At 36.3% G+C, this 144,179-nt stretch overlaps 12 protein-coding genes across 18 annotated transcripts; 7 read left to right on the forward strand and 5 right to left on the reverse strand.

Annotated features, from left to right (window-relative positions):
* The first annotated feature begins 6,018 nt into the window (after nucleotides 1-6,018).
* LOC141724003 (uncharacterized) lies at nucleotides 6,019-9,597 on the forward strand. The gene is made up of 2 exons (XM_074525990.1): nucleotides 6,019-8,461; nucleotides 8,785-9,597. Exons 1-2 carry the CDS (start codon nucleotides 7,351-7,353, stop codon nucleotides 8,817-8,819), a joined length of 1,146 nt encoding a protein of 381 aa, XP_074382091.1. The 5' UTR covers nucleotides 6,019-7,350; the 3' UTR covers nucleotides 8,820-9,597.
* Nucleotides 9,598-13,249: 3,652 nt separating this feature from the next.
* Nucleotides 13,250-16,722, forward strand: LOC141677408 (protein PIN-LIKES 2). Of its 4 annotated transcripts, none has more exons than XM_074483345.1 (3): nucleotides 13,250-13,405; nucleotides 13,612-15,067; nucleotides 16,364-16,722. In XM_074483345.1, the coding sequence occupies exon 2, from the start codon at nucleotides 13,675-13,677 to the stop codon at nucleotides 15,028-15,030; it is 1,356 nt and encodes a 451-aa protein (XP_074339446.1). In that variant the 5' UTR covers nucleotides 13,250-13,405; nucleotides 13,612-13,674; the 3' UTR covers nucleotides 15,031-15,067; nucleotides 16,364-16,722. The 4 variants fall into 4 exon arrangements, with proteins under 4 accessions (XP_074339446.1, XP_074339454.1, XP_074339462.1 ...); XM_074483353.1 differs by having other exon boundaries at nucleotides 13,265-13,405; nucleotides 13,517-15,067; XM_074483361.1 differs by having other exon boundaries at nucleotides 13,292-15,067; nucleotides 16,383-16,722.
* Nucleotides 16,723-17,425: 703 nt separating this feature from the next.
* Nucleotides 17,426-19,159, reverse strand: LOC141677434 (uncharacterized). The gene has a single exon (XM_074483371.1). The coding sequence runs from the start codon at nucleotides 19,035-19,037 to the stop codon at nucleotides 17,739-17,741; it is 1,299 nt and encodes a 432-aa protein (XP_074339472.1). The 5' UTR covers nucleotides 19,038-19,159; the 3' UTR covers nucleotides 17,426-17,738.
* Nucleotides 19,160-28,761: 9,602 nt separating this feature from the next.
* Nucleotides 28,762-47,373, forward strand: LOC141677445 (uncharacterized). The gene is made up of 8 exons (XM_074483383.1): nucleotides 28,762-29,205; nucleotides 31,439-31,675; nucleotides 31,781-32,187; nucleotides 41,679-41,864; nucleotides 42,644-42,836; nucleotides 45,263-45,339; nucleotides 46,280-46,430; nucleotides 46,654-47,373. The coding sequence occupies exons 1-8, from the start codon at nucleotides 28,939-28,941 to the stop codon at nucleotides 46,948-46,950; spliced, it is 1,815 nt and encodes a 604-aa protein (XP_074339484.1). The 5' UTR covers nucleotides 28,762-28,938; the 3' UTR covers nucleotides 46,951-47,373.
* Nucleotides 47,374-56,544: 9,171 nt separating this feature from the next.
* Nucleotides 56,545-58,354, forward strand: LOC141677449 (S-adenosylmethionine decarboxylase proenzyme 4-like). Its single transcript, XM_074483395.1, has one exon. The coding sequence runs from the start codon at nucleotides 56,768-56,770 to the stop codon at nucleotides 57,785-57,787; it is 1,020 nt and encodes a 339-aa protein (XP_074339496.1). The 5' UTR covers nucleotides 56,545-56,767; the 3' UTR covers nucleotides 57,788-58,354.
* Nucleotides 58,355-59,415: 1,061 nt separating this feature from the next.
* On the reverse strand, nucleotides 59,416-66,223 carry LOC141677459 (AP-5 complex subunit mu). The gene is made up of 8 exons (XM_074483406.1): nucleotides 66,048-66,223; nucleotides 65,674-65,811; nucleotides 63,723-64,034; nucleotides 62,397-62,680; nucleotides 61,383-62,278; nucleotides 60,839-60,895; nucleotides 60,331-60,378; nucleotides 59,416-59,826 (listed from the first exon to the last, which is right to left on the reverse strand). Exons 1-8 carry the CDS (start codon nucleotides 66,119-66,121, stop codon nucleotides 59,749-59,751), a joined length of 1,887 nt encoding a protein of 628 aa, XP_074339507.1. The 5' UTR covers nucleotides 66,122-66,223; the 3' UTR covers nucleotides 59,416-59,748.
* Nucleotides 66,224-74,337: 8,114 nt separating this feature from the next.
* LOC141715167 (uncharacterized) lies at nucleotides 74,338-75,126 on the forward strand. The gene has a single exon (XM_074518647.1). It carries the CDS (start codon nucleotides 74,338-74,340, stop codon nucleotides 75,124-75,126), a length of 789 nt encoding a protein of 262 aa, XP_074374748.1.
* A 2,984-nt stretch (nucleotides 75,127-78,110) lies between these two features.
* On the forward strand, nucleotides 78,111-79,745 carry LOC141715179 (uncharacterized). Its single transcript, XM_074518659.1, has 3 exons — nucleotides 78,111-78,992; nucleotides 79,283-79,477; nucleotides 79,527-79,745. Exons 1-3 carry the CDS (start codon nucleotides 78,111-78,113, stop codon nucleotides 79,743-79,745), a joined length of 1,296 nt encoding a protein of 431 aa, XP_074374760.1.
* A 14,240-nt stretch (nucleotides 79,746-93,985) lies between these two features.
* Nucleotides 93,986-94,849, reverse strand: LOC141715191 (uncharacterized). Its single transcript, XM_074518672.1, has one exon. It carries the CDS (start codon nucleotides 94,847-94,849, stop codon nucleotides 93,986-93,988), a length of 864 nt encoding a protein of 287 aa, XP_074374773.1.
* A 25,054-nt stretch (nucleotides 94,850-119,903) lies between these two features.
* LOC141715213 (uncharacterized) lies at nucleotides 119,904-124,414 on the forward strand. Its single transcript, XM_074518693.1, has 2 exons — nucleotides 119,904-120,238; nucleotides 120,625-124,414. The coding sequence occupies exons 1-2, from the start codon at nucleotides 119,904-119,906 to the stop codon at nucleotides 124,412-124,414; spliced, it is 4,125 nt and encodes a 1,374-aa protein (XP_074374794.1).
* A 1,302-nt stretch (nucleotides 124,415-125,716) lies between these two features.
* LOC141715223 (protein ACCELERATED CELL DEATH 6-like) lies at nucleotides 125,717-128,824 on the reverse strand. Its single transcript, XM_074518699.1, has 4 exons — nucleotides 128,251-128,824; nucleotides 127,577-127,945; nucleotides 126,610-127,175; nucleotides 125,717-126,382 (listed from the first exon to the last, which is right to left on the reverse strand). Exons 1-4 carry the CDS (start codon nucleotides 128,822-128,824, stop codon nucleotides 125,732-125,734), a joined length of 2,160 nt encoding a protein of 719 aa, XP_074374800.1. The 3' UTR covers nucleotides 125,717-125,731.
* A 5,269-nt stretch (nucleotides 128,825-134,093) lies between these two features.
* LOC141677469 (protein ACCELERATED CELL DEATH 6-like) lies at nucleotides 134,094-137,589 on the reverse strand. Of its 4 annotated transcripts, none has more exons than XM_074483436.1 (5): nucleotides 137,387-137,589; nucleotides 136,704-137,294; nucleotides 136,284-136,637; nucleotides 135,405-135,937; nucleotides 134,095-134,947 (listed from the first exon to the last, which is right to left on the reverse strand). In XM_074483436.1, the coding sequence occupies exons 2-5, from the start codon at nucleotides 137,161-137,163 to the stop codon at nucleotides 134,288-134,290; spliced, it is 2,007 nt and encodes a 668-aa protein (XP_074339537.1). In that variant the 5' UTR covers nucleotides 137,164-137,294; nucleotides 137,387-137,589; the 3' UTR covers nucleotides 134,095-134,287. The 4 variants fall into 4 exon arrangements, with proteins under 4 accessions (XP_074339526.1, XP_074339537.1, XP_074339532.1 ...); XM_074483431.1 differs by having other exon boundaries at nucleotides 136,704-137,309; XM_074483425.1 differs by lacking the exon at nucleotides 137,387-137,589 and having other exon boundaries at nucleotides 134,094-134,947; nucleotides 136,284-136,595; nucleotides 136,704-137,372.
* Nucleotides 137,590-144,179: the final 6,590 nt, after the last annotated feature.

Genomic DNA, 144,179 nt, shown 5'->3' on the forward strand with positions numbered 1-144,179 from the left:
AAAATTTATACACTGTTTATATATTGTGCACATACACACGCAAGGCGAGGGTCTTTCGGGAAACAACCTCTTCGTTATTATGAATGGGGGAAGACTGTGTACATCTTACCCTCCCCAGACCCTGCGAAGGCGGGATATACTGGGTATTTTTTTTTTGCCAAATTTAAAGCATATTTCATTAATATAACTTAGACTCAATCGGGACAAACCCCCCACTGATCATGCAATCAGGTTGAAAAATAAATAGAGTCAAATAATTAGTCATTTTGTTTCCGAATTGCTTAACAAACTGAATACAAATATTCTGAAAATTAAAAATGAAGATAATGGTTTCACGGGCAATCTAGCATGCATCTTCCCCAAAAACAGTAACTTCACAATTAACCCTCACATTAATTTCATTGATAATGCAATGTTCAGAGGATTCAGATGCAACAACTGAGTTTAGAGGCCTCATGTTATGAACAAATATTTTTTGCGAGAGGTGAGCACATGTGATTTTCACCACTTTTTCAAGCGCACCCCAGCTATCTACCTGACGAATACTAGCTATAGACATGCCGAAAGTGTTGTTGATGCGAGATATTCAGATCTCCCAATATACCGTCAAATTCATTTTCAACGTAACTATCACATCGCAGAAAGCGAGACACATCGTATAAAGCGAGACAATCAAACAAATAAACAATAAATTAAACAAAACAATACAAAAAAACCCAAAATTCAAAAATCTCGGAAGAACACCAAATTTTAATGTGTTCTTAGAACAGAGATCTTGAATCCAAAACTGAATTTTATTATAAACTCCAAGTTTTTTTTTTTTTTGAAAGCATATAAACTCCAAGTCTAAAAACTAAATTGAAGAATCATAATGGATTTTTCGAGTTTTGTGGAACAAATCACGATTTTATTGAAGAAAAATAAACTAAAGGAGAAGATGGAGATGAATATGCAGATAGAGATGGCTAAAAATGGTGAAAAAGAGGATAGGGCGGCCAGAATTGGAAGAAGGTAGGGCGGCCGATTATAGAAAAGGATTTCAAGAAACTATTTAAATGCATTTTTAATAAAAGTTATTTTTTTTAAATCAAGATTAATACTAATCAATATTAACCCATCCAATTCCACCATTGCCTGAATCTCATACTTACGCACACTATACTTACAATATACATACACATATAAATTGATCTTGATATCTCAACAATCTTACACTAATGGCAAGAAACCCATCTTATTTCACAGTCTTTTTTCTCCGCCAACCCCATAAAAATCACACCTTTAATTTCAAGAACTTGACAATTAGTACTAAAGATCACTTCAATTCAAGCATTGACAAGAAAGAGAGCTTGACCCAAGTTGTTAAAGATGTTTCTAAGTACATTCGAAGCCGACCCAGATGGGAAAACACCCTTGTTTCTGAGTTCTCAGGTATCGATTTTTCGGATAGTTGTTTGATTTATGAATTTGTGAAAAAAGAATGTAATTTGATGTTAAAGATTCGATTTTTTTACTGGGTTTGTGGTGAATTTGGGTTAATTAGGGATGATAGATTGATGGGGTTGTTATTTGATTGTCTTGTGGAGAGTAAGGCGGGGAATGCTGCGTTGCGGTTTCTTGAATTTACTAAATTTGATCCGGGGGTGGGTTCGTTAGAGGTGTTTGGTTGTTGTTTGTTTGAGAATGGGTTGGTTGGTGATGGGGTTGGGGTTTTTGAGGAGTTGGTTGAGAGAGGGAGTGTTCCGAAGGTGGAGACGTGGAATTTGGGGTTGAATTGTGCGGTGAGAGTTGGGAGGAGTGATGTTGTTTGGAAATTGTATGGGGATATGTTGAGGTGTGGTGTTGAGCCGGATGTGGAGACGGTTACGTGTTTGATTTTGGCTCTTTGTAAGGAGGATAAGCTTTCGGAAGGGTATGATCTTTTTCGGCAATGTTTGAAAGATGGGAATGTGCCGAGAAATGTGGCTTTGATTAAGTTGATATCGGGGTTTTATCAGCGAAGGAAATATTATGGCGTGTCAGCATTACTGCATGCTATGATTGCTAATGATCGTCTTCCGGGTATAGACATATATCATGAAATTATTCATTGGTTGTGCCGGAATAATAAAGCGAAAGTAGGGTATAGGATTTTTAACGATCTTAAGGATAGAGGGTATGCTCTAAATAGTTTTATGTATGCAACAATGATTGACGGTCTTTGTAAAATGAAAAAACTTGAAGATGCTAGGAAGTTATTTCGTGAGATGATTGAGAAGGGGATGAAGCCGAGGGATAACACATATGTTGACCTCATTTGTGGGCTTTTTCAAGTTGGTGATGTTGATGGGGCTCAGGAGACTTATAAGGAAATGCTTGAAGAAGGATATAAGGAGACTGTTATGAGTTATAATGCTATGATTACCGGGTTATGCTTGAATGGAAAGATTGAGTTAGCTTGGGATCTTTTTGAACAAATGCATCAGAAAGGTGTCGAATGTGACTTGGTAGGCAAGACTTGCAATTTTATGATTAGGGATGATATATACATCTATCAGGAAATAATTCATTGGTTATGCAAGACAAACAACGGGAAGGAAGGCTTTAGGATTTTTAATGATCTCAAGGATAGAGGGTATACTCCTAATAATGTCATGTATACAACAATGATTCAAGGTCTTTGTAAAATAAAATGGTTCAGAGATGCTAGGATGTTATTGCTAGAGATGATTGAGAAGGGGATGAAGCCGTGTGAGCAGACATATACTGTCCTCATCAGTGGGCTTTTTCAAGCTGGCGATGTTGATGGGGCTCAAGAACTTCATAAGGAATTGCTTGATACAGGCTACAAATACACCACTATGAGTTACAATAATATGATTACTGGATTATGTATGAATGGAAAGATAGAAGAAGCTTGTGATCTATTTAAGCAAATGCTAATTGATTGTGGCTTTGTAGAAAACACATGCAATTTTATAATTAAGAGATTTTGTAAGGAAGGAAAACTAGTTGAAGGTATGAAGTTCTTATATAATCTTTTAGACGGGGGGTTCCAACCTCCTCCTGCATCTTATACTTGCCTAGTAGAGAAGCTTTGTGAAGCGGGAGAACTGCAGGAAGCAAAAGGTTTATGGGAAGATATGCAAGATAAGGGTGTGTTGCTATCAACAGTACCCAAAATTCCATCATAAAAGGATTGAGCGGGGTAGAAAACTTTGAAGATGCTAATTCAATGCCTTCTCCAGAGTGAGAATCTTATGAAGTTCTGTTTCTTCTAAAATTACATGATTAAGATAAGTTGTGAACTGTGCGAAATCAATTCCAATCTTCCGGTTAGAAACTTTTTTTGTAATGTAATTTACCTTCGACGAAATTTCTATAAACAATATGGTTGAAAGAAGCTGTAGTTGCAGCATTAGATACTGGCTTTCTTGCATTATTTCATAACGACCTAGTACATCAGTAGGAGTAATTATCTCGTTATTTATATATCTGACTAACTGCACATAATTTTATTAAAAACAAATATTTACATAACACACATCTAGCAAGTCCTAGTTCATTATTCATGGCAAGTGTTAAGGAAGTGAACCCATAAAATGGTTTAGTAATCTCTGATGATAATCTTAGAGAAGATGCTGGTGCAGCTTTTGTTCGTGAATCTAGAGGTACCTATATCTTAGAGAAGAGTACTCATTAGGCTACGATACTAAAGATTACAGAGTATATTGTTATTAATTTGATATAATTTGGTTTTGGTATAACTGTTGATATACAGGGGAATGGTATCATGCTGGATACCATTTGACAACAGCAATAATTGGGCCAACAGTACTAGCATTGCCGTTTTCCTTGATTGTAATAACCAATGGGTGTTGTTGCCTTCTATGCTTACTATCTCATGTCACTTGTGCTCTATTACTTTGAAAATTCCAGTCGTTACCACATCCGGTTTCGTGAACTTTCTGCTGATGTCTCAGGTAATTCATTTTAAGTTAATGTCCGAGGTTGTTTAATCTGGTTTTCAATTTGACATGGTTGGAATATATGGCTAGGCAAGTTCGAATTACCTGTCTTGCAATCAGATAATGAAGGGGGGGGGGGGTCGAGTGTTTCTCTTTTTAAAGTATCATGCTTACTATGTTTTATCTTTTTATTCCGTTTGCTAAGAGGAAATAGTGAGCTTCGGAAATCACCATTCATGCTCTAATTACAAAATTGATATGTAAAAACTTCATAAGAAGTACGAAAAGAAAAGCAAGTAATTTTGCTCTCTTACGAAGAAATCTCTTAGTTGCAACTTGCAAGTGGTGTGGTAATAACCTATCATAAGACCTGTGCATTATATAGCTAACTTTCCTTAGGCTGTTACCTGTTATTTTCTACAGGAATTTGACTGTCACCACTATAAGTTATTCTTCTGCTTGTTTTTGTAGTATTATTGCACTGTCAAATGCCGGGGTCTTTACAGAAACAACAATAGAGGTAAGGTCTGTGGATATCATCTTACCCTCCTACGCTGTTCAACTATTGGGAACGTAAAAATAAAGAGATTGACATTGTCAATCATACTTTTGTATAGAAATCAAGTATAAAACACAAAAAGAAGCTGTTGATCCTTTTCTGAAGCTTTTTAAGAATATGATTGGCTAATACCATAGTGTTAATGTGTTCACTTTATTACTGATTACTTTTAGGGCCTGGATGTATGTTTTATTTTGTTGTATGAATACAAACGGCAATCATTTTGCATTTTGCTTGCTGGAAATTGCCTTCAGATATAGGAACCTTAAGGTTTATTGTTCCATGTACTTCCGGATACACAGCAGACTCGCCTGTCATGTACCATTATGCTTCTTCTGAGTTTTTTTGCCGACTAATTGGTCACTGATTGCACATTTATATCTAGTTATAGCTGCTAGTCCTGACTACAAAATAGATCAAAAGATAATCTATATGACAATCCAATCTTTATTTGCTTTCGTCCCAAACAATTTTTTCTCTTCAAGAATAATTAGCAAAATATTTATTATAAAGTTGATGTTTATCAAGATTGAAAGATCCAAGGAAATGATGAGGTGGCTGAAGGTTTCAATATTCGAACCATTATAATCTATTATCCGTCAAACTTGGGTTGAGGCTCTATCATTATACCTGTATATGCACACTAGAACAACCAAACAAAGAACCTTGCCACAATAATTACCTTTCATACTTGTAAACTTAGTTACCCAGACTCTTCATTTTGCTTCAAGTACCACGGACACTGGACACTCGGACAAGGGTATGGACACTTGGACACTTATTTTAGGCCAAAAACATGTAAATTTTTCAGAATTAATTCATTCATAATAATCATTATTTGTTGCCAATTATCTATGTAACGAAGGTTAAATTTTTTTCATCTATTGTTTATCTTATATTGATTCAGAATCCCTTCTGACTTTTTGTTTCAATATCATTTTTACAGGTTAATCAGTAATCACTCCGACTGGATCCATGAAATTGTATGAATTCATAGGAATGGTAACAGTCTATGATGCTTCTTTCTCAGATGTCAACCTTCCACTCTCTCCTGCATATCTAGGTTCACTTCTTCTCTGCTTGGGCTTCTCTTTTCTTATTACAGCGGCTTGTATTTATGCAGGTAAATACTCCTATCTCAATTGCTGGCACCAGTTTATGTCTTCATCACGGAATTTATGTCATCCCACAAAAAATTGAAAGTATTACATATTAAAGTCTACATTAAAGTTCAAAATACAGAATTATGTATTGAAAGTATAGGATAAAACGAATGCATGTGGAGTTGAATTGAATTGTTAAAGAATAATTGATTAAATAGTATTGGTCTAACTGAGCTGATACTTACTCCCTCAGTCTCAGTCAATTGTTATCGTTTCTGATAGAGTGTCCGACACGCATTTTAAGATGAATATAAAAAATAGTTCTGTAACTTTTTTTTAAATTTATATTTTTCTGAATAAAAATAGAATGTTTTAACTTTTATTCAGTAAAAGATTTTTTTTAAAAAAATTATAGAACTATACTTTTTATTCGTCTTAAATTGCGTGTCGGACACTCTTTTAGAAACGATAATAATTGGGAGGGATGGAGGGACTATTTCTTTTTCTTCCTTTCCTCGCGTGCACAGTGATATTTTATAAACAATATCTTTTACAAACAATCACAATGCTCATTCCATGAACGTTGTCATTACTAAGTTTGATAATGCTCCTCCTACTTTCATATTTAAGCTTATAGCCCAATTCGAATTTTGGTACAAGTTCATGTATTTAGGCTGTTTCACCTAATTCAAGAAGTAGTGCGTTATGTTCCCGGTAGCAACCTGCAAACTTAAGTGTTTTCAGTGTTCAAGCACGGCGAGGTTAATAGCTTTTATGTCTACTATACCTGTATTTTGTTTGGAGACTATTACTCAATAATGAACATTCTTACACATAGAATGGGGACTGCTATATGCACAATTGCTGCATTAACTGATGTGTTATGTGTGTCATGGATGATTATTGAAATCTGAGTTTCCTGTTACAAAAAAGTTAGCCTTTGTACTTGGCAGTTGCCGAATGCCACAGGCAAGTGAAAAATTGCTTGGATGATCCGTAATGCTAGCTTATAAATATGTGCGTTTTAATCTCTATCTTGTAGGCACCTCTTGCAGCCCACAGATCGAAGAACAATGTAATTGTTAGTCATATTACGTAATAAATAGAATTTGATAAGTAAATTATTTTATATATTCCAGCTGTTAGTTTTCCCGCCATAGTTTGTTAGTTAGTTACAAATGTGTATTGTATATATAGTCGGCTCCTTCTTTCTTTGTAGCAAGTTGTATGATCCAGTTGTACAAAAACACGCATTCTAATAAGGAAATGTAATATTCATCTCTCTCTCACTCTCTCTTGCATCTCTCTGCAACTTTACATTTCTCTACAAGTTCCACAGTTTATTGAATCTGCAATTACAACATGGTATCAGAGCCTGGCGGGAGAATTAAGGTTCGATTCTCAGCCACCTCCAACATTCTCAATCTCGGTTTAATCTGTTATGTTTTCTCATCGAATCAAAGCAAGAAATCTCCGATCTCGGTTGAATTTGTTACGTTTTCTCATCGATCGATACGTGCTTCGTCGATCGTCGAATCGATCAATCTCTTCGATTAGGTTTTATTTCTCTTCTTGATTCGTTTATCAGATTCATATAATCTGTATTGTTTGTGTGTTATTTTACACTGAGTAATTGCATCTATCTCCGCTGCTTATCTTCTTCGCTTATCTGCTTCATTAAATCTTTAGAATTGATTAGTTCTTTCAATACATATTTGATCTAAGCAAGTACTTGTTACATATGAATCTTGAGTTCTGCTTCGAGTACATATTTGCCATGGCTGCTTCGAGTTCTGCGAACACATCAGATACTAGTTCTAGAACACTTCTTGATCAAGATAATCCTCTGTTTCTCAATTCTTCGGATAATCCTGGTATGAAGCTCATTAGTGATCCGTTTGACGGTAGTGGTTTTAGTAACTGGAAACGCTCTATGATCATTGCTTTGTCAGCTCGAAACAAGTTAGGATTTATCGATGGAACGTTACTCAAACCAAATGCAACTGATCCTACCTTTAAGAGCTGGTCGAGGTGTAATGATATGGTTATATCATGGCTACTTGGATCTTTGTCGAAATCTATTGGTCGTAGTGTGATTTTCTCTAATTCTGCTCATCAAATGTGGCAAGAATTAGAAGAACGTCATGGTTCTCCTAATGGTACTCAGTTGTTTGCTTTGCACAAGGAGTTATCTGAAATTTCTCAAGGAAACAGTAATATTCCTGATTACTTCACCAAGCTGAAAGTGCTTTGGGATGATGTTGATTCTTTAGCTATTATTCCTGCCTGTTCTTGTGGCTGTAAATGTGGTGCATCCATCAAACTTTCTAAATTTCAACAAGATCAGCGAGTAATTCAATTTCTTATGGGCTTGAATGATTCATACACTGCTATACGTGGTTTTATTCTGATGAAAACACCATTGCCTAATATCAGTCAAGTCTATAACATACTTCTTCAGGAAGAATCCCAGAGAGAGATTCACTCTGGAGTACAATTTATGGCTGATTCTGCTTCACTTTATGTGAATTCTTCCAAACCACCAGTTCATCAGTTTGCTAAGAAACCTGGTTTTGACTCAAAAAGAAGCAATCTCACTTGCAACTATTGCAAGAAAACTGGCAACACTGTGGACAAATGTTATAAGCTACATGGATTTCCAGCAGACTTCAAATTCACAAAACCAAAGAGAACTGGAACTGCTCAGGCTGCTCAGGCAGAAATTTCTACCGGCTCCACAGCACCTGTCTCAAATACTTCCGGGATTACACCAGAGATGTACTCTCAACTCATGACTCTGTTAAAGAATTCACAAGCTACAGATTCAACACCATCAACTGCAAATTTTGCTGGTAATATCAATCTCTCAACGGTTTGTTTTTCAGATTCAAATTCTATCACATGGATTTTGGATAGTGGAGCTAGTGACCATATGTGTTTTCATAAAAACTTATTTTCTATATTTGCACCATTTTTAACATCATTAAATGTTTCTCTTCTTGCTGGGCATGTAGTTGAAATAACTCATGCTGGTACAGTCCCAATCTCTTCAGACATTACATTACATAATGTCTTATATGCCCCTCACTTCAAACTTAATCTACTTTCTGTCAGCAAATTGGCAAGTCAGATGAATTGTGTTATCAATTTCACTCATGATTTGTGTTTAATGCAGGGCTCTTCTCTGAGGAAGCCACCGGTTCTTGGTAAAACTCAGAGAGGCCTATATCTCTTGCATCATCCATCCATTGCTTTTGCTTTACCTCCAGCTGTTTCACATGTTAATGATTGTAATTCTACTATTTCCTGTAATGCCACTGTCAAAACATGGCATCTTAGACTAGGTCATTTACCTATGTCCAAGCTTCAAACTCTTTCTTTGTGTAATATTGATTCCAATACCTCTTGCGAATCAAGTCATTGTGATTTTTGTGCTAAATCTAGACAACATCGATTGCCTTTCCTCATAGCCAGATTCATTCTAATGCTTGTTTTGAGTTAATTCATGTTGACATACGGGGACCATATCCCATCAAAACATATAACAAATACAGCTACTTTCTAACCATTGTAGATGACTTTTCCAGGGCAACCTGGACTCACTTGCTCAGTTCTAAGAGCAATGCATTTCCTTTTATCAAATACTTTGTTTCCATGGTTGATACTCAGTTCAATGTTAAGGTAAAATCTGTTAGAACAGACAATGCTCTAGAACTTAGTTTAAGTCATGATGCTAGTCAGTATTTTCTTGACAAAGGCATTTTACATCAAATTTCTTGTGCTCACACTCCACAACAAAATGGTGTTGTGGAGAGGAAACACAAGCACATGTTGGAAACATCTCGAGCCCTTCTGTTTCAGTCCAATCTTCCCAAACAATATTGGGGTGACTGTGTTTTAACCTCCACCTATCTTATAAATCGTTTTCCATCCAGAGTCCTGAAAGGTTTGACTCCTTATGAAATTCTCTTTGGCACTAAACCATCTTATACACATCTCAAACCATTTGATTGTCTTGCACATGTCACAGTTCCAAAGGTTAACAGAGACAAGCTGTCACCTCGTGCTTTAACTTGTCTTTTCTTAGGTTATCCTTTCGGTAAAAAGGCTTACAAGTTTCTCAATTTAGCAAATAATTCTACTATCATATCCAGAGATGTCAAATTCTATGAAGATGTTTTTCCCTTGGTGCAAACAGACATTTCTTCTAGCTTTATTCCTCTACCAGTCATTGATAATGTCTCAGAGTCATCCTCTGATACTTCTGATCCATCTATACATTTGTTTAATCAAGGTGATCAAGGTCTCAGCTCTCCAGTTATTAGGAAGTCTACTCGTACTACTAAATTGCCATCTTATCTTAATGATTATGAACACCCTTTACATGCTCACTGCACCTCTTCTTGTTGTTCATATACCATTACTTCCTTCTGTTCTTCTGTTTTTGTCCCCCTGGCTACTTTTACTGTCTGATGTGCCACTGCTACAATGGGTTTACCTCCTGTTGAACCCTCTTCTTATGAGATTGCTGCTCAGTTTCCAGAATGGAAACAAGCTATAGCTACTGAATTCTCAGCATTGAAAACTAATAATACCTGGTCCCTTATTTCTTTACCAAAGGGAAAGAAACCGATTTCATGTAAATGGGTATTCAAAGTAAAGAATCATGCTGATGGATCAATAGAACGGTATAAAGCCCGTCTGGTTATTAAAGGGTTTACCTAGAAAGTGGGTATTGACTACACAGAGACTTTTTCTCCTGTGGTAAAAATGACCACAATACGAGCTCTTGTTGCCACTGCTGTTAAGAAAGGTTGGGAAATGACTCAATTGGACGTCAATAACGCCTTTCTTCATGGCGATCTCCATGAAGACATCTATATGAAAATTCCTCCAGGATTAGTTGTTTCTGACAATACTCTTGTTTGCAAACTCAGGAAATCTCTATATGGTCTTAAACAGACTTCTCGAGAATGGCATTTCAAGCTAAGCACAACATTGTTGTCCAAAGGTTATAAATTTTCTCAAAATGATACATCTTTTTTCTACAAGAAAATTGGTTCTGGCATCACTTTTCTAGCTGTCTACGTTGATGACATCCTTGTTACAGGAAATGATACTACAGAAATCTCAGCTATCAAAAGTTTCTTGGATAATACCTTCAAGATTAAAGATCTGGGTCGTTTGCATTACTTTTTAGGCATTGAGTTCAACTATATTGTCACTGGTGTTGTTCTGTCACAAAGAAAATTTGTGATGGATATGTTAACCGAGTTTGATTGTTCTCACATGTCTTCTGTTGTTAGTCCTTTAGATTCATCTACAAAGTTAATGCCTAATGAAGGTCAGAGTATTGATGATCCTTCTCTGTATCAAAAATTGGTTGGTAAACTGAATTTTTTGACAAATACTCGTCCATATTTGTCATTTGCAGTCCAACATTTAAGTCAGTTTATGGCTGATCCACGTCTTCCACACTGGAATGCTGCCATTCATGTGCTTCGATACCTTAAGAGTGATCCAAACCAAGGGTTGTTCTTTAGTAATTCGTCTGATTATACTGTTGCGGCATATTGTGATGCAGACTAGGCTGTCTGCCCTCACACCAGACGTTCTGTAAGTGGATTTGTGGTATTTCTGGGAGACAGTTTGATTTCATGGAAATCAAAAAAACAGCATACCATTTCTCGGCTGAATACCGATCTCTTCGTCGTGCTACTGCAGAATTAGCATGGTTGTCTAGATTACTTTCTGATTTTGATATGCCTAATATCAATCCCATTCCAGTTAAGTGTGATAACATGACAGCTATATACATTGCCAAGAATCCGGTCTTCCACGAACGCACTAAACATATAGAGCTAGATTGTCATTTTGTTCGGGAGAAACTTGGCTCTGGACTAATCTCTTTGAGTTATACTCCAACTTCTACCAGCTAGCTGATATTTTTACCAAACCTCTACCTGGTATTCATCATCAGCAGTTCTGTCCAAGTTGGGTGTTCGTTCCTTCCCCTCCAACTTGAGGGGGGGTGTTGGTCATATTACGTAATAAATAGAATTTGATAAGTAAATTATTTTATATATTCCAGCAGTTAGTTTTCCGTCATAGTTTGTTAGTTAGTTACAAATGTGTATTGTATATATAGTCGGCTCCTTCTTTATTTGTAGCAAGTTGTATGATCCAGTTGTACAAAAACACACATTCTAATCAGGAAATGTAATATTCATCTCTCTCACTCTCTTGCATCTCTCTGCAACTTTACATCTCTCTGCAAGTTCCACAGTTTATTGAATCTGCAATTACAACAGTAATAGTTTAAACTTTCAAATGTCTTAGCATTACATTACAGCAGAAGATTATAGCCACTACATGAAAGGATCGAAAGTTAGTTCTTGTTAGTTCTTGTCGGTGAATAGTTCAAGATACATTATCTCTATAGGAACGAGAATAAGATACCAAAGAAAGCCACAGCACTCCTGTTCAACAAGTTTACACTGATTCAACGTTCGACGACATTTGTATAAACAATGTCGTTGGAAGAAGCTCTAGTTGCAGCATTATATATTGTTTTTTTTGCATTATTGCTAGATGACCAAGTGATGACGAATTTTTTTTAAACATCCAATAACTAAGCAATTTGCACAGCTATGTTGATTACATTTTATTATTGTTTACTCAATTTGTAACCGTTAGATATTTTAAAATAAATTGATGGCAATAGCTAAATTCAATAAATATAATCTTAAAAGTTACTATTATAATCAGGTGTTCGAATTTCATAAATAACATACTAAATTAGAGAAATTACCAGAAATACTAAGTTTGTTTGGCATGTTACTATATTTTAAACTTTTTTGCAAAAATATGATTTGCAACCAAGATCAACAATATCCGCAACTTCTTTACGTTTTATGATAAATGACTGATTTCTTTTAATTGTATTTGAGCTTGTATCGCGTTGATTTTTTTTTGAAAACTTGTATATTTGAAAATAAAAATTTCAAAAAAACATAATTTTTAAAAGTCCTCTAAAAATTATGATACCATATAACCGTAATATGTTATAATTTGATTCACTTTCATTTTAGTTTGAATTTGATTATCCCTTTTTTTATCCCTTTTAATCAGGATCATCCATTCTAGTTTAGATTTGATTATTTTTTTTAATTACGATCGTCAAATTTTCTTAAATACAAATATCGAAAGAATTATACTACCCTGTCAGTAAAAAAAACACTAACCGAGTTTAAAAAAAACACATTACCCAAGTTTACAGCTTGAATATTCGAATATAGTATGATTAGTAAGAGTGAATAATCGGATATTTTAAAATATATGTAAAAACAGAAAAAAAATATTAAAATCCGATTTGTAAATAACAAAAATAATTTTTTCTATTTTTCCATTTTAAGAATAGTTTATACTTAAATTTTAAATCAATGACAATACGAGTGTTTGAGACAACTAATGTGCAGAAAATCGCTAACTTTTTTAAATTAACTTATTGTTGATTATTGGATCCGGTACGCATCAGGTTATGGACTTAAATGTTATAATAAGCCGGACTCGAGTCGAGTTTTCGAATTGGAACCGATGTCGACAAGATATAATTACAACATACATGTGCAAGTTACATCACCCTCATCTATTCATGTTGCATACGTTAAGGCCCATGGCCATGGGGCTTCCAATTTAATCATATTCATTTCAATTATTAACATCTCTCTCTAGCAAACACATTTCTGGAAAAATAACCAATTATTGTACTGTAGTATTCTGGAACATCAAATTCTGTAAGTCTCTTTCTTTTTCTCCTCACATGTATGCACAATATTTTATATTTTAACATTCTTTTTTTTTTATCTAAATTTCAATTTTTTATAAACCCCTCTTAAAATCTCCAGATTTTACATCGGGGTTTTATCAGGCTAGCTGTGTGGTTATCAAAGATTGAATCTTTATAATTTGGGTTTGAAAGTGTTTGATTTTTTCGGTGCAGTGGTTAAGCTCTTGTCCTCGTTCTAGTCAACGAGTCTGAGTGTAAAAAGTGTTTAATTCTTGAATGATGGAGGCTTTCAGTTCGCAAACTCAAGATAACAACTTTTATAGTGGAAGCTATTTAAGTGCTGTTATGTCTTTATTGAAGCTTATATCTCTTACATTGATTGGTTTACTTTTAGCACACCCAAAAACCCAGATTGTTCCAAGATCAACTTTTAAGCTTCTTAGCAAACTTGTTTTTTCTTTGTTCTTGCCTTGTACTATTTTTGTGCATTTTGGTGAATCGATTACGGCTAAGAATTTTATACAATGGTGGTTTATACCTGTGAATGTGATAATTAGTACTATAGTGGGTTGTTTGTTGGGGTTTTTAGTGGCGAAAATCTGTAGACCTCCTCCTGAGTTTGTGAGGTTTACGGTTATTGTGACTGCGTTTGGGAACACGGGTAATCTTCCGCTTGCTATTGTTGGGTCGGTGTGTCATAGTAATGATAACCCTTTTGGGGAGGATTGTCAGAGGACGGGTGTGGCTTATGTATCGTACTCACAATGGGTTGCTGTGTTGCTTGTTTATACGCTTGTTTATCATATGATGGAACCGCCAGTTGAGTATTATGATGTTGTTGAGGAGGATGTTGAGATTGTGGAACAGGTAGCGACGAATGATTTGAGTAGGCCACTTCTTGTGGAAGCTGAATGGCCTGGTATGGAAGATAAAGAAACTGAGCATTGCAAAACTCCGTTTATAGCCAGAGTGTTTAATAGTGTTTCGAGTATTTCAGAAGGTTCGATTCCGGATTCTGAAATGCTGGAGGAGGGAGGCCCTCCGAGTCCCAAATCAATTAGGTGTTTAGCGCAGCCACCAGTGGTTAAGAAAATCAAAAGAGTTGCTCAGCAGACACCACTTAGCCATATTCTTCAGCCACCAACAATTGCTACGTTGTTGGCTTTTGTTATTGGCATGATTTCTCCAATCAAAGCTCTTATTTATGGCAATGATGCTCCACTTGCATTTATTACAGACAGTCTAGAAATTGTTGCTGGAGCAATGGTTCCATCAGTTATGCTGGTCCTTGGAGGTATGCTTGCTGAAGGCCCCAATGAGTCTAGCCTTGGGCGACGAACTACAGTTGGAATCATTGTTGCAAGACTTCTTGTACTTCCGCTGTTTGGAATAGGGGTTGTTTTTCTGGCAGATAAGATGAATTTCTTGATTGATGGGGATCAAATGTACCGGTTTGTGCTTTTATTGCAATACACTACCCCCAGTGCGATCTTGTTTGGAGCAATTGCTAGCTTAAGGGGATATGCAGTCAGTGAAGCTTCAGCTCTTCTCTTCTGGCAGCATGTGTTTGCTATTTTCTCACTTTCACTCTATATGATTGTTTACTTCAAGTTGCTGATATCTTATATATGACGCAATTGCAGACACTTCAAATCCATTTTTCTCCAAGGTATAATGATGATGTACCAGCCATGTGATGCTGCTTTTAATTCCCTGAATGACTAAGATATAGTTCTATTTGCTTCAGTTTATTTTTAAACATGTTACCGTGACAGCTAATGACATGCTTATAAAACGGCGATGATAATATCAAAAGGTAAGGAGCTTCATTAATTGGGAGATTATTAATGTGCTAATAGGTCCCCTTTATTTGGAATGATGGGAGTATAACTAAGACTTGCAAAATCTTGGTCTGTCTGACTAACAAGACAATTGATTGGCAATCTTACAACCTGAAATATTTAAAGCGATACAGCTAAAACGAGGGACTTCTTGTTCAAACAATGAATTTAAGTTGTAAAAACTCAGAGTTAGAAAAAGTAAATCACTTGAAGATCGGATGCATGGAAATTCTACATTCTTAAATCTGAAGTATAGCTCTATAGCATTTGTAGTGTTAGCTTCTTGATCAGATGCCCATGATACTAGTAGTGTCATGTACTTCTATATCAGAGGCCTGCTAATGTTATAGATAGAAGCATTAGCTTGACAAAATTGTCTATTAATTTTTTTCAGTAGTTGGTGACTCGAGTTTCATGGCTCTTTTATTGACGTAGTAGATGTTCCAAATTTCAAAAGAACTTCAAATTGACATAACAATTACGTTGTATATTATTGGAGTGGTAGATGTTCCAAATTTCCAAAGAACTTCAAATTGACATCATAATTACGTTCTACATCTGATCATATTGCATTATCAGCTTAATGCTAAAGGTTTTTCCTTTATGATTACCCTCTTCGGATGTTAAATTTAGGGCTGAATATTCTGCATTTATCACTTGATTGCAATGCAACTCCACAACTTCTTTGTTTTATGGTTGTATATTAGAGTGCAAAGACATATCTGCACATTGAAAAAGCAACAAAGAGAGACCATGTAATCAGAGGCAACGTGTTTTTTCATTTGTGTGAATACTTTATTCTTATGTGGATGAAGGGGCAATGAAACAATTAACCATGAAATCTCATCTCGGGGTACATAAATAATAAGCCCTATGTACGCATCTTTGGTATGGGTTTCATCATTCTTTGTAAAGTTAACTAAGGCTCTCTTACATCTAAACGGAAATACTTGCATAATAACTAGTGTTTCTGTCCCAGCTTATTGTTCTGGGAATTGTTTTGCTATGGTGTTTATGTTCGTTTTATCTTTAATTAATGGCAACGTTAATCTGTGTGTTTAGTTGTGGAAAAAGGAGATACTTCATCTTTAGTACATATTGAAATTGCCGCTATTGTAAACTAGGTTAAATGTTGATTTGAAGGCTTGGAAGGAGTGACTGAGTAGCATGTTGCATACTTACATGTAGCTGAGTTGCAGGCAGCACACATACACATTGCAGCAAGTTTAAATTGAAATGCATGGACTTCAACTGTTGACTTGATTTTATTTGTCCAGGATATGTGATTTATTCAAGTTTATATTATGTTGTATTTCATGAACCAACTAATCAGATTATTAGTCTAGTGGTATTGTATTTGAGTTGGATTTGGTCAAGTATAGAACAGCTTTTATTCAGTTGGATACAATGTTATTAATCAGTTGTAAACAGGTTAACAGAACTAACCTTTTTTTACAATGATCATCCCAGTGATGCTTACATATTTCTGTTTGCCTTCGATTAATTTTCTTTGTCTGACTTTGGTAGTAATAATTACTCCCTCTATCCCACCGGATTCTTTAGTCTAAGCCACACATTTTAAGGTTATTATAAAATATAGTTCTACAATTTTTTTTAAAAAAAAATTATTTTTTTATATTAAAGTTTCAACATTGAATTTTTATTTAAAAGAAAAAAAATATTTAAAATTATTCAGGAACCATGTTTTACGGGAGCCTTAAAATGCGTCCTAATTTCCCGTCCCTCAATGTAAACATCCGAGCAGTTTGGTAGGTGGGCTGGCTGAAGCTACAGAGTATTGTAAAACAACTTGAAGCAAAGTGCAAAGTCTTGTAACATAACCAACTAATAATCCATCTATGAAAACTATCATCGTCCTCGTCCGCTGCTCTCCCCTCAGCAAAACCCGGCAGTGTAATTTCTTTCCCCTTTTCAGTTGAATTGAATGGTATTCTGATCAGAGTTAACGATATTCAAGCAGAAGCATTTTCAAGGAGTCGAGATTACAAATTGATTAGGATTTAGCAGCCTAGAATGCAAGAGTATTTCCCAGAACGAATATGCTCCCGCGATTTACAGATATGAAAGGGACTGATATCAACTTGTCCACTGAATCAAGAAAATAACATTTCAACAAGAAACTAATTTAACAAATTAATCCAATGTAACAAAGGAACACAGATTAATACAATGTAACAAAGGAACAGTATATTATAGTTTGAGAAATCAGTAGCAGTTCTAAGGGTGAACAGGCATCACAGGTAAATTAACCAGTGTGTCTAACATATAAAGAGCACAGCTTAATAGCTCTGCCGAAAAAGCACAGCTTAATAGCTCTGCCAAAAAAGATTGCAATATTTACATTGAAAGATCAAACACTGTATGTGTAAGTAGGACACCGGAAGCAAGAAATAGACATTATAATGGTAAATTCAATTCACGACTTATTATCAACCTGCAATGTGCCATCAAACATAATGAAGATCGTAATGTTGTTGATCATGCCTTCACAGGCTCATCATCGTCTTCAATATCCCAAGTCAAGTCTTCTTCTTCATCCGCTGCAGCACTCAACCGCTTGCGCAAATCAGCCTTATTCGGACTCCCATCCGTAGACACCTTATGCTCATCACTACTCCCAATATCCTCAATCTCATCCCACCCAAGATCTTCCTCAGGCGATAACTGACTAGAAATCACCGATATATCACTATCCGTTTTCCCTTCCGACGTCACTTTCTCTGTCTCTTTCTCAACACCAACCTCAATCTTCTCACTTCCCACCTGATCACCTCCACGTTCCTCGTCATTCCCCTTTTCCAAATTACCCTCAACCTCCGATTTCCCACCACTATCTTCCCCGAACCCCTCCAACATCCCACCTTTCCCTTCCACAATATCCCCCCGTCTCAACGTCCTCTCCTCACACTCCTCAAACTCCTCCTCATCAACATCCCAACTCAACTCCTCCTCGTCCTCCTCCCCCGCCATCACTCTCCTAACCAACCTACTCCTCGCCTCCTCCGCTTTCCTCACCTTCCAAACCCTAAAAAACAACCTCTCCCAAAAAACCCCCTCCTCCACCTTCCCCGAACCAACAACCTCCTCATAAATCTCCCTAATCACCCCATTCCTCTCCACCGCCTCCTCCACCTCCCGGGCTCGTTCCTCCACCTTAACCCCCTTCCTCCACTCCTCAAACTCCTCCTCACACTCCTCCTCGATCTCCCTACAATACGTATTCATATCACATTCCACTCCTCGTACCAACGCCTCCACCCTACTATACGCCTTCACCCCCACATTCCCACTACTCTCCCCAATTCCCCCAATTCCACTCGCGTAATTATTATCATCATCATCGTGATCACTACTAACTAAAATATCTCTGTTACGTGCAATAATCTCCGTAAAATCATCAATCACTTGTCCAACAGACTCCAATTTCTCCTGCGCAAACCCCGCCCCAGCCTCCAACGATCCCGGAATATCTTTCACCGCTTTCGAAGCAGCTTTCACAATAACATCACTCTCCTTCTTCAATCCTGAGCTAAATTCTTCGATATCGCGACGATACGTCTCCACAATTGCCTCTGATCTCGTCGCTATGCTTCTCAATAACGTACTCCCAAAGCTCCAAGCATTAGAAACAGTTGACATCTCCCGGGTCGGGTCAGAATCCGGGTCCGGGTTAAAATTAGGGTTTCCATTGGGATGCGAAATTTGGGGTTGAGGAGGGGTAGTTTGGGGATTTGAGTCGTCCGGGTCGTCGGAGAAGACGGATTTGAAGAAGTCCATTAGAGGTGATCTGACAGATTTGTATGTATAGATTATAGATACAGATCTGTTGTGTGTATATATGGGGGAGGAAGAAATTGCAGTGTAATCTAGTAAGGTTAGGGATTTATGTAGTGGTTTATTTTTGCACGACGTGAAGAAAAATGTTTATTTATTTAATAACAATTTTAATGTTTTGAACACTAAAAATCTAAAATTGTTAATAACAATTTGATTTTTTAATGAATGAAAATAGAATTAAGCATAATATTACTTTTTTTTAAAAAGGCATAATATTACTATATGTACATTTTGTTATTACAAAAAAAATTATATGAGATTTGTGGTAAACTTTATGATAAATTTGATTTTTAAAGTTTTGTTAATATTTTACGTTAAGTTTAATAATATCAATTTTTTTATCATTAAATTGTGTGTATAACAATCTTAACAATACATTATTTCTATAATAAACATAGTGGTATGATTGTACTTTTTCAAACACATGATTTCATGATCCAATGGTACAGGTTCGGGATCTTTGGATCATTTTCACAATACATAATTTTTCTATCCAACAATACAAATTTTATTTTTCTTTTTAACCGGTACTATGATTTTTTATTCTTTAAAGTGACGACGATGGAGACAAACATGATAAAAGGAAGTGGTGCATTCGTATGAGGTTTTCTCTGGGCAAACAGTGAATAATCATAAGTCAGCTATTTTTTTCAGTTCGAACGTAAAGCGAGATAAACAAACAGAAATAAGGAACTTGCTTGGGGTGTTTAACAGTATTAAAAGTAGTAAATACCTTGGTATTAACAGTATTAAAATATCATTGGTAAATCAAAAAAGTTGATTTTTCGGTATTTGAAGGATAAAGTATGGAAGAAGATTCAAGGTTGGAATACAAGGCTGTTATCGAGAGCCGGGAAGGTGGTGTTAATTAGGAGTGTTGCTCAAACAATCCCTACGTACACGATATCATATTTTTTGATCCCAAAAACGTTATGTCAGGAGATAAAGAGGTTGATGAATACCTTCTGGTGGAAATCTAACTCTTCGAATAATAAAGGTGTTAAATGGCTATCGTGGTCCAGGATGAGCATGTCAAAAGAAAAAGGTGGTTTGGGCTTTCGAGATTTACATGGATTTAACATTTCATTATTGGGAAAGCAGTGTTGGAATCTTGTCAAAAATCCAGGTACTCTGTTAGCTAGGCTGCTGAAGGCTCGTTATTATCCTAATTGTATTTTGTTGCAAACTAGTAGATCATGGGGTTCAAATTACACCTGGTCTAGTATTTGGGAGGCTAAAGAAAATATGAAAGGAGGTTCAAGATGGGTTATTAGAGATGGTAAGTTCATTAACATTTCGGGGATAGGTGGTTGAGGGGGAAGGATAGCTTTTGTGTTGATCATGGGGGAATCTGCAGCTCAGAGTCGAAGGTGTGTGATTTTTTCTTGGCTGGACAGAAGGAATGGGATGAGATTAAGGTCAGATCTACGTTTAACAGTAATGATGCGGAAGCCATTTCAGCAACTCGTATACCTCAAAGTAGTACACAAGACAAGATAGCCTGGGTCCATTTTAAGGATGGTCAGTACACAGTGAAGTCGGGTTATTATCAATGGCAACTGAATCATTTGGGAGATGTAGACTTGCAGCAATCTGATGGTTGGAGGAAGCTCCGGCGTTTGAGTGTGCCACGTAAAATTAAAATGTTTATATGGAGAGTGTGTCGTAATACTATTCATGTTCATAATCTTCTAAGAGGTAAAGGCATTCGAGTTCCTATTGGGTGTGTAATGTGTATTGGGGACATTGAACATTTAATGCACTTGCTTATTGACTGTGAATTTGCAAAAGGCTGTTGGCAACGTACAAGGCTCAACTACAACACCTGGGAGGTTGAGAGCGTCTCGGACTGGCTTCTTGACAAGCTTTGTAACGAGCGTGGGGTGTTTGGTGGGCTCGTAATAAGAGGGTATGGGAAAATAAGGTCATATCAACTGAAATTGCAATGAACTGGAGCTCAAAGAAAGTGGTAGAATGGAAGCAGGCGCAGAAAAAAGATGAACATTGTTTGTAATCTGAGAATGAATTATGTTCACCATACTAAGAAGTAGAAAGCTCCTCCGATAGGAAAGCTTAAATTGAGTGTAAATGCGTCGGTTTTTGATGGAGTAGGTTACTTCTCAGTTGGAATGTTGGTGAGAGATTATCAAGGCAGTTTGTTTGTGGCAGAATGCAATATCCCGTAATTTTTAGAATTTGATTAATAATAGAATAATAAAAAAAGGTTTAAAATTAGATAAATATTAGGATTTAAAATTGGATAAGACTAATGGACCTAAAATTTGAATCAGATTCTAATATGGATAACTTGTAGGTTAATACATAGGGTTTTTGTATCGTTATAAATACACCATATTCGTCTTCCTTGTTTTTATTCATAAAATTCGTTGGGCTCTTCTCGACATAAATCAGCAGTCTTGTAAAATTCGTAGAAAATTCATCGTAAGTCGGAATTCATTGATACTGGATTTTTCGGAAAGGTCTTTTCATTCTCTACAACTTTCGTGTTTCATATTTTTTAAGAAAACATCGTTTAGAGGGCCAAAAAGAGTAAATTCAGATCTGACCAGTATTTGAGGTAAGTTTTCGATCGATCTTTCTAGTGTTTTCAAAATTGTATGTTACGCGTGTATATTTGAATATCAAAATATGAGCTAAGTGATAATATATTTGAAATTATTATGTGTTAGAGTATAGGTATTGTTGTGTATGCATTGTGTGTCTCAGCGATAATTTAAGATCTTTGATTTGTGCCGTAGTTTGTGAAAATATCGAATAAGAACTTAGGACCGCAGTCACCGGATTGTAGTGACAGTTTTCAGAAAATTTAGGACCGTTATCACCTGTTGTAGTTGTCGTGGCATGGATTATGGATTTTGAATTATTGTTATTTATGTGGTATGTGTATTGTGTATATTGAATAAGAATAAGAATAAGAATGCGTATCGAAAGTATTTGTTTCGTATATCGTATCGTACAAATTATCGTATTTTGTTATATGTGTACATGTTACCTGGCCTACTAGTTGGATCGATTGGTCTCTTGTTGGGCTTCGCCGCTCATTCTTTTAATATTTCAGGTCTCATTTAAGAGTCCGAGTTGGATAACATTAAAGTTCGAGGACTTAGAATTGGAGTAGATTGACCTTTGTGCTTCCGCTTTTAGCTGCGCGTTTGTAATAGTTACCTCTGTAATAGACTTTTTTATCAATAAATTGTATTTTATTTTAGTTTCGGTTTAGAATTTATAGTCCGGAAGTGCGAGATGTCTCAGTTATGTAATATCCCGTAATTTTTAGAATTCGATTAATAATAAAATAATAGAAAAAAGTATTAAAATTAGATAAAGATTAGGATTTAAAATTGGATCAGAATAATTGGCCTAAAATTTGGATCAGATTATATTATGAATAACTTGTAGGTTAATACATAGGGTTTTGTATCGTTATAAATATACCATATTTGTCTTCCTTGTTTTTATTCGTAAAATTCGTAGGGCTCTTCTCGGCATAAATCAGCAGTCTTGTAAAATTCGTAGGAAATTCATTGTAAGTCGGAATTCATTGATTCTGGACTTTTCGGAAAGGTCTTTTCGTTCTCTACAGCTTTCGTGTTTCGTATTTTTTTAAGAAAACATCGTTTAGAGGGTCAAAATGAGTAAATTCAGATCTGACCAGTATTTGAGGTAAGTTTTCGATCGATCTTTCTTGTGTTTTCAAAATTGTATGTTACGCGTGTATATTTAAATATCAAAACATGGGCTAATTGATGATATATTTGAAATTATTATGTGTTAGAGTGTATGTATTGTTGTGTATGCATTGTGTGTCTCGGCGATAATTTAAGATCTTTGATTTGTGTTGTGGTTTGTGAAAATATCGAATAAGAACTTAGGACCGCAGTCACCGGATTGTAGTGATAGTTTTCAAAAAATTTAGGACCGTTATCACCGGGTTTTAGTGGTCGTGGCATGGATTATGGATTTTGAATTATTGTTATTTATGTGGTATGTGTATTGTGTATATTGAATAAGAATAAGAATAAGAATAAGAATAAGAATAAGAATGTGTATCTAAAGTGTTTGTTTCGTATATCGTATCGTACAAATTGTCGTATTTTGTTATATGTGTACATTTTACTTGGCCTACTAGTTGGATCGATTGGTGTCTTGCTAGGCTTCTCCGCTCATTCTTTTAATATTTCAGGTTTCACTTAAGAGTTCGAGTTGGATAACATTGAAGTTTGAGGACTTAGAATTTGAGTAGATTGACCTTTGAGCTTCCGCTTTTAGCTGCGCGTTTGTAATAGTCACCTCTGTAATAGACTTTTTTTTTTATCAATAAATTGTATTTTATTTTAGTTTCGGTTTAGAATTAATAGTCCAGAAGTGCGGGCTGTCTCACAGAACGATGAAGATTGTAGGTAGGGTCTCGGTGTTGGAGGCAGAAACAGTTGGCATCTTGGAGGCATTAAAATGGCTTGATGAACTACCGGAACAAGTAACCACGGTGGAGAGTGACTCGATGCCAAGTGTTCAGGAAGTAAACAAGGTGAATCACAACAGGCTGTAACTCAGTGATATTATTGAGCATTGTAGATCTATTATGGAAAGCAAAAGTGGAGTGTCAGTTGTTTTTAATAGGAAGCATGCAAACAGGGTGGCTCACTTGTTAACCAGGTTACCTTGTACGCTTAATAGCTTCGTTGATTATTCGTCCCCTCCATTATGTGTGTTGGAGACACTTTTGTCGGATGTTTAAGCTTAATGTAATTGCCTTTATTCAAAAAAAACCGTACTATGATATCATACCGTATTATGCATCATGTGATATGATATTGTAGTATGTTCATGCTGACTTATATTGACTTGCTAAATTTAATTAGAACTTGAATGAATTCTAATCACCCATAAACTAATAATCCCAATAAAAAATTCGAGTGTAAACTGTATCTTGAATATAAGCCCTGATTAGAAACATATGAATTCAAGTACAAACCATATTGAGAGAACTCTCTCTCTCTCTCCCCCCCTCTCTCTCCCACACTGGGTTTCGCAACACAATTTCACCATTTCCATCGATCCTGACGTTAACAGATCCAGATGCTCCGTCCTTTGCCGCTGCCAAAATTAGAAACCCAATCAGCATCGAAGTCGTTTGAATCCAAATAAATCGGATCTTTCGGTCTTTTTCTCCAATCAGTTTCGCCGTCGATTTGATAATTTTTAGGGTTCAATTTCTTTTATTTCTTGTCATGTTATATATAGTTTTTTTGCCTTTTCAATAGTGTTTCAAGCAAACACATTGATACACTTTCAAGAAGGATTGGTAGAGGTTTAAAATCCCCTCGCTAGTACGTGCTTCGTGTTTAAAAGATCTTGTTTGAGTCGCTCCTTAATTCCTTGTTACTAGATTTGTTTTGTATTATCCTTTCCTATATGTGAATGTCTGGCATATGTAATTATGTATGTTTATTGATAAGTGGATTTTATATCCACTTGGAACGCTTCATTACAAACTTAAATTGGTGTTTTGGACTCAAGTTGTTGGTATTTTGATGTGTTTTTGTGTTATTGCATTTCAGGTATCAGTTAAATGAAGAAAGGAGCTTTTAAAGAAAATATGATAAAAAATGATCAGATTTGGAAGCCAAGGCCATTGTCAAGTTGTAGAGAATCTCGTTAGTTTCACGTGGGCAGTTGAATCGCCTAATTCTGACGAGTAGAACTCAAGTTATGGCCAAAACAAGATTCATCAGAATTTTTTCCAAACAGGTTGCAGGCGCCCGCCTGGGATGTGGGGCGGCCGCTTGGGAGATGAGGCGCCTGCTTGGAAAGCTGAGGCGGCCGCCTGAGGCGCGGCTGGTCGCTGATTTCGCTGAAAAAGGCTTTTTTGAGTGGAATTTGACGATTTTAAGGGTCCAGGTCCACTAGGGGCGTATATATACTTTAAAAAAAGGGTTTTCATCATCCGGGAAGATTGGGATACCAAGGAGAAGACCTAGAAGCACAAATCAACTCCGAAAAATAAGATCTTATTTTCAACTTGTGATTCTTTGAATTAGTTGTAACTTTGGATTCTCATTTTCGTTCTTGTTGAACTTAGATCTCGTTTATTCGTACTTTGATTATTATTCAGTTTATTAAGACCTTGTTTATACCATGCTTTCATTGGAACCCATGGCGACGATGAGTTCAATTATGGGTTAATCGTTATCATGGGATTCCAGCGGATTTACTTATGGATTTCAATAGTTAATTTGTTTCGATATCTTGGTGTGTGGTGATTGATTGATATCCTAGTATTGGTTGTGCTTATTCGTCTTATGTGCGTAGCTAACATAAATGATAGTGTGTTAATCTCTATTGAAACGACAGTGAATATAGAGGTTTAGAACTTGTCATGCTAGCATAGGTTCATGTATTTGTTATGCATGATTCGTAGGTAATTTTAACCGTTTTACTTGCCCTATGTAATCAAGATAGATAACTTGTGCTTAAACCGTTATGTTGTCAAATTCTATAGACATATAGGGTATCAATATAATTGGTACCTATTCAGCTTCTATCTCTTTTGTCCATGTTTGGTAGAATGGTACTCGTGCAACGAAAGTTGGCGTTTATCAGTTTCGTGTTATCTGATTAGTGTCATCACCATCACATGCTAAGGTTAAGAACGAAAAGGCTATTGAATGAAGTAGTAAAGAAGTCAGAATCCCATGTTTGTCATATATAGTAATTCAACCTCAATTCTCTTAGTTAATGTTATTTAGTATAAACTCTTAGTTTAATAAAAATCCAATTTGTTATTTGCCTTAGCATTGAGCGATAACCATACATTGTTGCATAGTTGCATAGTTGCATAAATTGAACTTAACCTAAACCAGTCTCTATGGGAACGAATCTGATTTATATCTTATACTACCTGCGAACGTGTATACTTGCGTGAATATTAGCGCGTGTTTTTGCCCTAACATTTATATTTGTGGATAATGTTTTATCTTAACTATTGATTTAGTCTCTTATTATTTTGGTGATCAAAGTGATGTTTCTCGGTCGGAGGTTTGGGTGGGCGGTTTTCTACGGTTTCAAGAATTTAGTTGCGGTTGGTTTAAAAAGGTATTTTGTAGTGTTATGTGATACTATGTGAATTAGACGTATTAATATGGTGTGTCTGGTTTAAAAAATTGAGTTTGGTGTCTATAAATTATTACTCCTTGCAAGTTCTAATTTTATATATTATAATTGCTTTTAATGAAAGGTTTTGTTTCAAATTTTGAATATGAGTATTAATATTTATTTCTTTTATTATGTATTGATTGTGTTATCTCCTAATTAAAATTTTAAGTGATCGACTTGTTGCTATAATTTTGTTCTAATTAATAGTAATTGCTCAATTTAATTGTTGATGTCACAATTGTTAGAGTAATTTGGTAGTTACTTAAAGAGGGAGTTACAAATTTAGAATATATTTAATTATTTGTTAGATATTTTAATGAGTGCTTTGATTGAATGCTTTTATGGGTGGCCTATTTGTGGGCATAATTTTGGCCTTTTAGAGGAAATCTTGTGACATTTATCGGGCTTGTTTTGTGTCAATTTATCGGGCTTGCTTTGTGCCAATTTATCGGGCTTGCTTGTGTCTAACTAATATTTTTGGTTAGATTTTATGTTATTATTATGTATTATATATTTGTTGTTGTTTTATAATTTTAATAATCATTTTTTAATATTTTTTTGGTCTCTTTGGTTTTATTTCCAGGATGGTAAGAGATTTAATGGGGGTTCTCATATCAGATTATAAAATCAATTATCAATCAAATTCTCGGATTACAAGACAGTGTTGAAGATATGCGAGATTGGCCGCGCAATATCAGATTATAGTTTATACTTAGTATTGTATATTATATTTTTTAGTGGGTACCCTTTTTCCCCTAATTAGTTTTTTTCCCACTGAGTTTTACTTTTGAGGGATTTTAATGCGGCCTAACTGTGGGTTATCTGATTGGACAATGAAGCGATATTGTCTAAGTTTCCGGGAGCACGTGCTTGCTTTTCGCTTAGATGATATATTTTGATAAATGAAGGAAACTTTGTCCCTCCAGATTGTATTATTGATTTTTATCAATGAAAATATTTATATTTCTGCAAAAAAAAAAGAATTCAAGTATAAACCCAACCAATTTTAACTAGAAATTCAATTATTAAAACATTTATCTAACACCCATACACTAATCACGGATTATATACACATATACATAAAGAATTACTGACAAATTAAGAACATCATAAGTTGTACTCCCCCGTCCCTTCCAATTATTACCATTTCTAAGAGAGTGTCCGACACACATTTTAAGATGAATATAAAGTATACTTTTATAATTTTTTTTTTAAAAAATTCTTTTTCTGAATAAAAATTTAAACATTCTATTTTTATTCAGAAAAAGAAATTTTTTTTAAAAAATTATAGAACTATACTTTATATTCATATTAAAATGTGTGCCGGACACTATTCCAGAAACGATAACAATTGGCGGAAGGAAGTGATATTGAAGAAGATTTTCAGGATTAATTGAAATCGCCCTTCTCCCAGTTGTCCCGTTATTCGTTATACAATCTAGTTTTTGTTGAAATAAGACCCATACTGCAATACAACACCACAGTACGTGAAAGGGTAATATTATGTAGTAATTTTTTGATAACACGATATTATACCGTATCATGTTTTTTTTAAACCAACATTGTCGGATAAAAATCGGATAAAAATATTGGATTATGAAAATAGTCTCGCATAAGATTGTCAAGAAGAATCAAAAGTTATTTTCTTTAATGTGCTCTTAAATGTACATTTCGTTAGAAAAAGATAATATATCTTAATTCTTTTTTTTGTCAGGATAACAAATCTTACTTTAAAATTTCACCTTTTCACTAATTTTTTATTTTTAAATTACGATAAATATCATCATAACATCATATAAATCATATTATTGAGTGTATACAGGATTAACGAGTACTCACACGAGTCACGCCCGATTAACAAAAACGAAAATTTCATACAAATATCAAAATTTATTATAATCTCATTCTCATTATAACTAACCGTTTTTAATAATTATAATTCAAACAACTCTTTATCTAAATCCATAACAAATTAAAATATAAAAACTATACTCCTTGCCCTCCATCTAATTGTAACAACTAGGGGTCGTTTGGTTCAAAACGTGATATCGGCTTGAAATTAAAAATCAGGTTAATATGATATAGAGTTGAGGTTAAATATCTGATATAATGTGTTTGATTGAGTGTTGAAATGAACATTTTTAATTTAATTAAAAATATTATTTTATTGTTCTTTGCTATATCTTTGGTTCATATATTTATTTTGGTATTAAACAATTACATTTAAATGCTTAAATAGAAATTAAATTAGTAGTTATAAAATTGATTTCCATATCCCTATCTCATAACCACCTCCTTTTTGGATTAGTTTGAGAAATGTGTATCAATTTTTTTTACGAATCATTAGAATAACCGAAACACATATCTGATTTCAGAATTTGACGAACGAAACAACCCGGTTCACAAAATGTTAATAGTGTATCTGCAAAATTTGTCACTATTCTTTTTCATTTTTCATTTTTAAAATGAACAAAAATATAAACACAAAATAAACCAAACCAAACTGCAAACCATGGGCGAAATACTGAACCAAAACTAACAAAACTCCGGTAAGCAATCCAGGGGCAAAACCGTCACAAAAAAATAGCCTCAACTAACCGCTATCATCATCTCCATTTTCACAACCTATACACACAAAAACATAATTTATAATTTATATACACAAATGAGAGGTCGTGATTGGATCAATCTGATCTTACCAGACGAGCTAATTCTCGAGATCTTCGATCATTTTGATTCGAAATCAAGCCGCGACGCTTGTTCGCTTGTGTGCAAGCGGTGGTGTTGTTTGGAACGGATTAGTCGCGACACGATTCGAATCGGCGCTTCTGGAAGTCCCGATGAATTGGTTCGAGTTTTGTCGAAAAAGTTCGTTAATGTTAAGAATTTGTTCGTCGATGAGCGCCTCGCCATGCCGTTGCCTGTGGATGTCGTAAGCTTCGAAAAACTGAAAACAATTTTACGGTTATTCGGAGAATTAATTTTTTGATTATTAGGAGATTTTTGAGTTTAGGCTTTTGTTGCGGTTTTGTTGTTTTCGTGTTTGTGAAGTGGAATTAAATGATTGAGAAGTGTTATGTAAGTGAGCTGGATTTTAGTGATGTTTGATATGAAATGATTGTGTGTAGCGGTGTGATTTAAGTGGAATTGATTTTGATGTTGTGGATTGTAGATGATTAAGTAGGCGTTGTAGTGTTAGGTAAGTGAGCTGGATTTAGTGATGTTTGATATGGAATGATTGTGTGTGTAGCGGTGCGATTTAAGTGGAATTGATTTTGATGTTGTGGAATTTGAATGTTGTGAATTGTAGATGATTAAGTAGGCGTCGTAGTGTTACGGAAGTGAGCTGAATATAGTGATGTTTGATTTGAAATGATTGTGTGTGTAGCGGTGTGATTTAAGTGGAATTGATTTTGATGTTGTGGAATTTGAATGTTGTGAATTGAAGATAATTTAGTAGGCGTGGTAGTGTTACGTAAGTGAGCTAGATTTTAGTGATGTTTGATTTGAAATGATTGTGTGTGTAGCGGTGTGATTTAAGTGGAATTGATTTTGATGTTGTGAATTGAAGATGATTAAGTAGGCGTTGTAGTGTTACGTAAGTGAGCTGAATATAGTGATGTTTGATTTGAAATGATTGTGTGTGTAGCAGTGTGATTTATGTGGAATTGTTTTTGAAGATGTGAATGATTGATTAAGCTGTTGTTTGTATTTTAGTGATGTTTGATTTGAAATTATTGTGAATGTAGTGTTGTGTGAATGTAATGTGAGATTTGTATACGTGTTTTATTTGTTTGTGATGGTTTGGAGTTTTTTGGTTTTGGGTTGAAGTTTCGATTTTGTTGTTTTCTTTCTCGTGTTTGTGAAGTGGATTTTGATGTGAATGTAGTGGAATTGATTCTGCTGGTGTGGATGATTGATTAAGTAGACGTTGTAGTGTTACGTGAGTGAGTTGGATTATAGTGATGTTTGATTTGAAATGATTGTGAATGTAGTGTGAGATTCGTAAGTGTGTTTCATTTGTTTGTGATGGTTTGGAGTTTTGTGATTTTACGTTAAAGTTTTTGTGTTTGTGAAATGATCTATGATACTTTTTGTGTTCTGTGTTTAATTGAGTAGGAGAAATTGTGAATTAATGATGTGTAAGTAGAGGTTTTAGTATTACGTAAGTGAGCTAAATTTTATTTATCTTTGTTTTGAAATGATTGTGAAATGTAAAAAGGAAGTTACTGCATATAAATAAAGAATCAAAATTTATTTGAACCGGCAATAGTTATTTGCACTATAATCGGTACTTATCTTCGATGTATATATCTGGACAGGGAGCGTGTTTTATTAAGAAGGTGCTGCAGCATGAGTATAGAAACAAAATTATTTAACCAGTAGGTTAATACCAGTGCTATTTGTTTAATAAATTTCACGTAGTTATGTGTCAGTGAGTGGTTAGATATAATGCAATTAAGGACCATGCCTAGTCACAGGTGTATCTGCCGAGACATAAACGTGAGGCTGGAGTCATTGATGTAACTTTGTGTCACATTTTAACTTAATTTTTCCGTGTTTTACTGTATCTACTATTTAATATGACGAATAGCATAACTCAAAAATAATTAATTGGGTTTAACCTACTTTTTACCCAGATTAAATTGGATGAATGGAATTTATCTTGTGATGCTTCTCTAAATCAGTTAATAGATATTTACTTTATGTGTTTAAGAGTATTTAGTGGTAACATTTTATCACAATTTATCCTATTTCTTTCTGGCATAGTTTAGGAGTTCATGTTGTTGTTAACTTCAACTAAATTGAATTGGACTCTACTCGTGACCTTTAACTTTGTTGAGTTAATTTGAGTCAAGTCAGAAGGAAATGTAAAGCCTACCATCAGGCGAATGTGTTACCTCTGCATATTACTGTTTTTTTTGTTCTCAGGAACCAAGACATAGTGCATGCTTCACTAGGTTTACTTTAAAAAACAAATATTATATGCAAAACAATAATTTATGTACTTTCTAAAAATATTAAGTAACTTTTTTTCTAGTTCCTTAATTAGCAATGTGTATTTTTTACAAACAGTATTTTGTTAGTTGAGAATTGTCGGTAGAACTGATGTGAACGTTTAAATAACTTGAATTCTAAATTACCCCAATTGACCAAATATGCAGGGAAGAAGACGTGCTACTACTCAATCATTAGTCAGGCTTCACTTAGTATCTGAGATGAGTGGTTCTCAAGACAACGAAATAGAAGCATACTGTTTATCAGATGCTGGTTTGGCTTCTATAGGCGACGGTTTTCCAAAAATTGAAAAGTTGAGCTTAATATGGTGTTCTAATGCCACAAGTGCTGGGTTAAAATCTATGGCTGAGAAGTGTAAATTCCTTAAATCGTTGGATCTACAGGTGAATTATTGATTTCAATATTGTTTAATTGAACTTGCAATAGGAATATATAGGTAGTATTACAAGTGTAAACTAACATTTTATAATTTTTACTTACTTTTGAAGGGTTGCTATGTTGGTGATCAAGGTTTAGGTGCTGTTGGGGAGTGTTGTAAGAAACTTGAAGATCTTAATTTGCGATTTTGTGAAGGTTTAACTGATACGGGCTTGGTTGAGTTAGCCATTGGATGCAAAAGCACATTGAAATCAATTGGTGTTGCTGCCTGTGCAAAAATAACTGATATATCATTGGAGGCCGTTGGATCCCATTGTAAATGTCTTGAGAGTATGTCATTAGACTCGGAGTTTATTAACAATAAAGGGGTACTGGCTGTGGCTAAAGGATGCCTTCAATTGAAAGTTCTGAAACTGCAATGCATTAATGTTACAGACGAGGCTTTGCAAGCTGTTGGCCTGTTTTGTTTGTCTCTGGAACTATTATCTTTATACAGTTTTCAGAGATTTACTGACAAGTAAGTTACTTTCCTCTCAAATTTCCCATCAATATGTTATAAATCTCTTTTAAATCTATCTACTTGGAGATGCCTACTTACTTGATCGGACCAGTCTTCTCCATTTTAAGTCTATCCTCAGAAATCTTAAGCATAATCTCTGAAGCAGAACAGTATGCTATTAACATTGTTAATTTTTTGTACATATTTTTATCATGTTTATTGGATGAGTAGACTGCAATTCGTCACCTATGAATTTTATGTCTAATTTAATTGATGTGTAATGTCCGGGCTCGCCGCCTCGATACCTGCAAAGTTTAATACCCCAGGAAACTAACTTTTAGGTTGAGGTCTAAGAATTTATATTCTCGTATATAATTTTATGACTGACTTTTAATAGTATACTTGTTTTTCCTGCTTACTTTTCAAAGGCCGAATGCAAGCATAATATATCTACAATCTGCATATATATAGGGTGACGATCCTCATTTACTATTATCTGTGGTACTATATCATTAAGAAAGAATGGCATGCGTATCGAAAGGCAAAAGGTCCCTGCTTTTATCAATACAGTGACCATGCCTCTCCACTTTAGATACCATGATTGGATTCTGGAGATCTATTAGATGTGGATGGTCACCCACACACATTCATTTGGAGAGGACAAGACAATACTTGGCATGCAATAGCTAGGGCCGGTCTAATTCACTTTACAAAGATTATTTCTAAACGTTCAATTTTGGAATCCAACAAAGCTAAATTCCAAAATTGAAACATTTCGAGTGCCTAATGGGGTCAGGCCTGAGTTGACAAGAAGTGTGAGGCGCAAGTAAGGTTACCAATTACAATAAAAAAATTTAGGCCCAATATAATTGGGACAACAATATGGGAGCTATGAAGAAAAAATATGCCCGATTGAAACTTGGTAATACCTGTAAAGATTCCTACACATTATTAATTTAACATTTCGAGCCCAATAATATCAAAATCCGTGTCCATACCTATGGTTCTGTAAGAGGGTTTAATGTTCGTTTGACTTGCCTTTAAAAATTTAATAGCAGAGGGGAGTGAGGTGAGGGTTGCTTAATCACAGAAAATAACCTTGTTAGGTACTTCTCATCTCTCTTTTAATCAGGCATATTCCCTCTAATTCATAAATATAAAAAAACCCAATAATTTGAATAAAAAGTAAAATTTGCTGCTTGAAATGAATTCAAAACATTATAAACGGAGAGATAAAGAGCCAGACTATACCTTAAAACTGAACTTTCGTGATTTCTCAGCAAAGAAGATGGTTGATTTTTTTTCCTGGTATTTCCTTTGGTGAAATGGGTAAATGTTCAATCTAGAGGAAGTGGATGTGGATTATTGAAAAAATGTTATGACTGTTGGGAGGACAGGGAGAGAAAAATACACAGTGCATAAAGGAAAAAATTGTGAAACGATGAAGGTGAGTGGAGTGGACATATGGTCTGATGAGCAATGAACATGTGGGTTGTTCCCTATATACAATATTTCTGTATAATTTTTTTTACCTATGTTTTTTTTGAATGCATCACCTCAACTCTGAACATTAGAATTAGCAAGAATCTGAAATTTAATAAACCTTCCACGTCAAGTTGACCATGCTAAAAGAGCAATATTTGTATTATGTAGTAGTACTACTACTATGATAATTTTATCAAATAAGGAAACAATATATTCTGGTTACTTTCTTATTACAAAAGCAATTACGATAAGTGATGACTTTAATAATTTAAACAAAAAGATATTGTCTATATTATAAAGTAGTTACAAATAGAATAGTTGCTCATATGAGGAAAATAAAAAATTCAGCTGATAGACTTGTATCATTTGTAATTATTTTTGTGGTTTAAACTCGCTGGTCTGGAAAGTTCTCGAGTAAGTTGCTCTACCAGAGAAATGAAGTTCTCTGATAGACTTCCTACACCTCTTTTCATTTTCCCTTTGATATGAATATATATGTGTTTGTGTGTGTGTGTGTCTGTCTCTGTTGTATGCTTATATATGGTTTTTTCTCTTAATTAAATTATAAAATAGAGTGTTGGTGAGATTTCCAGATCGTGACAACCACCTACTTACCTTAATATAAAAATATATTTCAACTGTAAAGTAGAACTATTACTGCTTCTAGATGAGCAAACTCAGTTGTAGAACTCCATCTGAAGGCAATAGAATAATTTCAAAAGAAATTTACAGCACTTCTTTTTCGCTTATTGATTTTTTTTTACTTCTATTCCTTTCAGCCTGGTGATCTCAGTTATGTAACTCGGTTTAGATAAGTAATATTGTTATAAGTATTGAGATAGACTTACATCACCGGAATTCCTTAATGTGATTATTCATTGTATGTAAGCAAATCAATGTTACCATAGATTTTCCGAGATGGCATCTTGCTCTGCAAAAAGCAAGGCTTCCGGGTTGCCTAATTTACAAAGCCCAAATGTACCCAGGTCCCAGGTTTGTTTTACCCCGACTCATTTATATATGTTTTGGCGCTACCTATTTGAAATAAAATGAAATAAGAAACCCCAATTTGGTTCGTAACTTAGACGTCTCATGAGCCACTTTACCAAGTATCGCAACTTCTCCATGTGGCTTTTGTCTTGTATCTTCTTTCTTTTCATTTCTTGTTTTCCTCCCTACCTCTGTTTGTTCTATTTTTATTTACTAATAACTTTTCTGCTCCCTCTCTCTCCCTCTCTCTCTATATCCCTTTCTTTCCATTTCAGTCAATAGCCTTGCATCTTTTGAAGTTGTATTATTTTCAGTTTATATGATCAAGACATAATGTTTTATTTGTGAAAAAATATATATATTATAATTTTATGATAACATTTTAGGACAGTAATATATATAATGCATATACACATATACAAGTCTTCCATAAAATTATATAACAATTGAAGTTGCATAAGTAGTATTAGTATGGTAAGGGTATTTGAGTTATTTAGGAGGCCAAGTGGGGCTATAGTATAAATACTCAATCAGTTGTAATTTGAATTCAGTTTTATGATATGATAACAGAAAATGGAAATCCTTTTCCACCAATTCTCTCTTTCTCTCTCTCTCTCTCTAAAACTTTCTTTCTCTAAACTGTTTCTTCCTCTGCAATCTATCTCAATCTCTGATTTCTATCTCTAATTCTCTGCTTCTTCTACTCTTGTAGCCTCTATCTAGAATATTAATCACACAAAAACACAAAAACACATTCAATTTAGTTGTCAATTTCTGAATTCTGTTCTAGCAACTTACAGTTCTAACAGATTTGGTATTATAACTTTCTAATTCGATCAGCCGCTGCTTCTATCTTGTTGTGCAATCAAAACAGAGTCGAGCGAGCTAAGGATCATGGAAATTGCAAGTATAATGAAGGAGCTAGGGTTTCTGCACACCACATGTTTGATCTCTGGTCTCTAACTAAGTAAATCTGTTAATTACTGTTGTTTACACTTAGTTTGCCTAGATCTAGTGTAATTGATTGCTATTAGTTGAGAAAATCACAAAAAATTAGTCAGCTATTGGTGTGTATACTCGATCTGTGCTCTCATATTGCAAACCTAGTGTGTAGCCTGTGTGATAGTTAAGCTACAAGTATTGTGTTGTGGAGGAGAGAATATTTGATGGATGAGTTATAAAAGGAACCTGGATACTGAGACCTCACAGGAAGGTTCATTGAGAATGTTTCAACAAGAGATACAAGGCCAACTAATGAGAAATGATGACAAAATGAGCAATTTACAAGAGCAGATTGAATTTCTGGTGCTAGGCATGAGAGGCATGAGTAATACTGCTAATGTCCCTGAAGATTATGAAGAGGAGTACATAGAAGAAGACGAGGAATTACTCAAAAACTCACAGAGGAAAAGGTATGTTCAGAAATCCCATACATGCTGGAACGGGAGAAGGGGCATTCTAATGACATCAAACCAGAGATTGGGACTTATGAGGATAAACTGATGCATAGAACTTATGTCAATGATTAACAGCGCTTGAAGCACATGAAACTCAGTTTTTCGGTCTTCAAAGAAGGGAGTGACACTAGGGAGTGGCTGAGAGATTGTGAAGAATATTTCACAATCTACGAGGTGAGTGACAGAAGGAGAGCTGCCATAGCTGCAATGCACTTGACTGGAGTTCCAAGGTCATGGTATAAGTCATATATGTTGGGACAGGATCAAGTAAGTTGGAGGCAGTTCTGTGAAGCTTTTCTAGCCAGATTTAGAGAAATTGACACGGAACTAGTATTTGAGAAGTTCAAGAGATTGCAGCAAGTAACTACAATGGCAGCCTATTATGATGATTGAGAGGTGCAGGGGCCAAATTTTGAAGAAAATCCCTGGGCTCACGACTGAGTATTTCTTAGAGAATTTTGTGGGAGGATTACAGGATGAGATTAAGGGAATGATAAGACTTTTGGAGCCTAAGTCACTGGAACACACCCTTAAGTTGGCAAGGTACTATGAACAAAACTTGAGTAATACTCCTAGAAAGAATTTCAGTTATGGATGCAGCAAGAATAGTTTAGCTTCTCAGGTGACTGTTAAGGAATCAGGAGATACTCCAACATTTGCTACGAGAGCTAAGTCTGTATTAACTCAGCCTAAAGTCACCGAAGCTATACAATCTAAACCAAAGGCCCTTGACTTTTTCACAGAGAGAAGAGAGGAGGCAAAAGGGATAATGCTTTTATTGTGTTGAAAACTTCACCAAGGGGCACGAATGTAAAAAACCTCAAGCATTTCTAATGGTGGCTGAGGATGCATTTCTAATGGTGGCTGAGGATGCAGAAGTGGGTGGCTATGATGGAGATCCAATCTATGATGAAGCTCTAGGGGAAGATAAGGAGGAATGGAAAGAAAATGAGCTGATTCTGGCATCCTTAGGGCTTACACCAGCATCTTAGTACCAACCCCGTAGTTCAAGGGATGTTACAACAATAAAGCACTAAGAATTTTGGTAGATGGAGGTAGCTCATGTAACCTTATTAGCACTGCATGTTTTCAGGATGGAGATTTATTACTGGAAAAGCAAGTTGTTGTGCAAATTAAGCTTCCTAATGGAACTAACCTAATTAGTGACACTAAGTGCAGGGAGTTCAAGTGGAGTTGGGGATATCATTATAGGAATTCAATGGTTGTCAGACTTGGGAAATATCAGTTGTAATTACAGCAATAGGAGCATGCAATTTAATTGGAAAGGTAAGGAAGTGAAACTGACGGAAGACACCACTTTGAAGGTGGAGAGCCAATGCAACTCAATAACTACCATAGTACCTCTATGGATGGAGCAATTAATTGAGAGTTATGAGGGAGATCAGGAGGTTGTTAGGACCTTTCCAGGCATGCTCTTTATTTATATTATATATATAGGCTGCCAGGAGATTTTGAACATAAACGGATTCTTTTATTGATAAAAAAGACACACACACAACTAGGTGATATTCGAGAGATCACCCACTCTCCACACTAACACCCTTTAACCTTATTCCTTGATACCTCCAACATACAGTTGGCTTCCTTATTTATAATCCTAACATCAACTCATAATCCCTAAATTAAAGCTAAAATATATTATTCCCACCAAATCCTCCCTTTCAAATCTGTAACTGATGCACAAACTAATTATTCAGATTTGTAACTGATTAAATATTTATTATGTTTCCTAACATTACTCGCCGCCCAAACTCAAACCTTGTCCTCAAGGTTCAAATGAGGAAAGTTCTCCATAGTGACCTCATGTGATGTTCTCCTCATAATTCTCATTGGACTCGTTCACTTCAAGCTCATCTCCATGCATCCATAGGACTTGTAATTCCTTCTTGCAGCGGTGTCCTGGCCCATACTTTTCATCACAACGAAAGCACATACCCTTTTCTCTTTTTTCCTGCATTTCGGCTTCTGACAAACGCCGAAATTTGGGAGTAGCTGTTGTCTTCGCATAGGGCTGAATGGAGAGGTAGAGGACACTGCAGAGAGTTGTCGAGCCACATTCCTTGAAAAATTAGTTCCAGATGGGATGGCCTGTTCCTTTGAAAAACTGTTGCCACTTTGATAAAGTTGCATGGCCATGTTTTTATCCTCAATTTGTTGTGCCATGCGCATCATCTTGGGCAGCCCCATGGGGTCCATTAGTCTCAACTCAGCACGTATATCAGGTTGAAGTCCTTTAAATACGATTTCCAAAGTTGATTCAGATAAATCACTTAGAGAGGCAGATAATATCTCAAATTGACGACGATATTCTCGTACTGTGGTAATTTGTTGCAGAGAGAATAGTCGGTCTTGAAGAGAGCCCTCTTGCGTGGATTGAAAACGTTCGATCAATTGTTTTCTAAAATCTTCCCAACTGCAGAAAGGTCGTTGACTGTCCTCATAGTAGTACCAAGATAAAGCTTCACCTTCCAAACATATTACAACTGACCTAATCTTTTCTGTTGGTGAGAGATTATTGAGTTCGAAATAACGTTCCGCGCGAAACAACCAGCCTTCAGGGTTCACACCTTCAAACACGGGCAATTCAAGTTGTCGGGGAATTAAATTCATGGATGTTATTGATGGTGGCAATCCATCAGGCGTTTGAGTCAGTGGTTCTTTGTCTTTGCCACTGCCAGAGGCTGCTGGAGTGTCTTCATCTGGTCGTTTGGTGATGATGTCCAATTTTTTAACCAAAGCAAGAATACATTCTTCGAGATCTGGTATTTTTTCTATACCAGATTGAAGTTTTTCCATGTCTATCCGCTGAAAATCTGATCTCAATACCCTAATATCAGCTTGCATTGCTTCCAGCTTCTCCTCAATTTCGTCGACCCGATTCTCGACTCGTTTTGCGCCTGCCATTGCCCCAAGAACGGAAGTTTCCGTTCTTTGATACCACTGTTAGGACCTTTCCAGGCCTGCTCTTTATTTATATTATATATATATAGGCTGCCAGGAGATTTTGAATATAAAAGGATTCTTTTATTGATAAAAAAGACACACACACAACTAGGTGATATTCGAGAGATCACCCACTCTCCACACTAACACCCTTTAACCTTATTGCTTGATACCTCCAACATACAGTTGGCTTCCTTATTTATAATCCTAACATCAACTCATAATCCCTAAATTAAAGCTAAAATATATTATTCCTACCAAATCCTCCCTTTCAAATCTGTTACTGATGCACAAACTAATTATTCAGATTTGTAACTGATTAAATATTTATTATGTTTCCTAACAGAGGTTAAGGACTTGATCACCATGGCAGTAATGATTACCATGGGACCCAAACAGTACTATATGAGCAATGGGTTGCTGCAATACAAAAGAAAATGGGTGGTTGGAAATCATGGGGAGTTAAGGAAACAGATATTCACGGAACTCTATTGTAATGGAATTGGAGACCATTCAGGAAATAGGGCAACATACAAAAGGATTAGTGAATATGTTTATTGGTGTACCATGAGACAAGACATTGGAACTTGGGTAAGGGTTTGTCCTACTTGTTAGCAGGTCAAATCTGAACGTATTCACAAGGATGGCTCAAACCACTCCCTGTTCCTAATCAACCTTGGAGAGATGTGGCTATGGACTTCACCACTGGGTTACCAAAGTCTAAAGGTTTTGAAGTCATTTGGGTAGTGGTGGACAGATTCAGTAGTTATGCACACTTCCTAGCCCTAACCCACCCTATTTTAGCTAAAGGTTTAGCTCACATCTTTTTTGAAAATGTGTACGAGTTGCATGACCTTCCAGAATCTATAGTTAGTGACAGGGATAGCTTGTTTTTGAGTGAATTCTGGCAAACACTCTTCAAAATTTCTGGTACAAGGCTGAAATTGAGCACAACCTACCATCCTCATTCTGATGGTAGCACTGAAAGAGTGAATCAGTGTGGAACAATATTTGAGGTGCATGACTTGTCACTATCCAAAGTATTGGGCTTCTTGGTTAGTTGCTGCCGAATGGTGGTATAATACCACATTTTATACATCCCTGAATTGCACTCCCAACCAGGTGGTTTATGGATTCAAACCAAGGCACATTGCTTGGCAAAACATATCCAAAACCAATCTCACACATTGGAAAATATGCTAGAAGAAAGACATAGGCAATGGGAGAAGAAAGACTTAGGCAATGGGAGTCCTTAAAGAGCTTGCTGGAAGAGGCTCAAGTTAGAATGAAGAGCTATCAAGACTCCAAGAGGACGGAAAGGCACTTTCTAGTGGGTGATGAGGTGTATCAAAAACTGCAACCCTATAGGCAAGTGACTGTGGCCATCAGGAAGAATCTCAAGTTATCAGCTAAGTACTTTGGGCCCTATGAGGTGGTGGAAAAAATAGGCCCAGTAGCTTATAAGTTGGCAGTCCCTGCTAATTTTAGAGTTCAGCCTGTGTTTCATGTGTCACAACTTTAGAAGGCTATAGGAGATCAGTTAAAGGTGCATCATCAGCTTCCCGTGGTGAATGAAGATGGAGTTATTGAGCTTAAACCTCTGAGAAAATTAGACAGCAGAAGCATACTAAGGATTTAGTATAAGAAGGTAGTATACCAACAACTTATACAGTGGAAGGGATGCAGCATTGATGAAGGCATTGATGAAGCTACATGGGAGGATGAAGAGTTGTTGCAACACAACTTTCCAGATTTTATTCAGCAACCATGAGACTGGTTGAATTTCAAGGAGGGAGGGATGTTAGGAAATAAGAGAATAGGCTTACTAAAAGAGTTTGTATAAGTAGTATTAGTATGGTAAGGGTATTTGAGTCATTTAGCAGGCCAAGTGGGGCTATAGTATAAATACTCAATCAGTTATAATTTGAATTCAGTTTTATGATATGATAACAAAAAATGGAAATCCTTTTCCACTAATTTTATGATATGATGATAAATTTGGGTGGATTAACTGCAGAAAATCAACTACCCCAAGGCTTCCCTACCGCAGAAGGCAGATTTATGATGGATTGCATCCTAAGAAAGAGACCCAATTTTAATATTCGATAATATATTGGTAATCAAGTCTAATATAATATTTAGGGGATTACATCACTTATATGGAGAATAGAACCCAAAAAATAGCCTAATTGACCAAGGCCCATAAACAATTGGTCTTGTGATAAGTATACTACTTATAATATAATAATCTACTAGACCTACATAAGAAACATATCTATAAATATACAATTTATCTCTACACGAAACAAATATAAATTGATCAATAATGTGTGTGTGTGTGTGTGTTAATTCTTTATTTCTGTTCTCTCACATGGGGTCCTGGACTGCCATGGCGCCGTAACAAAAATGATGCATATGTGCTATATTATTATTAAGTTCTAACATGGTAGTAAGAAAAGGGTCAAAAAATGTGTAATACGAAGCAACGCTACATTTTCCAGGATAATACATATTTCGACGCTAAGAAGATTAAGAATATGATAATTGTATGCCCGTTTTAAGACTGATATCATGCTGTCCTTCATCTTTAAATGTTTTTGCTTATTTTTACAGGAGTCTATATGCTATTGGAAAAGGCTGCAAGAAGCTAAAAAATCTCACATTAAGTGACTGCTATTTCTTGAGCGACAAGGGTCTGGAAGCAGTTGCAGCTGGTTGTACAGAACTTAGTCATCTTGAAGTTAATGGCTGTCACAATATTGGGACATTTGGACTGGAAACTATTGGCAGAGCTTGCAAGTAAGTTTCTGTTGTGCTATTAGTCACCAATACTATGATGTTGTAGCAGAAGTTTAGGGATGTATTTTGTGGCATATTTGGCAGTCCCACACAGACGAGTCTTCTTACCTGCAGAATCCCTTTGATCCACATTTGTTCACAAATTATATGTTAAATTATATATTTATGCTGGTTATGTGTGGACATATAGAAAGGGTCAGCTATGGAGATGAGTGCATTTTTTTCAACCATGAATTTTACCCTAAGCAATCCTATTTCTTAGAAAGCCTGCCTAACAAGAGCAAATAAAAATTTGGTAAAAAATAAGTAGTCTAGACAAGTGTAAAAAGAGACCTAGGATCTACCCTTCTCTGCAGATGTCTGTTCCTAGTCCACGTACCCTAGTGGAAGAAATGGTATCATTTCAATCTCCAGATGTCTTTGTTTCTGTTTGTTATGAATCTGAAATCGAACAAAATTATATTTTTTAAAACAAAATGTTTCTGCAATTATATGTTATGAAGTGCCTTATTGTTGCTCTTATCATTAATATTAATTTTGATGGAACTTGTTTATCACTATCACCTCATTTACTGTATTTTCTATCTAGAATGAAGTTTGTTACTGACATCATAGGTAACTTTTGGATATCTGCTAGGACGAATTTGTCACTGAAATCATTCTTAGCTTTTGGGAATCCATGCCACTATGCCATATTATGTATCTTTAAGCTTTATTGTAATGATTTCATAAGTTTGGATTCTATCACTAATTCAATTTGTGTGTGTTATATATTGCAGGCAGCTTTCAGAGTTAGCTCTATTGTACTGTCAGAAGATAGGTAACTTTGCCCTTTCTGAGGTGGGAAAAGGCTGCAAGTATTTGCAAGCCCTACATTTGGTAGACTGCTCAAGTATTGGAGATGATGCCATATGCAGTATAGCAAGAGGCTGCAGACTTCTCAAAAAGCTCCACATCCGTAGATGTTACCTGGTATTACATTTTATTTACATCTTAGACTGTTTGCTTTACTAAACTGTTCATACCTGTTTGATTTTGCATCATTGCGAACATAACAATTTCACCCTAGTCATCTAGCTTGATTTCTAACTTACTAAAATAAGCTATGTTTCATGCGAGTGAAAGATTGTTGCTTTTTTTTTTGATCCATGCGTCTCCCCATGTCATATAGTAAACATTTCTATTGAACGTCAATTGAATAAGTACACAACACAATGCTTCGCTTAATTCAGAACTTCTTTGGCATTTTCATTTTCCGTAGCAGAGTCAAAGCTATGTCGAGAATTCTCCTACTCTTTGTTTTAGCACATCGTTATATTAGGATAAACAGTACCTACCTTGGGCCAAAGTTTGGGTCACTGCTAACATCAAAATATGCTTACATCGTGTGTTTTTTATGAAGTATATAAGGCCATGTATTCTTTGTGCAATCATCAAGAAACAAGTATTATATATACTCGAAATACAATCCGGTCCCCATGCGACTAAGAGAATATTGAATAATTATTAAGAAGAAATTCAACTGTCAAACCTTGGAGAAAATGAGGAAATGAGGGAATATTATTATTAAGAGTCCAAATGGAGGGTGACCAAGGAAAAATGCTCTCTTTATTGAAAGAATTGAATTATGACACAAGCAAATTCTTTGTAATTTCGTTTAGTTAAAATCTAACTTAACATATCCTATCTGAGAAAAGGGCCTCCTTAGCACATTTTAAAGTAAAAATGCCCAAAAGAGCACAATAATGTCACTATATTTGCAATAGTTGCTACGGTGCCGTATGCAACTACAAATTTTCTATTCCTAGGACCAAGTGGAATAAGTATGAAGAAAATGTGAAAAAGCTGTCATATGATATGAAGCTGCCAAACCAATTGCCTGGAGTTGGTATATGATTGATTGAGAGATTTATGCAGATAGATGGTGTAGATATACAAAAGAGCGCAAGTAAACATGCCCCAGAAAATTTTTCTGATGATCCTAGAAAGTTAGTTTCTTTCAAATTACAGTTGAGTCTACCTGTGTCTCCACTATCTTTTTTGTTGGCCTTTTCAGCAACATTAGCATGAGAAAGTATCTCTTTGACGGAAACACTGTCGGCCCTCTAAAAGATATTGTTGACTGCATTGTTGGCCTAAACAGTTTCTCATTAATAGCTTGATATCTCGGAGGTTTCCCATATAGTTTTCACTGTTGGTTGTGTGATTCAGCTTCTTACAGTAGGTACACCACATATTATCTTTGTTCTTTCTTATTAAGTATTTCTGTCATTTCCCCCCTATCCTTCTTTGCTACTAATGCAGTTAGGAGAGTCGGTGTTATCTCCCTCCGGTTTCCTCTGCTCTAGATATTTTTTTTTAATTTAAGCTCTATTTATAAGCTTGATGTCTTGGGGGTTTCCCATATAGTTTTCATTATCGGTAGTGTGTTTCGGCCTATGTTACTCAAACTTGTCTAGAAGTATCCAACATGGATACCGGTCCAAGTATCGGACTCGCCAACATTTTGAAAAATATACATGTTTCTGGCCTAAAATAAGTGTCCAAGTCTGAGTGTCAAGCTCCCGACACGGGTACTCGAAGGTAAAACGAAGAGTCCGAGTAACATAGGTTTCAGCTTCTTACAGTAGGTACACCACATATTATCTTTGTTCTTTCTTATTAAGTAATCTGTCATTTCCCAACTACCTTTCTTTGTTACTTATGCAGTTACGAGAGTTGATGTTACATATCTCTCTCCGGTTTCCTTTGCTCTAGATAATTTTTTTTTGTGCTCTATTTATAAGATTGCTTCTTATGAGAAATGAATTCTTCCTTAAAACTAAGTTCTACTCGAACCTGATCCAGTTGAGGATTTAAACTTTCCAAGAATAATTCTAAACACGATTCGATGGACCTTTTTACAGTTGCATCAACATCTCCACGCTTTATCCCAATCGTACACACTAGTCAAGTTCCTGCCAAAAATTTTGCTAAAGATTGTCATGCTCTGTAAAAGTATGAAACCTCTTGTTTTGTTATAAAAGTTTGACCTATTAAATTGTTAAAACTCGCCGCAGCTCGAGCTTTGAGAAGGTAGACGAGTAAAATGCGTTATTCAGTATTCCCTGGCGGTTTGGTCCATAGAATCACACTACATTAACATAATAATGGAGTCTTCTTCATCCCAGGCCTTGGGCGATGGATCAACTTTTCTTGGCGGTGGCCCTAATCAGATAATTTAGTTGTCCCCTACCTTTTGGGTTTGTGTGGCTGAATTGAGACTACTTGAAATAGTTCTTTCCCTTGGACCTTTAGGAGGCATGGATATATTGCAATTCGACTGTGTAGTATCACTTCCAAGTTTAAGTGTCATATTCTTTTAGCAATTCTCTAACTTTTCCTCTGTATTTGAAAAGGTTGGGAACCGGGGAATCATAGCTGTTGGTGAGAACTGTAATTTCCTCACAGATCTCAGCCTTCGGTTTTGTGATAGGTAAGAAAATTTTATTTTATTTTATGAGGTTATTGTTATTGCTTATGACTGTATTAATGTGCTATGTTAAAATTGTTGACTGGGTGCGAGATTGTAACTAATAGCAATTTGTGATGAGGTGTATGTTGGTCTCATGTTGATTCTGCATCATGTTTGAGAAAATTATGAAACTTTCCTATTTTACTTGTGTAATATGTGTTTTCTTATAAAGTTGTTTAGTGTTCTTGCTGCTGAGGGCATGTTCTTTAATTAAAGGTTGTTATCTATATTAGTTGAGCTTGCACCACACCACTTTTTTGGGACCTATTGGCTATTGGAAATAGTTGGGTTTCACCCATTGCCATTCTACCTTCATAGAATAACGTAAATAAGTAGCTCCACGAAGTGCTTATACCTCATACCTCATTGCTTAAAGAGCATACATTTGTCACTCAATATAGGAGATCAAAGCAATATTTGTATGAAAGAGTAATGTTTAGTGGCTTACTAAGCATGTTCTTGAAAAATGATAGAAGCATAATCTGTATGCAGATCAGAACAACGTCAAGATAGAAACAAGAATGATTTTTGTACTTGTAGTATATTTGCCATCAATACTGGAGGGGCTAATTAGATAATAACACATTACTATAGTCTTTTTTCACACTATCAACGTGTTGTTCTGTGGTTCTGAGGCATAAGTGCATAGCCCACTGATTGCAATTTGTTGGCTAGGTGTCCATGCAGTAAGCTATTTAAAAGCTATCCGGTCTTGGTGAATTTTAGCTGTCCATGCCACTTTGATTTTGTACTTCCCAACTGTTCTTTTGAGAATGCACACACACCCACTGACCCACCCACTGACCCACACACACATGTATTGGTAGTCGATCAGTTTCTTGTATAATGGATAAAATACATTACTGTTTCTATCTGACCTGCTATTTTATATAATTGTCAGGGTAGGAGACAGCGCACTAGTTGCAATTGGTCAAGGTTGCTCCTTGCATCATCTTAATGTTAGTGGCTGCCATCAAATTGGAGATGCTGGAATTATAGCTATTGCAAGAGGGTGCCCCAAACTCAGTTACCTTGATATAAGCGTTCTTCAGGTTTGGCTTCTGTAATTTTCACAACTCATATCCTAAGAGTGGTTTATCATCTTCCAAATTGCTTTTAGTTACACCTCTGTTCAAATTTATAGCTGGGCTCCAACAGTCCCTACGATGAGCCTGACACATAGGATACTAGTGTTTTTATAGTGCATTAGCTGTGTATGCCAGATACAATAAAACCAACATTTTGTTACTTCTTAAATTTCTTTGATTTATGCAGAATCTAGGAAACATGGCAATGGCTGAATTAGGTGAAGGTTGCCCTTTGTTGAAGGACATTGTTCTATCACATTGCCGTCAAATAACAGATGTCGGTCTAGAATATCTTGTTAAAAGGTGTGCTCTACTTGAAACTTGCCACATGGTCTACTGCCCGGGTATAACTGAAGCTGGGGTTGCCACTGTGGTTTCAACTTGTGACAAAATGAAGAAAATCCTGGTTGAGAAATGGAAGGTCAGTCATAGAACTAGACGCAGAGCCGGCTCCATCATCTCCTACCTATGTGTTGACCTCTGAAGTTCACTCACAGCATGGTGAAACAATCGCAGGACACTTGATACTTTATCAATGTCCTTGTCCTTGTTATATGACTGCATGTTGTCAGTGTATACCTTTTTCCTGCCTTCCAGCATCTTTTCCTTTCGGGTTTTTACACAAAATTTTGTAGTAGATGTCCCGCCAGGTGCATTTCGCCTTCGTTAGCATGTATAGATAGGCCTATCAGTACACTTAGGGGGTGTTGGGTTCTATGGTACCCCATTCTGCATGTATTTTTCAGTTGTGTTATTATTTATAGATTTAATAAAGTAGGACTATTATAGGATAATTCATGCTGTTCTGCTATTTCTTATAGTAGGATAATTCATGTCAGAGTAAGATTGAACGTGGCATATTTCATATGGCATTAGACAATAACACCAGAGATCGAGTGATTGAATAGCCCTCTGTTGTCCGGGTCCGATTCGTTTCTCGCGCATCTGATATTTAATAAAAAAATGGGTACTATGTTAAATAATACAGAAGACAGTTTTTATATTGATTTTCCCCTCCAACTTTGGATGGGGTACAAATTGAGCAGATGAGTGCTACCGCAATAAAACATGTATCTTATAAATTCCTATTGGAGGAACAACCCCGATGTTAAAAGTCCTCATGACCCGATATGATCATGTTTTTCTCCATTTATGGTTCTTTTGCATTATGAATTTTTTTAAAAATGAATATACTTATTATTTTTAACAAATTAATTTCATGATTGATTCTTAAACTTAGAAGGGGGAGAGAGTGCATGGGTAAAAAGCTTGGTGAGTTAAAAAGGGAAACCGAAAAAACTTTAGAGAGTTTGAAGCAGGGGGAACATGGTGGCCTCCATGTTTAGATATCCATGCTCAAGTATCTGCATAAATTTACTACAATATTATAGTACTATGTCACTACTTCAAGTACTTTTTGCCTCTCCTCACCTAATAATAATGTCCACTATATATTTCTTGAAATTACTTCCAAAGTTTTCTCATTGGCGGTTCCGTAATTCGAGTTGGGCGGCTCGCAAACTTACCCGCCTCGAATTCGTGTAAGTGAACTCGATTTGACTCGTTTAACTCGGCTCGAATTAGTTTAAGTGGGCTCGATTCGGCTCGTTGATCAAGTTTAAATGGGCTCGATTCAGTTCGTTTAGATAAAAGAGTCGAGTTCGGACAGAGGTCGGTTCGTTTAATAACTCGAGCCGGCCCGGCTCGGCTCTACTCGTGAAATTAAACGAGCCGAGCTCGGGTAAAGGTTTAGACTCGATTAAGTATAAAATTAAACGAAACAGCTCGCCCGACTCATTAAAATCGGCTCGTTTAGCTAAACGAGCCTAAACGACCGGCTCGCTCGGTCCGAATTACAGCCCTACTTAGTCCTGAGGAGATATGTAGCCCTACTTATTATCCTGATAAATAATTGTTACAAAATACGTTTCATTCTGATAAGGTTTGTCTAGTGTGTGCTCATGGGAAAATGTTAAACACTAAAATTTATAAATTGTAGTGTTTTAATTGGTGTAGTTGTTGTGAATACAAGAGGTCCACCACTAGTAAGAAGTGTTGGTCAATCAAAATTTATATATACTTTTTATTAATAAGCAAAATCATGTATAATTTGGTGCTAAAAGTACCAAAGTACCAAATTTTGGTACTTACATGACATAAGTTGAATTTTATTCTCTATAAACTTTATTTTAACACAAATCAACTTCCATTCTTTGTAAATTTTATTTGCTTTGCAAACTACTAAGTAAATTACTAACACGAATTGATTTATATTCTTTGTAAACTTTATTTATTTATAAATTATATTAAAAATTTATTAAGTTACGTTAAATTAAGTAAAATAACATATATTTACTTTTTTTAAAAAAAACTACTAACTGCAAAGTAAATATTAACATGAATTGACTTATATTCTCTGTAATTTTTATTTTCTATTAGTTAGTGTCAATACTAGTGTCAGTTTACTTTTAAATTGGATAATATTATTTTAAAAATAATTAAGTAATAGCAAATGACTTTAGTAACATTTATTAACTTTTAAACTGAAAATTATTGATTTAACAATCGTATTTATTATTGTTCATCACAACGTTTTAAAAAACATATTTTAGCAATAACAAATTTATGGGATGTATTTAGATTATATTAAGTAATATTAAATTAAGTTTAATAACGTCTATTTACTTTTATTTGTAAATTAATTTTTATCGATAATTAGGTAATATTAAATAAACTATATTGAAAAAGTTAATTATAAGATAATTATTAAATAATATTAATTAATATTAAATTATCTAAAGAACAAATATTTGGTTCGTAAGATAGAGATACAATTCATTTCACAAAAATAAAACTAATATGTTAGATTTCTAAATCAAGTAAAACAATGCAAAACTAGAATTATAGTGGAAAATTTCATAACTAATTCGATTCTTTTTAACCACCTAACTATTTTTGCAAGTACCAATTTAATATTTAATATTAATATATTAATTTTAATTCGTATTTCGCACAGATTATGAATAATTCTCTACAAATATTAATTCGATATTTTTAGTCTCAGACCCGTGTTTCGCACCGGTTATCAACTACTCTCTATGTCCCTAAATATTTTTCCCTTTTGTGTTGGACACGTTTGTCGATTCACACTTTTGATTATTAATATCTTTAGTTTCCTATTAGTATTAAATATTAGTATTAAACAAGATCACTCATGATTATATTTGATTTTATACATTAGACGTAATTAGTATTCAGTCGCTTATGATGTCAAAACATGAGATATTTTTTGTGACGGAGGGAGTATCGACCATCTATACTAATAAGCGAAATCATGTTTAGAGCAAGTCCAACAATGTCCTATTAGATGCCTTATAAATATAATAAAATATAATGTCCTAGTGATTTAATACATGAATTTTGCATATTAACTCTAACAATATGCCTTATAATGGTGCCCTATTGTTAGTATAATATTATATTTCAATTATAATTGGAGTGAAAAAAGATGGGAGAGAAGAGATGTGTAAATAAAAAAAGGGAATTTTTTTTATTGATATAAATCAAAAAAGGCATGCCCAGTGATCCCTTAAAAATGAGGCATTTGATTTACGTCCTAGTGTTTTAAGACACCACTAGGACATTGTTGGAGCACTAATTTAAACAAAATGTCTTAAAATTCTAGTTTAGGATATTAATTTAGGGCACTCTTGGACTTGCTCTTAGGTCCCAAATCTTGGTACTCACTAAAAAATTATAAAACTATTTTTAAAATTTTATATAATAAAATCTCAACCGACAAAAATTAACTTCCATTATCTGTAAATTTTATTTTCCATCAATTGTTATTTATTGCTGAACATCCAAGCGCCGGTTTACTTTAAAATAATCGTATTAGTAAGTTAAAATGTCATATTTGTATAAGTAAATAATTAGAGCATTTCCATCACAATCCCCATCCCTATAATTTAGGGAATTATGTTAATTTTTGTCAAAATATCATCCACATCCGGATCCCTAAAATAGGGTATAATTTTAGGGACTAAAACCAAATCCCCATATTTGGGGTTTCACTATTCATTCCCCATTTCATTTCTCACCTTATTAAATTATTTTTATCTCAAATCTACATCATTTTAACATTTCACATATATTAATATTTTAAATAAATAATATTTATTGAATATTTTGAAATTTTCTTAAAATTTTATACCATTTTTTTTAAATGTAAGTATATTTTTTATAATCATGAAAAATTCAAATGTGTTAACAAATAATGGCACTAAAGAATATATAAGATTAAATTAAATTGAAAGTTAAAATTGTAAATGAAAGAAAATAAAAATTAATAAAAAAAGGAAGTAGGGATGAAGATGGGGAATGGGATGTAGAAAGTTTTTAAAAGATGAATAAAATTTGAGAAAAAATTTAGGGAATTACCATTTTTAGGAAGTTTTTGGGGATGGGTCTTTCAATGGTGATGTTATTAGGTGCATGCATAACTAGAACTATACGGTGAAATTTTACAGTTACATTTAACTTCAATTTTTTTATAAACATATTTTAACATGATTTTATCTATTATATTTAAATCTATATTTTGCACGCATTATGAGTTTCAGTTTATATGCAAATAATAACGTGATATTATTATTTTTAATTTCGGGCCCGTGTTTCGCACAAATTACCAACTAGTAAGTTTAAATTATAAAATTTTGTGCTTATTGTAGGTTTATGGGTAAAAATCCGTCATAGTATCATATAAGAAGGATGTTATTCTTTATTGTTGATAATAAATACATTGAACAATATCAAAAAACAATCAAACGAGGGTTAATTTTTTTTGGAAAATGTAATCTAGAAAGTAGAAAGCATGACACCATGTACGTGTCATACTCAAAGACAAAAAACGACCCAGTTGAACAAAAAAATCAAACAATTTTTTAAGGATAAAGAAAGGAAACAAGAGCACGAGAGAAATGATACGATGAGGTGGCGTGTTCGGGGGTCATCGAGAGATTTGCTCTTGCGATTTTGAAGGGCTCGAGGACTGTCTAAAGCTCTGGACAAGTGAGTGCCCTGAGCATCTTTTATTTATGTGCTTTGTCTGTGGTAGCAATGATTGAAATATCTAACATCCTCACAACTATAAAACTTTTCCGTACTAGAAACCACAAGTTTGTGGCATTTCTTACGACATTATTACATTAAGTGTTACCCTCCTTCTATCGCCCATTCATCGAGGACATTGTTGTAAAAATCGACCGACTTTTTAAAAATCGTCGATAAATTAAAAAATCGGTCAAAAATGTTTATCCAATTTGACCGATTCTCGATAAATCTTCGATGAATTATCCAATTTAAAAAAAAACGCCCAATAAATCACGATTCAGTACTTTAATCGAATAGTTTTGATTTCCGAAACTTGGTAACCATGATTGACGGAGAAATCCAACAATTAATTTCAAATTTTATTGTTACTAGATTTCATTATCATCAGTTGGTTGAAATATAATTTTTCAAAATTTTATTTTAATTTTTTTGGTGAAATGACGACGTTTTGATAATTTTAATCAAGTTTATAAAGAATGTTACGCAGAAGCAGTGTTACGGATTTCGGAAATCGGAACTATTCGGTTGAGGTACCGATTTACGATTTATCGGACGATTTTTAAAAAATCGGATGATTAATCGGCGATTTATCGAAAATCGGTCAAATCGGACAAATATTTTTGACCGATTTTTGAGCGATTTATCGGCAATTTTTGAAAAATCGGCCGATTTGTACAACAGAGCGCACAAGTTCTATACAGGTGGGTGAAAAGGTAATTTGATAATTAAGGTCCCGGACACCATTTAAAACATCAATGATTCAATAGCCTAAATGGTTAGTTAGAAGTTCCTTTCAATGCTATTCCAAATATCCAATATCCTCCATTGGCATGCCAATAAAAAAAATGCAGGTCCAAGAAGAGAACATTTGAATAAAAGCCTTAAATTTAGACACTTAAAAAAACAATGAGAATTACAGTTTCTTGGAGTGACATTAATTATTACATCCTAAAACAAGTAGCCATTTATTCATGAGTAATGGAGATAGTTAAAATTGATGGTCATCCATTAGGTGTGTGTAAACACACACACAATTTTGTACTCCTGCTGTCTCATTCAATTCTCTATATCACTTTTTGACACGTTTTTCAATGTTCGTTTAAAGTATAATTTTATTAATTTTTTTTTTTAAAAAATTCTGTATAAAAGTTTTATGTTTAAACTTTTATTCAAAAAAAAAATTTGAAAAAAACATTACGAAACTATACTTTATAGAAGTCTCGAAATACGTGCAAAAAGTAAACGTAGATAACCCCATGGGACGAGGGAGTAAATATTTATGCGCATGGTACAGTAGCACTCACATATGTTTCTTAGTGCTCAAATTGGCTTTGCTGCAATTTGTGTGTAGATGTGCGCGTGCAAGCATGGTTGGCGGCTTAACTATTTTATGTTTTTTTTATGTTTTCTGTTCCGTTGAATTGTATATATTTAATTTGGATATATATTTTAGATGCAAGTGTATATACATATATTTTTCTTATTTGAAAAAATAATATATAAATTTCTTTTCTAATAAAACAAATATACGAATAGAAGACAAGCTGGAAAATAGTAAATATTAAATAATTATAAAAAATTATCATGAGCAATTTGTAAAAAAATATTTTAATCCAAAATATTAAATAAGTTCCAAAAACTTAGGGAAAAATTACTACGTGAATAAGAATATTATTTTTTATAAGTACTATACACTACAGTCTTGATAATAAAATACAAGGGAAATAATAGTTTTTTAAAAAAAATTGTACATTATATTTTTTTAATACAATTTTTAGATAATTAGTTTATTTTTAATTATAGAATATTTACATATTAATAAAAGTTTTAATTTTAAATATTAATTAATTCTTATATATAGATGTAAATAAGTTTACTTATAAATTAGATTTTATATGATTATCTCCTTATTTATGATTATTTTATCTTACTTTATGTACTTGTAATATATTTTTTAATTTTAGTTAATTATAATTATGTTAAAAATATAACTTTGATAAATTTTTATTATTATATGAATTTGCTATTGTCTTTTATTGTAAGACTTGTGACACATTTTTTAATTTTGCACAGGGCACGTGAAATCTGAAGCACTATTTTAGACGCTACTCTTTGATACCACACTTGATACTTGGCAATACTGGTGGAGACTACATGTCACTTTTAGCACAAATTCTTAGCAACCTAGCTAGTGGGGACTGCATGTCTCTCTTAACATGTAAATCTTAACTAGGTTTAGATTAAAAATGACCCTCCTTGTGTCCCAAAACTAAGGCACACACCTTAGATGGTGTGTGGCCGGAGTGGGGCCGGTGATGGTGGTTGTCGGCAAGGCAACACATTGAACTTACCAGTGTGACAAATTATGGGTTTAGGATACATGATTTTGATGGGGCCTAAGAATGTGATTAAAAGGTGAATTGTGGGGCACAAGATTAAGCTTAGAGGGTTCTTGATCCTTCTCTTTAATTGTGCTTTCTCCATTTTATTACCCCAACTTGAAAACCCCATTAATTATCTCCAAGAAAGATTTTGAAACAACTTTTGGTGTAAAAAGTTGAGATGTCACTAGAGTTTTGGTTTGTTTTGTGACTTTTAAGTTAGATTTTGGCTGAAAATTGGCCCCCTTTAGTTTAAACTTCATAGTGCCTGACATTTGTTTGTCAGTACTCCCTCCGTTCACGTTCGTTGTTTACACGTATTTTGAGCTTTCTATAAAATATAGTTTTATATTATTTTTTTTTTCAATTTTTTTTTAAATTTTAAACATAAAATTTTTATTCAGAAAAAAAATTAGAAAAAATTATGAAATTATACTTTAAACAAGCATTAAAAAAAGTGACGAAAAGTAACGTAAACAGCCCACCGGAGTAAATTGAGGGAGTACATGATAAGGTTTGTTTTGGTTTGGTGGTGCGCGTGCCAACACAAGATATGAAATGTGGTCATATTATTTGTGGGTGTGGCAGCTAGCTATAAGAAGATTATACATTTTCATCATTTGTTACCATAAAAATGCAATTTTTTGGTTTGCTAAACTCACAATTTCACATCATTGCTTAACCCTCAATATCTTTTCACAAGTTTCCCCCAACTCATTTGTTGAACATCTTTCAATACTTTGTCTACTCACCCCATACTCCTACCATCATAGTCTCTACAATATATACATACTTATGTGCTACATATATTTTATATCCATAGGCCTTATAATCTAGATGATGGAAAACATACTAACAACTTCATTACATATCTTTCTCATCTTAAAAGCTAGGTAGTGGCCTAAGTTTTATTACTACTTAAAGCTAGCTAATAAGTAGTCCCTTGCAATCTTATTTTCTACAACTAGAACTCTAATACTTATAAATATATTTATTCTTCTAGTACTATATATGCAATTTTTACTCTGTTTCTTGTAGTGACTGTAGAATAATTAAAACAAGAACATGGTGATTTACGAATTTAAACGAATATAAGATTAATTGATAACGAGGGTCATCGAGAATTTAGATATAACAAATTACTGACAAGGAAAAATACAAACAAGAAATGATGATGACAATGCAGTGCATGAAGCATAAAAATGATTTCACGTACAGAAAGATCAGAAATCCACTAATTAATTCATGTGATATTCTTCATAATTTATCAGCCACGCCTGATTGTCATGTAACAAAATTATGAGTTTTATTACTTGTTTTATCTTGATTCTCTTATAGTAGTCCAAGAACTAGATAATCAATTCTACATTCATCAATGGCCTACCCTCAGCCCACTCCCAAGAACCAGAAGACGACGATAATGCTGTCCATTTCAGCAGTACACTCGCAACCTTCACGAGTACAGAACACTGGACACACATACCAGTAGTCGAACTCTTGACCTCCCGCAAAGAGGACAAGAACTCAAGCACTGCATGGTGAAATTTTCCATTTTAGTACGAGTTTATATTGAGTGTGTGCACTCGAGAACGCCTATAAATGGAAAATTAAGTTTTGCCTCCGGGTAGGAATTCTAATAATGGTTGTCATGCAGTGAAGCATCTTTAACTATAATTATGTCTGTGTTTGTGAATGCTACGTACCATGTGAAGGACTTAAGTGTGCATTACATTCTATAGCAATCAATTTCGATTCCTTCATCAAGGTCTCTTACTTGCATTTGGTCACCAATTAAACACCATTGCTTCCTAATATAACCTACATTGTTAACAGTAAACTCTATACAAGCATGCATGAAAAAAGCAATAACTTGACTTTATACATATTATAAGTTTAACTTTTTTTAAATCTTTTTCTTAGAGTTGTTACAAACTATAGTTCTCTTGCTATCCCCACAATCTTGGATTTGAATTTATAATATATTACTGACCAAGATTTTTCCGACCAATTTCCTGCAAACGTCTATAACAACGACCTATAGTTTCTCTTGCTATCCCAACAATCTTGGAAACGTACTCACAGAGTGAACACACTATCCGACATAAAAATAACTGAGATTACATATTCCCCTGTATTGTTAATCACTAAGTATTGCTTTTTTAATACCTAATTTTGTGATAAAAAAAAACTTATACCATCTACAGTAATTGTATTTAACACAATCTATGTTCTTGGAAAATCCAAGACTCATACTATCTTATTAGGATGAACCCAACAAAACATACTTTTGACTTTACGAAGAACCCCTCTCATAACTAAATAGTTAATTTTAATTTAATTTGCGGTATTTACACATAACACAAACATTATGGAAAGGAAGTTGTCACCTAATGCTAATGTGTTTAAACTGGCCTGGTTTGTTTCTTAACTGATGAGTATTTAGATTTACTTGAACAAAAAAAAAATTCATAGATATATATACTAGTACCACCAATCCACCACAAATAAATAAGGGTATATAAATTGGCAAATGAAAATCTTGTATTTGTTGTGCCTGCAATCATCATTCTTGGTTGCCTCAACCGCATGCCCCTTTCTCCCCACTCCTCTCCTCACACTTTCATTTTCTTTCCAAATCTCTCTCTCTCACTCTCTCTATCTACATATTAGAACTATAGAAGCCCCTATATAAACAAACAGAAATCTCCTATTCCATAACCAAACTCTCTCTACCACCTTCCCTCTCTCAAACACATAAACAAACATTTACTATATAGATAAACATATATTGTAATTTATCAAAATCAGATGGCTGAATCAGGGTTTGAAGGGTTCGAAAAGCGCCTGGAGCTGCACTTCTCCGGTGACGATCCCATCACCGGACTACGACAAATAGACTTCGAGACACTGGAGGAAATACTCAAAGCAGTGCAGTGCACTGTAGTGTCATCAGTTGGTAATCATTACTTTGATTCCTATGTATTATCGGAATCAAGCCTATTTGTGTATCCTACCAAGATCATAATCAAAACTTGCGGAACCACTCAGTTATTAAAATCCGTCCGTCCATTTCTTGACTATGCATGCACCATAGGGTTATCTCTCTCGCGGTGTATGTACACTCGAGGTAACTTTATTTTTCCAAAGGCCCAACCCTACCCTCATACTAGCTTTAAAGAAGAAGTTGTTTACTTGGAAGAAATTCTACCGGAAAATCTTTTCTATAAGAAAGCTTCGGTTATGCCTTCAAAACTTTCTTCTCATGCATGGCATGTTTTTTCGGCAGTTGGTCAATCTTATTTGATTGACAATGCTCATGATCATGATCAGTCGTTTACTATTGAGGTTTGCATGACTGAACTTGATTGCCTTCTTGCCAAGAAATTTTTCCGTCGACAAAATGACGGAAAAACTAGTGATTCAGCTGGAAAAGAGATTACGTTGATTACCGGAATTTGTGACATAAACCCTAATGCTCACATTTGTGATTTTGCATTTGATCCTTGTGGCTACTCTATGAATGGACTTGATGGTGACAGGTACTCTACCATTCATGTAACTCCAGAGGACGGGTTCAGTTACGCAAGTTTCGAGTGTGTAGGATCAGTCTATGACTGCCGCAAGATATCAGAGGTTTTGAAGAAGGTGGTGCAGGTTTTCCGGCCAGGGACTATGTCTGTGTCCAGCACGTCAACTAGCCATGAGCTGTGGACACGTGTCGCCAAGGCAGTAGAGCAGCAAGGGATGAAATGCAGGAGTCGTTCGGTGGATGAGTTTCCGGCAGCAGTGAATGTAGTGTTTCAAACATTCACAACTCGCCGTAAATAGGTCATATAGTGGTGGTGCATGCATGGCTGTGGTGGTAGATATATGCACGAATAGGGTTTAAGGGGAGGGTTTCTTTAGGGTTTTAGATTTTGAGGGGAAAAAAATTCAAAGTCATGGCTGTGATGCATGGATGATGGTAAAAATGCATGGGAATTGGGTGGAATAGTAATCAAAGTGGGCCGGGTTGACTTGTCTAAAAAGATATGATATTTATATTTATGAGATAGAAGAAACATGGATATGATGATCATAATATTGCACCCCACTTAGATTTGTCACGCCTATATATGATTTTGAGGATGTGTAACAGAAAACTCAACTAGCTAGTGGGGGTTTGAAAGTAAAAAAAGAGTTCTCAGCTGTGTAAATTTACCTCTCAAGAACACTCTACTATATATATACACCTTTCTTTCGGAAAAAAGGACTATTGAATCTCTTATATATGATGACAATTAAATTTGTTGCCAATATTGATAAGGTGCTTAGTTTTTCAAAAAAAAATTAGATATTCAAGCACATATGTATTCTTGTTACTTAAAATCTAGACTTGAGATATATTTAAACTAATTCCGCTCATTTCTTTTTAGTTTTTATCAAGCAAGCGACCAGCTTGAGATCACTTTTATTGATCTATTATGTAACTATCTCCTTATAAGTTGAAAACCACATATTTTTTTTTTAAATTTATAAGTTATATATAAAGTCAAAAAAATATATATCCAGGCCTACAAGGGAAAATATTTGGATGGGCCATAAATATTATTTTGCAAGTTTCAAGTGTGTTATAAAACCATTCATATCTAATTTATATAACTCAATATAGAGCTCAAAACGTAAAGTCGGCATTAATACCTAACAAATATAAAATATTTATTTACTTCAGCTCCAATGAGATATTTTGTTCAATATAAAATAATAATACATATTTTAATAGGTAAAAATTACTTCTTCGAAAGTCCAAAATTCTATCAACATATTAGAAATACATGTATATATTTTAGAATAAAAATATTAATAACAATTAAATATTAAAAATTATATAATCCCTCTGTCCGAAATTATTTGCCCACTTTGACTTAGGTACCGGCTTAAACTAATTAGCACACCCCTAACAACCTCTAATGATGCTTAATTGGGAGTAAGATGTATGGCTAATTGGCTATTGGAACACTTATACTTGGCACGCTGATAGTGAAAGCTTGTGGGTATAAATGCAATTCCTTCGAGCTACGCCCCAGAGTTCCATTTTCCCAACAGCCTCACACGCAAGCTGATTTCCACAATTTGATGTATTGTCCACTTTAGAACATATATACAGTGACATAGTCTCCTAAAAACACCTAAAAATGACAGGAGATATCTTGGCACTTATTAACCAGCAAATCTCTCACTCTTAATCTACATAAAAATGACTGTCCATTATTAATAATTATCTATGTGTGTGTGATTGGTGATCCCTTTTTATTGGACGTATATGATAATGCAATAGCAGGCCTTAATGAGCTAGACTACCCATCTTACCCCTGCGATTTTAAAATTTTATCCTAGTTAATGTGTGTGAATAGCAGGCTTAATTGGGTAACATAAAAATAAAAGGAAAGGCAAAATGACATCACTATATCTAGAGAAACAAAGCCTCTGTCTAAAAAAAGTACACATACATATAAGAACCATAGGAATACATTGGAACATCAAAAGATCACAGTACTACTGGTTTTCTAAATATGACCGACTAGAAAAGAGTCTTATACCCAGCAACTTCAACAGATACACATTATGCCAAGTATGATACGAAAACATCAAGGAAAAGAAAAATCTATACAAGTCACTTTAAAAGTGAAGGGAGCCAACAAAATACATGTACTGCACGGAGGCTTAATGTTATAGTAACAAATAGGCTCAATTAACATATTTAGATCTATTGTTCTGCTAAAAAGGTTAAAAGGGGCACGTATCCATCTTTAGCACATGAACTCACCCCTTGCAGCAACTGGGCATTTACCTAACGTATTCCACAAGATATAATCCCCAGAAATGACCTGTTCATATTTTTAAAATAATATATTATTAACTATTGTTATCAACAGTGTATGGGGATGCAAATATGTAATTTCCGGAGTTTTCAAAAAGGGAAAAAGAACTCCTTAAAGTTATTTTACTGGTAAACTATCTAATGAACTTTTCACACAGCCCCTATATTTTCAGTTGCACCAAAAGCCCTGGACATTATTGACTCCATATGGATTCATATACAGTCACTTGATCAAGGCTTAAAGGAGCAAAACAAATTTCTTCTTAAAATCTAACCAACTTTTAATGCATAACACTGTCCATTCTTTGTAATGCATAACAATCACACTAAATAACCCAGGAAATTAGCGGATCTATTGCATGTAGGTCACTTATCAGAGAACAGAATTTCAAAGGGATATAAATCATAACAAGAATTTCACGAGAAATTTTCACAAAAGGTTTGGCAATAGGCTTGAAACATAAATTACGGAAATCATCATGCATACATATATAACTTACAGACAAGTTACCTGAGTTGAAAACTCCACTGGTGCTTTAATTGGTGGAAATATATTTATCTGCAAAGACCAACACTTTTATGAAAACCAGTAGTATTTCAAGAAATTGCTACATAAACAGCAACATAGAGTTGCCTCTGAAAAATCTAACATCCAACGACTCATTCCAGCGTATACACACAAAATATGGTCATCATAAGACTCAAACATGGTACCAGAGATTGCCATTCAGGTGAAAAGTAGATTAAGGTAAGGCTTCTATATATTATTTTAATAAACTTAGGTCTAGTTAAGGGAATCATGTTAAACCTAAGTTACGAGAAATGACCCTAATATAATTAAGAGTTCACCCTTCCAAATTTTAGGGCTGGAAACCTTTTTTCCTGGACAAATAACCTGTGACAATAATATTTGCAATTCAGCAGTAATTATGTTTTATAACAGATAAAAGCAGATTCACAAAGATCGTGCGCAAAACCTTTGGACTTATACTTGTAATGTTGAATAACATAGTTCTTACAGATTTTGGATCAATAGACATTCCTGATAGGGATGCTCCCACCATCTTGAATGAAACCTGTAAAAAGGATTACAATATTTTGAGGAAGAAATTACTTAATGTATCAAAGACTTAAAAGTAAAATAAAGTACATGTGAAGATGCTCGTTCAAATCAAACACATTTTTAAGCTTGATGAATCAACGTAACTCAAAAGACCTAATAGTTTAAGCAATTAGGACGCGGAAAGTTCAAGTTGACAATTTCTTATTAATGCGGTATTGGTTTTGACATTTACCGAGATGTGAAACTTTGACACTGAGTAATTTCCATGAATGAAGCAGCCTAACAATCATAAGAGACTTATCTGATATATCAGACCACCTTGTCAGCAGAAAGCGTATATCACAGTCTCAGAAGTTAAAATTTCAGTCTAGGTTACTAAAGTTAGTAGATTTTAAATCATGAAACTAATATTTAGACACAGGAGTAGATATTATTTTCCTGGGGTTACTACATATATCTCATAAAACAGCAGAGATACCAGTGACAAAGATCATATGTACCTTTGCATAATTGTACGCCTGCCAGCAAAATGGCTCCTCTAAATCAACGGATTTCAGATCCTTGTTCATTTTTTCCATTAAAAAGTCCTCAACATTTGCCAGGTTATTTGATGACTCAATCTCAGCATCACTATCTTCATCAGCTAAAATTCCATATCCTGAACCGGAGGATCCTGATTTGGTTTGCCAAGGAGCAAACTTTACAGATCCAGGAAAAGTTGCTTCAATACTCTTCCCTGAAACACCTCGACCACTAGATAGAATCTTCCATTCAACAGAGTGATCAGTGTAGGTAACGGTTCCAACAGAAGGAGTTCCATCAAAATGTATAACCCTCCTCTTTGGAAAAGGCATAGTCACTGAACAGACCTCCATTGTTAGAGGAGCTTTGTAGCCTTCCATCAGACGCAATTTAAATAAGAAAGCACCTTCATTTTCGGATACCATAGAGAGCTGGTAAAATCCCTTTATTGGAGGTCCAATGCCACAGAATGCCTGATAACGCATCAATGTGAAATTACCTAATGGTGGCGTAAACATCACAGACTGCTTATCTCCGCCACCTTGTTCTGGAACTTGAGCACAAGGATGGAATGACAATACCTCAACTCGAGCAGTGTCCAAACCTGTCAAAGGAAATAAAACATCTGGCAGACCTTCTAATTCTGCTCGACAGTTCACTTGGCCTGATATTGATATATTATCAGGAATTTCATCCCGATCATACATTGCAGCATTAACTGTTTCTTGTATTGTAAAAAGTAGCCTCTGCTTTCCTTTGTACAAATATGGTTTCCAAGCAGGTTGCTTACGGTCTGCAGGAGGCAAATCTGATGACAAGAATCCATTGTTTTTAACCGCAGAAACGTTGGAGTAGTTAAGATCTAGCGGAGTACCTATATTTTGAAAATTATAGAGCAGGCATGGAACATATTAGACAATATGTATCGCAAAAGGATTGCATAAACAAACAAAATATTGAAGATGCGAAATATCATTCTAGAAATTACCAACCAAAGGGCATTGCGATGGAGATATAAGTTCGAATTGCATCTTTATCCAAGATCCTGTTACCGATCTTAGGAACATCTGCTGAAAGTGCTCCAGTAACGGAAGTACCCAATGGGGACGACGCTGCAACTGGTGCTGCTACAGGTTTCGCTCTTGCAGAAATACCTATACTTCCAGTAAGGGTATCCAACAATCCTCCTACTGAAGGACCCACATTTACAACTACTTCAGGTTCTACAATGTCTCCTGTAATAATATCCCCTATAGCATGTGCCACCATGAATGCTCTGTACATCAAAGCTAGACATTTAAGTATATGCAGGTGCAGGACGAACAAGCAATTACTTCTGTACATAAATACTAAAAATCAATACAGAAATTACAACCAACATTACATTGACTACAGCGGTATCATAGCACATAGAATCTTCAAACTCATGTGCAAGTGCTGGTGGATAATAAAATTATCATATATCCAAATATTAACCACACAGAAACCATAATTTACAAGAAAAACACCTACAAAAATGTGGTTTGCAATACAAAATTTTAGGACCATATAATCCAAAAAAGAATGCAGTGCTAAATTTCTAGTTTTATGAGGCATCGAAAGACTCTAGGTAAAAGAAACGACATATTGATAGTGTATAAATGTAAAATTATTTTATCATATTAACTTAGTATAAACTGTTCGCTTATAATCATCATATTACTCTATTGGAATAACATTGACTAACAAAGACCAGCACAGGACTAAATACTCACATATCTGCCAGAGCTTTTGATGTTCTTACTGGGTTACTTGAGACAATCAGCTAGAGAACCAAAAACAGATTGTAAAGTAAATATGAGGAAAACACACCACACACCACAATTATAAAGTGTGAGTAAAAGCATCTTGTATTACTAAAAAAAGCATTATCCTTTCCTTACTGCGGGGATGTTTGTTTTAAATTAAAAATGTCTTGTAAGCTTACCTCACACCCACAGAATGTATGACTTGAAACGATTTTTAAAATAAATACAAAAAAACAGATAAAAGATGGCACACCAAACATAATAATTTATAGGGAGCAACATGCACTCTAATCACTCAACACTGTATCATTCATCATTGTAATGTTCTGTTAAGTCCCAACTTTAAGTTTCACTAGAACAATGTAGAACAGACACAGTTCAATCAGTAAATGAGTAGATCATAAATCTCGTCCCATCAGTCCAAGATCGCAGTGACATTCATATAAGCTGAAGCAAAGGAACAATAATGGGGCATACTATTGGTTATACTGTAAATTTTATGGTGCCCCAATTGCTCTAAACTTACCATACCCTGTCATTGATGGAAGCTCAAGTAAGAGGGAAGATAGACATTCATCCTCACCAACAGCACTTCCGCAGTCAGGCCTTTTACATATTTTTGCATATGCTTTCAAATGACGTGGTTCGACTAAAGGCAATACGAGGATGCAAAAATGGCTTTTTACGTGCAAAATCAATGGCCATAACAACTGATCTTCTCCTTCTGGTTCTTTTTTAATTCTAAGACTTATAATATGTCTTGTAATTGGATCATCCACCCACGAATCTGATCCTTCAACTGACTGTACCGCACGTATACCAAACCCACGAATAGATCCCTCCCTGCATCGTACAACTAAATTCAGCAAGTATATCCATATTTGTAAAATTTTGAAGCCAAGATTTGCATCCATCACATACAGGAAATTAGGATTAACCATGACAGTATAAAGTTCACAACACATAATAATGTATAAATTTCAATATTGAGTTGCTCGACTCAATTTTAGTTGTCCTAGCAACACTCATCTGAAGTCATCCCCTATAGGCTATAACTAGAAGAATTATAAATTCTTTTTGAACGTTCAAGTAACTATAGTAAAAAAAAATAGTGCTTAGCTGTGGTATTACTTTCTTGACATTTCCAGATCCGCTTCCATGATTTGTGGACTAGTCTTATTGTACCTCAGTCTATGTTTAATATGGCTATGGGAAACTATTTTTAGTCTTCTAAAGAACAGAAACATACTTTATCTCCTTAATGTTGCCTGAGAAGTGAGAAGCCAACTAGGCAAATAACTGATATTGTTACCAAATAAGAACATAAAAAGTTATAAGGATTGCATTTGGTCAATTATCTACTAACTAAAAAATGCAGTTTCTAATCATAGTTGGGTGAGTTGATAATTATTATAGTATAAAGCAACAACAATGGTGACACTACATCTTGAGGTTGGACTAACAGGCCTTCTTTTCTATCATTTTTCTCCTTTTCTAACACATAGAAAGAGTTATCTTCTAATATTGGTAGAACTCGTGTGCACTGAAGCATACTTTTGGCAGTTCAAAAAACAGACAATCATGTATTAAAACATTAAAGATAGCAGATGGGTCCATATAAGCCAACATAATTCTACTCAGACATGCACCAAATCTTGTAAGAAAATCAGTAGTACCAATAAACCCTTCCATTGATTACGAAGGCAAGACCATGTTAGTTTAAACATTAACAACATACGCATTCAGCTTTTTGAGCTGAAAAATAAATATAAAAAACACTTAATATATCATCACTTAACATTAAGTGTATTTGTCAATGTCTTGACAGTTAAATTACTCTTACGATTCTACCTATTGTGTTCTCCATTATTCCTCAAAACCAATCAAATCCCAAATCCCAAATCCCTAACAATATATGAAAACCGCCAAGCAGAGTATAATGCCTAATTGCACACAGTCACACACTATTTACCACAAACTTGGATACTCCATTAGAATTCATAAATACACATATGCTCACAGACTCGTAATGCAATTCCATTAAAACCTCACATATTAACATTTTAGCAGTGTGTTGTTAATATTGATAAATTAACATAAATTCTCCAAAACTAGGCTATTAATCAAAAATATATAATCTATATGTATTAGAGAGAGAGAGAGAGAGAGAGTTTGACCAAAGCTTACGGTTGGCAAAATACAGTTCCTAAACGAAAACCGTGAACTGAAGCATACAACCAAAGTACAGTTTCTAATTGCACACACTAATTACCATAAACTTGGACACTCTATTAGAATTCATAAACACACATACGCTCACGTAGACTCAAAACGCAATAAACTAATAACCTTAACATATTAAGATTCTCGCAGCATTTTGTTAATATCGATAAATTAACAAAAATTCTCCTAAACCGAGGCTATGGCTATTGATCAATACATAATCTACCTGTATGAGAGAGAGAGAGAGAGAGAGTTTGACCTCGTCTTACGATCCGCGAAAGCATTAGCTAATTCATTATGAGAAGGAAGCACCGGAACAACACAATCATCCTCCGTAAGAGCTTGTTCCTGCATTTTACAAGCGGCACGCCACCGTCTTTCGACAACAGGAAACCTCCTGCACAAGTTACATCATCATATCAGTTAAATGTCGAAAAATGCACACCTAACTATAACTGAGATCCAAGTAAACATTATAAAAACATAAATGCACATAGTATCTATAATTTATACATCGAATAAAAGTTTTGGCCCAAAATAAAACAAATAATAAACCCTATAAACTAAGCTAATTAAATTGAAGCATATATGTATATATATGTATAGAAATGTGTACGTATATGTGAAATTAACCTGGAATAGACGACGGAATGTTGAGGATTGAGGATCCATATTGCTCTAATGCTGCAACCATTGCTACTACTCATCTCTCTCCTCTCTCTCTCTCTCTCTGTTCTCTCCCTCTCTCTCTCTCTGCGTTTTCACTCTACACACACTGTGTGTTACTATAATCAATCTCCTCACTCTACTCAATACGACGACGTATTTCACCGTTTGTACTTTGTATTGTTCTCTCCTTTTGGTCCTGTATATGTTTTCATAATTTAAAATCTTAAAATATCACTTCAAAATATTTTAGAAAAGAAATATACAATTTTACTAATAATAACAAAGAAAATTTACTAAACAATGGTAAATTAAACGTTATATTAATATCGGTTAAAATTTATTATATATATAATAGAGTAAATAAGGGGTTAGGTGAGAAAATTTATTCCAAATTACTAATTTACCCCTCAATAATAAATACAAATAATTGTCAAATTTAATACCATATATTAATTACACTTAGGTCATTATTACTCCTTATTAATAAATATAAATAATTGTCATATTTAATAACATATATTAATTACACCTAACTCATTAGTATTAATAATTTTATATATGGTACCATTTATAATTGAATATTAACAACTTATAATTAGATATCTAAAATTTAATAATATTTGTATGTATATATACTAAATTCTTATTTTTTTTGAAGACTTTATATAAAATAAAATTTATTTTCTATAAACAAATTTAATATGTTAGCTAATCTGAAAATGACAATGTTATTGTATTAAGTATTAAACCCAAGAAATATAATAGATATTCTCTTCGTATATGAATAAAATAGTGGGTTATGAAGGGATTTATAATAAAGTGAGATTTTTATTACATGGCCAAATCGAATATAAACTAAGATGGTTTGAAGATTTTGAATATATATAATAAAATATTAAAATATCAAGTTCATTACGATTACATTAATATTTTATAATAGCAAGGTGAATTATTTTTCTTAAATTAACCAATTTAAAGTTTTTTCAAAGATATAAGTAAAAGAGTTATAAGATTACTGCAATGTTAAAAGAATCGACAATTTCGCCGATAAATTGCTAGAAGGCAACCAAACAATATTATAGAGCAAAATCGGAGCATACAATATTTTTGCCATTTTCGATCAAAATCGGCAATTTTCCGGTCAAAATTTGACGAATCAAACGCACGATTTGAGGCTATGAAGAGAAGAAAAGGAAGAAGAAATATACTCAACATCGAGTTGGTGAATAATGACGATTTTAAATGAAGAAATCAAACGGTTGCCGAATAGAAACTGAAAAGATAAGGGAAGAAGAAGAGAAATGTGTAAAGATGATTAAGACTCTTATTATTTTAATAAATAATGCACACAAAATAATGTTATAACTTAGTATGAATGTACAAATACAATTTTACACATCTCAAATATAATTATTTTACTTATATATTTTAAAAAGAATATAAAAATATGTTCGACATTATTTCGATTTAGCATTTCGATGAATTCTCGATTTTTTACGGTAGTTCAACTGATGTAGTCCATTTTTCAATTTCCATAACCATTGATTACTGACCTATCTATTAATATATATTTATCATAAAAAATGATGTATATTGAAAAATGTATTTATATTATCAATTGTACACTAGTATATTTAATATGTCGGCTTTCATATCCAATCATTACATTTTCTAATATGGAAAGTAAGAATTAACTCATATACATTGCATTTTGTATCACTAATTGTACCATATAAACAAATATAATAACTCTTTAATTAACTTCACAATATTTCATTCATTGTAATTATTTACATGAGATATGTGTGCTGTCATTTGTATAATATTTTGATTGTATATTTCGATTTAATTGCCGCATATTCAATTCATTTTAAGAAAAAACACGTTAAGTACGATATCGATCTCAATTCCATAAAGAGAGATATTTAGTTAATCGTACCATCATGAAACAACATGAATATATCGTCGATAAATACAATCAAAATAACATCAATTCACGCATTAGAGAACATGCCCGTGCATTGCACGGGCTATAGAGCTAGTTGATATTGAAATCAAACCACTTAGGAAAAAGTCCAATGCATAAGTCTGATGACCTGATTTGGCGTGCTGGTTTACGCTGTGCTCCAAAGTTTGAAAATGAAGAGAAAATAAGAGAAAAGAAAAGATAATTTTAAAATTTTCCTTCTTAGGTGTGCTCCCGAGTTTTTTGGCGAGAGAAGAGAAGTGATTAGGAGAGAAATTTCCTATAATTTTCCCTCAAAATTTTCTTCCCAAAAATGGGAAGATTTGGAAAGATCCTCTCACATTATTTTTTTTTTCATAATCACTTTCTCTCCTTTTTACAAAAACTCGGGAGCACACGATTGATTTATTTTCTTCTACTATTTCTCTTCTCTTCTCCTCTCATCCCTTCTCTTCTCTTCTCTCCTAAAAAATCTCTGGAGCACACTGGTAGTGACTCTACTGCAATGAATACAGTATACAGACTATCCATTATTCTCGTACATTTTCTTCAACGGTTTTTTACCCTCTAACTACACTCGTTGTCACAAAAAGAAAGAAAGGATAAAAAGACGTCAACTAGCATATCAACAAACAAACATATTGTACAGAAATATTTGAAGAGGAATTCATCTGAATCATAGGCTTAATTAGTAGAATTTAACCAACATTGATCAGTAATTAGAAAATTTTTAATGATTCATATGCAAGATTTGCCAAAATCTCATTGTAAAGCTATTTTCAGTATCAAAAGAGCAAATTAAGCCGGTAAAACGGTGACAAGTGCAAAAAAAAAAAGAAATGTGTTTCAAGACATAATTATTTAATTCTTCCAATGCCACAAAAATAAATTGAAATACATCATGAAAACCGGAAATACATTTAACAGTTCAGTACAATGACTAACATTTTCAAACTTTGATTTTTCTACTTGTACTTCTTTTCCAATCATACAACATCCTAATCAATAGAATTACAAGGGATAAAAAGAAAGTAGAACATATAATGCAAACGATCAAAGCGAGGCCTGGTGAATGAGAAAGCACAACATATATACCTGCTATAAAGGTCAAAATCATCGCAACAACAGAAACGATGTTGAGTATTATTGATGCAAAATCGAATTTTGAAATTTGGCATGGATCATCATACAACGATGAAATGAAATAGATAAACAAGAAAGTTATGGATAACGCAAGAGCTAATGCATCAGTTACCATAAATACTTCGAAACCTTTTTTCTTTGAAAGAAGTACTAGCCCTTCCTCCGGTTATCCACTTTGATGATCTCCAGCCGACATGGTAAATACTACGGTAAAAATTACTGTTGTGATGAGTCCAGTAACTATTATCTGTATAGTGGTTCTTTCCCTATATGGTTTAACCTTTTCTTTCATTTGGTCATGCTCTTCTTCCATCATTCTATTCATGTCTATCCCGAATTCTATGTCTTTTAACAACCTTATACTTTGGGGCACTGAGCTCTCGACAGTAATCAGTCTCGCTTCGCTCCAATATCTAGGCACCAAAACTGCTTCTGCTGAGTAGCTTGGATGTCCTCAAGTAATATTTTAATTTTTAACTACAAACCAAGGACGATGAAACAATTAGATCAAAATTTTGAAATATCTTATACATAGATTATAATATTAAAAAAAGACCTTATTACTTTTATAAAAGATATTAAACTAAAGTTTTTAGAATTTTTTTTAGTACAGTAATACAATGTACCCTTTTTTGGATTTAGTGTCTGTACTCTGTAGTAAGTATTCTCTGAACCCATTTAAATTAGAATCCGCCTGAAGGTTTCAATTTTGATAACTTGACCTGAAACGTTATTCACAACTTAAGTTGACTCAGTTCAAGTACGTACCTAATCGTTTGTTACTTCATCCTGGAAATATAACATATCTGATGGCGTCCAGTTTTGTTTGTTTTTTTCCATTATATCAACTAAATTGTGTTTGATGAGCTCCGGGAAGAAGCAACCATGAGAAATAAGTAGATGGAGAGGTGTATTACCCTTGTAATCCTTGGCATTTAGAATCCGGTCAGTCCAACCTTCTGGACAATTGGCTAGAATGCTCCGTATCATAAATTTGTCGCTTTGAACCGCCGCTATGTGTAGTATGTTTTGACCCTTATTATCCGTATCTCCGCATATAGCTGGCAATAATTTCAGGAAAATGCTAGATATCCCAAAATTTTCCCCCAATTTTTTTTCCAAATTTGATGTGTCATTTGAATAGTTGATAATATTCCTAATAATAATATGGGACCCGTGTGCATTTATATGCGTCCACGAACCAAAATCAATCACGTGTCAACCACGTCATTTGGTAAAATTTTTGGAGAAAATATTCGGGGCACCTAGCACTCCTCGTAATTTTATCAATAGTATAACTGTAGAAGTAAATTTCTTTTGGGCTGCCAGAATAAGGGGCGATTCTACATCCCCTTTATACCAGTGATTGTGATAAATATCTTTTTGGGCACTTATGTTGACGCCAATTATTTGATTACATTTGTGAAACGCCGCATAGTGAATTGCTGTCCACTTTCTATCAGTTTCTAACCAGCCAGACGTTTGTCATATGCTAAGAGATCATAAACAAGTTCCGGAACACGGTGAAAAAAAGCTATGTCAAGTCGTGTAAATTAGTCATTTTTAAATTGCATAGATTATTTATATTTTTAGCAAACTGACAGGTTTAACCAAACTTATCAACCAGAGTAAAGAACATTTAATCGCAGAATTACTCAACATATAAATACCATATCGCACCAAAACATTTTGATTCCATCAATTCTCTTAAAGTGTCAAAAGTGTAATTGGTGGTGTGAGCAAATACAGAACAGAGTAGTCAAGTCTTTTTTCTTCTTTTTTTGTAAACCAGATAGTATGAATTAAAATGAAAGTGGAGACTAGGATTTAGACTGGTACATTATAAAAATGGAAGCTACAAATATGTTATGATAAAATTGTGTACCGTTTTCGCCCCTTCAATAGCTTCAATTAAAAGGGCATGACAGGCGTGGCTAGTTATTCCAGCTGCATGATGTAGTGGTTTGGGGCCAAAACACTAAACTATCTCAAGTTTGGGAAAAGAAAAAGGCAGAAAAAAAAACAAAAGCATTAACGATACTTGATCTAGTGTTAATGAAAAAAAATAAAAAAACAACAAAACACTAGACAAGTCACGTTTTGCTGAAACACTAAACGACATAAAAATAACATTTTGGGTCATTATTTTTAAAAGTGATAATTTAGACCATTTTTCACCCCTAGAGATGAAGAAGGGAAAATACGTCTGGCTGTGTTGATGAGGATATCGACCACTTCAGTGTATCCACCATCAGCTGCAAGGTGAAGTGGAGTTCATTGTTGATCATCCAGCTTGACTATAAGGTTTTTGTTAGAAAACTCTGTCAGGATGAATTTCACTCGTTCTGTATTTCCTTCACTGCATGCAATGTCAAGTATAGTTTTACCATATTCGATCCGACGATCATCTATCTTTGCCAATTGCTTTATGGCATGAGTATCTCCGGCAATGGCTTTAGCAAACAAAGTTTCTATGGCAGCAAACAAAGTATCTACATCAATGATAATAAATATTATGCACACTAAATCAATCGACTTAAGATGGGGCACTTATTCAACATACCTTATCTTTATACAAAGTAAAATCACCGGTAGCTGCTAGTCTGGAAAACAGTCATTGTCTTAAATTAATAAACTCTCTCTCTCTCTCTCTCTCTCTCTCTCTCTCTCTCTCTCGCTCTCTCCCTCGCTCTCTCCCTCACTCTCTCCCTCTCTCCCTCTCTCCCCCTCCCTCTCTCCCTCTCTCACTCGCTCCCTCCCTCCCTCCCTCCCTCTCCTAATAGAGAACAAGCAGATTATTTGAACAACAGTTTAAGCATATTAGCGGAAGTGTTATTGTTACTCGAACTTATATTGTTTAAACTTGACATTATATCAACTAGTTAGGGGGAGTGCTAAAATGCCGGTGCATAATTTTGATGACCTGATTTAGTGGCTCGTTTAGTGCTTCACAACTCTGTTGCAAATTACAATAAATACATAGACTTTACAATATTCTCGTATATTTCTTTAATAATTGTATACCCTCTAAATGAGCTCGTTATCTCGGAAAGACGTTAATTAACATAACAGCAAACGAAAAATATTGTATAAAAGTGGATATTTGAAGAGAAATTCATCAGACTCGTAAGCTTATTTAGTAGAATTTAACAAACATTGATTAGTAATTGGAAAATTATATTATTTATAATTCATAAATAATTTATGCAATTTAAAGTGACTAATTTACACAACTCTGCATAACTTTTTTTTTTGCCATGTTCCAGAACTTGTTTATGGTCTCTTGGAATATGACAAACATCTTGCAGCTAGACCAGCTCCATAACTTAAACATCTTGTATATAGCGGGAGATGGACAATACTTCATGCTATGCCCGCTTTCGGTCATGGGCCCTAAACAGGTCCCCATGGGTGTATTGAATAGTTGGACTCCCATATGTGGGCTAGAATCATGGATTAACATGATTTGGGCCAGCATATGCGGGCTGGGCTCATGACATGCGAGCTGGGCTCACACTTGCCATCTGGTGTCTACGTGCGAGATGGGCTCAGGTGACAGTACTCAAGCTGAGCTCGGTTGTCCACACGCGGGCTGGGCCCATGAGCCCATATCTTATGAAATCAAAGGTAATATTGTATTTATTGATTGAAAAGGAAGGCGGTGCGGGCCGAGGATGCCAGGCCGACCCGTATTAGAGGACTTTGTGTTCGACATGGAAAGTAATTCATAGATGATTGAGTTGCTCGTAGATTTCGGGGCCGACACGGGTTGTTCCTACAATCATGGAAAGGATTGCGGAGATGCCGCGAGATTGTAGGAAGCGTGTGGAGCCGGTTGAGATTTACGTGACTAATTGGCTGAAGGCCTGACTCTATCATGGGTTTGGGCTGCATGGGCTGAAGAGTCCTAACCCTAGCCTATGTAACTTGTTCCCTAAGAACTACGTGAGGCTTGATCCCTATAAATAGGGTACGTAGGCACTTGTATGAGACATGAGTCGACACTTGATAGAGAATAACAAACCCTATTCTTTCTTGAGGAGTCAACATACAAGCTCAGCCACCACCATACCTAACCTTCCTCCGCCCCCAAACACCGTCCTTGATCCTTGTTCCGCCCATCAACCTCCACAACACTGTTATATGAAATTCTCCCTATAACAATTGGCGCTAGAAGGAGGGGGTTTCATCTTAGGGAGGAGAGATGACCAAAGAAGGCAAACAAGCGGCGACACCAGGAAGCGGGGGCAAGAAGAAGGACCAGAACGAGATCGAGCATACGCCCCCAGAGAATCAGGCACCACCTCCCCCAATCGCAACCGTGGATGGGCAGGTGGTTATGACGTATCTCGAAGGGCTAGCCGATCAGATGAATCAGATCAATGCCCAGATGTCAAGGGTAGAGAGAATCTCGGTCCAGAACGCCAAGCGTAAGGCGCGCCGCCTCAAGGTCTCTCAGCGTAGTCGGAAGGGCAAAGGTCCTCGGAAAAGGTTGATCCATGATTTTGATGACGCGGAGACTGAGACTAAGCAAAGGAAAGAGACATTGCGTGGAGAAAAAGACATACCCCAAGGTCATGATGAGCGGGGCAGCCAGATCTCTAAGGGATCGGGGTAGACGCCAGCTTCGTCTGAGGCAAGGTCGACAAGCGTGCTAGATCGGGTGGGTAAAAAGCTAAGTGAGCATGACCTCAGGCTTAAATTAGAGAATTGCAAGAAGGAGAGAGAAGAAAAAGAGCCCGTGGATCAGAGAGGCTCGAAAAGAGAGCGGGCAGCGACCCTTCCGGAAAGACGTCAGCACACCTCACCCAGGAGGGAGGAGCGACGTAGGCGTAGAGACAATCGCGAAGAGGAATCGCAAGTGCGAGCCGGAGGAGGGGGATGTCGCGAGCGACCTCAGGGCTCGCAATATTCGAGTAACACGGGAGGTGAGAGAGAAGGAGAAGTTGTTAGAGTAAGGGACCTGAGGAGGATCTTAGATGAGATGGAGCAAGAGAAGAGAGGGCCCCCGACCTCAGCTGCCCCCTCTTCATTTACCGCTGCTATCTGATCATCCCCCTACCTCGGGTATTTAGGCACAACCCCGATCTTCTATTCAACGATGAAGCCGACCCGACGGAATACCTTATACAATTTAACACTGAGATGGAAGTCTATCAGGTGCCGGAGATGACCCGCTGCAGACTCTTCGCGGCATCACTCAGAGGTAGTGCCCAACAATGGTTCTCCAAGTTGGGACCGGCTAACATAAGGACATGGCGGCAATTGGAGGACTTGTTCGTCAGACAATTTCAGTCCACCCTCTACTACTCACCTCATGTGGCCACGTTAGCCAACATTAAGCAAAGGGAGGGGGAGCCCCTGGAAGAATACTTTCGTCGGTTCAACGCCGAAGTCCCCAAGGTGAGGGGAGCCAGTGAGGAGACTATCAAGAATTTCTTGATTGCAGGGTTGAAAGAAAGGTCAAAATTCTGGAAGAGCCTCCAAGCGAGTGAGTCGAGAACCTTGGACGAGTTCTATGAGCAAGTTGAACCCTTTAAGAGGGTAGAGAAGTCGATGAGAGAGCTAAAAATCAGTGAGAATTATCGAGATAAAATAGACCGGTCTTCAAGCCCTGATGAGAGGAAAAAGACGTATCTGCGTAGCTCAAGCCCCAAAAAGTCTGCCCGAGGTAAAGAGACAAACAAAGATTCGGGGAGACCTTATACAAGCAAATGGCAGACACACACCCCTATGGTAGCCTCTATTGACCACATATATGCTACCTATGCTGGGAAGAGGGTATTCAGAAAGGCAACCCCTCTCACAGACTATAACAAGAGGGATACTTCGAAGTATTGCGCATACCACGAAGCCACGGGACATGATACAGCTGATTGCAGACAATTGAAGGATGAAATCGAGACGCTGATAAGGCAAGGGAAGCTGACATAATGGGTCATTGAGGAGGTTCGAAGGCACAGGACTGATTATCATACCGTCCCTCCTCCACCCCCAGAAGATAAAGAGAGGGTATCTCGGGCCGGAAGCATTCATATTATTCTAGGCGGGTCTCATATTGGTGGAGACATCCCGAAGGCGATGAACAAGTATGCCCGGGAAGTAAATGATAAGCCCCTCACCAACGTCAATCATCTGAGCCAGAGGCCACCGGAGCTCTTTAAAAGGGAGTTGATGACATCGTATTTAGGGAGAACGATGCCAAATGGGTGCATTACCCTCATACAGATGCCCTGGTCATAAAAATGAAGATTGTGACGGTGAATGTTCACCGGGCAATGGTGGATACCGGGAGCTTAGCTGACGTTTTAACTTATGATGCCTACAAGAAGCTAGGATTGCTGGACAAAGAGTTAACCTCAATAGGGGGACACCTGTACGGGTTCTGTGACTATTCACTCCAATGAGGATTATCTTGTTAGATGTTGACTTAGTAGTCTTTAACAAACTATGTATCCCATATTTGAATTAGTTGTTTATGTGGAAATCTATAATACACGTAAACTCTGATTTTGATCTTAGTCAAATTTACTTTATGTATTGTTAGGGCAAAAACACGCGCTAATATTCACGCAAGTATACGCGTTCGCAAGTAATATAGAATACTTTCTAGTTCGTTCCCTCAGAGACTCAGACTAAATTATTGTCTAATTAAACTCACTCACCAATGTATGATTACTTCTCAATGTTAAGATAATAACACTTAAAATTGTTAATCAAATATTAACTATAATTAACTACTTAATTAACCACTTAACTAACACTTCAAATTATCAATAATAAAATACTCATGAGATCACAACTTCATTATTACTTCCTTCTATAGCCATTGTTATTACCTTTAGCATGTGACAGTGATGATATTAATCGAATATGTGGCCACTCAGATCGCTATATTTACAGTAGTAGATCAGCCTTGTGCCTACAATATTATAGTGGGTAGACCCCTTATGAAGGCAATGAGGATGGTGACCTCAATCCACCACATGACGGTAAAATTTCCAACCCCAACGGGGGTCGGCTTCTTGAAGAGCTGTCAATATGAATCAAGGGTCTGTTACAACCAGGCGCTCAGGGCGGCCGAGTCAGGAAATGCCTCAAGGGAGATAATTGAACCGGGTGAGTGCGATGTCCCCATGGAAGAGGCAGATGGCAGGAAGAGAGTACGTCCTGAGGGACACGAGACTTGTAATCTGATTTCAATCGGGGAGTTGCCCGAGAACTATTTCGAGCACGTGGGGATTCAGATGGAACCCCGCCCAGGGGCCTTGCTGATGGAAGCCTCTCAGCCCATCATGTTGATACAAGAAGGGATTGTGGAGGAGGCGAGTGATGAAGAAGAGAGCCCGAAACAAATAGCTGCAAAACTCAGGAAAGGGAAATGGACACGCGAAGAGATGACGACAACTATGGATCTTCCCAATGGAATCACTCATACTGTCACTATGACATCTGAACGCTTGATAAATCCGGCCCGAGCTCGAGGATACAGAGGGTTTGACAATCAAGGCAGTGGGAGAATCTAGTGAGGCTCGAGCAGATTTAGACCCGAGAATGCCTCCAATGATTGAGAGAGCAGGGGCTGTAGAGGACACAATCCCGATATTGGTAGACCCAAATGATCCCTCCAAGGTACTCAGAATAGGCTCTAACTTAAGTCCTGACTTGAGGGAGGATCTAGCTCGCTTCTTGAGGCGAAATTTGGATGTCTTTGCATGGTCACATTCTGATATGATAGGGATTGACCCGAATGTCATGTGCCACCGGCTCAACTTGGACCCGAAAAAGAAGGGGGTCAGACAGAAGAGGCGGCCGATTAGTGGAGAGAGGGCGGAGACTCTCAGAGACGAGGAGGATAGACTAATGGAGGCAGGGCTTGTAAGGGAAGCCTTCTACCCCATGTGGCTTGCCAATCCCGTGCTTGTCAAGAAGCCCAATGGAAAATGGAGGACGTGTGTGGACTTCACCGACCTGAACAAAGCTTGCCCGAATGATAGTTTTCCTCTACCCCGAATCGACCAGCTAGCTGATTACACGGATGGGCACGCATTGCTTAGCTTTATGGATGCTTATTCGGGATATAACCAAATCCCCATGTATGGGCCAGATCAGGAGCACACTTCCTTTATTACTGATCGGGGCCTCTACTGTTACATCGGGATGCCCTTCGGGCTCCTTAACGTTGGGGTAACGTATCAAAGGTTGGTGAACAAGATGTTCAAACACCAGTTGGGAAAAACCATGGAGGCGTACGTAGATGATATGCTTGTGAAATCAAAAAAAGCAAAGGATCATGTCCGCCATCTATCAGAAATGTTCCAGATCCTAAGGGAGTACATGGTGAAGCTCAACCCACAGAAGTGTGTGTTCGGAGTCGAGTCAGGGAAATTTTTGGGGTTTATTGTCAACCACAGGGGCATTGAGGCCAACCCCGCCAAGATACGAGCCCTACTCGAGATGAGATCCCCCCGACGGGTGAAGCACGTCCAAAGCTTAACGGGGTGAGTGGCCACCTTAAACCGCTTCATCTCAAAGTCCTCCGACAAATGCCAGGAGTTCTTCAATGCAATTAAAGGAGTGGGGAGGAATTTTGAGTGGACAGAAAAGTATGAAGAAGACTTCCAGAACATAAAGAAACATCCCAGCAGCCCTCTAATGTTGTCCAACCCAAAGGAGGGAGAGACTTTGGTCCTATACTTGCCCGTCTCTGACTTTGCAGTAAGTGCGGTATTGGTCCGAGAGGAGGATTGTATCCAGCTCCTGGTATATTATGTGAGTAAAAGGTTGGCTGACGCGGAGACTCGGTACACGAGCCTTCAGAAATTAGCATATGCTCTGATCCTGGCCTCCGAAAGCTCATGCCCTATTTTCAGGCGCATAAAATAGAAGTGCGAATTTCCTACCCTCTTAGGCAAGTAATGTATAAATCAGAGTCTTCTGGTCGAATGCTGAAGTGGACGGTTGAGCTCGGCCAATTCGAGGTGGATTATAAGCCAAGGACCGCAATCAAAGGCCAAGCCCTGGCCGATTTTGTGCTAGAATTTCCTCCACATCAAGAAGTGGAGCCGGGAGCCCTTGTTGTCATACCTAGCACAGAAGAAGTTGAACTGGAGAGCCAAAATAGTGCCCCATGGTGGAGCCTATTTGTGGATGGAGTCTCTAATGGGGATGGTGCAGGAGCTGGAATTGAGTTAATCAGCCCGGAGACGCACAAGATCAGACGCGCGACCCATCTGGCCTTTCACGCAACCAACAATGACGCTGAGTATGAGGCCCTGATCAACGGTCTCAAGCTAGCTTTGGAAATGAAGGTGGAGAATTTGAATGTGTTTAGTGACTCCATGATTGTGGTATATCAGGTAAATGGAGGGTATCAAGCTAAGGGGCTGAGAACAGAGCTTTACCTGAAGTGTGCGCAGAGGATAATCACGAGGTTCAATGAGGTGAGGCTAGAACTAATCCCGCATGGGCAGAATGAAGGCGCGGACGAGGTAGCTAAGCTCGGCTCACGCCATGAGGCCATTCTGCTAGGGGCCGTGCCCCTTAACATACAGAGGCAGCCTAGTGTGCCCGAGCACGAGGTGGGTAGCCTCAGTGATGACCTCGGCCCTACATGGATGACACCTATCTTAGCATACATAAAGGAAGGTTCACTTCCAGATGAAAAGAATGAGACAAGGAGGATAAGATACAAAGCAACCCGCTATGTGATATATGATGGGATCCTATACAGAAGAGGGTTCAGTGTGCCTCTCCTCAAGTGCATAGATGGGGATGAATGCAATTATATCCTAAGGGAAGTACACAAGGGCATTTGTGGCAATCACTCGGGGGGTAGCTCTCTAGCTCAGAAAATCCTCCGTCAAGGCTACTACTGGCCAACGTTGAAAAAAGACGCCTTCGAATTCTCCCGAGCTTGTGATAAGTGTCAGCGATATGCCAATTATTACAACATCCCCGTGGCCTCTCTCACATCCCTCATGAGCCTTGGCCCTTCTCTATGTGGGGAATTGATCTGATTGGGGAACTCCCGAAGGCTAGGGGAGGTGTCAAGTATGCGGTTATTGCGGTAGACTACTTCACTAAGTAGGAAGAGGCCGAGCCTCTAGCCACTATCACGGCAAAAAAGCTCAGGGAGTTTGTACACAGGGCTATTGTGTGCCGCTATGGCATCCTTTACAAGTTGATATTTGAAAATGGGAAACAATTTGATAGCAAGGAAATGCGAGAATTTTGTGAGCAGCTGGGGATTCAGAAGAGCTTTAGCGCAGTTTGCCACCCCAGAGTAACGGTCGACGGAGGCTGTTAATAAAATCATTAAGCATACCTTGAAGGCAAAACTAGAAGAGAAAAAAGGGACATGGCCAGAAGGACTCGCCCAGGTCCTATGGTCTTACAACACGACACCCCGAACTATAACTGGAGAGACCCCATTTTCTCTGGTGTATGGGTGTGAAGCTATGGTGCCCGTTGAAGTGGGGGCAGGATCTTTCCGGAGGGACAACTATGACTCAGAGACAAATGAGTTCAATCATCACCTCTATTTGGATTAAGCGAGCTGGGCTCGTGATATGCGAGTTGGGCTCACACTTGTCATCTGATGTCTACGTGCGAGATGGGCTCAGGTGACAGTACTCAAGCTGAGCTCGGTTGCCCACACGCGGGCTGGGCCCATGAGCCCACATATTATGAAATCAAAGGTAATATTGTATTTATTTATTGAAAAGGAAGGCGGTGCGGGCCGAGGCCGCTAGGCCGTCCCGTATTAGAGGACTTTGTGTTTGACATGGAAAGTAATTCATAGATGATTGAGTTGCTCGTAGATTTCGGGGCCGACACGGGTTGTTCCTACAATCACGGGAAGGATTGCGGAGATGTCGCGAGATTGTAGGAAGCGTGTGGAGCCGGTTGAGATTTACATGACTAATTGGCTGAAGGCCTGACTCTATCATGTGCTTGGGCTGCACGGGCTGAAGAGTCCTAACCCTAGCCTATGTGACTTGTTCCCCAAGAACTACGTGAGGCTTGATCCCTATAAATAGGGTACGTAGGCACTTGTATGAGACATGAGTCGATACTTGATAGAGAATAACAAACCCTATTCTTTTTTGAGGAGTCAACATACAAGCTCAACCACCACCATACCTAACCTTCCTCCGCCCCCAAACACCGTCCTTGATCCTTGTTCCGCCCATCAACCTCCACAAACTGTTATACGAAATTCTCCCTATAACACTTAACTATGCCGTGTTTTGCAAATTTGATCAAATAATTGAGGCTATCCTAAATGCCCAAAGAGATGCTGGTTACAAACTCACTGATGACAATTTCAGACTATCCCCCATTTTTCTAGCAGTCCAGGAAGGTCCTAAATCTACAGCAGTATTATTGATGAATTTATTGCCAGCTACATCAAGTGTATACACTGGTATTAGGGATCAAAACATGCTACACATAGCACTGTAATAAAGCAAAAAAGATATGATACAGACCATTCTACAACATTGTCCAAAAAATCTTATAGACAAGATTGTAAATGGCCAGGATAAAGACGGTAATACGCCTCTCCATCTACTTATTGCTAAGGGTTACTTTGTCCCTGAGCTCATCAAACACAATTCAGTTGATATGATGGCAAGAAACAAACAAGGCTTGACACCATCAGATATGTTATATTCTCTTGAGGTCAGGGACGATCACGTACGTACTTAACCTAATTTTCTTTAAACTAGGTGTTTTACATGATTTCTGTATACTATATATATCAATTTCATAAATGCCAAATCAGAATTGTGTTTACGTATTGCAATATAATTATAGTATTTACTTGTTTCACTTTTTACATTTTTCAAATTGTGTTTTGTTCATTAGGCTAAAGTGCTGATCACTAAAACAGAAAACCAGAACTGAATCAACCTTTGTGAACAATGATTTGGTTCTTGTAAACAAAATTGATACCTTCAGATAATTCTAAATTAAACGGGTTCAGAAAAATATTTATTACAAACACTCTATCAAAAAAGGGATAGAATGTATTTCAAAAGTGACAAGGCTTTTTTTAATATCTGAATCTACTTATAAGATATTTCAAAAGTTTGATCTAATTATTTCATCATCCTTGTTTGTAGGCAAAAATTAAATATTTACTTGACCAAGCCTCAGCTACTCGGCAGTTCTGGCACACAAATATTAGAGGGAAATGGAGTAATCATGAAAATCCAGGGCACAAAACTAAACGGTTGTTAAAAGACCTCAAATTCGAAGAACACATAACTAATATTGTGGAAGAAGAGCTTAAACTATGGAAAGAAAAGACTAAACCATACAGGAAAAGAACCACTACACAGATAATAGTTACCGCACTCATCATAACAGTAACTTTTACGGTAGGATTTACCATGCCGGGTGGTTACCATGAAAGTGGAGATCCCGAGGAAGGGCTAGTACTTCTTTCAAAGAAAAAAGCTTTTGAAGTATTTATGATATCTGATGCATTAGCTCTTGCACTGTCAATAACATCCCTGTTTCTCTACTTCATCTCATCGCTGTATGATGATCCCCGTCAAGTTTCCAAATTCGATGTTGTGTCAACATGACTCAACATCGTTTCTGTTATTGCGATGATTTTGACCTTTATAACCATTCACCAGGTCTTGCTCTGATCGTTTGCATTATGTGTTCCACTTTCTTTTTATCCCTTATTGTTTTATTGATTAAGATGATGTGTGGTTGTAAAAGAAGAAAAATTAAAGTTTGAGAAGGTTAGTCACTATACCAGTCTGTTATATGTATTTCGAAATTGAGTTAATTGCAGTTTACAACCCCTACCTTTCATTGAATAACAAAATTATATACTTACTTTCAAAAATACAGTTTGCAACACCTAACTTTAGACATCAAATACAATATGCATCCCTTTAACCATTTTGTTAAAAATATTTATATTGTGAAGGGTAAAATTGAAATTCAGCAAAATATTTAAATAATAATTTTAATTTTTTTAAATTAAACTAAAATTTAGAATTTCAAATTATAAAAATAATATTAATGTCAATTATTTTATTACTCAATATAATTTTTAAAATTTTAAAATATAGATATATTTAGAAACTTTATGATTATATATATAAATATATATTTTGCTTAATAAATATATTTTAAGTATTTAGCATTATGTTTAATTTAGAGTATTACTAATAAAAAAATCAGCTATAATTTTTTTCATGTAAAAAATGCATTAAAATAAATATTTTAATTAATTTAAAATTTTATTTATTAATATTAACATCTCAATTTCAATTTTATAACTGTAAGGGATGCATGTTGTAGTTGATATTGAAAGTTAAGGGTTGCAAACTGTATTTTACAAAGTATGTATACTGTTTTGATTTTAAATGAAAGGTGGGGGTTACAAAGTGCAATTAACTCTTCGAAATTTCATGATGTGCTGTTAAATCAATTTTCTTTACATTGCAAGGATTATATGAATGTAAAATTTATGTCTTGAAATAGATAGGGCAGAAAACCATCCTGGTCGTAAGTATGTTTATCACAATCTGCAACTTAACCAACATTAATTAGTAGTAATTAAAAAATTTGATGAGGCAACTGCAGAATTTGAACTCTCATATTTATTGATCCACAAATCAAAACAGCAAAATCAGTAAGGCAAAGAGAAAAAGATCCTCGGGAGTGGGGCGTTGGGATGATCGATATGACAATCATTCTTACTTAAAGATAATTACGGAACAGTTCATGTAGTTGATGCAGAACATAAATTAGTTGCAACAGATCTGTGAAGGAGCACACTAGATGAGACATACATATTGGCACTTCTCCTGACTGGTTTTGATCCATCACCAACCTAACCGTTTAACCAATCCAAAGAACAACAACACTTCCATTTACACTGTATTCAATTCACCCCAAGAAGCACAAGTATCAGTCATAGTCGGTGACAGAACCATGGTTTGTAAACGTCCTGACTAAAATGAAATATCGTCAATATTTTGAGGCTACCTGGTACTTCATGAAAAAAATTCCAATAATTTTTAACTAAAAATCAGGATTCGAAAAATATTTTTTCAACAGGGACTTTAGCCTAGATTCGTTATAGCATGATTAGAGTATCAGATAATTTGTAAGAAAACATGAACATTTAAAGAAAGGATACAAGTTTGTTCACCCTACTACTTAAACTAAAACAAAAATTAGAGGGAAGATAATATGAAAATTCTACAGGCTAGTTTCTTTTTATGCATGTGTGGACTATTTGGGGTTATATGACTAAAGAATGGTGGTTGTATTTCTTTATTCTAATTTTAAATCATTTATTGTGAGAAACCCTTAAAACTCACTCAACTTCATTTAGTTTATCAAACCACCAAATTGAGCATAAAATCCTACTTCTTTTCCTCATTTGTTTAAAATTTGTTTGATGCTTTTGTTATGCCCAAAATTTGGTATAAACTTTGTTCGGGTCAAAACCGGGTCAATTGGTCAGAATTGGGATTTTGGTGCCTAAAATTAAACAAAGATAAGGCATCTATTTTATCACAAAGGAAGAAGGCGCGCCCTACAGATATGGGGAGGCGCGCCCTTATGCATACGAGAAGAGTAATGCTGACGCCTTACATAATCAAGGCGCGCCCTCATTGGTGAAGGAGGCGCGCCCTATTGGTATATGAAGAAAGTAATTCAACTGATTCTTAGAGCTATCCCCTAAGATATTAGGGCGCGCCCTAAGTGAGAAATAGCTTGGATGTGACTTCAACATGGTTACTTGGACGGGTTCTTTGGATGATTCTCGGAAGAGGGAGATTATTATTACTAACCTATTTGATGCAGGTACTCTATTGAAGAACTCCTTCCTGTAGCATATCTACAGGAAAGGCGGTGTCCGTGGTCAGAGACCTCCAGGGGTATGCCTGGACTGAAGGCCTCCTCCTGTAGTCAATGGGTGTCCTCATTGGAGATGTGGGGTGAAATCTGGTGTGTGCTTTGGGAGCTCTGTCTCTGTAGTCAACGGGTGTCCTCGTTGGGAGACTTTGGAGTATCCTGCACTTTGCACCCAAAAGTTTGGGATCACTTGTCCTGCAATCTGGTAGGGGCTCCTTATCGGGGAACAAGGATGCGTCCAACATTTGGGGTGAACCACTGCTATACCTGCGTCCACGGACTAGAGAAACAGCTGGTAGCGGAGGGTTATCCTTGGCCAGGGAGATGCCTCATCCGTGAAGTCTCGAAGCCGGGAACGGGCCTTGGGCCTTTGTGGTTGGGCCTCATCGGCGGACATTCCTAAAGCTAGTAGAAGACGGTTTCCAGTGGGTTTCCCATTGGGCCTCGGGATAAGAAATCTAAGCCCATTAGGTTTCTTGTTCCCCAAGAACTACGTGGGCTTGATTCCCTATAAATAGGGATACGTAGGCAAATTGCAAGGGGTCAGAAGCGAGAGCGTAAAGGAGCCACCACTAACCCTAAGCAATCTCAGCCCCCAATAATCAACACCACCAAACACTGTTCATCTTTTCCGACGAATACTGTTCATCGGATCCACCGACTACTGTTCACGTTTCCGACAAAGAAACGCCATCACATATCTTATTTCCGGCTACGAACCTCAAACTTTGTTGATACCAAATTCCTCCGTCAATAAATTGGCGCTAGAAGGAGGGGGCTAATCAAGATCAAAATGTCAGGAGGAAGAGATGTCTCGTCACGATGAAGGTTCTTTGACGTAAGAATTGAAGGATAGCCACGGAGGAGTTGCATACAACGGCCACGAAGGAGATCCGTGAATAACTGTTTTCGGCAGGGGGGTCGAAGGAGATTTGGGTGTAGTATCCGCGACCACGAGGAAGATCCATGGATGATGATATCCAGCCGTGGAGGTTGAAGTTTGCAGCTATAGCCACGAAGGAGCGAAGTTGGATGTAAAATTCGGATTTGATGGATTAAGCGATTTGCTTACACTGTTTGGGCCGTATCTCGAGTTCCGTAAGTCAGATTTGAACGATCTTACAGTCTACGCGAAGCTTGTTGAATTCTCTTTAATTCGGAGGTGATATGATTACGAGAATAAAAGTAGAGCAGTCCGAAAATAGAGGAAAACAGTAGCTGCGAATTTTTCCAAAAAATCCTATTTGGTTTAGAAGATTGGGAGAACCCTATTTGGTTTAGAAGATTGGGAGAAACCTATTTGGTATTGAAGATTGGAGTATCCTATTCTAATTTGAAGATTGGAGTATCCTATTCGATATATAAAATTGGGGAATCCTATTCTAATTAGAAGATTGGAGAATCCTATTCCAACAAGAAGACTGAAGAATCCTATTTGATTTAGAATATTTGAGAACACTATTCAGTTTAGAGGATTTAACCAGGAGCAAATCTGAGGAGGATCGGGAGGAGAACACTTCAAGAAGAAGGCATTACTACCATGAGCTAGTCATCGCCGTTAAGATGATTCCTCGAGGTAACACTCGACTAGTTTTGTTGTGTTTTCCGTTAATTGTTTCCAGGACTTATGCAGGGAGAATATTGTGAAAGAGATTTAGCACGGCGGAGACCCCCACAAGCACTTCGAACCCGCCTTGATGAAGACATCTGAGGCACATGAGACTTCCAACATATTTCAGGAGAGTTCGCTGATTGGACACGTCCGTCCCTCTAGGACGCGTCCTCCAGGTAACATTTAAAGTTCCATATTAATTATATTTCTTGCAGGTGGGAAATATTATCTGGGAAAAATCTCATAATTTGCGAAGCACAGTATCACAATCTATTAAGGCGCGCCCTCTGCATGTGAAACATTCAGTGGAGAATTGCCCTCCCAGGGCGCGCCCTCAGAAGAAAAATGGAAGTTTTCAATGAAGATGTCTTGATGATCAGATGAGTCATAGTCAGTACTTGAAGAATGGCTCGACTAGAACTAATTTCTTGTCTTTCAAGACGCGCCCTTTCTTTAAGGCGCGCCTTCAGAAAAATATTGAGAGTGAGATGCCCTTTATTGGATGATACTTCGTGAGCTGCCCAAGAGATGTTTCTACATGAGATGGTTTCGGCATCCCTTGAGCCTTGTAGAAGATAGAAGCCTTCTAAGAATATTGATATTTGATTTGGTTTAATTACATGAAGATTCTGTAGAAGACCCTTGTCGAGGTAGATGCTCCTGTTACAGTGGACGCGCCCTCGACAAGATGATTTCCCTTGTCGAGGTAGATGCTCCTGTTACAGTGGACGCGCCCTCGACAAGATGATTTCCCTTATCGAGGTAGATGCTCCTGTTACAGTGGACGCGCCCTCGACAAGATGATTTCCCTTGTCGGGGTAGATGCTCCTGTTACAGTGGACGCGCCCTCGACAAGATGATTTCCCTTGTCGAGGTAGATGCTCCTGTTACAGTAGACGCGCCCTCGACAATATGATTTCCCTTGTCAAGGTAGATGCTCCTGTTACAGTGGACGGGCCCTCAACAAGATGATTTCCCTTGTCGAGGTAGATGCTCCTGTTACAGTGGATGCGCCCTCGACAAGATAATTTTCCTTGTCGAGGTAGATGCTCCTGTTACAGTGGACGCGCCCTCGACAAGATGATTTCCCTTGTCAAGGTAGATGCGTCTCTAACAGAGGACGCGCCCTCCATGAATGAATAGCCTTGTCGAGGTAGATGCTCCTCTGATAGAGGACGCGCCCTTGACAAGATGATTTCCCTTGTCAAGGTAGATGCGTCTCTGACAGAGGACGGGCCCTTCACGAATGAATAGCCTTGTCGAGGTAGATGCTCCTCTAACAGAGGACGCGCCCTCAACAAGATGATTTCCCTTGTCGAGGTAGATGCGTCTCTTCCAGAAGACGCGCCCTCCGAAAATGAATACCCTTATCGAGGTAGACACGCCTCTTACAGAGGAAGCTCCCTCCAAGGATGATTACTTTTATCAAGGTAGACGCGCCTTATATAAAGGACGCGCCCTCCAAGGATGAACACCTTTTTTTGAGCAAAACGCTCCTCGTAAAGAGGACACGCCCTCTAATTCACATATAATTTTATTTGAGAAAGACGCCGCCACTATAAAAGGCGTGCCCTCTAAAAGTATATGATTATAGAAGATCGTAAAGGTTTTGACTTTGAGTTAAAATGAATCACACTATTTGTGGAAAAGACGAGATCAACGATTTAAAGTTATGATTTGACAAGGAGAAAGAAATCAAACATGGAATGGTATTGTGTTGTTCATGGAAGGATCACTTTTACCAACAAAACACGTCCTCCTTTCATCAAAGATTATTTATTATGTGAAGATCAGAGAACTGGTCTTTTATTCTGGTTATGCCTTCCCTTAGAGAGCGCCCTCTAAGATCAGAGAACTGGTCTTTCTGTTTAAGGCGCGCCTATAGGAAACCAATATTAGGATGAAAAAGTTGGAAGAAACCCTTAAACCTTTGTTAAATGGATTATTATTTTCCAAGCTACGCGAGGTGCACTCTTTTGTATGATTTCTCTTGTTTCTTACACCGAGTTAGCTCATGTAAGCTTAGAGATGTGGTGCATAAGTGGTAAACCTCCCTAGTCAAACCAAAGGTTAAAGTCACTAAGAAGAGAAGCGGTAGAGAGTGAAAGATGTAACGTTGTGTGGTGTGAAGCTGTTGTCTAGATTCATGAAGCGTGCCTTTATCTGGGGCGCGCCCTGTCATGTTCAAAAAAAGAAATAGAGCAGGATGAAGAAAGAGGAATGAATAAGTTCGTAAGGGCATACCCTCAATTTTGTAGATGCTCATACAAATTTTTCAAGTTTGCTAGGGGGGTTGAAAATTCCAATCCCATTTTCAATGGCATATAGAATTTGGGGGGTAGTTGTTATGCCCAAAATTTGGTATAAACTTTGTTCGGGTCAAAACCGGGTCAATTGGTTAGAATTGGGATTTTGGTGCCTAAAATTAAGGAAAGATAAGGCATCTATTTTATCATAAAGGAAGAAGGCGCGCCCTACAGATATGGGGAGACGCGCCCTTATGCATACGAGAAGAGTAATGCTGACGCCTTACATAATCAAGGCGCGCCCTCATTAGTGAAGGAGGCGCGCCCTATTGGTATATGAAGAAAGTAATTTAACTGATTCTTAGAGCTATCCCCTAAGATATTAGGGCGCGCCCTAAGTGAGAAATAGCTTGGATGTGACTTCAACATGGTTACTTGGACGGGTTCTTTGGATGATTCTCGGAAGAGGGAGATTATTATTACTAACCTATTTGATGCAGGTACTCTATTGAATAACTCCTTCCTGTAGCATATCTACAGGAAAGGCGGTGTCCGTGGTCAGAGACCTCCAGGGGTATGCCTGGACTGAAGGCCTCCTCCTGTAGTCAATGGGTGTCCTCATTGGGGATGTGGGGTAAAATCTGGTGTGTGCTTTGGGAGCTCTGTCTCTGTAGTCAACGGGTGTCCTCGTTGGGAGACTTTGGAGTATCCTGCACTTTGCACCCAAAAGTTTGGGATCACTTGTCCTGCAATCTGGTAGGGGCTCCTTATCGGGGGACAAGGATGCGTCCAACATTTGGGGTGAACCACGACTATACCTGCGTCCACGGACTAGAGAAACAACTGGTAGCGGAGGGTTATCCTTGGCCAGGGAGATGCCTCATCCGTGAAGTCTCGAAGCCGCGGACGAGCCTTGGGCCTTTGTGGTTGGGCCTCATCGGCGGACATTCCTAAAGCTAGTAGAAGACGGTTTCCAGTGGGTTTCCCATTGGGCCTCGGGATAAGAAATCTAAGCCCATTAGGTTTCTTGTTCCCCAAGAACTACGTGGGCTTGATTCCCTATAAATAGGGATACGTAGGCAAATTGAAAGGGGTCAGAAGCGAGAGCGCAAAGGAGCCACCAATAACCCTAAGCAATCTCAGCCCCCAATAATCAACACCACCAAACACTGTTCATCTTTTCCGACGAATACTGTTCATCGGATCCACCGATATTCACGTTTCCGACAAAGAACCGCCATCACATATCTTGTTTCCGGCTACGAACCTCAAATTTTGTTGATACCAAATTCCTCCGTCAACAGCTTTGTTCCTCATGTTTATATAATTGTTAGGTAAAAAATTGTGTTCATATTTATATTTTTTAATAAATGTTTGGTTGTTGATTGATTGATAATTATATTTTTTCGTTGACCCGATATATTTTTTATAGTTGACTTGATATGAAATGCCCTCAACTAAATATATAGAATTATTATTTCTTTGTTAACTTATATTATAAGTTATCTTAAAATAATTTTAGGCAATTACTTCACCGATTATTACAGGTTAGCATATATTAAACAACTCAAACTAACTTTTAGCATTGCTATTCCATGTTATAGAAATCGGCCGATTTTTCAAAAATCGCCGATAAATTGTTCAAAAATTGGTCAAAAATATTTGTCCGATTTTCAATAAATCGCCAATAAATCATCCGATATTTTAAAAATCGTCCAATAATCGGCACCTTAACCGAAATAATTTCGAATTCCGAATTTTGTAGCACTTCTGCTATTACAGAATTCAAAATTTTCAAAATTATAAATCATTTTTTGGTTGTTAGAATTGATTCTACATGTTTTATTTATTTCACACCCAACTTTGAGCAGGTGGACTTGTGATTTGTAAATTGAAGAGCCGAAGAGGCCGTATGAGATGGATCTGACTAGTTCTCCTAAGTGCAATTGTTTATTTGGAAGTAATAGTCAACGGTAACAATTGCAAGCCTATATAATTAGATAAGTAGTGTTGAATTTTTGATACATTCATACATTTCTTCCGTTTATGTATCCATCGACAAAATCTGAGTGTTAGAATAATATAAGATTAACTAGAGTTGGTCTCAGCGAGTTTAGTTAATGGATACTTATACTTTGCTTACGAATGCCATTGCCGGAGATGCCACAGCCATGGCGCAATTGGCAAAGGTAGCTGATAAACCGAGCAAAGACGGTAGAACCATCCTGCACAATGCATGCATGGAAGGAAATACAGAACGGGTGCATTTCATCCTGACCAACTTGGCTAACAAAAATCTTTTGTCCAGGGTGGATAAATATAAACAAACCTGCACTTCACCTTGCAGCAAATCGTGGATACAATCAACTAGTTAAACTTCTCATCGATGCAGCCATGCGTATTTCGCCTTCTTCTTCGGATAATCAAGATCCGAATGATAGTCCAGTGAGCTTTTTTCAAAGTTTTTTAAGGCAAGCAAATTACATGAGGAACACTGTCCTATATTGTCTTATAGGTAAATATATGATATCTGCAGAATTGATGTAGAGCAATCAAGGCAAGCAATATGTCTACACTCTATTCTTGTTATTCAAACTGAGAACAAGTTACAGACTTAAAAGGAAAAGTTACTGACTATCACTAGAAAATAGGAAACGTACCCATGATGTGAGAAACAAACTCCTACAATATCTCTGCTAGCAGACTTATTCAAAACAAACACTACAAACGTGCTAACACCTGATCTAAAAACAATAAAACAGATAAAAACATATTACTATATCTTAAACTACTCCCAACATTCTCCCCCGTAGTTTCAGACATGTTTTCCTAGAGCCTTGATACCCAGCAGATTTCTCAGCCTCTCGAACTTTACTACAAACAGTGGTTTAGTCAACATATCTGCCTTCTGATTTTCACTACTAATATGCTTGACAACCACTTCCCCTCGTCCAATGCATTCTCGAATAAAATGATATCTAACATCGATATGTTTACTCCTTCCGTGAAATACATAATTCTTGGCTAAATTTATAGCCGATTTATTATCGATATAGATCAGAACATGAGGCACTTGCTTACCAGTCAATTCCCTTAATACATTCCTCAACCAAATGGCTTGACACGCAGCAGCTGTGGCTGCCATAAACTCGGTCTCACACGATGATAAAGCGACACAACGCTGTTTCTGTGAAACCCAGGTGACCAGACATTCATTCAAATAAAATACCATACCCCCAGTTGATTTTCTATCCTCGACTTGACCTGCGAGATCACTATCCGAATAACCCGTCAACACATTGTTACCTGTATCCTTCGTATATATTAAACCATACTCCAGTGTTCCCTTAATATATCTCAGAATTTGTTTTGCAGCGTTCAAGTGCAAAACAGTTGGCCTTTCCATGTAACGACTCACTATGCCTACTGCAAAAGCTATATCGGGTCTGGTATGCACCAGATACCGCAGTCCTCCTACCACACTCTTGAACTCGGTTGCATTTACAGTCTTCCCACCTTTATCCTTCGTGAATTGTTCCTTTGGATCCATGGGGAATTTATAAGAATTACACTGTGACATCCCAGCTCGTTCAAGCACCTTCTTCGTATATCCAGTCTGCTTTAGTTCTATGAATCCCTCGCCTTGCTTCACTTCTATTCCCAAATAGTAATTCAATTTCCCCATATCACTCATCTCAAAAACATTACTCATCTGCAACTTAAAATTTTTAATAAGCGACATGTTAGTACCTGTAATGAGCAGGTCGTCCACATACACACCAACAATCAGTGACTCTGTTCCTTCACGTTTAACATAGACAGCATGTTCATAAGAACACTTCACAAAGCCAAGATCTTCAAGAATTTTGTTGAGCTTGGAGTACCAAGCTCGAGGAGCTTGTTTGAGCCCGTATAAGGCCTTGAGTAATCTATAAGCTCGTCTTTCCTGCCCCTTCTTCACGAAACCCTCCGGTTGAGTCACATATACCTCTTCATTAAGATCCCCATTCAAAAAGGCCGTCTTCACATCAAGGTGGTGCACTTCCCATGAGTTTTTTGCTGCCAATGCTAGCAACAATCGGACAGTTTTGAGATGTGTAACAGGTGCAAAAAACTCATCAAAATTAACTCCTCTTTCTTGCACATACCCCTTTGCGACTAAGCGAGCTTTATGCTTTATTATGTTTTCATTAACATCCTTCTTCAATTTGAACACCCACTTCAGCCCGATTTCTTTCTTTCCTGGTGGCAAATCAGTGAGCTCCCAGGTTCTGTTTTTCTCGATTGAGTCCATTTCTGTTTGCATAGCTACTCTCCACGCCTTGTCCTTCACAGCATGAACAAATGAGTTTGGTTCATCCACTCCCATGAGAAGAAGTTCATCATCAATTTCTGTTTCCTCAGTCTCTTGATAAACATCCTCTAGTCGTCTGAATCTCTTTGGAGTTGCACTGTCATCATATGCATTTTTGTCTATGTCCGAGCCTGAATGTTGCGACACAGGTGTGTGTACTTCAGCTTCAGTGGTGGCGTTCTGCTCTTGACTGGAACTTTCGATCTCGACAGTGGGCACATTAGGTACATCGAAGAAATATGCATTTTTGACTTCCGACTCCCCTTGTTCATCCCATTCCCAGGCCTTGTGTTCGTCAAAAATGACATCACGGCTCACATACAGTTTGTTCTCTCGAGGATCAAATAGACGGTAGGCTTTAGTTCCAGGTTCTTTGCCAAGATTGATCACTTCCAAGCTTCTGTCATCAAGCTTTTTAATTCTGTCACCTGGCACTTTCATATGAACAACACATCCAAAAACTCGAATGTGTCCGATGTCGGGTTTGAACCCCGTCCATGCCTCATAAGGAGTTAGCTCAGATAAAGCTCTTATCTATTGAGAACATAAACAGTATTTCTGATTGCCTCGGCCCACATCGCGAATGGCATCTTCATTTGTTTCAAGTAGCTTCTGCCCATTTCGACTACCGTTCGATTCCTCCTTTCAACAACACCGTTTTATTGAGGCGTATACGGTGCTGTAAAGTGTCTAACAATTCCTTGTTCCTCGCAATAAGACATGAACTCCTTGGACATGAATTCCCCTCCCCTGTCAGTCCTGAAAGTTCCAATTCTCTCATTTTTCTCCTTCTCAACCTTGGCTTTAAACCTTTTGAATGCATCAAAAGCATCGCTCTTATTCTTGAGCATGTACACCCACATAATACTAGTGTAATCATCTACCAATAAAAAGAAATATCGATTTCCAGCGAGAGTCGTGGGTGCGATAGGACCACACAAGTCTCCATGAACTAGTTCTAAAGCATGACTTGCCTGAAAATTTGACTGAGCAGAGAAAGATTTTCTTACTTTCTTGGCCATTAAATATCCACTACAGATCTTCTTCGGTTGTGCAATAGCAGGCATCCCTTTCACCATTCCCCTTTTTGACATCAGCTCCATGGAGTAAAAGTTGACATGCCCAAGACGCAAGTGCCAGAGCCAAGAAATTTTCTCGGACTTTGTAAGCAGACAGACACCATCTCATGGTTCTATGGAAATCTTGTAAAGTCTATTCTTCAACCTTGTTACTTTCATTAGCAGTTTTCTTTGGTTGTCATAGACTCGAAGCAAATCGCCACTGATCACAATTTCGTTGCCCCTCTCAGACAATTGGCCGAGACTAATAATGTTGTTTTACAAAGTTGGAATGTAATACACATCTTCAAGCGTTCTTTCTTCTCCGTTCCTACACCTGAGCTTTATTGACCCTTTTCCCTCGATTCCTACGGTTGAACCATCCCCAAACCTCACACTTCCACCAATGTTTTTGTTTAAAAAACTGAACTTGGTTTCATCACCCGTCATGTGGTTGCTCGCACCGTTGTCTAAGTACCAAATATTTGATTCCCCCATTTTTCCATAACCTGCAGATAGTAGCTTCGTTGTGCTTCTTCTTCATTCAGTAGAACCAAATTCTCCTTCCTTCGTTCCAATTTTGCCAACAATAACGTTGGCTCATCATCCTCGATGGCTGCGATATTCACCTCTGGTTCAGCTCCCTTCCTCGACGAGGTTTTCTGCATTCAGCTGCGTAATGTCCCATTATGCCACAATTGAAACACCTCACTTGACTTTTATCTCGATTTCCTCGCCCCTTTTGTCCCGAAGCCCCACCTGAGGCTCCTCGACTCGACCTCTTCAACCACTCCTCTCGTGTGAGCAACAGTTTTTCACCTTCACTGTCTGTCTTCTGCCATTCCTCTTCGGTTAACATTAGTTGTGCGTAATTGGCAGTGACAGTTCCCCTCAGCCTTTTTTCATGAGCTTTTAGTGCCCCAACTGCTTCTTCAATGGACATGGTTTCGAGGTTCCCAAATTGCTCTAACGTGGAGGCGATTTGAAGGAATTTGGGTGGGATGACACGCAATAGCTTCTTCACCATGTACGATTCAACCACAGGCTCTCCTAATGCCCGTATGTTTGACACGATGCCATTAATTTTCATATAAAAATCATCTATCTGATCAGCTTCCTTCATGGTTAAGACCTCAAACTCAGCTTTCAATGTTTGAACCTTGGCCTGTTTGACTTTATCTGCTCCTTGGCTCATGGTTTTGATCGCCTCCCAGGCACCTTTGGCTGTTTTCTTCTCAGCGATTGACAACAGGTACTCCTCAGGAATACCTTGATAAATCATAGCCAATGCGATGTTGTCTGTTTTAGTGTCAACCACAGCTTTGGGGTTGCTACTCTCAATAGCTTCCCATACTCCGTGCGCCTGTATATAGACGCTCATCTTCATTGACCACGCCGTATAGTTCCCTTTTGTCAATGTTGGGTAACTAAGGCCAATTGAACCTTTGAACTTGTCCATTCCAGTCTTGTCCGTTCCAGTCTTTGACATTCACTCTATACCCGCCTAGCATCTGATACCAAAATATTGTCTTATAGGTAAATATATGATATCTGCAGAATTGATATAGAGCAATCAAGGCAAGCAATATGTCTAAACTCTATTCTTGTTATTCAAACTGAGAAAAGTTACTGACAATCACTAAAAAATAGAAAACGTACCCATGATGTGAGAAACAGACTCCTACAATATCTCTACTAGCAGACTTATTCAAAACAAACACTACAAATGTGCTAAACACCTGATCTAAAAACAATAAAACAGATAAAAAACATATTACTATGTCTTAAACTACTCCCAACACCCTACACCAAGCTGTCAACAGTGGTGATGTGGACACTGTTAAGATGCTAGTTGAGGACGATCCCGATGATCGACATATTCAAAATGAGGGAGGTTATAGTCCAATCTACCTTGTGGCCAAATTGGAATACAATCATATAGTTAAGCTTATCTGTACAGCTTGCACTGCACCATCCTTGAAGGGCCCTAACGGCACGACTGCTTTGCACGCTGCAATAAGCCAACTCCACAGAGGTATGCACTTCGCATTATATAAAATTTTCGGAAAATAGAATTTTCAAATGTATTGGACATAGGGCTGCACATGCGATGAGTAAACCGACCAACCTGACCCAACCCTTTTTTAACCCGAAAAATCCGATCGACCCAATGTAAATCGAATGATAGATAGTTTGTTACGTAATTAACCTGAACGTAAATGGGTTGGGTATGGGTACCCTAAAACAATCTAACCCGATATATTAATATGTCACTCTTAATTTTATAGTATAATTTTTTAAGTTTGATATGTGTATATACATCTTCCTATATATTTTTTTTGACTATTACAATATATTAAATGAGATATGTATTATTTTTTTCTCTCACATCCAATATCTTATGATTTACGAAACGATATATATTACCAAAATTACAACGTTAATCAAATTTAAAGATAAGCGCTATAATTACAAGTTATACACATTTTAGTATATATGAATTTTCAAAATTAGTGACGATTTATAATATTGAAACTTTTTGTAAAGAATCATTCAACCCATTCAAATCAACCCAACCCGACCAAAACCGATGTACGATGGGTAGGGTTGGGTTACGAATTTATATTTACGGGCTGAGTTAAAAAATTTCAAACTGATCTAGTTAGATCGGGTTATAAAAACGCCTTCAACCCGGCCAACCCGGCCAACCCGGCTCATTTGCAGCCTTATTGGACGGTGACAATAAAATTGAGATTAGGAAAATATCAGAAATGTAGAAATATAAATTTAAATGTATCAATCCATTGTATTAACTTTAATTTGCACTGTACTTGCAGAAACTGGAAATGACAAGGATGTGGTCGTGGTACTCATGGATTCGGCCAAACGTTCGTGTTCTTTAGATGATGCGCAACATAATTACAGTTTCAAAGATTTATTTAACAAAACTGACTACCAGGAACAGACTCTCTTGAGTCTAGCAGTGCTGACAAATCAGCTGGACGTGGTTAAGTTGATATTAAAAGAAGATCCGGCTTATCAACCTGGACATGGAAGTAAAAATGAGGATCTTGATGCTCTAATCTCCATAGCGGCGACTCAAAGGTACCAAGATATAGTCGAAATACTCAGCCAAACATATGAAATTGCAAATACGTGTCATAAAGGGCACGTAGCTCTGATTGCTGCTATCAGAAGCCGCAATAAAGGTATGGAATACCTGCCTTTTGTTTGAAAATATATATTAGAAATCGGAGAAAATGAAATCAAAATTTTACTTGAAGTCAATCTCATCATAAATATATATAGATAATAAAGGAGAATAGTAGAATGTAATTATAAACTGAATTTGAAAGTAACTGAGCTGAATTTATATGACTGATGATCTTTTGTTCTTTCTTCCAGAACTTGTTCATGGTAAGTTGAAAAAGGACAAACATCTGGTAACTTATGACGACGATAAAGGTTGGACAGCACTTCACTATGCGGCATATTACACATTTGATTCGATATTTCATGCTACAATAGAAACCCAAGAAAGTGTTGGTTACCAATCTGTGTATCGAGCAAAGGTAGAAACTGTTAGAAAATTAGGATTTTAGAGCTTAATTTAATTATGTTCTTGATGTTAATCCTAAAATCTAATGATTCGAAATTGTTCAATGATATTTGAACTTAAATTTTCAAGTATGGTTTTAAGAATTTTCTTAATGAAATCCATATGAAATGAGAGTTGAAAGTAGCTTGGAAAAGCTTGGAAAATTTGAGAATGTTTGTCCCACATTGAAATAAATAAAGGGGGTTGTGTGCTTTATATGGTATTACCCACATGAGTAGTATACAACTACTAAGGTGTGTGATGGTCCATTGTGTTGTTGTGTGCTTCACGCGCGTGCACACACACCCGCGCGCCCCGCCACGCACCGGGTCGGGTCGAAGGGCGATTTGGGCGAATGTCTCGGCGTCTCGCGTACGCGAGGTGACCTGGGCGAGGATTTTATTTATTTGAGAATTATTTTAATTCGAATTTATTTATCGGGACTGGATTATTGGGATGGGTACTGAAATAGGCTAAGTCACTTTGTTAGTGGGCTTAGTCTAAATACATTGAACCTGCAAATAATCTGATCTGTAACAAGTTCTGATATCAGAATCAGAATTTAAGAACTGATGAATAAAATCAGAACTTAACAAGTTCTGATATCAGAATCAAAACTTAAGTACTGATGAATAAAATCAGAACTTAACTTAAGTTCTGATAATAATGTGGGCTTTAATGGGTGTTAATGTGAAAAGCTGTTACAAGTAATTTAAATTCAAAATCTGATCAGTTTTGATTTTTTATTAATGAAGCAGTTTAATTCAGACATTAAGTGTGTGGACAGTTTCATTTTCTCCTCTCCTATAAATAGAGGTTAAAGTGAATGTATCAGACACACTACATTCTCTTCTCTTCTCTTCAACCTCTCTGCATTTCTCTCCCACAAGTCCTGAAGTGCTGATATTTTCCGGCGACTGAGGTGCTGGTCGAAGTGGAGCTTTTGTTGCTGCTGTTAACATAAACTCTGAGCTGTTTTATCCTGGTGGAGATATTGTGCGCATCCCAAACGCAGCAGGTAGGGGCAATATTCTCTTCAAGAGCAGCCAAGACTTCGAGCAAGGCCCGGTGACTCAGCTGTGATCATTTTTCTTGGCATTTTGTATCTGTGAACCTTTATTTAAGCTACTGTTAAAAGCTATGGTTTCGGGTACATCTTTCTTTCTCTCTTCGTTATTTCAGTTACTGATTTTGTTTACCTGCATGCTTTGTTTTGTTAACTGTGGTCTTGGCCTAAACTTGCTAAATTCTTTATACACTTGCTTCTATGTTGCTATATTTATTAGTGAGATTTACAACATTCTTGAAGAGAATATTAGTTATATAGAATTTAGCATAATGGTTAACGAAAGTGAGGTTATCGTTGGTGGTGGTAGCAGTTCGGGTGCAACTGCTGGGGCCATTGATTGGACCACCTATAGTTTCCCACAGGCTGTTGAACTAACCGGTTTACCGGAGAAATTCAACGGTGGCATTGGCTTTTCTCGCTGGCAGAAAAGGATGAAGTTGTGGTTGACTATAAAGGGTCTGTGGCCGGTTGTGGAATATGAGAAACCAGTAGTGGATCAAGAGAAGGCTGACACAGTTAAGGCTTTTGCGAAGTTGGCTGAGAAGGATGGAGTGGCTAGAGCGGCCATTCTGGCGGCACTAACAAACACTTTGTTTGATGTCTATTCTTCTGATGCCTACTCTGTAAAACTCTTATGGGAGAAGCTGGACCAGACACATAATACTGACTCACAAGGTCTAGAAAAGTATTCTGTGGCAAGGTTCCTCGAGTTCAAGCTGGTGGACAATAAGTCTATGACTGAGCAGGTGCATGAATTCGAGATGATAGTGCATGCTTTGAAGGAGTCTGGAATGAATCTCCCGGAGAAGTTCAAGGTGATGAGTGTGATTGAAAAACTCCCGAAGTCTTGGGAAGAGTTCTCTCTCTCCCTGAAAAGACAGAAAGGAGAGATCACCTGGACCAACCTTATGCTGGACATCTCGGTGCAAGAACAACACAAGTCCAAACAGGGACATGTGATGCCAACTGAACACGGTACCTCAAAGGTAAACATAGCAACTGTAGGATAAAAGAGGAAGGCTTTTGCTAAGAAAGCTAATAGTAATAAACCTAAGAGTGACAAGGACAAGGCCAAGAAACCCAAGGCAAACAAACCATGCTGGCCTTGTGGGCAGGTTGGGCACTGGAGTAAGGACTGCCCTACGAAGAAAGCGAAGAAAACCGAGGTAGCGCAAGCAAATGTTGTGCTTGGAACCGCAAGTGGGCCTGTAGTGAACATGGTTGTTGGTGAGGCTACGGCTTCTGAAACCGACGTTGACCGGTATGTATCCTACAACCCTGTGATATTTTCTACCTATCTGTCAAATGAATGGTTGATAGATACTGGAGCTAATGTACATATTTGTGCTGATATTAGTTTATTTGTATCTTATCAACAGAGTCATAGCCTGACTGTGAAGATGGGGAATGCTAGTGTTGCTCAAGTACATGGAGTTGGAAACGTGGATCTGAAGTTCCCTTCAGGACGTATTCTATCTCTGACGAGAGTGCATCATGTTCCCAACATGCGTAGAAATATAATAAGTGGAAGCTGTTTAGTTTCTAGTGGTTTTGAAATTTCGTTCAAGTGTAATAAAGTAGTTCTTATTCACACTGGTACATTCTTTGGCAAGGGTTACTTGTCAAATGGTTTATTTGTTATTAATGCGGATCCCGTTTTGGGAAATTTGAATAATAATGTTATTCCTACTGTTAACTGTATTGAATCCTCAAATATATGGCATGCTAGACTAGGTCATTTAAACTTTGGTGCTCTTAAGAACATGATGAACTTAGAGTTGATTCCAAAATATACCATAGAAAAGAATTCTAAATGTCAAGTATGTGTGTCTGCTAAACAGATAAGGAAACCTTTTCATAACGTTGTTAGGGATTCAGACTTGTTAGATTTAGTACACACTGATATTTGTGAATTTGGTGGTGTGTTGACCAAGGACCAGTTTAGATACTTCATTACTTTTATAGATGATAGTAGTAGATACTGTTATGTTTATTTACTTAGACATAAGGATGAAGCACTTAGTAAATTCATTATATATAAAACTGAAGTAGAAAAACAAACTAGTAAGCTACTTAAAAGATTGAGATCTGATAGAGGTGGTGAGTATATGAGTAATGCTTTTAATGAATTTTGTGCAAACAATGGTATAGTTCATGAAGTTACTCCACCATACACACCAGAGTCTAATGGGGTTGCTGAGCGAAAGAACAGAACATTTAAAGATATGATTAATAGTATGCTTATTAACTCTGGGTTGCCTAAATACATGTAAGGAGAGGCTCTAAATACGGCTTGCCATATTTTGAATAGAGTCCCTCTGAAACACATGGATAAAACACCCTTGGAGTTATGGAAAGGCAGGATGACTAGTCTTAAGTATCTTCGTGTGTGGGGGTGCCTTGCTAAGGTGCTTGTTCCTGAACACAAGAGAAAGAAACTAGGTCCAAAGACTGTTGACTGTATCTTTCTGGGCTATCTTGAAACCACTACAGCTATGAGATTTTTAGTGTTAAAATCTGACATAGATGGTATAGTGGCAAACATGATAGTTGAATTTCGAGATGCGACATTCTTTGAGGATGTCTACCCTATGAAGACTAGAATACCTGAAACGACTTCTGAGGAAGATCCTACTCACACATCAAGTTCTATTCCTGATCATGTGGAAAAGATGACAAATGTGGGGGCGGAACCTAGTAGTAGCTCTAGTCCTAAGGAACTAGAGGAACCAAGGAGAAGTAAGCGTGCAAAGGTAGTCAAGGATTTTGGAGGTGATTTCATCACTTACAATATCGAGGACGAACCTTTAACTTTCCGGCAAGCTATGGATTCTTCTGAGTCAAGGCACTGGAAGGGCGCTGTCAAGAGTGAAATTGACTCTATTGTTTCTAATGGAACATGGGAATTGGTTGATCTCCCTCCTGGGCGTTCTACTATTGGGTGCAAATGGGTCTTTAAAAGGAAGTTGAACCCTGACGGCTCAATAGATAAGTACAAAGCTAGACTGGTAGCTAAGGGTTTTAAGCAAAAGGAAGGAATTGATTATTTTGATATATACTCTCCGGTTGTAAGAATGGTAACAATCCGAATGCTTATATCATTGGCTTCAGTCCATGGTCTTATCATCCATCAGATGGATGTAAAGACGGCTTTTCTTCATGGTGAACTTGAAGAAGAGATTTATATGGATCAGCCTGATGGATTTGTTGCATCAGGCAATGAAAGGAAAGTATGTAAGTTGATCAAGTCCATCTATGGCTTGAAACAAGCTCCCAGAGATTGGCATAAAAAGTTTGATGAAACTATATTGCCTTTCAGTTATAAGATTAATGAAAGTGATAAGTGTGTCTACACTAAAGTTAAAGGTAATGAGAGTGTTATTTTGTGCCTATATGTGGATGACATTTTATTGTTTGGAACTAATATTGAGATTATTAACGAGACTAAAGAATTCTTGAAAAGACATTTTGAAATGAAGGATATGGGTGAGGCAAGTGTGATTCTTGGAATCAAACTGGTTCAGTCCACTAAAGGAATAACCTTGATTCAATCTCATTATATAGAGAAATCTATACTTGAGAAATATGGTTATTCACAGTGTAGAATCGCTAGTACACCTTATGATTCGAAAGTTTCCCTTGTCAAGAATACTTCAGGAGTGCCTGTGTCTCAGTTAAGGTATTCTCAGATTATTGGGAGCTTGCAGTATCTTGCTAACCAACTAGACCAGATATTTCATATTCTGTGTCTAAATTGGCTAGATATACAAGCTGTCCAAACAGAACTCATTGGGATGCTCTTGATAGAGTACTTAGATATCTAAAAGGCATAATGTACCTTAGTTTACACTACAGGAGATTTCCTGGTGTGCTTGAAGGGTACAGTGATGCAAGTTGGATAGCTAAGAAGTCTGGTTCCAATGGAGTGACTGGATACGTGTTCACCTTGGCTGGTGGAGCAATATCCTGGAAGTCAAGCAGACAGACTATTGTTACTCGGTCTACTTTTGAGGCTGAGTTGTGTGCACTTGATGCCACAGGGACGGAGGCTGAATGGTTACACGGACTTATGTCTGCAATACCTATAGTAAGCAGACCGCTTCCTGCTATTGCTATTCACTGTGATAGTCAAACAACTATCGACAAGATTAGCAGTAAAAAGCATAATGCTAAAACTAAGAGACACATCCAAGTTAGACTCAAGTCTATAAGGGGTTTAGTGACTGATAGGATCATAGCTATAGAGTTCATAGGAACTCAGAATAATATAGCTGATCCTCTTACTAAAGGACTGGAACCTGCAGTGGTCCTTAAGTCAAGGTTGGGGATGGGATTGTCAACCCATCATAATTCATCAACAGTGGGAACCCAATACACATGAGAGGAGATCCCTCGAAGTGTATTCAATGGGTAATAACAAGCTGTAAGGATGAGTTGGTAGTACCTTTGCTACATAGATGATACTATAGTATCTGAGTCTATCCCCTGTAAACCTAGAAGGTACTGACACTGCCAGAAAAACAAGAGTGTTAAAACTCTGAATGGGATCAAGTCATTTGACGAGATAGAGGCAGTATATCTCTGGAGATGCCCAGCTAAGCGAATGTAATTGTGTGGTCGCAATTAGAGGATAGGGTTAATCCTTGAAGCACTCGATGAACAGGATCGATACATGACCATTAATATCTCAAAGCCGTAGATTGACACCATAACCTTTGACTTGTCGTCGTCTATGGAATATGGTTATACTAAACGGATTAAGATTCAAGGTGAAACATTCCATCTGAGTCCGATAGCCATTGAAGTAGAGGAATTAGGAGGGTTCAAACCCGGAAGGGTACCGACTCTGAAAAAACAAGTCATGATGGGAAATTGATCGCATTTCTGTATGGATTTATGGGGGATTGTTAGAAAATTAGGATTTTAGAGCTTAATTTAATTATGTTCTTGATGTTAATCCAAAAATCTAATGATTGGAAATTGTTCAATGATATTTGAACTTAAATTTTCATGTATGGTTTTAAGAATTTTCTTAATGAAATCCATATGAAATGAGAGTTGAAAGTAGCTTGGAAAAGCTTGGAAAATTTGAGAATGTTTGTCCCACATTGAAATAAATAAAGGGGGTTGTGTGCTTTATATGGTATTACCCACACGAGTAGTATACAACTACTAAGGTGTGTGATGGTCCATTGTGTTGTTGTGTGCTTCACGCGCGCACACACACACACACACGCGCCCCGCCCCGCCACGCCACGTACCGCACCGCACCGGACCGGGTCGGGTCGGGTCGAAGGGCGATTTGGGCGAATGTCTCGGCGTCTCGCGTACGCGAGGCGACCTGGGCGAGGATTTTATTTATTTGAGAATTATTTTAATTCAAATTTATTTATCGGTGACTGGATTATTGGGCTGGGTACTGAAATAGGCTAAGTCACTTTGTTAGTGGGCTTAGTCTAAATACATTGAACCTGCAAATAATCTGATCTGTAACAAGTTCTGATATCAGAATCAGAACTTAAGAACTGATGAATAAAATCAGAACTTAACAAGTTCTGATATCAGAATCAAAACTTAAGTACTGATGAATCAAATCAGAACTTAACTTAAGTTCTGATAATAATGTGGGCTTTAATGGGTGTTAATGTGAAAAGCTGTTACAAGTAATTTAAATTCAAAATCTGATCAGTTTTGATTTTTTATTAATGAAGCAGTTTAATTCAGACATTAAGTGTGTGGACAGTTTCATTTTCTCCTCTCCTATAAATAGAGGTTAAAGTGAATGTATCAGACACACTACATTCTCTTCTCTTCTCTTCAACCTCTCTGCATTTCTCTCCCACAAGTCCTGAAGTGCTGATATTTTCCGGCGACTGAGGTGCTGGTCGAAGTGGAGCTTTTGTTGCTGCTGTTAACATAAACTCCGAGCTGTTTTATCCTGGTGGAGATATTGTGCGCATCCCAAACGCAGCAGGTAGAGGCAATATTCTCTTCAAGAGCAGCCAGGACTTCGAGCAAGGCCTGGTGACTCAGCTGTGATCATTTTTCTTCGCATTTTGTATCTGTGAACCTTTATTTAAGCTACTGTTAAAAGCTATGGTTTCGGGTACATCTTTCTTTCTCTCTTCGTTATTTCAGTTACTGATTTTGTTTACCTGCATGCTTTGTTTTGTTAACTGTGGTCTTGGCCTAAACTTGCTAAATTCTTTATACACTTGCTTCTATGTTGCTATATTTGTTAGTGAGATTTACAACAGAAATACCCCTTTTTGTTGCTGTCAGAGAAGGATATATTTCTACAGTAGTACTACTTATGAAGTTATTGCCGAAGTCTTCATTTGTCGTTGTTAATCATAAGCATCAGAACATATTACACATCGCGGTGATTCATAACAACAAAGATATGATAAGGTGTATCTTAGAATATTGTCCAGAATTTTGTATAGACCAGATTCTGAATGGCAAGGATGGCGACGGTAACACACCTCTCCATCTGCTTATTTCTCAGGGTTGCTTGGTCCCGGAACTCATTAAACACAAGAGAGTTAATAAAATGATAGAGAACAAACTAAACTGGACTCCATTAGACATGTAATATTTTCAAGACGAAGTCATGGTCGACCAGGTACGTACGGAAACAAAGATTATTTTTATTTATTTACACAATTACACTAGTTCTTACCTCTTTCTTTGGCTCATCAGTAGATTTCAAAATTTATAACTCTAATCATATATCCATATGAAGATCCTCAGTTGCTTTTGTAAAGTTATTTACAAGCAGCGATCAAATAAATTTGTCTCAGTGTTCTATGAACTGTCCGTTATTATAGTTTATTTTTTTTACAAGAAAGTAATTACTGATGAGATGCATAGAATAGTTATTTAAGATTTTGATCTAGTCCTTGATCCTTCATTTGCAGCTGAAAATTAAAAAATTACTTAATGATACCCAAGCTAATCAGAGATGGAAGTTTTGGTGTAGAAGAAGCAGTAAAAGGGCATCGAATACTCCGGAAAGTATAGTACCCCCAAGTACACGGTTTTTAAAAGATGCTGAATTCAAGATATGTGAGGAAATTTTGATGGGAAAAGAGCTTGAAGTAATGAAAGAAGAGCTTGAACGATATAAGAAAAAGGACCAACACGCAGATAATAGTTACCACACTCATCACAACGGTAACTTTTACGGTTGGATTTACCATGCCGGGTGGTTATCATGAAAGTGGAGAACCCGAGGAAGGGCTAGTACTTCTTTCAAAGAAAAAAGCTTTTGAAGTATTTATGATATCAGATGCATAAGCACTTGCACTATCAATAACTTCCCTATTTTTCTACTTCATTTCAACATTATATGATGATCCCCACGAGGTTTCGAAATTCGATGTTGCATCAACAGGGCTCAACATTGTTTCTATTATTGCGATGATTTTGACCTTTATAGCAGGTATATATATCGTGCTTTCCCATTCACCAGGTCTTGCTCTGATCGTTTGCATCATCTGTTCCACATTTTTCTTACCCCTTGTTGTTCTATTGATTAAGATGATGTATGATCGTAAAAGAAGTAAAAAAATCAAAGTCTGAGAAGGTTAATCGTGTCAAAATCTAAAAAGGTTAGTAATAATACCCCAACTGTTAAATATATTTTCAGTTTTCATTATGTATTTAATTCTACTTTCATGCCGTTGTAAGAATTAATAATTTCCGTATTGAAACAGTATGTGCTCTTTTCGTTGCAAGTATCATTACCCTTCAACCGTGTTAATTTGCTTTTAATTTCAAAAATATAGTAAGTTATAATATAAGATTTAGGGGAATTTTGTTGCTATGCATATTTTTAGCAACAAGTCAATGTACAAACCTAACAGGATTAAACAAAAATTGTCGATCATATTAAAGAACATATATATATAGATATATATATATATATAATCGAAGAATTAATCAACATATAAAATGTTACATGATGCATATATCCTGTGTTTAATTTCAGAGATTAAGAAGCGGGAAGAGAGATTTAGAGAGAGAGATGAGGAGAGAAATTTAGAGAGAGATTTAAGAAAAAATCGGGATGAGAAAAATAGAGTTTTGTTATTAAAGTTCACATAACTTCTAAATGAATTACAAGCTCCTATTTATAGGAGAACTAAACTCCCCTAACATTCCTTCCCCCTTCAAAAAGACTTGCCCTCAAGTCTATATTAAGCAATGAAAAAGTCCTTCCCTCAACTCTACGGACTGAATCTAATACAGTGACATCCTTGCTAAATACTCTACGGTCTCACAATACCATAATTTGTAGAATTATCTGCCAACCTCCAGTCACATCTTTCAAATATAAATGCATCTCTTTGACGGCAGTAGATCTTGTTACGTCTCTAATTATGTCATGCAACTTGAAATATCCTGCAGTCCCGCCTTCAAGCAACAATGAAGCTGACTTGAGACTTTCAACCATCACTCGTACTCTTGTTCTTCCACCCTTTGCAAGCTGCGAGCCTACTTCTAAATCAACTGGCTTGTCAATAAAATTGAACGCAACTGCAAGTCCAAGTATAATAGAACACAACAATATACGCTAATTTGCATCTTCTGGCAAGTGAACAAAACTCAACTTCAAACAAGCATATTCTTCTGGCTCTATTCCCTCAACACGTACAACCTTGTAATCTTCAATTTGTCTAAATGCATCCTTCCACATACTGGAAATCATGAATTTCAGTGCCTTACCACCTGCTTGGATAATGAACGGTAAACTTGCGCATACTTGTTACACCAATGATTCATCCGACAGAGATTCAGTTTGATCAGTACCAAGAGTATTCTTAAACATATCCAGAGCTTCTTCATCTTTTAGGTTTGTAACTTCAACAGGTTCATTATATTTGTTATTTACGCAATGAGATTTTGATCGAGATGTAAAGAAGATACTACAACCCTTCCAACTACTGCCATTATTCAGCCTTTTATGATCACTTTTGGAGCATGTCAACATAGTTTGTAGCTACCTATTTAGGCGACTTTCACTGCATTTTGTGGCAAAGTCTCTTCTTCTATCTTTCAAGCATACAAAGAACATGAGGAAAAATTCAATGACAGATAACACAAAGCCACTCAAACCAAAATCAGCAGATGAAGCTTCAATAAGCACATCATTTTGGACATTTAATCCACATCCAATAATACTGCCACCAGTTTAAACAATGAACTCAAAGTCAGAGTTCTTCAAAGTACCATTATATTCCTGATTGAACTCTTTATTACAACCTCCCAACTCCTGATCTTGATCTTTGACAAGGGCAACAACCCTCTTCTCCCTATCAACAGTATCATCTTCACCACCTATTTTATCGTCAAGAATTATTTTTTCCACAATTAAATCAAAACCCCTTTCAACCCCATCATCTTTAACAACTACTCCATCCTCAAGAACACATTGAACTCTATGGTTTTCGAAAGAATCCTCCCAATTCTTGAACAATTTGTCTTCTACATCCAACCCAATTTCATCTCTATATTTTGAAACTAAGCAAAAGATAATATCAGTCCAATCTGCACCTTTCATTACTGACATATATGAAGATATCCATTCCTTAGTTTTACCAACCATACATAAAGATGCTACCTCAATCTTTTGATCCTCTTGAATTTTATACACCCTAAAATACTTGCAACATTGTCGAATCCAAAGTCTAGGGTTAATTCCATCAAAATTAGGAATTTCGAGGTTAGGAACATACCTGCTTGTTGAATCGAATCTTGATTTGGCAATGTTTCTCCGAGATTCTTCACTTGTTGTTCGCAGACTCTTGATTTCAAAGAGCATTTGTTCAAATTTGTTACTCCACCCTTCATGTTCTGGATTTTGAGTTTCCATCTTTCAATCAAACAGTTGGTGGGCAGTTGTTAATATAGAAGATTAGAGATGATATTCTTGATGAAGAAACACTCAAATGGCGTAATTAGCACCAAGAAAGAATGGTTCTGATACCATTGTTACATGATGCATATATCCTATGTTTAATTCCAGAGATTAAGAAGCGGGAAGAGAGATTTAGAGAGAGAGATGAGGAGAGAAATTTAGAGAGAGATTTAAGAAAGAATCGGGATGAGAAAAACAGAGTTTTGTTATTAAATTTCACATAACTTCTAAATGAATTACAAGCTCCTATTTATAGGAGAACTAAACTCCCCTAACATAAAAGTATATATTTTGCACCAAAATGGTTTCAGTTACTCTCTCGAAGTCTCAAACTGTAAATTGTGGTGTGAGAAAATACAAAACAAAGGAGCAAAGTCTTTTTTTTCCTTATTTGTAAACCAGATAGTATGACAAATGAAAGTGGAGACCAGGACTTAAACTGGTACACTAGAAAATGGAAGCTGCAAATCTTTACGATAAGATTTTTGAAGATACCTTCATTCTTGTCTTCAACAGCTTCAAACAAAAGGACAAGACCAGTTTGATCAGTTTTTCCATCTTCGCATTTTTCACAGAGTATTTTGACAATATCCGGGTACCCTTTTCTGACTGTTATGGGAATTAGAGACTTAAGACCACTCTTTTTCATTTCGGTTACAGGTTCATATGCCGAATTTTCTTTTAAAATAAACTTAACCGTGTCCAGGTGATTTTCCAGCACTGCTAGACTTAAGAGAGTCTGATTTTCGTGGTCAGTTCTATCAAATATAGCTTTGAAATAGTCATCCAACCCATTCTTTAACATTGATGAACGCTTGGCCGGATCCATGAGTATCATAACTATATCTTTGTGGGTATTTCCTGCTGCAAGTGAATTTAAGTGCAGGTATTAATAAGGTAAAAATGAAGGAGGAAATATGAGTGTCATTATTGTCAGGGGATATAGTAAGGGATACTGGGAAACACGTATCCCCTTATATTAAAAAAAATTACCGTCACAATTTTCTCAAAAAAATGTAAGTGTCCCCCTAAGATTTTGAAAATATAGGGGTGTTCTCGTAAAAATCAAGTTCAAGTATGTTAGAATAATTTTTTATCATGCCAATTGATGTGGGTGTTTTAATAGGGTTTGTTGATGTGAATACAGGGGTCCATTCCAATTAAAACCCATCACATATCATTCTGTATAAAATTTTGTACACAATTCTTTATACCACACATTTTTCAATAATTTGTGGGTACATGAATATATACTACTCCTTGATCGAATTGTCGAAGAGCAGCATGCAGAGCAGTTGTCCCTTCAGGGCCATCTAAGGATAGCGCCGTGCAAGTTTTACAGATGACAATATCATAGTACCCTCTTGCAACCGTAGCTTACATTGGAGTTCACCTTCCTCATTTTGAATATGTCGGTCATTTTGATCTGCATTTACCAACAGCTCAACAGTAGCCACATCATGTTCGTATACAGCATAGTGCAAGGCAGTGTTCCCAAAGGAGTTTGCTCGCCTTAAAAAATCTTCAACATAACTTGGTGAATTAAATGTAGCTGCATTGATGAAAATTTTGAACTCTGTAATTGTTGGATATTTAATTAATCTAAACATATTTGAATAAATTAGGATAATGTTTGTTTTATATATTCGAGGTGTGTAGATTTGGTCAGCTGGAGTAGCATAAGTTTAGGAGCAAAATAAGGTAGCAGAGTTATGTTAGGAGTTTGTTTACGTGGTTCCTATTTTGTTGGCACTACTTTCCTTTGTATTTATGTTCCTACTGTACACTTGTTTTCATTTATCAAGTTAAAGCTATTTTCTTCCAGTTTATATACATACTAGTGTGTGCGTGTGTATCGTTTATATATCAATACTTGGTATCAGAGCTTGGGGGTTAACAAGTTCAGTTCATATTAAATGGAGACAAGTAAAGCCAAGGAGAGTTCGAGTTCTTTCGGTATAAGCTGACAAAGACAAACTACACAGCCTGGGCCCTCAAGATGAAAGTGTTTATGCAGGCCCACATCATGTGGGAGGCTGTAGAACCTAAGGACCCTAAGGCTGCGATCGAAGACAAACACGACAAATGAGCACTGGCGGTTATTTATCAAGGGGTCCCCGAAGACTTGCTACTGTCTATTGCAGAGAAAACGACCTCTAGAGATGCCTGAAACGCAATCAAAACCATGTCGCTGGGAGATGAAAGGGTGAAAAAGGCCAAAGCGCAGACTCTCAAATGTGAGTTTGAAGCCTTGCAGATGAAAGAAGCTGAGCCGCTAGATGAATTCTATCTCAAACTGAATAGCCTGGTTACCAATATTAGAGCGTTAAGGGAGAAAGTAGAGGAGACATACGTTGTTAAGAAGATTCGCAGAGCTGTCCCTACCAGGTTCTTATAGATTGCATAGTCCATTGAGCAATTTAGAAACCTGGAAGAGATGTCAGTGGAGGAAGTCATTGGTTCACTTACGGCGCATGAAGAGAGGTTGAAGGTAGGGTTGAGCATTCGGTCGGTTCGGTCAGAAACCGAACCGAACCGAATTAACCGAAAACCGAATTGATAAATTTTTTGTAACCGAACCGAACCGATTTGACACATAAACCAAACCGAAAACCGAACCAAATTATTTCGGTTTATTCGGTTCGGTTTATGAAAACCGAAATATTTTAAAAAAAATATTTTTACAACACAAATAAAGTTGCACATTAGTTCTTATAGTCATTTCAAATTTTTTTTATTTTAAAAAATAAGATAAATTAAAGATAATTTACACGGCTTAATAAAAAGGAAATTAAAACAAAATTGTTATTTAAAAATTAAAAATAGGCGAATTGAATTCACAGGTCACGGCCATTAAGTTTTAGTTTACAAACTAAAACATGTACTGACTACTTAATGTGTTCTATGGTTCAGTTATTCACCAATACAAACACAAAAGTTAATTTCCTGCACTCTTTTTCAATTACTATATTATATATATATATAATTTAATTGAAAAATATATGTATGGATAATTCGGTTAAACCGAAATATTTTTTTGACAAACCGAACCGAACCGATATTATTTCGGTTTAAACCGAAAAATCGAATTAACCATTTTTTTTTAAAAAACTCAAACCAAACCGAACCGAAATTATACGTTTCGGTTCGGTTTTGCTCAGCCCTAGTTGAAGGGGTCAACCGAAATTAATCAAGGACAACTACTACTAACAGAGGAGGAGTGGCGAAGGCGAGAAAACAACGAGGGACAATTGCTTCTGACTCGAGAAGATTGCCTGAAACGTACCAATAAAGAGGGAACTCGATGCGTCGGAGAAAACTGTGCAATAGATGTAAATCGTGGAATTCGCGACAAGAGCAGAGTAAGAAGTTTTAATTGTCAAGCATATGGACACTTTGTTGCGGAGTGTCGCAAGCCACGAAAGGAGAGAGATGTGCAAAAGGAGGTCAATCTTTCTAAAATTCAGGAGGATGAACCAGCACTACTCATAGCTGAAACGGGGGAAACAGAAATTAAATCCATGCTACTGAAGGAAGATACAATTATTCCAAACTTGAGAAGAGAAAATGAAGATCAAAGGGAATCACAAGTTTGGTACCTGGACAACGGCGCCAACAATCACATGACTGGGCAACGTGGGAAATTCAGGGAGTTGAATGAGCAGGTGACGGGGAAAGTAAAGTTCGGGGATGGATCTACTGTAAACATTAAGGGTAAGGGATTAGTTACGTTTCAATGCAAGAATGGTGAGGAGCGGACATTGACAGAGGTCTACTATATTCCAAGTCTGCGTAATAATATAATAAGCTTGGGTCAATTATCGGAAGCTGGTAATAAGGTGATCTTGGAAGATGAGTACTTATGGGTTTATGAAGGCAGTGGGAGTCTTTTAATGAAGGTAAAGAAAAGCCAAAATCGACTATACAAAATCAGTCTTGAAGAAAGTAAGCGTGCGTGTTTACTCACAAAGATGGAGAAAGACACGTGGTCGTGGCATGCCCGTCTTGGGCAAGTGAACTTTCAAGCCTTAGAGCTCATGTCGAGGGAGAATATGGCACATGGAATTCCCAAGTTCACTCAACCACTGAGGCGCTGTGAAGGTTGCCTAATGACCAAACAAGTCATGAAACCTTTTCCTCATCAAACATACTTTGAATCAAGGAAGCTATTGGAACTCGTACATGCGGACATCTGTGGACCAATCTCGCCAGTGACTCCCAGAGGTAATCGCTACTTTCTGTTATTTGTAGATGATTTTAGTTAAAAAAATGTGGGTATATATGCTGAAGGAGAAAAGTGGTGCATTTGGGGCGTTCAAAAATTTCAAGGTTTTAGTTGAAAACGGAACCGAAAGAAGTATAAAGATACTACGGACTAACCGTGCGGGGAATTTTGTTCGAAAGATTTCACCTTATATTGTGAAAAGGCTGGTATTCAAAGATATTATACAGCCCCATACACCCCGCAACAAAACGGGGTGGTGAAACGAAGAAATCGAACCGTGGCTGCCATGACAAGAAGTTTTTTAAAAGAAGCTAAACTACCAGCTTTTATGTGGGGCGAAGCCGTGTGACATGAAATTTATATCTTGAATCGACTACCAACCCATAGTTTAAATGGTAGAACTCCATATGAGGCTTGGTGTGGCAATAAGCCAAATCTGGAGCACATACGGGTGTTCGGCTGTACCGCATTTATGAAGAATCCAGCTGTGAAAGTGAAGAAGCTAGATGATCGTGGTAAGTTGGTCGTATACCTGGGTAAAGAACCTCGGACGAAGGGAAGTTGTTTATATGATCCGAAATTGGGTGTTGTTCACGTGAGTAGAGATGTAGTTTTTCAGGAAGATGTTTTTTGGCCTTGGGAACAAAATAAAGGGAGTGAGATTGTACTTCCTGGACACTTTGTTGAGATGGAGAACACGTTAGGCGATGAAAATACTGATGAAACAGAACATGAACAGCATGAACCGGTCTCATCCATATAGTCGCCAACACCTACATCGTCGCCAACAACCACAATAGGGACATCAACGGGAACTGCAAGTGGATCATCTTCTGGAAGTATTGAACCCAAATGGTACAGGTCTTTGGCCGAGATTTATGATGAAACAGATATAGTCGATATTATTGATGAATTAATGCTCTTGAAGACAGAGGGACCATCATCGTTTAAGGAAGCCATCGAGGAAAAGGAGTGGCAGATTGCAATGAAGGATGAATTTGAGATTTTGAAAAGAATGGTACATGGACCCTTACAGACCTGCCAACCGGACATAAACCAATCGGGTTAATGTGGGTTTACAAGTTGAAGAAGGACCCGGAAGGAAATGTGGTGAAATACAAGGCTCGGCTCATTACGAAGGGTTATGTTCAAAATAGATTATAATGAGGTTTTTGCTCCTGTAGCTCGCCTGGATACAGTTCGTTTATTATTGGCACTCTCAGCAAAGGAAGGTTGGGAAGTTCATCACCTTGATGTCAAATCGGTATTTTTGAACGGTGAACTTTGCGAGGAGGTGTATGTCACTCAGACCGAAGGTTTCTTGAAAGAAGGGAAAGAACATAAATTGTATAAATTAATAAAAGCATTGTACATGTTGCGTCAAGCCCCTCAAACATGGAATGCTCGTTTAGATAAGTGCTTGAAGGAGCTTAGTTTCTGTTGGAAACGGAATGGGCTTGGGCTTATAAAATACTTACACAAGCTGTAATAATAAATTGTATACTCACGCCTGTTTGTCCAAATGAAAAACAAAACACAGGGATGTAAAGCTACAACTTTTGATTTCACTACAGGAACAACAACATAGGCTACAGCCTTTTTCTATTACACAGAATAGAGCTTCAGCTCTGTTTTTTAATCTTTCTAATTCTTTCACTACTTCCTCATACAACACAGCAGCTCAAGCTATTTATATACATTAAACTAAAATACACATCATGCCTTACATCACATTTCATTTATTTCCTAGTTTTCTGGCCAACCTTGCATCTGCAGAATTCAACAGATAGCCTACCTTAATTCCAGGAGCTGCTGTGGTTTCTTTTGTTCACATGTTTCACCACCTTTTGATTTTACACCAACAGCTAAAATTAGGCTGCTTGTTATTATGTCCAGCACACCACAGTTGACTTTCTTTATTATTGTGAGCATACTTAGCTGCTACATGCATGTATATACGTTGTATGCTCCTAACAATCAAGCTGTCTTTTGATACCTGCCTCTTATTTCTTGTCTTGATATTAATGCTTCTTTACACCAAGCTGTTTATTTTTGACCAAGCTGCTGTTCTTTTATTTGTCAACCTTGAATCCAGGATTTGAGGGCATTTGTTTCTTGCTGCTGCATATCTTATTTTATACGGGAGAGTTTGAAAACTCTAACACTCCCCCTCAAACTCGACTTTGCATTCCAAGCATTGCTTTCATTTTATGAAACACTTCCGGCTTCAATGGCTTCGTAAATATGTCCGCTAAATTGTCTTCTGTCCTGCAGTGCACCAACTCCACAATTTTGTCATTCACCTGCTCTCGAATGAAATGATATTTTATGTTGATGTGCTTGCTTCGACTATGTGACACTGGATTTTTCGTGAGTGAGATAGCAGATTTATTATCCACGTAAATAGTAACCGGATCAACCTTTGCAAGATTTAACTCGCCCAATATGTAGCCTAGCCACATAGCTTGACATGCGCATGCTGCTGCTGCCATATACTCCGCCTCACATGTTGACAGAGCCACTGTCTGTTGCTTCTTTGATGACCATGAAAATATTGCTGAACCGATATGAAAAGCATATCCCGAAGTGCTTTTCCCGTCATCCAAGTCACCGCCATAATCACTGTCTGAGTAGCCAACTAATTTTGAATTTTGAGAATGCATGTAAAACAGACCATGATCAAGTGTACCTTTTATGTACCTCAAAATTCTTTTAGCTGCCATGAAATGATCTTGCTTCGGCTTCTCCATGTACCTACTAACCAGTCCAACTGCGTACATAATATCTGGATGAGTGAAAGTTAGGTACCTCAGACTTCCAACCAAACTTTTGAACAATGTCGGATTTACCGACTCCCTTGTTGAATCAATTCTGAGCTTTATACTTGCTTCAGCTGGCGTGCTCACTGGCTTGCATTCTTCCATTCTGAATTTCTTTAAAATCTGTTCCGCATATTTTTTCTGTGACATAAAAATCCCGTCTTTGCTTTGCTTTACCTCGACTCCAAGAAAGTACGACATTTGACCAATATCTGTCATCTCAAATTCGTTAGTCATAACTTTCTTAAAATCATCAAACATACCAGGGTTGTTTCCAGTAAAAATCATGTCATCCACGTATAAGCACACGATCATAATATCTCCCCCTGAATTTGTTTTCGGGTAAAGTGCATGCTCGTAGGGACTCTTCACAAAACCATTTTTCTGGAAATATTCATCAACCCTTGTGTTCCATGCTCTCGGAGCTTGCTTTAAACCATACAAAGCTTTCTTCAATTTGTAGACTTTGTTATTCTGGCCTTTCTGAACATATCCTGGTGGTTGCTCGATATAGACTTCTTCTTCAAGATAGCCATTCAGAAATGCAGACTTGACATCCATCTGATAAATCTTCCACTGATTCTGAGCTGCAATTGCTGTAAGCAGTCTTATGGTATCAATTCTTGCAACTGGAGCAAATACCTCGTCATAGTCAATTCTATATCTCTGCTTGTAGCCTTTAGCCACTAGCCTCGCCTTGTATTTTTCCACTTCACCATCCTGATTTGTCTTTGTCTTGTAGACCCACTTGACACCAATTGCTTTGTGTCCTTCTGGAAGATCTGTGAGCTCCCAAGTGTCATTCTTCTTGATTTCACCAATTTCTTCATCCATGGCTTTATTCCATTTGCTTTCTTCAGAAGCTTCCTCAAATGTAACTGGATCACACTCATCCATTAAGCAAAACAATGAATAATCAAAGGTAGTTTGTACCGGACTTGTTGCTTCATATATATTATCCAAACTCCGCATTTTCCTTGGCGCTCCCCCTGAACTGCTGCTTCCTCCAGTCGATGGTGTTGATGCAGGAGTTTGTTGATTTGGACTTTGGGGAGGAGTTGGATCATCATCTTCATCATCCTCAATGTTGGAATCATTACCGTCATCATCATCATCATTAAAGAACAGACCTGCAACTTTTCTTTCTTCGTCACTCCATTTCCAGTAGTCTGATTCATCGAACTCAACATCTCGAGAAATGATTAATTTCTTCGTGAGGGGATTGTAGAGTCTGTACGCCTTGCTTCTTTTGTCATATCCAGTAAAGATGCACTTCTCGCCTTTATCATCCAGCTTCTTCCTTTTCTGATCTGGAACATGTGCATATGCAATGCACCCAAAAATTCTGAGATGTCCAACAGATGGTTTGCTACCACTCCATGCTTCATTTGAAGTTTTGTTTCTAACACTTTTAGTTGGACAACGATTCAACAAATAAACTGCACATAGAACGGCTTCAGCCCAGAAAGTTCTCGGCATATGCTTTGCTTTGACCATGCTCCTTGCCATGTCAAGAATAGTGCGATTCTTTCTTTCTGCAACGCCATTTTGTTGAGGAGTATATGCCGCTGTCAACTGATGATTGATTCCATGTGCTCTGCAAAAGCTTTTAAATAAATTTGAAGTATACTCGCCTCCTCTGTCTGATCGGAGTACCTTCAAATAATGACCACTTTGTTTTTCTGCCAAAGCTTTGAACTCCTTGAATTTATCAAGAGCCTCCGCTTTTTCTTTGAGGATATACACCCAACTTTTTCTGCTAAAATCATCAATAAATGTTAGGTAATACCTATTACCTCCAAGTGATGGAATATCAAATGGACCAGCAATATCTGTATGGACAATCTCCAATGGCCTTCTGGCTCTCCATGATTTTCCAACGGGAAAACTTTGTCTGTGTTGCTTCCCCTTAACACATGCTTCACATAAATTTTCTGGTTCATTGATTTCTGGCAAGCCGTCCACCATCTTTGTCTTTGACAACAATTTTAAACCAGAAAAACCAAGATGACCATATCTTAAATGCCATAACCACGAGTCATTTTTAATGACCGTCTTCAAACACCTCTGCATCTTCGTCTGTATATCAAGTGTAAACAAACGATTCTTTGACATCTCCACATCTGCAATTAATTCTTGATCCCGATTCCTGATGACAAGAGAATTATCCTGCATCTGTATATAATGTCCTTTCTCCACAAGTTGGCCAAGACTGATGATGTTACTTTTCAAAGCAGGTATATGGTAAACATCATTAATAAACTTTTTCTCACCATTCTTCAATACAATCGTAATTGTACCTTTACCTTTGACTGGCATCTTCGATGAATCACCAAACGTAACTTCTCCGCTGATGGTCTCGTCTATCTCCGTAAATAAATCTTTATGGCCCGTCATGTGGTTGCTTGCACCAGAGTCAAGATACCAAACATTTTTCTTGCTCTCCTCGTTGCCATTATAAGTGAGGAACATAGCAGTGCCAATATCTTTGTCTTTTTTTGCTGCTGCAAAATGACTTCTTTCTTCCACTTTCGGTGATCTACATTCATAACTGAAATGGCCAAATTTATTGCAATTATAGCACTGAAATTGAGACTTGTCACCTCGTTGAAATCCTCCTCGTCCTCGTCCTCTAAAATTCTGACCACGGCCAGATGAACGATAACCTTCAGTGTTCTGGCTTCTGTTGAAGGACTGTCTTCCACGTCCTCTTCCACCACGGTAGCCACCTCTAAAGCCACCTCTTCCACGACCAGAACTGCTACTGCTTGAACTTTCACCAATTGACACCTTACTTTGCAACGCCTTTTCTAAATGGATTGTATCATCATACTGGTTCATCCGCTGCTCATGCGCTTGAAGTGAACCAACTAGCTCATCAATGGAAATTGTGGACAAATCTTTTGACTCCTCGATAGAAGTAACCACGTAATCAAATTTTCTCATCAACGAACGGAGTAATTTTTCCATGACCCGAACATCATCGAGACTTTCTCCATTTCTCTTCATCTCATTTGTCACTGTTTTTAAACGAGTAACATATTCACCAATATTTTCTGAGGGCTTCATTTTAATATTTTCGAACTCGCCACGAAGAACTTGGAGCCGCACCTTTTTTACTTTCTCCACGCCTTGGAATGATTTCTGCAAAATCTCCCACGCATCTTTTGCTGTTTTTGTATTTGAAATTTTTTCAAAGGTTGATTCGTCAACTCCTTGAATAATTGTATATAACGCCTTTTTATCTTTTTTCCGGGTCTCTTTCAAAATCATCTTCTCAGCAATTGACAGGGCTGCTTCAGCGGCTGCATCTGTGGGCTCGTCATACCCGCTTTCGACAATATCCCAATTATCATAAGAACCGAGTAATACCTTCATTTGAATACTCCAGTTCCCGTAATTTATACTCGTCAATTTTGGAATATTTGGTTGCACCATCGTCGCCATTTTTCATGAACGGAACCTTAGCTCTGATGCCACTTGTTGGAAACGGAATGGGCTTGGGCTTATAAAATACTTATACAAGCTATAATAATAAATTGTATACTCACGCCTGTTTGTCCAAATGAAAAACAAAACACAGGGATGTAAAGCTACAACTTTTGATTTCACTACAGGAACAACAACATAGGCTACAGCCTTTTTCTATTACACAGAATAGAGCTTCAACTCTGTTTTTTAATCTTTCTAATTCTTTCACTACTTCCTCATACAACACAACAGCTCAAGCTATTTATATACATTAAACTAAAATACACATCATGCCTTACATCACATTTCATTTATTTCCTAGTTTTCTGGCCAACCTTGCATCTGCAGAATTCAACAGATAGCCTACCTTAATTCCAGGAGCTGCTGTGGTTTCTTTTGTTCACATGTTTCACCACCTTTTGATTTTACACCAACAGCTAAAATTAGGCTGCTTGTTATTATGTCCAGCACACCACAGTTGACTTTCTTTATTATTGTGAGCATACTTAGCTGCTACATGCATGTATATACGTTGTATGCTCCTAACAATCAAGCTGTCTTTTGATACCTGCCTCTTATTTCTTGTCTTGATATTAATGCTTCTTTACACCAAGCTGTTTATTTTTGACCAAGCTGCTGTTCTTTTATTTGTCAACCTTGAATCCAGGATTTGAGGGCATTTGTTTCTTGCTGCTGCATATCTTATTTCATACGGGAGAGTTTGAAAACTCTAACAGTTTCAATAGATGTATGAACGAACATACGGTGTATACTAAAATGTCAAGTAATGAAGTGATCATAGTAGGTGTCTATGTCGATGATTTATTGGTGACAGGGTCTAACAAACGAGAGGTTGAAGATTTCAAGCTGAAGATGAGTAAACAATTTGAAATGACCAACCTGGGATTGTTATCTTTTTATTTGGGTATAGAAGTATGTCAGGGAAAGATGCACACCATGCTGAAATAATCTGGATATGCTAAGAAATTGCTTGAAAGGAGTGGAATGCTAAACTGTAATCCGTCGAAGTACCCCATAGAACACAAACTACAGCTGGACAAGGATAAGGGGGGAAAGTTGATAGACGCTACTGAATACAGGTGCATCGTCGGAAGCTTGAGGTATCTAACACATACTCGGCCAGATATTATATTTGTTATAAGTGTAGTTAACAGGTTTATGGAGAAACCTACGATCAAACACTACCAAGCACTGAAGCATATATTGAGATATGTGAGAGGTACAATTGACTATGGGCTGGTGTACGTAATCGAGAGTAATGGAAGACATTTATCGGGTTTTCGGACAGTGATTTAGGAGGAGATATTATAGATAGGAGGAGCACTGGAGGGATGTGTTTTTATTTAAATAAAAGTTTAATCTCCTGAGCGTCGCAGAAACAAAGAGTAGTTGCGCTATCATCTTGCGAAGCGGAATAAATGGAAGCTACCACAACAGCGTGTCAAAGCATCTGGCTTCGTGATTTGCTGGAAGAAATTACAGGACATCAGTTGGGACCAGTTGTGCTCCATGTGGACAACAGATCTGCAATCGAATTAATGAAGAACCCTGTGCTGCATGGTAGAAGCAAGCACATCGATGTGCAGTTTCATTTCATCCGAGAATGTATTGAACGAGGTAAGCTGGTGGTTAAGTTTGTGGCTTCACAGGAACAACGAGCTAATATCTTAACTAAAGCGCCGACAAGAATTAATTTTGAAGAAATGAGGGAAACAATTGGGGTTAAAGATCTTGCACGAGTTATGTCAACCTTGTAATCTGGAAACATGTTCAGATTAGGGGGGAATATGTTGGATATTTAATTAATCTAAACATATTTGAATAAATTAGGATAATGTTTGTTTTATATATTAGAGGTGTGTAGATTTGGTCAGCTGGAGTAGCATAAGTTTAGGAGCAGAATAAGGTAGCAGACTTATGTTAGGAGTTTGTTTACGTGGTTTCCATTTTGTTGGCACTACTTTCCTTTGTATTTATGTTCCTACTGTACGCTTGTTTTCATTTATCAAGTTAAAGCGATTTAACAATTTTCATTGTGAAAATTTTGGCCATTTTGTGGAGAAACAATTTTCATTGTGAAATCATAAGTTACTCGAGGAACCATATCGATCTGAGTGTTCTAGATAATGGTTCTGTTAGTTGGAGGCTTACGTGTTTTTACGGGTTCCCAGAGCGTGAACGTCGTCGAGATTCTTGGCAATTTATTCAACAGTTAGCTTCCCGTTCCTCTCTTCCATGGTGCATCATGGGAGACTTTAACGACTTGTTGTATGCTACTGACAAACAAGGTCGTATTGAGCATCCTCAATCTCTTTTTACTGGTTTTCATAATACTATAGAAGAGTGTCAGCTTATTGAGCTTGACCTTAATGGTGGGAGTTTTACCTGGGAAAAAAGTAGAGGCACATCGAACTGGGTTAGAGAACGTTTGGATAGATCGTTTGCCACTCAGAATTGGTGGTCCAAATTTCCTCTCTGTCATCTAAAGATTGTTCAAGTTGCAAGGTCTGATCACGACCCTATAATCTTAGAGTTGATGAAAGTGGATATTTCGAGGAAAAGTTTCAGATTTCGCTTCGAGAATATATGGTTGAAAGAACCTAATTTTGTCACGGAGGTGAAGGAGTTTTGGAAGAGCATTCCAGTAGCTCATCTTATTCCTAAGCTTGCTGAGGTTTCAACTTATATGGCAAGATGGGGGAGGACATTCTTTCATAAGTTCAAAGAGAAGATCAGAGTTCAGAAAAATATCATGGAGTCCCTGGGGAATAGAACAGATGACGATAGTGTTCAAGGCTATTTGGAGGCTAAGGAGGAGTTGAATAATCTGTTTTATAAGGAGGAGGTGTACTGGAAACAAAGGGCGAAGCTCTTTTGGCTAGCTGAGGGAGATGATAATACAAGGTTTTTTCACACTAGTGCTTCAGCAAGGAAAAAGTCGAATCATATCACGCACTTAAGGAATGAGAATGGGGACTGTGTTAAGGATACTGATGGCATGTGTCAAATAGTCCACCAGTATTTTTCGAATTTATTTGCAGGTGATACTGTTGAGGATGGAGCTTCTGATTTTACTAGTCCGAGACAGGTTACAAACGACGAGAATTTGATGTTATGCGCTGAGTTACAGTTCGAGGAATTTTCTGAAGCCATTAAGCAAATGCACCCTGACAAATCTTCGGGTCCGGACGGTTTAAATCCGGCCTTCTATCAATCTTTCTGGAACATCATGGGGCGTGAGATATTTGATTGCTGTAAGCAATGGCTTGACAGTGTTTCTTTCCCATATGATTTGAATAGTACGAATGTGGTACTAATTCCGAAGAAGGATAATGCTGACAATATGAAAGACCTGCGTCCAATAGCACTCTGCAATGTGTTATATAAAATTTTGGCGAAGGTATTGGCCAATCGAATCAAAAAAGTGTTGCCTAACATTATCTCGGAGAACCAGTCAGCATTTGTGCAAGATCGTAGCATCACTGACAATGTTTTGGTGGCCTTTGAACTTATTCATCATCTTCGACATAAGAACAGGGGAAGTGAGGGTGAAATCGCCCTTAAACTGGACATAAGTAAAGCTTATGATCGTGTCAGTTGGAATTATCTGGAGCATAGATTACGAGTAATGAATTTCGCTCAAAAATGGATTGATTGGATGTTGTTGTGCGTAAAAACGGTTTCCTACCAGTTTTGTATTAATGGTTCCATTGTTGGTCCAGTAATTCCGAAACGAGGGCTTCGTCAAGGTGACCCTCTCTCACCGTACCTCTTCTTGCTATGTGTGGAAGGCATATCTAATGATCTTGATAATGCTGTGCTTAATGGAACGGTTCATGGTTGTCAGATTGCTTCTACTGCCCCATCAATATCACATCTTCTATTTGCAGACGATAGCTTCCTCTTTTTTCGAGGGACAACAGGGGAGGCTCTAGCAATCAAATCAATTCTGACAAATTACGAAAGGTGTTCAGGTCAATCAGTCAACTATCAGAAATCGGGGATATTTTTTAGTGCCAACGTTCGTCAACAGAAGAGACAGGAGTTGTCTAATATCTTGGGGGTTCACAACAGTATTGAGGGTTCTAACTACTTGGGTCTTCCGTCGTTAGTGGGCAAATCTAAAACTAGAGTTTTTGGGTACTTGAAGGAGAGATCCAGGAAACGTATCCAAGGGTGGTACAAAAAAACTGTCTCAAGGGCTGGAAAATCAGTACTAATTAAGAATGTTGCACAAGCAATTCCAGCGTATACCATGTCTTGCTTTCTTTTGCCTAAGTCTCTCTGCCAAGATCTGGAAGTTATGTTCAACAAATTCTGGTGGAGATCAAGTGGGGACAGTGGTAAGGGTCTTAATTGGTTGGCTTGGAGTGCAATGGCTGGTCCGAAAGTGCAAGGGGGTTTGGGTTTTAGAAGCCTCTATGGTTTTAATATTGCGCTATTGGGGAAGCAATGTTGGAATATGCTGAACAATCCTGGTTCTCTGGTATCTAGGCTATTCAAGGCCCGGTATTTTGCAAATACCAGTATGTTCGAAGCTCAAAAAGGGCGTAATTCGAGCTATATCTGGCAAGGTTTGAAGACGGCTATGGACTCTCTCCGTTCAGGCTTTAGATGGGTGGTTGGTAATGGGGAAAGTATCTGTGCTACTAAAGATCAGTGGATAAGAGGGAAAACAGACTATTGTGTGGTTAATGATCATAGTTATGCTGGCAGGTCAGAAAAGGTTTCGAGTTATATTGATGCTGATACTAAGAGTTGGATGTCCCATCAAGTTTTTGAGAATTTTCTACTCGAAGATGCTAGAGCCATTATTTCTATTCCTCTACCTCGTGTTAATACTGAAGACCGTGTTGTTTGGGCTGGTTCATCCTCGGGGATTTATACTGCTAAAGAAGGTTATAAGCATTGGCTTAACCTTAATAGTATCGGTCATAATGGTATCCATTCAGATGGGTGGAAGAAGCTTTGGTCTCTGTTTATTCCTAACAAAATTAAAATTTTTATCTGGAGACTTTGCAGGAACACAATTCCTACACGATGGAGACTGAGGTTTAAAGGAGTTCGAGTGCCTATAACGTGCCCAGTGTGTAACTCGGATGTAGAGCACCTCTTGCATGTTTTCTTTGACTGCTCATTTGCTAAGCAGTGTTGGCAGTATGCAGGAATGGCTCTGAATACGGATCTCATTGAAGATGCTCCAGTCTGGCTGCTTAACACGCTGGCTACTGGCAAATCAGAAAGTAATGTAAAGGTTTGTACGATTCTATGGGGCATCTGGAATTGGAGGAACAAGCGAGTTTGGGAGAGTAAATCTGTACCAGCAGCTTTAGCCATGGATAACAGCTTTCAACATGTATCTGAGTGGAAATCAGCTCGAACCAGTCTTAAGAGATCTCACGGTACCAGTGGCCCTCAACCTAGTAAGCATGCTGTCAAATGGCAGCCTCCTCTAAACGGGGTATTAAAGTTGAATGTTGATGCTTCGTTCAAGTCGGATAAGGAGAATTTCTCTCTGGGTATGGTCATTCGAGACAGTAATGGAGCTTTTGTGGAGGGTAGAACTATGTGCAAACCTCCTGTTGGCTCAGTGTTTGAAGCGGAAGCAGTAGGGGTTAAGGAGGCTTTATCCTGGGTGAAAGCTAGAGGTATGACTGAGCAGGTAGTGGAGGTAGAGACAGACTCTATGTTGGTAGTTATCGGTCTCAGGAGTACGTCAAGGAATTTGCTGGAAGTGGGGGAAGTGATCGAGCAATGCAAGATGCTCCAGAGGGAGTTAGATAACACTTCTGTTCATTTCATTAGGAATCATGCTAATAGGGTAGCTCATGAATTTGCTCGCTTACCCTGTTTAGTTAATTGCCATTCAGTTTTTTTGTCTCTCCCAGATTGTGTGGAAGAGGCTGTTCTTCGTGATATTTCAGTTTAATGGAAATTTTCCTTTCAAAAAAAAAAAAAAAAAGTTAAAGCGATTTTCTTCCAATTTATATACATACTAGTATGTGCGTGGGTATCGTTTATATATCTATAGTAATAGCAGTGCTAAAAGTTAGTTTGAGTTGTTTAATATATGCTAGATAACCAGTGAAGTAATTGCCTAAAATTATTCTAAGAAAACTTATAATATAGGTTAACAAAGAAATTATTATTCTATATTTAGTTGAGGACATTTCATGTCAAGTCAACTATAAAAATATTTCGGGTCTAACGAAAAACTATAATTTTCAATCAATCAGCAACCAAACGTTAATTTATTAAAAAAATTTAAATATGAACACAATTTCTTACCTAACTATTATATAAACATGAGGAACAAAAAATCAAACAAACTTTAAACAAATGAGGAAAAGAAGAAAGATTTATGCTCAATTTTTGGTGTTGTGATAAACAAAATTGAACTTGAATGAGTTTTAAGGGTTTCTCACAAGTTGAAGTAGTAGGGGGTACAAACTTGTATCCGTTCTTTAAAATGCTCATGTTTTCTTACAAATTATCTGATACACTAATCATGCTCTAACGAATCTAGGATAAAGTCCCCGTTGAGAAAATATTTTTCTAATCCTAATTTTTAGGTAAAAATTAGTGAATTTTTTTTCATGAAATACCGGGTAGCCTCAAAATATTGACGAAATTTCATTTTAGTCTCAGCTGTTTGCATATCATGCTTCTATCACCGACTATGACTGATACTTAATGCTTTTTAGGGTGAATTGAATACGTTGTAAATGGAAGTGTTGTTGTTCCTTGGATTGGTTAAACGGTTAAGTTGGTGATGGATATCAAAACCAGTCAGGAGAAGTGCCAATGTGTATGTCTCATCTAGTGTGCTCCTTCACAGGTCTGTTGCAACTAATTTCTGTGCTGCATCAACTACATGAACTGTTCAGTAATTATCTTTAAGTAAGCATGATTGTCATATCGATCATCCCAACGCCCCACTCCCCAGGGTCTTTTTCTCTTTGCCTTACTGATTTTGCTGTTCTGATTTGTGGATCAATAAATTAACTTTAATATGAGAGTTGAAATTCTGCAGTTTCCTCATCAAATTTTTTAATTACTACTAATCAATGTTGGTTAAGTTGCAGATTGTGATAAACATACTTACGATCAAGATGGTTTCCTGCCCCAGCTATTTCAAGAGAAATTATACATTCATATAATTCTTGCAATGTAAAGAAAATTGATTTGACAGCACATCATGAAATTTCGAAATACATATAATAGACTGGTACAGTGACTAGCCTTCTCAAACTTTGATTTTTCTTCTTTTACAATCACACATCATCTTAATCAATAAAACAATAAGGGATAAAAAGAAAGTGGAACAGATCATGCAAACAATCAGAGCAAGACCGGGTGAATGGGATAGCACGACATATATACCTGCTATAAAGGTCAAAATCATCGCAATAACAGAAACGATGTTGAGTACTGTTGACGCTACATCGAATTTTGAAACTTGATGGGGATCATCATACAGCGATGAGATGAAGTAGAGAAACAGGGAAGTTATTGATAGTGCAAGAGCTAATGCATCAGATACCATAAATACTTCAAAAGCTTTTTTCTTTGAAAGAAGTACTAGCCCTTCCTCGGGTTCTCCACTTTCATGGTAACCACCCGGCATGGTAAATCCTACCGTAAAAGTTACCGTTGTGATGAGTGCGGTAACTATTATCTGTGTAGTGGTTCTTTCCCTGTATGATTTAATTTTTTCTTTCCACAGTTTAAGCTCTTCTTCCACAATATTAGTTATGTGATCTTCGAATTTGAGGTCTTTTAACAACCGTTTAGTTGTGTGCCCTGGATTTTCACGATTACTCCATTTCCCTCTAATATTTGTGCGCCAGAATTGCCGAGTAGCTGAGGCTTGGTCAAGTAAATATTTAATTTTCGCCTACAAACAAGGATGATGAAACAATTAGATCAAACTTTTGAAATATCTTATAAGTAGATTCTGATATTAAAAAAAGCCTTGTCACTTTTGAAATACATTCTATCCCTTTTTGGATAGAGTGTTTGTAGTAAACACAATTCTGATTTGGCATTTATGAAATTGATTTATATAGTATACAGGAATCATGTAAAACACCTAGTTTAAAGAAAATTAGGTGAAGTACGTACCTGATCGTCCTTGACCTCTTCCTGAGAATATAACATATCTGATGGTGTCAAGCCTTGTTTGTTTTTAACCATCATATCAACTGAATTGTGTTTGATGAGCTCAGGGACAAAGCAACCCTTAGCAATAAGTAGATGCAGAGGCGTATTACCGTCTTTATCCTGGCCATTTACTATCTTGTCTATAAGATTTCTTGGACAATGTGCTAGAATGGTCTGTATCATATCTTTATTGCTTTGTTCCACTGCTATGTGTAGCATGTTTTGATCCCTAATACCAGTGTATACACTTGATGTAGCTGGCAATAAATTCATCAATAATACTGCTGTAGAAATAGAACCTTCCTGGACTGCTAGAAAAATGGGGGATAGTCCGAAATTGTCATCAGTGAGTTTGTAACCAGCATCTCTTTGGGCATTTAGGATAGCCTCAATTATTTGATCAAATTTGCAAAACACGGCATAGTGAAGTACTGTCCATCTCCCGCTATATTCGGATATATTATTAAGTTGTGGAGCTGGTCTAGCTGCAAGATGTTTGTCATATTCCAAGAGACCATAAAAAAGTTCTGGAACATGGCAAAAAAAGAAGTTATGCGGAGTTGTGTAAATTAGTAACTTTAAATTGCATAAATTATTTATGAACTATGCATATTTTTAGCAACAAGTCATTATACAAACCTAACAGGACTAAAACAAAATTTGCCGATCAGATTAAAAAACATATATATAATCCAAGAATTAATCAACATATAAAAGTATATATATTGCACCAAAATGGTTTCAGTTACTCTCTCGAAGTCTCAAACTGTAAATTGTGGTGTGAGAAAATACAAAACAAAGGAGCAAAGTCTTTTTTTTCTTATTTGTAAACTTGATAGTAAGACAAATGAAAGTGGAGACCAGGACTTAAACTGGTACATTAGAAAATGGAAGCTGCAAATCTTTACGATAAGATTTTTGAAGATACCTTCATTCTTGTCTTTAACAGCTTCAAACAAAAGGACAAGACCAGTATGATCAGTTTTTCCATCTTCGCATTTTTCACAGAGTATTTTGACAATATCCGGGTACCCTTTTCTGACAGCTATGGGAATTAGAGACTTAAGACCACTCTTTTTCATTTCGGTTGCAGGTTTATATGCCGGATCTTCTTCTAGTATCAACTTAACTGCGTCCAGGTGATTTGTCAGCACTGCTAGACTTAAGAGAGTTTGATTTTCGTGGTCAGTTCTATCGAATAAAGCTTTGAAATAGTCATCCAACCCATTCTTTAACAGTGATGAACGCTTGGCCGAATCCATGAGTATCATAACTATATCTTTGTGGGTATTTCCTGCTGCAAATGAATTTAAGTGCAGGTATTAGTAAGGTAAAAATCAAGGAGGAAATATGAGTGTCAGTTATTGTCAGGGGATATAGTAAGGGACACCGGGAAACACGTATCACCCTTATATTAAAAAAAATTACTGTCGCAATTTTCTCAAAAAAATGTAAGTGTCCCCCTAAGATTTTGAAAATATAGGGGTGTTCTCGTAAAAATCATAAGTTCAGGTATGCTGATTTGTAAATTGTCGTCAGTCAGATATTTACAAAACCAAACAAAAATTTATAGGTACATGAATATATACTACTCCTGTGTACCTTGATCGAATTGCCGAAGAGCAGCATGCAGAGCAGTTGTCCCTTGAGGGCCATCTAAGGATGGCGCCGTGCAAGTTTTACAGATCAACTTGACAATATCATAGTACCCTCTTGCAACCGCAGCGTACATTGGAGTTTCACCTTCCTGATTTTGAATATGTCGGTCATTTTGATCTGCATTTACCAACAGCTCAACAGAAGCCACCTCACCTTTGTATACAGCATAGTGCAAGGCAGTGTTCCCAATGAAGTCTGCTTGCCTTAAATATTCTTCAAAAGCACTTGGTAAATTACTTCTGGCTGCATTGATGAGGATCTCGACCACTTCAGTCCGTCCTTGAGATGCTGCAAAGTGAAGCGGAGTGTTTCCATTTGAATCCAGCTTGACCAGAAGGTTTTTGTCAGCAAACTGCGTCAAGATGAAGTTCACTAGTTCTTTGTTTCCATAGAAGCATGCAACGTGAAGGATAGTTTCACCGTAGTCTTTCCCCCGGTGATCAGCAAGCGTTGCGAATTTCTCTATGGCATCAGTATCTCCGGCAAGGGCGTCAGCAAACAAAGTGTCTAAATCCATAATAATATATATATAGCTATGTACAGTATATATATGCACGATAAAATTAAATTGATTGACTTAAGATGGATCAAATGCTATTCAGCATTTCTTAACTATTTATACTTGTACCAAACCAAACATCACCAGCAGCTGCCTGTCTTAAATTAATAAACAATTGTACGTAGAAGAACCAGGGCAGATATCTGTCTCATATGGCCGTCTCAAACTAATTTTTAACATGTTTCAAGTTGGGTGTAAATTAAATAAAACATGTTGAATTATACAAATAAAATCCAACAACCGATTCCTAACCCAGTTGGTCAGTGAAAAAGATCAGCATTCAGAATCACTGTTATAAGATATATAAGATGTTCAAGTTATTGATGTTCAAGTTTGATTTATAAAAACAAGCTGATGTGAAACACATTTAAATTTTATAATAAATTAATAGGCTCGTGAAATTAGACCAACAAATTTGTGAACTAGGTTCCAAAATATAGCTACTGAATGAGTATACCATCATCCTCAATTATTGTATGTAATAAAAATTAAACATGATAAAATTAGCTAAATTTTTGAATATGTAATCCACTAAAATATAAATAAATACTAAGATATAATTATTAGTGTATAAATTTATTTACAAACTTCCATGAATAGTTTGTAAAATTTTTAGTATAATATAAATTTTTATAGAAAATTTAATTTAAATTATGTATTATTTAATTAATATACTCGACACCACAAAATTTATTAAAGAAAACTTGCTATCTCACAATTTAAATTAAAATAACTATGATTGTCCTGTAGCAAGGGCCAATCAATGCCAACAAATTATGTCATGAATTGAATATAACTTATGTGCTAATGATGTAAAATATTTTTTTATGTGTTATGCTAGTTTATTCAGGGAAAGAAGTACTTGTGACTTAGGAAATTTAAATAAAAAATATACCTTTACAAAATCATTGTAAAGAGGTTGGTGAAATTAGACTGACAAGTTCGTGAACAATCATTGTAGTTAGACCTTGAGAATAATTAAAAATTTTAAACAATAAGATGTTTAAGTTTGATTAAAAACAAGCTCAGATCAAACACATTTAAACTTTATAATAAAGAGACTGGTGAAATTAGACTGACAAGTTTGTGAACAAATAGGCTCCAAATATAGCTACTGATTGAGTTAGCTACTAATTGAGTTTACAGACATCCTCAATTAATTATTGTATGTAATAAAAATTAAACATGTTAAAATTATCTAAATTTTTAAATACATAATCCACTAAAATTTAAATAAAATACTAAGATATTATTATTGGTGTAAATTTATACACAAACTTATATGAATAGTTTGTAAAATTTTAATATAATATAAATTTTTAAAGAAAACTTTAGTTTAAATTATGTATTATATAATTAATATACTTAGCACCACAAAATTTATTAAAGAAAACTTTGCTACCTAACAACTTAAATTAAAATAGCATGATTGTCTTGTAGCATAGGCCAACCAATTATGTCATGAATTGAATATAACATATATGCTAATGATGTAAAATATTTTTATATTATGCTAGTTTATTCACGGAATGACTTAGGAAAATTTTAAATAAAAATGTATACCTTCACAAAATCAACACTAGAAATATGTTTTTTATATTTAAATTGTAATCGCTTAAAAAAATAATTTCAAAATTATTGGTATTAACAATTACTATAAAAAAGTTGAACTTGAAATGAATTGAAAAATATGATATCTTTTAATAATTATTCACTTTTATTATTAACATACGAAATAAATGGGTATTTCAATTCCAAATTTAGTTATATTATAATCACATGAAAAGCATAACATTATTGGTGGAGAAAACAAAATTATTGATATCTAAATATTTGTTCAGTTGTGTTGCAAGTATATGGATTGAAACGATACGTACAAATTTAAATTTACTTAAACTGTAAAATTCAAAAATAAATTAAAAATTTAAACATATGAATTAAATAGTTATAAAAATTAAAATTTAATAAAAGTGTAGTGCCATTATTTGGAGAAAAATTGATTAATTTGAAAAATGTGATATTTTTTAATTATAGGAATTAAATGAGTATATTCAATTTTAAAATTAAATTTAGTTGATAACCTAATTGAAAATTGAGATTAATCTAATGACCTAATTGAAAATTGAGAAAAATTTGAGAGTAAATCACGTCATTTTTTCATTAGAGATTTTAACGAAACTGACGGGAATGATGAATTTGTAAGTTTTTAAATATTTCATGATTTTACCGAAATTTTCTTTAATTTGGTGACTCGGTGGCAAGTTAGCCATTTTACCCAAAAATATAGTCCATAAGGCATGGCAGGTTTATTTCTTTTTTATCAGTATACTAAAATTAAAAAAATAACATTGAACCTAATTAACGATTTTGATTTATCACTTTTAAAATTATTGTTCCGTATTTCAGATACATTACCGACAATCAATCATTCGAACTATTTTTCTCGATATAAGTATATACCGGTTTTGTCTAGCTCGGGAGGTTTTAATATCATCAATAAAATTTAAAATTAATTTAAACTAAAAATTTATTAAAATCTAATCCACTGATTTCAATAAAAATGACCTAAAGTATAGATTTTCAATTGATTGATTATTGCATTAAAAGATAGATAGTTTACCAAATATAGAAAATATGGACTGACTTCTTTAAAAATTAGGTTTATATATAATTGAACTAAGATAAACCCTTAACACGTAAATTACTTTAATCTTATATAAATAATAATTTAGTTTATACATCTAACAAGGATGAAGATAAGAGATAAATACTTATCACTTAAACTATTTTAGTCTTATATTAATATATAATTTTAAAATTACTGGGCTCATATATACATATTAAGGTGAATATGTTTTAACAAGTCCCAAAATGAGTGAACTTATTGGTCGTTTGGTCAACTAGCTTGATTTCCTTTGTTTATTAGTTTGAGTGAACGGAAAAAAACAGTAATCTAAATACGTTCATTTCATTTTTTGGATCATAAATAAAGATAGCATAAAAAATGAAATAATACCCAAAATACACCACTTTCCAACTTTAACTGTCCAAAATACCCACCAGCGGGAAAAGTGACCAAAATACCGACGAAATGCGCATTTTAGAGATGCGTATTCTGATTTTCAAAATTTTAACAAAGAATACGCATGTCTGACATGCGTATTGAATATGCATGTCTGACCAGACATGGATATTTTTTGTAAAAATTTTGAAAATCATAATACTCAAGATAATAATGCGTATTTCATCGGTATTTTGGGCACTTTTCCCGCCGGTGGGTATTTTGGGCAAATCTCCCCAAATGGTGGGTAACTTATATTTTTTGCCAAAACATGGCCCGGTAAAATCCCGGGCTAATCGCGATCTTTTTAAAAGCCTGAGTTTCGGCCCGGCCGGTAAAAGTTCAATCTTTTCAAAAGCTCGGATTTTGGCTCGGACCGGTTCAAAACCCGATTAAAGCCTAATTGGATTCTACTAAATACTACTTTCTCCGTTCCACTATATTTTTTACATACTTTTTTCTTATACTTGACACGCATTTTAATACTACCGTAAAATACTAGCTTTACAACCCGTGCGATGCCCCCGGGTCTTCATTAATATTATATATAATTCTAATTTTATTATGAGAATTATAATTTGAATGTATATAATTTTTAATTAAACGTAAATAGTATATTATTGATGAGATTTGAATTATTAACGCTATTAGTATTATTTCTAAGAGTAAAGTTCTATGGAGTCCACCTTTAATTGGAGTCCTCGGAGTCCATATATGTTCTGCAAGTAAAATATAGCTTAAAATATTGCAAAACATATTATTTTTCGACAAACATCACTATTCTATCAAAAATCTTGTAGATTGCATACATTTTACAAGCAGAACATTGCAAAAATATATATTCTACAAAACATGTTTAGTTTGCAGAACATAAATGTTCATGTTGCAGAACATATTGCAGAACATATATATTGTACCGTAAATATATGAGATTTGCATGATTTTGTTGAAGTTATGCTATTTGTGTAACATGTTTTGCGAAATAACACGTTTTACAATATATTTTATTTGCAGAACGTAGATGGACTCCGAGGACTCCGATAAAAAGGTGGACTCCATAGAACTCAGCCCTTATTTCTAAATAACAATATAAATGTCTATTGCGGTATTCGAACCTGAAAACTTAGGTAGTGTATAAATAATAATATAAATATTCGTCCGCAAGGGTTGGCTCAGTTGGTTAAAGAGGGGATAACTATCTTCTTGGTCATGATAATTTTATAAACAAACAATAATAAGTGCCGAGTAAAAGCATAATACTAAGAAACGCACTATCCTTAACTTACTGTGGGGATGTTTCTTAAATTTAAAAATGTCCTAAGCTTACCAAAATAATAAAAAAAATTAAGAGAGCAACAGGCACTCTAATGACTCTAACACTGTATCATTGTAACGTTTTGTTAGGTCCCCAACTTTAAGTTTCACTAGTATAATGGAGAGTGAATCAGTAAATGAGTACATTATAAATCTACTCCAAGATTGCAGCGACATTAACATAAGCTGAAGCAAAAGGAACAACAACGTGGCATCCACTGGTTATACTGTAAATTTTTTGATGAAAGCTCAAGTAAGAGGGAAGATAGACTTTCATGCTCATCAACAGCACTTATGATATGCTTAAGTTTAACAAAAGTTCTTATTAAGGAGTTCAAACTTGTATGATTTCCTGGAAATTGGAATGCTAATAGGATGGACTAATGAGTATGAGACTATGACAGAAACTTCACGTTTCTTGGAATGATTTGAACAACAATATAAGCAAATTAGCGGAAGTACTTGGTACACGAACTTATATTGGTTAAACTGGATACTGAAATCAAACCAGTTAGGGAAAATGCCAATGCATAAGTCTGATGACCTAATTTAGTGGGCTCGTTTAGTGCTTCACAACTCTGTAGAACTGAATATATGGACTTTCCGATATTCTCGTACATTGCTTCAATAGTTTTATACCCTTAATGAGCTCGTTGCCTCAGAAAGAATAGGAAGACGCTAACTAGCATATCAGCGAACGAAAAATGCATAGAATTATGGGTATGTGAAGATAATTATATTGTACGGAAGTGAATGTTTGACAAGAATTCATCCGAATCATAAGCTTAATTAGTAGAATTTAACCAACAACAATTAGTGATTAGATCGATTTAACTACAGAATTTGCCAAAATCTCATATTAAAGCTCACTGATTTCCAGAAATCAAAAGAGCAAATTAAGCCAGTCAAAGATACATGCAAAGAGAAGAAGACATACTCTTTCAAGACAGAAATATCAATTCTTACAATGCCGTGAAAATGAATTGAAATACATCATGACAACTCGAAATACATTTACCAGTTGGATATAATGACTAACCACCTTCTCAGACTTTGATTTTTCTACTTCTTTTCCAATCATACATCATCTTAATCAATAGAACAATAAGGGATATAAAAAAAGTGGAACAGATGACGCAAACGATTAGAGCGAGACCTGGTGAATGGGAAAGCACGACATATATACCTGCTATAAAGGTCAAAATCATCGCAATAACAGAAACGATGTTAAGCCCTGTTGACGCAGCATCGAATTTCGAAACTTGGTCGGGATCATCATACATTGATGAAATGAAGTAGATAAACAGAGAAGTTATTGACAGGGCAAGTGCTGATGCATCTGATATCATAAATACCTCAAAAGCTTTTTTCTTTGAGAGAAGTACCAATCCTTCCTCGGGTTCTCCACTTTGATGGTATCCCCCGGGCATGGTAAATCCTACGGTAAAAGTTACTGTTGTGATGAGTGCGGTAACTATTATCTGTGTAGTGGTCCTTTCCCTATATGGTTTGACCTTCTCTTTCCTTTGTTCATGCTCTTTTTCCATCATTTCATTTATCTTTATCTCGAATTCTATGTCTTTTAACAACCTTCTACTCCGGGGCACTACACTTGCGACATTATTCCATCTCCCTCTAATATTTATGCGCCAAAACTGCTTCTGCTGAGTATCTTGGATGTCATCAAGCTCTGTCTTAATTCTCGCCTACAAACCAATGATGTCAAAAATTTGAAATATCTTATACATTGATTCTGAAAAAAAGACCTTATCACTTTCTTGTAATAATACTAAACTGAATAAAAAAAATCTAACACAGTAACACAATGTTCCCTTTTTGGATATATGGTTGTAGTAAGTATTCTCTGAACCTATTAAATTAACGGGCTCGAACTCAAATAATAGTGATACTAACATAAATTAAAAATTCTGGTCCAAATAATTACAAACAAAACAGGAATTTTATTGCAGAAATATTTTAGTTAGTACTATCAAATTAGTTATAACAAATAAATATAAGAAGCGCCTAGTTCTAACCAGTGGTAAGGAGCTTATCCTCTGTCGTCCCAGGTCCTGGGTTCGACTCTGGCTCACCCGAGAATTATTGAGAATAAATACTCATTTGTAAGACTATAAACCATATTAGTCAAAAAAAAGTACATACCTGTTCGTCCGTGATTTCTTCCTGAAAATATAACATATCCGATGGAGTCCAGTTTTGTTTATTTTTTGCCACAACATCAACTGAAATGTGTTTGATGAGCTCAGGGACAAAGAAACCCTGAGCAATAAGCAGATGGAGAGGCGTATTACCATCTTCATCCTTGGCATTTAGAAGCTCGTCCATGCAACTTCTTGGACAATATGCTAGAATATTATGTATCATACGTTTGTCTCTTTGAACCACCGCTATGTGTAGGATGTTTTGACACTTAACATCACGGGCTACACATAAATTGGCTGGCAATAAGTTCATCAGTAATACTAATGTAGAAGTAAATCCTTTGTTGGCCGCCAGAATGAGTGGAGATTCTATGTTGCATTCATCCATTTTGTAACAAACATCTTCTTGGGCACTTACGATAGCGTCAATTACTTGATTAAATTTGTAAGACACCGCATAGTGAAGTGCTGTCCAGTTATTACTGGTGCGAATAACAAGATATTTATTATATTCCAAGAGATCATGAACAAGTTCTGGAACATGGAGAAAAAAAAAATAGTTATGTCGAGACGTGTAAATTAGTCACTTTAAATTGCATATATTATTTATGAATTATCATAGTTTCAGCAACAGGTCAGTATACAAACAAACAGGATTAAACAAAACTTATCGACCAGATTAAAGAACATTTAATTAATGAATTACTCAAAGTCTCAAAACTTTTAGTTGTAGTGTGAGCAAATACAAAACAGAGTAGTCAAGTGTTTTTCATTCTTTTTGTAAACCAGATAGTATGAATAATGAAAGTGGAGACCAGGATTTAAACTGGAACATTAGAAAAATGGAAGCTACAAATATGTTATGATAAAAGTTGCGTACCTCTTTCGCCCCCTTCGATAGCTTCAATTAAAAGGCGATGACATGTGTAATCATTATTGTCTCCAGATTCGTATTTTGCAAAGAGTATCTGGACGATATCCTTGTACCCTTCTCTGGATGCTGTGGACATTAGAGACTTGAGATCGCTATATTTACTTGTATTCTTATTTAGATGTTGATATGCCGGATCTTCATGTAAAATAAACCGAACCACGTCCGGGTGATTTTTCAGCATTGCTAGGCTTAAGAGAGTTTGATTGTCAAGGTCGGTTCTTTCAAATAAATCTTTGAAATAGTTATCAGACCCGTTGGCTGACAGTGATGAACGTTTGGCCGAATCCATGAGTAACATAACTAATAATCAAGAAGGAAAAATGAGGGTCAATTAGTACTGGTACATAAATATATATTCCTTCATACCTTCGCGGAAATCACGAATAGCAAGATGCAGAGCAGTTGTCCCTTGAGGGCCATCTAAGGATGGTGCTGTGCAGGTTTTACAGATCAACTTGACTATATCATACTGCCCTCTTGCAACCGCAGCGTACATAGGGGTTTCACCTTTATGATTCTGAATATGTCGGTCATTTCGATCTGCATTTACTAACAGCTCAACTGAAGCTTCAACACCCCTGTATACAGCCAAGTGCAAGGCAGTGTTCCCCCTGGAGTCTGCTTGCCTTAAAAAATCTTTAACAGCACTTGGTGAATTATAAGGATCATCATCAGCAGTAGCTGAAGAAGGCCAAATACGTCTGGCTGCATCGATGAGGATCTCGACCACTTCACTGTATCCACGACCTGCTGCAAAGTGAAGTGGAGTTTGTTTATATTTATTTACCTTGACCAAGAGGCTTTTGTTAGCAAACTCCGTCACCATAAATTTTACACGTTCTGTATGTCCATCCTTGCATGCAATGTGAAGGATAGTTCCATTCTCTTCGTCTTCGCTTGGATGATCAGCTATCGTTGCCAATTTCTCTAAGGCATCAGAATCTCTGGCAATGGCAGCTGCAAACAAAGTATCTATATCCATAGTCATATATGTTTATGCACACTAAGTCGATCGACTTAAGATGGATCAGTTACTCAACATTCCTTACCTTTATATACAGGTTTGCTCCTGATCTACTTTACCCGGACTCTTCATTTTACCTTCGATTACTCGTGTCGGACAATCAATGCTTGGACATGGACACTCAGACTAGCACATTTATTTCAGGACAAAAACATGTATATTTTTCAAAATATTTATGAGTCTGATACTTGGACACGTGTCCATGTCGAATACTTCTAGTCGAGTAACATAGCCGCCTATAACCCGTGTAAAACCAAATGATCCCCAGCCATATGACCCCTATCCATCTCATACAGCCTCCTCAAACTATTTGTTCACATGCTTCAAAATTGTGGTGTAAATTAAATAGTTGAATTAATTGTAACAACTAATATCCAACAACCATTCCTGACCCAGTTGACCAATGAAAAAAATTAGCATTCAAAATCATTTTAGTGAGAGCTCAGAAATAATTCATCTTTTTATTGGAAATAAGATGTTCGAGTTCGCTTAAAAACAAGCCGCTATTGAAAATAAGCCAAATTACTTTATATATAAATATCATATTATCCAAATTTATGATTAACTTTAACAGTATAATTCAAATATTTGATTCAAATTACTTTATATATAAATATCATATTATACAATTTTATCTTAAATTTATCATTTAATCGTTATTAACAATTTATATAACATTTCATAAAGTAATTAAAAATAATAATACACATAAAAATATAATACTTGTACACTTAATTCACGAAAAACACATTTATTGCAATAATTAACATACAAAATATCATTGATACACACTAATTTTCCGAATTAGTATATTTTACCCACAAATACTCAATTAATACATCTCTAAGTGCAATATTGCATCTTTATTTTATTTTTTTAATTTTTTTAATGAAATTATGTTTTCTCATTATTTTAAGTTTTATTTTAAAAATAATTTTTGTTAATTATTAATTATATTATGTTATTAATTATATAATTAAATAATCAAAAATCAATTTAAAATCTCGTAAACTATAAATAACAAAATCATTATTTTATATTAAATCAAGCGATCCAAATTTGAATCACTACTATTCACTAATCCAAATTTGGATCACCATTAGAATGGAATAATTGCCCCAAATTTAGATATTTGGGTTACCGTTGGATTTACCTAATAAATTAAATGCAAATAATAAAGACCAAGTCAAAGAACACGTGCCGACTATGTCATGAATTGAACATGTTGTGACGTATGCGATCATGTTAAATCCTGACGTTTCCCTGTTCAAATGAATTTGTTTGATTTATATTATTATTTATTAATTAAATATTATTTTATTTTAATAATTTAAAAAACATAAATTGTTTATTTTCAATATTAATATTTGTTTATATTATATATGTCTTTTTTTTCTTACAACCATTGTTTTGGACAAATAAAATAATAGTAGTACAATATATATTTATTTATATAAAATAAGGAGAATATTGAATATATATATATATATATATATATATAAATTATAGTTTTGCCCAAAAAACAAAAAACAAACACTAAAAACTAAGCTAATTAAACCGTTAAAGCATATATATGTAGAAATGTGTATGTATAATCTAAATTAACCTGGAGTAGACGACGGAATGTTTACCACTGCTACTCTGCTGCTACTCATCTCTCTCCTGGCGATCGATTGCCCACTCACTTGTGATTATTACTCAATACGACGACGTATCAAGGCGTTTGTAATTTTGTAAAGTCTCCCCGATTTTGATCTTACTTTTACATATGTAAAAATTATAATATTTTCATATTCAACTTAAATCTATTTTCATTCTTGTTCTATATAAATTATTGTAATATCTCGTAATTTTTAGAATTAAATTAATAATAACGATAGAAAAAAGTATTAAAATTAGATAAGGATTAGAATTTAAAAATAGAATTAAACTAATGGGTCTAGAATTTGGATCAGATTATAATATAAATAACTTGTACTCCTCGCTTTTTGTATATCCTATTCGTCTTCCTCGTTTTTTGTATTAAAATTTGTAGTGCTTTAAGGCACATAAATGAGGAGTCTTGTAAAATTCGTAGTTAATTCATCGTAAGTTAGAATTCGTTGATTCTGGATTTTTCAGAAAGTTTTTTTCGTTCTCTACAACTTTCTTGTTTTGTGTTTTCCAAGAAAATATCGTTTAGAGGGTCAAAAAGAGTAAATTCATATCTGGTAAGATTTTAAGCTAATTTTCGATCGATTTTGCTAGTATTTTTTTAATTATATGTTACATGTGTATATTCGATTATCAAAACATGGGCTAAGTGACAATATATTTTGAAATAATATGTATAATCGTATATATGTGTGGTGTGCCAACAATAATTTCAGATTTTTGATTTGTGTCATGGTTTGTGAAAATATCGAATAAGAACTTAGGATCGTAGGCACGAATTGTAGTGACAATTTTCTGAAAATTTAGGACCACTATCACCAGGTTGTAGTGGTCGTGGCATGAATTATGGATCTTGATTTATTGTTGTTTATGTGATTATTTTTATAGTATGCATCGAATAAGAATAAAAATATATATCGAAAGTTTGTGTTTCGTATATCATATCCCATAGATTATCGTATTATGTTATATGTGAATATGTTGCTTGGCCTACTAGTTGGATCAATTGCTCTCTTGCTGGGCTTCGCCGCTCATTCTTTTAATATTTCAGGTTTCGTTTAAGATCCGAGTTGAATATCATTGAAATTCGAGGATTTTGAATTGGAGTAGATTGACATCTGGATTCCCGTAGTTGTGCTTTTGTAATAGTGACATTTGTAATAGACGTTTGGATTAATAAATTCTATTTATTTTAGTTTTGATTTAAAATTAATAGTCCGGAAGTGCGGGCTGTTACAGTTGGTATCAAGGGCAGACTGTTTTTTGGAGTGTATTAGGTATGTGACCAGTACATTCGGTAGGATGTGATGTTGTGGATCATAGTTTAAGTTTAACCAATAAGAGATTAGCATGCGTAGACGTTTAGGATTTTATGAGTTTGGGGACAAAATTCTTTTTAAGGAGGGTAATATGTAATATCACGTAATTTTTAGAATTAGATTAATAATAGAATGATAGAAAAAAGTATTAGAATTAGACAAGGACTAGGATTTAAAATTTAATTAGACTAATGGGCCTAAAATTTGGATCAGATTCCAATAAGAATAACTTGTAGGTTAAGAAACAGAGTTTTGTATCGTTATAAATATATCTTATTCGTCTTCCTCGCTTTTTGTATTAAAATTCGTAGGACTTTTAGGCACATAAATTAGCAGTCTTGTAAAATTCATAGTTAAGTTATCGTAAGTCAGAATTCGTTGATTTTGGATTTTTCGGAAATGTCTTTTCCTTCTTTACAACTTTCTTATTTTGTGTTTTTCAAGAAAATATTGTTTAGAGGGTCAAAAGAATAAATTCAGATCTGGTAAGTTTTCGATCGATTTTACTAGTATTTTTTTTAATTATGTGTTACATGTGTATAATTATCAAAACATGAGTTAAGTGACAATATATTTTGAAGTAATATGTATTATCGTATATATGCGTGGTGTGACAACGATAATTTCAGATTTTTGATTTGTGTCATGGTTTGTGAAAATATCAAATAAGAATTTAGGACCGCAGACACCGAATTGTAGTGACAATTTTCTGAAAATTTAGTACCGTTATCACCGGCTTGTAGTAGTCGTGGCATGATTTATGGATTTTGAATTATTGTTGTTTATGTGATTATTTGTATTGTATGCATAGAATAAGAATAAGAATATGTATCGAAAGTGTGTGTTTCGTATATCATATCGCATAGATTATCGTATTATGCTATATGTGAATATGTTGTTTGGCCTACTAGTTGGATTAATTGGTCATTTGTTGGGCTTCGTCGCTCATTCTTTTAATATTTCAGGTTTCGTCTAAGATTCGAGTTGGATATCATTGAAGTTCGAGGATTTTGAATTGGAGTAGATTGACATTTGACTTCCGTTAGCTGTACTTTTGTAATAGTGACCTTTGTAACAGACGGATTAATAAATTGTATTTATTTTAGTTTTGGTTTATAATTAATTGTCCGGAAGTGCGGGATGTTACAATTATTTTATTATTAAAATAAAAAAATAAAGTTAAAAGTAATAAAGTGATAAAATACAAATGATACAAATTTATTTTTAGTAAAGAAACAAATTTAGCATAGAAGTACAAGAACAATATGATAATATATTAAAATTCTAAAAATTTAGTATGACACCAAAATGGTATAATTTTTAAAGTTGGATTTGAGAGAAGTTTTAATAACTTTATCTTTCAAGGAAACGGAATTTCATCGTTTTACTTTAACTTCAGAATTTAAAAGAAAAATTATATAATTTTACTTTAATTCTTTAAATATTTTTGGGTGGTCACTACTAGAAATAGTAGATACGACATCGGTGCTTAGACATCGGCATCTAATGCACCCGATGTTAAAAGCCTGTTTAACATCGGTTTATCAATAAGCGATGTTGAATAGATATACTGATATCGGTTTCCCATACCAACCGTTGTCTATGTTCAAAAATAAAAAAGGTCAAATATATGTTTGGAACTTTGACATCGACTAATTTTGTTGATCGTTGTCTACGACCACTTTTAAAAAAATAAAAATTTACTTATCTTTCCCCCCCTGTTTCAAGACACTTCCCCCCTTAATTTTAACAAAAAATTTTAATTCCCCCCTTTTCCAAAATATCTCTCACCTCTTTCCCCTCTTTCTCTCCTCTCTCCCGTTACCCTCATCTCTCTCACCGTCTCTTTCATCACTCATCTCTCTCATCTCTCTTCTCTCTTTCATCACTTATCTCTCTCATCTCTCCGCTCTTTCTCTCGTACCTTAAAAATCTCACTCACTCATCTCTTTCTCTCCTGTCACATAAACCCTAATTCAAGCCCCAATTCAAATTCAAGTTTTGGAGCTTCAAATTGAGCTTCAAACTAGTAACATATATTTAAGTACAGGATTTGGAGTTTGAAAGGACATTTGGAACTTCAAGGTCTTCGAGCATCTGTAGGTTTACAGATCTTTAGAGCTTGGAGCTTTTCTGGAGGTATATTCTCATTTTTACATCTCTTCTTTTGTGGATGTATATAAGAAACATTATGCTTGTTTTTTTGGGGGTTTTATGTATTGTTGTTGGGGTTTGGTGATAAATAAAAGAAATAGATTTCTTGATTTTTGGAGGATTTATGTTCTGTTTTTTTGGGGGTTTGGTGACAAATAAGAGAAAGAAGCATTGTTACTGGACGTAGTAAGCGTGTACACCAACGTCTTGGTTCGATCTTGGAACATTAGTTGAAGATACTCCTGTTGCGATTTGATCAACATGACTTTTTGAAAGTTTTTCCTTGTTTCCTTTAAAGAAGTAGTTTTTGTGTTTTTTAATTGTTTTTTTTATCATGTATTGTTTTTTTTATTAAAAGAATTTTTTTTTGCCTTTCTTGTGTTAGTTATAATTGCCTTATGTATGTGATTTGTATTGTAATAGAATTGTACTTGTGTGTAAGATTACCCTATATATCATGTATGTTTATGTTATGAAGTGTAGTTGACAGATAGTTGTGGGTGAGGGGGAGTAATGTTGTATCCTTTTGTTAGGATTAAGGTAAAATGTTGGTTTATTGTTATATAGTGGTACATATGTCACTGCAAATGGTGCAATATAGTGGTACATATGTCACTGCAAATGGTTCTAGCAATTTATTTTGATGTGTTAATGCTTGCAGATATCGGTTGAGGTCTAACGTTGAGACTGAGAGTGCCAGAGAGGAGTTTTTATGTTGGCAGCGTTTTGGTGGAAAACTAAGTAAATATGAACGTACAAATGAACAAAGGCTTATGAAATAGGTTTCGGTGGAGCAGTTGATCGTTTGGGTAGTTCAACTGCACGGTGGCATCTTTTCAGCTGATACTACAGGTTAGTTTCCTTTACCCTTAATACTTCTTTGGGTTGATCAAGGTCCAGGTGGACAATGACAACCTAACTAATTAACATGATGACTAGAGCGCTTTTTGTAAGCCACACTACTAGATTAGCAACAATTAAGAGTTGTTTCCGTCTACTTGCTGCATCAAAAACTGAATCACAAGCATCTAATAAAATACCCGTTTTGAGTCAGATTTGTAATCTGCATACCTTATACTTTGCATAAATATAGGGGGAAAATCCGTATGGTTTATCTAATACATAATATATTGATGTGAATGCAACTTTTGTCAATTATTGTTCTACATTATTCATTCAGGGTGAGGCGCCACTCAATTTCGGTTTTTGTCGGTGATGAAAGTGGAATGATAAATCGGATTGCAGGAGTCTTTGCACGAAGAGGGTATAACATCGAGTCTCTTGTTGTTGGCTTGAATCAAGACAAGGCTCTCTTTACTATAGTTGTATCAGGTACTGAAAAGGTGTTATAACAAGTGATGGAACAACTACAGAAGCTTGTTAATGTTTTGAAGGTCGTAAAGCTAATATTCGTATGTAGTTGCAGTATATGTTAGTATTTACATTCTTCAGTTCTAGACAATTGATAACCTTTATGATTTATTAACCAGGTTGAAGATCTTTTACAAGAGCACAGGTAGAACGTGAACTAATGCTCATAAAGATTAATGCTGACCCAAAGTATCGGGAAGAGGTAATTTCTACTGATGCTGCTAAAAAATATACATTATTATGAACAACAGGATAATGAAGTTGCTTTATGTAGTTCCCTATCATTTTACAACCCTTCTTATTCTCTCTGTTTCACTAGAG

The sequence above is a fragment of the Apium graveolens genome, chromosome 1, assembly GCF_009905375.1.
Source record: "Apium graveolens cultivar Ventura chromosome 1, ASM990537v1, whole genome shotgun sequence".
Classification (NCBI taxonomy): Eukaryota; Viridiplantae; Streptophyta; class Magnoliopsida; order Apiales; family Apiaceae; genus Apium; species Apium graveolens.

Bases quoted from the DNA above. Each gene is read 5' to 3' on its own strand.
- LOC141724003 (XM_074525990.1), top strand. From the start codon at position 7,351: ATGAATCTTGAGTTCTGCTTCGAGTACATATTTGCCATGGCTGCTTCG. The intron at 8,462-8,784 runs GTAATATCAATC...TGTTTAATGCAG, and splicing joins ATCAACTGCAAATTTTGCTG to GGCTCTTCTCTGAGGAAGCC.
- LOC141677408 (XM_074483345.1), top strand. From the start codon at position 13,675: ATGATGGAGGCTTTCAGTTCGCAAACTCAAGATAACAACTTTTATAGT.
- LOC141677434 (XM_074483371.1), bottom strand. From the start codon at position 19,037: ATGGACTTCTTCAAATCCGTCTTCTCCGACGACCCGGACGACTCAAAT.
- LOC141677445 (XM_074483383.1), top strand. From the start codon at position 28,939: ATGAGAGGTCGTGATTGGATCAATCTGATCTTACCAGACGAGCTAATT. The intron at 42,837-45,262 runs GTATTACATTTT...GTATTTGAAAAG, and splicing joins ACATCCGTAGATGTTACCTG to GTTGGGAACCGGGGAATCAT. The intron at 45,340-46,279 runs GTAAGAAAATTT...TATAATTGTCAG, and splicing joins AGCCTTCGGTTTTGTGATAG to GGTAGGAGACAGCGCACTAG.
- LOC141677449 (XM_074483395.1), top strand. From the start codon at position 56,768: ATGGCTGAATCAGGGTTTGAAGGGTTCGAAAAGCGCCTGGAGCTGCAC.
- LOC141677459 (XM_074483406.1), bottom strand. From the start codon at position 66,121: ATGAGTAGTAGCAATGGTTGCAGCATTAGAGCAATATGGATCCTCAAT. The intron at 64,035-65,673 runs GTCAAACTCTCT...TGTACGATGCAG, and splicing joins TTCGCGGATCGTAAGACGAG to GGAGGGATCTATTCGTGGGT. The intron at 60,379-60,838 runs GTAAGAACTATG...TGGTCTTTGCAG, and splicing joins TGTCTATTGATCCAAAATCT to ATAAATATATTTCCACCAAT.
- LOC141715167 (XM_074518647.1), top strand. From the start codon at position 74,338: ATGGAAGTCTATCAGGTGCCGGAGATGACCCGCTGCAGACTCTTCGCG.
- LOC141715179 (XM_074518659.1), top strand. From the start codon at position 78,111: ATGTATAAATCAGAGTCTTCTGGTCGAATGCTGAAGTGGACGGTTGAG. The intron at 78,993-79,282 runs GTACACAAGGGC...TTCACTAAGTAG, and splicing joins GCAATTATATCCTAAGGGAA to GAAGAGGCCGAGCCTCTAGC. The intron at 79,478-79,526 runs GTAACGGTCGAC...CATACCTTGAAG, and splicing joins GCGCAGTTTGCCACCCCAGA to GCAAAACTAGAAGAGAAAAA.
- LOC141715191 (XM_074518672.1), bottom strand. From the start codon at position 94,849: ATGTCAAAGACTGGAACGGACAAGACTGGAATGGACAAGTTCAAAGGT.
- LOC141715213 (XM_074518693.1), top strand. From the start codon at position 119,904: ATGGAAGCTACCACAACAGCGTGTCAAAGCATCTGGCTTCGTGATTTG. The intron at 120,239-120,624 runs GTAATCTGGAAA...TGGTTCTGTTAG, and splicing joins GCACGAGTTATGTCAACCTT to TTGGAGGCTTACGTGTTTTT.
- LOC141715223 (XM_074518699.1), bottom strand. From the start codon at position 128,824: ATGGATTTAGACACTTTGTTTGCTGACGCCCTTGCCGGAGATACTGAT. The intron at 127,176-127,576 runs GTATCTTCAAAA...GCCATGTTCCAG, and splicing joins TGTTAAAGACAAGAATGAAG to AACTTTTTTATGGTCTCTTG. The intron at 126,383-126,609 runs GTACGTACTTCA...CCTTGTTTGTAG, and splicing joins AAGAGGTCAAGGACGATCAG to GCGAAAATTAAATATTTACT.
- LOC141677469 (XM_074483417.1), bottom strand. From the start codon at position 137,325: ATGACTATGGATATAGATACTTTGTTTGCAGCTGCCATTGCCAGAGAT. The intron at 136,638-136,703 runs GTATGAAGGAAT...CTTGATTATTAG, and splicing joins TATTCGTGATTTCCGCGAAG to TTATGTTACTCATGGATTCG. The intron at 135,938-136,283 runs GTACGCAACTTT...TCCATGTTCCAG, and splicing joins TATCGAAGGGGGCGAAAGAG to AACTTGTTCATGATCTCTTG.